Genomic DNA, 142,192 nt, shown 5'->3' with positions numbered 1-142,192 from the left:
ATCAGTGGTACTTGGTGGTATTGGAAAATGGTGGATGTAACATAAAATAAATAAATAAATAAATAAAAATCTCCTAAAAGATCTCCAAGACAGATCCAGGAAACTACATACCAATATGCCTCACATCTCCACTGGGCAAGATAGTAGAAGCGATAATAAATGACAGGAGGAGCTGACATGGAGCTGAGTTGTCAGAGCTTTGTGAAGAAGCCTGCACTGTTACAGCTTTGGCTTTGCTAGCATTACTGCTTGAGAACTAAGTTTCTAAATGCCATTTAAACCACCCTAATCTTTCACAAGTGTTAAATATATTAAAGCAAACAAGGCATTAAAAAACCAGAGAAAACTCAATACTGTGAGCTCTTTGTGTACTTCAAGGATGTGGCCTAGATCATCTGAAAACACGCGAGAGATAAAAGATGTAAGAAAGATTAGACACAAAGCAGACTTAGAAAAAGAAAAGCCATGTGATGCAAACTGACAAACATAAAGAGAGATTTCATTTTCTTTTATCTCTTTCTTTAAATGAATGAATAAACCAGAAAAAGAGCAATTTTTTTTTTGTAGGTGATGATTGTTATAATCACATAAAACTTTAATGTCAGACCTCTTAGTCCTTTCTGAAAAGGTCAGTAACCTTTTGCTTTTTAATAGTGTCTTTGTGAGGCAAGCATATTAAAAAAAGAACTACTGTCAGATTAATTTAGCTGTAAGATACCTAATAGTCTGCCAGTAAGAGTGATTATGGACCATTTTTAAAAAAGATTTTGTTGAGAAATGAGCCTTTGTGATGTGTCTGAGCAAGATGGAATGAAAACTGTCCAGCCTAACAGGCACCTCTGCAAGCATGGTCGGGACTACAGGGGAATGCAACCTCCTAATGTTACAGCTGTAAGCAATCTGCTTGTGTTGCTTAGCAGATGAGCTTAATAAACACCAACACCTGGTCTCCAGGAAGAGTATGTAGAGCATTACAGAAACTACTTAAAAGAATTATGGTCTGAGGAAAATGCTTGTTTACATTCTAAAAGTTCTAACTTGGCTTTCGTAAGAACTGGTAGACTTTCTGAAGTGTGTGGGCAAACACTAAACAACCAAGACGGAAGTTATCAGTACTGTTTTTCCTCTTCTGTGAGTTCTATCTACCATAATCTTTTGGAAAAACGTAGAGCCTTTAAATACATAGGTGATAAATCTTGTGTAGGCAGTGTTGGTAACCTGTTGTTGATGGTTCTCATTGTGGATTGTGGGTCTTTAGTCTTTTGTGATAATGAAAATTTTCTGCTTCATGTGTAACATGTCCTAATCAGTTGTCATCAGAAGAAACATCTGGAGGGAAAAAATCTTGAACTGCAACTGGATCTGCCTCACTGATTGGTTGTGATAAATAATATACTATATATACCCAGTTAAATAAGAGAATTTGAAGCTTTACATATGAATTTTTTGTATGGCAAGTTCGAAATGTAAACTTGTCATTTCTTTCCATCTCAGTAGTTCGTGGGATCTGTATCTGGGAAAATCAAAACCAAGATTCTTCTGGTTTAAAATAGTCCCACTGAAGCCCAGAGGGCAGACATGCTGGTGTGGGAGACAGTATGAACTCCTGACTGTGAAATAGGAACTGTCTTGTTGTGTTTGCACCCTGTTTAGTTTTCATCTAAACTGTATGAGCCCAAAAAGAACTAGTTATCTGCTTTCCTAGATGTTTCTTTCACCTTTCTTGGAACTTGAATTTTTTTTTTTTCTCCTTTGTGTACTTTTGACTCCTGGTAGTTCTACTGTCGTTTATTTACTATAATTGAGAAAGTAAATGAGAGAATAAATGGTGGCTTCATGTTCAGATGACTGTGAGTGAACAGCATGTGAGTGCAGCTAACTGTGCTTGCACTTAGCTAAGGGCTCAGGATTGAAGTTAATATCACACTTTTACCTACTGGACTACCTACGTTGGGGAAAAAAAAAAAAAGAAGCTGAGAATAGAAGCCTGTAATGTCTTGGTTGTTTACCTGGATATGAGTTAGAACTTGAGTGAGGAGGAATTAATAAAAATTGGGATTTGTGTTGTTTCTATAGGAGGTCTGGATATCTTCTTTCATGCTGCTTGACCAGATTTGAAAGGGTAGGAGAAAGCGGGCCAAGTGTGGCCCTTCACCACTTGTAAAAAATCTTTCATCCTCGCTCTGAACAGATCTGACTTTGTTACAAATCATAATAATAGTAGTGAAATTGTTATGCCATTTATCTCAAACTTGTTGCCTATGTAAAAATTGTGATTCAGTATGGTTATCAAAGTTATGTTATTGATGTAGGTTTAAATCTTTCTCAGGGATCGTTGCACCTGGCTAATTCCCTCTCTGTCTGAGTGTTGGGTACACAGATATCTGTAAATTATGATAAAGATTAAAGATACTGCCTGGTTTACAAGAGACTTGTTTTCCATACCCCTACACTATGATCCTGAACATGCAAAGGAGGGCGTTGAGGGCACTGATGTAACAGTACAAAGAAGTTTGCAAACTTTATTTAGTAAGGCTTTGGGGTTATAGAAAAGTTTGCTATTTCTACAGTTCGAATATAGAACTTAATATCAAATCTGCAAATGGGGAAAAAAAAACCACCCTAAAAAAAGGGTACTTTGAACTGTGAACTGTTGGTGAAATTTTCACAAACAGAACTTTTCAACAAATGCCTAAAACCTATCGCATTTTGCTTAAAGGAATGCAGAGAACATGTAGGGGAAGAGAAACTATGGAAAAGTCTTCTCCTCTCCTCCTATCCCCCAGAGTAAGTGTGCCAGCTTTCACTGAGCCTGGTGCCAGGAATGTGGAAGAACAAACTGTAGTTCGGTAGCAGTGAGCAAAGCGTAAGAGAGAAACAGAGTCTGTCTGTATCCCTGAGGACCTGATAAGTTGAGATGAAGTGGGGAACCATTCGGAAGAATGTTGGGATTGATAAATTACATTCTGCAAAGACAAACTGGTGAGGCATCATGTCAATCAGTTTAGAATTTTTTCCTCCCGTTTTACTTTGATATTTCACGCTAAAATTATCAGTTTTATCTGGAGCTGAAAGTAAATGGTAACAGGCACTGGTTTCCACAAACTGGCTACGTTTGTAGAAAAGGAATATTCTTGAGAAGGCTTTTACAGTTTCTTCTACAATGGTTTTGGTCTCTCAAAAGCCAAGGTAAGAATTTTTCAGTGTTTTCAGCCAGGTCTACCGAAAAAGTATAAACAAACTATCTCAATATACCTCATGTTCAGCGGATAAGTTATTATGCTGGTAGTTGGTGGGGTAAGTTGACTGGTTGTCAGGAAAAAATATTAAAGCAATTTTAATTCATGAAGACATACAAGAACTGATTTAGGTAGCTGCCTGAAGCTGTTGCCATAATAAAATGAGCTTACTCAGTTATGTCACTCTGTGCCCCTTCAGTGTGAACGAAATGGAGACAATGGTATTTGGCTGCAGCCTTGTGTTATTAATTAGGCTGTCTTACCCTGCTTTTCCTTTAGATGCTTCAGCTTTTAGTATCTACTGTCTTTTTCCTCTTATCCTGGATCTTACAATTTTATTTTAGAACAATCTCTGTTCTTCTTCATTCATGTTTATGTTACTGTAAGCCCTTTGTCAGGTTTTCTTTTTCCTAAACAGTAGAGATTGCTGTCCTGATAATGTTTAAAGGAATTATAATGAACAATGTATATCCTAAGTTGCTTGTTGAATGTGCAATAGCAGATAAATTGGTGGTGTTGTGAGGAGTTGAACTGTGGGATCTTCAGGCTTTTTACTTAAATTTCTCTTCTGACTACAGCGTTATAGACTAAAAAATAATACTATAGAATTATTTTAGATGAAAGATTATAGACATAATAAAGACAAGCAGGAGTAAGGTGCAAGTGACTGATAACATGCCAGCCTGCAGCCAGCCTGAAGGCATTCAGTGTTCAGAGAGTGGAAAGTTAATGGCATAGAGACCTGTTTGGTGGGCAGATATATTTATGTGTAAAGGGTGTTTTTGTGAAGTGTGCTAAATTTCTTTGCTGCATGCATAGTTTTGATTTATGCTGAGTGTAATGGCGTTATGGTTAGCAGTTGGTTAGCTTAATTGTTTCATTCCTCTTTCTGAACTGTAGCAGAAGCTGGTGATACTGCATGTGCTGCTATTCTTCTGGATGCTTGTGATTCACTGATGACGTGAAGCTATGTGCAGTCCTAGAGCTTTTACTCTGGTGTTTCTCCAGTGCCTTAGCAGATCCAATACAGAAATAAACAGTTGCTTTGATTACTACTTACATGCTTTTGTTTTCAAAGGATTAAAATTGGTGTTACTGTATTAATTTCTGTTACTAGCACTTGCTGTTTTGGCCCTGCTTTTCTGTGCTTTAATACTTGATGTCTTCAGAACGAATACACAGCAATGGCATGATTGCTTTTTATGGAATCTATCTTCTGTGTTTTCTGAAGTGGATGGTGAACTGAATGTATGCTTGTCAGTCAATTTACTCAGTTATTTTTCTTTTCTAGTTAAGAACACAATATACTTTGAGTATAAAAAGACCCTTTTTCCTCATATTTTGGTATGCATATCCCTTGTATCCGTAATACACAATATTAATTCTTTCCTGAAGTTCTTTGCTAGTGTTTCTAATTCCTCTTTGCAGAACTGAATGGCTTTTACTGAGTTCTATACTCGTACGGCTCACGCCTGAGCTGTATTGTGATGGACTCGCCCTAGGAGGGTTAAGGAGCACAGCTTTTTGCTGGGCCTTGGAATTCTGCATTACCAGAATCCTCCGTGCTTCCCCTTGAAAGGCGCTGGATTGTTCAGGTAGCGTGTTAAAAGTCAGTTGCTTGTAAACGACGTGCTTTGTCGTGCCGGCACTGGGGGGCAATATTTGACTTCTTTTAGGTGGGTACTGCATAGCTCTAACCAACCCCCATGGGCTATTGCGTGTGCAGTTTAACGCGGGTGGCATCTGGTAAGCACCGAAATCGGTGTCAGGACTCTCACTTACCCCAGTTACTGCTTGTACAGGCCCTAGTGGAAAAGTGGGAAACACAACGACAATCGAAAACAAATGGTGAAAGCAGTGCCTGAACTCAGGATCCGTTGTGGGCACTTTGACATGCTCGAAAACATTTGTCAGGGGTGGAAAATAAAAATAAAATCAAGTGATACTCTTCCAATTCTTTTTCTCAAAAGAGCATCATACTGTAAAAACATGACAAAAATTAAGTACAGTAAGTGATAATTGTGTCAGAGATTAGTCAAATTCCTTCTGTCTTTTGTTGTCTTGTTCATAACAATTGTAGTAACTTGGCATTCCTTACAACTGTTTGTCCATTTATGAGTCTTGATCATTTTCAGACTCATGTTTCTCTCTGTCCAGAGGGTGAGGAGATAAGATGTTACAAATCTGATGAAGAAAGTTGGTATTTGAATGAAGCAACCTAAGCATTTGAGATATTTACAGTGTAAAAGGTTACAGGCAATAAACAGATTACAGTTTATTTATGATTTTTCAAGTGATTGAACATTTTTGCTATACTTCTGGAAACTGTAAACGCCCCATAAGCTTTTGCTATTTATGGATAGAATATTAATGATAAAAATTTGGACAAAGCTAAGTCAATGGTGTAAGTCCTCAATGCCTTATGATATTGTATCAATATAGCATAAGGACTAAACAATTTCATATGCTTGCAGGATGTAATGGATTATTTTGTTATGCTTCTTGTGTGTTTTAGGTACTTGTATATCTGACAGAATTGTTTGAATGTGTGAAGTCCTGTAGTAGGTTCTGCAGTAATGCAGGTTTGGAGAGTGTTAGAAAGTGAAAGTCTGATGTGTTTTGAGAAGGAATGGAAGAACAGGTAGTTTTTGGTTTGCCAAAAGGGCTAGCAAGGGGAAGGAGGAAAGAGGGAGAAAACTAAAAATGGACTGTGGGAAGTGATGATTTTAAAATGGTAGGACAAAAATGAGGAGGAGGCAATTGGGCTTGTCAAGTGCTGTTTTGCTAATGACTTCACTGCCATTTAGTTTCCCATTTGATTGTGTTTGCAGTCTCTCAGATTCTTCTTTCAAAAGTGTTTTCTGATTTGCCACTCATAACATTTTATCTTAGTTAAGTGATTTAGTGCTTCCCAATCACCATTTGATTTGTAATCACACCTGATTGCTCATTTTAACCCTAAATGAATGCATTTCATTGTGAAAGGCAGCCAAGAAGTTTTTGGCTACAGTCCTTGATTTTATTTTAGAGTGAGGCTGAAGAGCTACATGCAAATATGGTTTCCTTATTTTTGCATTATTATAAATAAAGAGAAGTGAAGAAAGAGGAAGGGTCTCAAGAGAAAAGAAAGAAAAAGCCTAGCAGATTTCTATCATGTTGACAATATGTCCATTTAAATTTCAGTGGAACATTAAATCCCTTTTGAAGTATCTACTCGATATGATCCAAGGGATTTGGTAAACATATAGAGAGCAATGTTTAGTCAAATATACCTCTGCTGCTGTGTCGAGTCTCTCTAGAATCAAATATAGAGATTTTCCATTAGTAGTAGGATGTGGACATGCCTTACAAATATCTCTTCTGTGTTAAAGCAGAAATGACAGATGATGTCAGTAACATTGTAGTTCTGTCTCCTACTTCAAAATAGACTTGCTGTCAATTAATAGAGGGTTGAAGTGAATTAAATTTGGTTTTGGTTTTTTTTTTTTGGTTAGTTAATACTTAGTATTTTTAGCATTTCCAACTCATTAGTTTGTTAACATTAAGAAGAGTGAATCCTGACCCATGACTGGGGCTCCTACCCGTTAAGGTTTAAGGCAGTATGATGAATAAGATCAAAAAGTTGCATTCAGCATTCCATTTAATTAGCATCATGGTACTGCAGTAATAATATATAGCAATATTTTCCAAAACACTGAAAGATTTAAGAATGAGAAAGATCGTATTTTCAGAAAGGTATGCTTGATTTCAGCATACTCTTCTGATGTTGAACATGAAGTACGCTTTCTGTGTGTGAGTTCCCTATTGCTAAAATGCGAATCACGGTATTTTCCATTTTACAGAACTGTTGTGAAGAAAATTCCATTAATATTTTTCCTCAGATAGTAATGTGATAGATACTACAGAAGATGCTACACGAAAATAACAACCACAAGAAACTGTTAGCTTTATCCGAATTTGAAAAAAAAAAAAAAGTGTATTTTCAGTAAGAATTCAAAGAATAAATTCCCTTACAGCAGTAAGCTGAATTTATTTCACTTTTGATCCATTTGGAGAGTGTCTTATGTAGGAAGAAATCAGAAGTTAGAAGTTGCTAATGTGGAGCCTGCATGAAGTTGCTAAAAAGGAAATCTATGTAGGAAGAGCCTATAATTTCCATTCCTATCTTTGGACTTGAATTAATGCCCAGAATAGTGACAAATACAACGTCACTGGGGAAAGACTAAGAATCATTTCCATTGGCAATAACAGCTAACTAAAGAAATGGATAACTGCATGCAATTATAATAATAAAGTATTTGCTAATAAACCCAAAAAGTCTTTTTCTGTTTTCTGTACAGATAACTGACAAGAGAGACGTTTTTATCACTCAGAGTAGCATTTTCAATGGGGGGAAGAAAAGGAAATGTTGATACCTGTGTGTGCAACTGCGTGAATATGTGTGTGATATATATAGACATACCTATTTTCAACAGACAATTCCAGCTGAAGGTATTACCAAGTATCATCTCCCTCCGAAGGCCAAAATCATACTTTCTCTAGGTGACTTTTTGAAGAGGCACCTTTTTGATGAGCTTGGCTCATAATTTACCTGAGGACATCTCTTTGACAGAAGTAGGAGTAGCATGTAATATGATATTTATTTAATTTGTCCCCTCTGTCATTTAGTTTCCTTTGTTGGGAAAAGGACTTGGGAGTGCTGGTGGATGAGAAGCTCAACATGAGCTGACAATGTGCACTGGCAGCCCAGAAAGCAAAACGTATCCTGGGCTGTATCAAAAGGAGCGTGGCCAGCAGGTCGAGGGAAGTGATTCTGCCCCTCTACTCAGCTCTCATGAGACCCCACCTGGAATACTGTGTTCAGCTCTGGAGTCCCCAGCACAAGAAGGACATGGAGCTGCTGGAACGAGTCCAGAGGAGGGCCATGAAGATGATCCGAGGGCTGGAGCACCTCTGCTATGAAGACAGGCTGAGAGAGTTGGGGCTGTTCAGCCTGGAGAAGAGAAGGCTCTGGGGTGATCTTATAGCAGCTTTCCAGTACCTAAAGGGGGCCTACAGGAAAGCTGGAGTGGGACTTTTTGCAAGGGTGTGTAGTGATAGGACAAGGGGCAATGGATTTAAACTGAAAGAGGGGAGATTTAAGTTAGATATAAGAAAGAAATTCTTTACATTGAGGGTGGTGAGGCACTGGAACAGGTTGCCCAGAGAAGCTGTAGATGCCCCATCCCAGGAAGTGTTCAAGGCCGGGTTGGATGAGGCTTTTTGCAGCGTGGTGTAGTGGAGGGTTTCCCTGCCCATGGCAGGGGGGTTGAAACTAGGTGATCTTTGAGGTCCCTTCCAACCCTAACCATTCTATGATTCTATGATTTATTTTTTTTTCTTTAAAAAAAAGAAGAGTACATACCGAGACACTCTGGTTTAAGTGTTACATACTTTCCCACAAATTTTAGACCCATATTGCTGTTATTGCTATCCCTTCAGAAGCCTGACTTTGCCCTCTGCTCCTCAAGAATCACTGCTTTACCTGCTCCCCCATTTCTGCTGTCCTTCAGAAGACCTACTGAAAACCTCCCCATGCTGTCTGAGTTGATAATATCATTGGAGAAAAGAGCTAATGGACTTTTCTAGCCATCTTTGGAGCCTGAGGGAATAACAGTGGTCGCTGTAGTTCTCACCTCCTTTATTCAAAATTCAAATAATCATTCTGTCTGGTTTGGGGATAAAGTATTTGTGACTGTAAGATGCAGTGGTTCTGACTGTCTTTTAGAAGGGTTTAGCAAAGTGAGGCTCTGGCAAAAGAGTAACAAGAAGAGGGCTAAATGATAGTATTTTGTAATGAATAACCACATAAATGATTTTTAAAGGTGTTTTGTGGGTTTTTTTTTTTTTTGTTAGCATGATTATGTATGTGAAAAAGGGAAGCAGGTCATACCAACTGGGTCTATGTATGGAACAAGAACTATAGTACTGTGTGAAAAAAATGTTCCCCTTGTGTACTGAGATATCAGTTGTATTAAGTTTGTGAGTTTGGGCTTCCTTGTAGTGCTTTTGAAGCATGATTGATCTAAAAGAAATGTAGAATTGTAAGAAGTCTGCTGCTAATATTGGCCAAAAACCGTCCAGAAACAAGACGTGAGATCTGAACAGCAGACGTGTTTTCCTTATTGAATGGAGAATTTACTTACAGAGATGTCAGCTTTTAAGTATTCCCGCTGCTGTGGTATTCTCTGACCTCATGACTTTCCTCATTTCTGAACGTTGTTACCATCTTAGGAAAGGAATAAAGTATAGATAGTAGAGGGTCTGTTCAGATTGGGTCTATGCTGAAAGACCAGCTGAACCCACTTCATGCTTCCTATTACAAAAGGTAGTATTCCAACACCACCTCCCTTACTATGTGAAAGTATGCTAATGAAAACGTGTATCTAAAGTTAGATACATTGTTTTTTAAAGTCCTTGCATGTCCTGCCTTTTTTTCCTAGTCAATGCAAAATTTGGTTGTAATAATTGAAACAATTTAATTTTCTATAAAGAATTTCATCATCTTACCTCTTCTATTTGGGGCATTGCCTACTGTGCATGTGGAGTAAAATATAGTAAATATTTTGAGTAAAAGATAGTAAATATGAAGTTTTAAAATAAAAAGTAACAGTTATGTTTATGGGAATAATTTTCCCTATGTGATCAAATATTTTAGACAATTTAACACATCTGCCATGCTTTTACATTTAAAAAGGCAGTATTATTTAAGGCAAAACCATATATATATACACACACATTATATATATATATGTATATGTGTGTGTGTGTGTTTTTACACTAGAACCAAGGCTTAATAGGCACCTGGCTGAGTACTAGCTGGCAGAGAGATCTACTTTTGGGCTGAAAGACTGCAGTAACTCAAACTAGTGACATTGCTGGGGAGGTAAAGACGTGTTTTAAATATTAACTGGTATGAAATATCTTGTTGAAGCCTGTTGTTGACACACATTCTTCAACAACAAGAGTCTGTTTGCAAGCAGAAATAGGAACATGTGATGATACAGCTGAGCAAAATACAGTTCTCCATATTATGTGTGGTTGCTAAGGATATAAACCTATCAGTGATATCTCATTTTAGGAGTTCAGAGAATGAATAATAGCTCTATGACTAACTATTAATGATAGGGAGTGAAAAAGAAGGACTGTTGGGTAACAGAAGGCAAAATCATTTTACTATATGCAGCGATGAACGTTACCTTGCACAAACAGTACAGCCTTGAGGTAGGGTGGGTGGAGGTGCAGCTGGGTGGGAGGCAGAAAAGAGGATTGAGAGAATATGATTTATGGGTGAGAAGTACAATCCTGTAAATAAATTTTAACATTAGAAATTCAACACTAGAGAAGCTGCAGACTGGGCCTTGAGTTTCCAGATGCTCCCTGCTTTCAATTTTGGATTAATAACATTGTTATTTCCACAGCAACCATTAGTGACATTGCAGAAAGGTCTGCAGCTAGCGTTTCCATTGTCAGATGCAGTTATGGATTACTGCTATTGTAGTTTTAACTGTTTAAGATGATCCTCCACCAATTCCTTTCCTCTTTTCCTCACTGCATGTTTATACTAACATAACATACGCAAATAAGCATGCGATTTGTGAAAACTAGCTGAATGGCTTGCCCAGGCTTTCCAAATGTTGATTTCCTGGCATAGCAGTAGAGACATCATATTATTTAAATGCTTTTAGAGATGAAGTTAGGATTACTGGTGCTATCTTAAAAACGTAAGCACACCTGATTATAAAATTGGAAACGTCTACATGATCCAGGTAATGGCCAGCAGGTTATTGGTGCAGTTCACTGGATTTGGTTCAGAAGTGCGCTACTGTGGTCACAGTCATTATAGGCAGGATAAGCAAAGGTCCTCTTAAAGCCAGGAAACACACACTGCTGTGAAGGAGCTGAATATTTTGATTCCTATTACAGCCGAGATATGGAATTGCATACTGAGTTACAGGAGGTTATTTCCATGTAAAATCAAAATACTTTTTTATTATTATTCTATGAATAATTATTATTGAACCATGATATGATATTCAAAGCTTGTCTGACTGCTTTCTCTTCTGTCAGTTTTATCTGCAAAACAAATATTTAATACTCCTGACCTACAGTGCCAGTTCAGAAAAGAACGCTTGCAGGTGTGTTAAATGCGTTTTTCTTGCTGAATCCTCCAGCAGCAGCAAATTAAGGCCAAGGAGTTCTCTCCCATGCGTGCAACTGCTATGTCACTCCGTTCCCATTGTGCATCTCTGTACTGAAGAAACCGCATCCTGTTGAAGCAAGTCAGCTTGAGCTATTGCATTACCACACAAGCTCACAAGAGTGCAGTGTAGGGGTAGGCTGAAAGGATGTCGCAGCCAAGAATTGAAACATAACTGATACAGTAAGTCTAATTTTAGGTGGAAGAGCCTCAACAGTTTCTTTACAAATAATGAGAAACAGACTGAAAATCATCTCAGTAGGTATTATACATGAGCAATGTTCTTTTCAGTGTTATTGTTTTTTATCTGTCTCTAATTTGTATTTTGTGTATGTATTTGTATACAATTTTTTTTAGAAAAAGTTACTTCATTCCTTTTTTCTTCTCAGATTGTAAGATATTTCAGTCCAATTTCCATAGATATTTTGCAGCTGTCTGGGTGTTTTAATACATCCCACTACATTACATTTTTTTGGTTGAATGCAAGCTGATATTTATTTTACTGAATATGAAAATAATCTACAAAGCAAATATTTAAAAACACTTCCTCGTGATCTTTGTTTTGAATAGCTCTTTCTAATATTTTTATTTCCTTTAAAATAGCCGCAGCTTTTGTAGGTACAGCATTTTAAGGTATTGAGTCAATAAATGAAGTACTGCAAAACATCTAGTACATACATAGATATAAATACTCTGAGTGGGCAGAGGATAACACCCAGCTAGATACATGTGCTAAATGCATGCTACAGTATTGATCAAGTCACTTGACATCTATAAATAACAAGGAATCAATTTATAGAATATGAATCTAATTATTGGGCACCCTTGGCTACAGAAGTATAGCGCTCGCACTACTTTTACCCTGCTGATTGCATACACTGGACTCCACTAAATGAAATTTGCTATGCCTTGAGCTAGGTGAAGGACTTTTTGAGTAGTACATCCTCAATAGCAGAACTCTACTTAGTGTTGCAGAAGCTGACCTAGTGTAATCCAGTTTCTGAGTTTGGTTCTTCCTGAGCTGCCTGACAGTGCTTAAGGTGTGGGGGATTTAAAAAAAAAAAAAATATTTTTACAAGAATATTTCTTGGCTAGTTACTTCATTTCTCCCTCACATCCCCAATCTGAAGGACCAGTGAGTGGTGTAGGTGATTGTTTGTGGTGGTGGTGTTTTTCTTTTAACAGAGCTTATTTTTAGGTCTATTTGGTCTAAATGGTACTTGATGGAGTTAAAACTCTACTGAAAAAGACCTTGATAGTGTTGGAGCACCCAAACTTACCTGCAGAAAATCCTGATACCAGAAATGTGGTAGCAATAATTTCAAGTATTTCTCTGGATAATGATCTTAAAAAAATACATCAGTGACTGTGCATGAACTAAATGAAGTAAAATGTGGGATTAGGAGTAGTAAGACTCTTTGGTCTCATGACAAGGGTCCTGTAGCCTGTAGAGTCAGAATTCAAGCATGTTCCTTGCATATTTTACTAGCAGTTCTACGCAGAAAAAATGGTTCGTGACAGAATTTAACAGCATCTTTCCTTTCAGAAGAAAAGGATCTTACAATTTTGGCTTCTTGTTGGATGCTAATATCAAAACCAAAATCCAGCATAACCTCCTTATATGATACAAGGCCAATAATGGTAAAAACAATGATGTTTTAGGTTTTATATGCTGCCCAACATTGGAGATGTTTGTTTTCAAACACTTCTACTCTGCTTCCAGAGCTGTACGTGTTTATGGAGACCTAGTTCTGTCAAAGGGAAATGGTGATAAAATATGCATAGTATTGTTAATAGTACAAAGATAACACAGTATAAAAACATCTTTAGAAATTAGTGCCACAGATTGAGGACACAGTGACTTGAACCTATCCTTAGGTAGCCTGTATTTTAAATCTGTGTGCTCTCAGGCTTTGTAGTACTCAGATTTCCTCTCCTTTTTGCTGCAGAAAGTTCTTTTGGCTGCAGATGGTCAAGTAGAAAAACTGCTCACAAGTTATTTAATTAGCATGTATATTAATATTTATGACATTTGTTGAAACAAGAAAAAAATACAAATAATGAATTTGAAGCAAACAGTGCTTATGTTAACTGCTGAAGAATAACATTATAGCACAAAGTTCAGTTGGAGGCAAGTCAGTAACTGGTGTGGAGCCCAGGGATTGATACTAGGGCCACTACTGTTCAATCTCTTTGTTAATAACCTGGCGATGGGACAGAGTGCATCCTCAGCAAATTTGCAGACAGTACAAAAATGATGAGGAGTTAACTACATGATACTATACACCAAGTGGTTGTGCTGCCATTCAGGTGGACTGGACAGACTGGAAAGCTGGACAGAGAGGAATCTCATGATGTTCAACAAAGGGCAGTGCCAAGTCCTGCCAGTACATGCTGGGGGCCAAGTGACTGGAAAGCAGCTCTGCAGAGTGAGATTTTGGGGTCCTGGTGGAGAGTAACTTGAACGTGAGCCAGCAATGCATGCTTACAGCAAAGAAAGTCAACAGCATCCTGGGCTGCATTAGGAAGAGCACTGCCAGAAGGCTGAGGCAGGTGATCCTTTTCCTCTGTATTCAGCATTGGTGAGGTCATCTGTGGACTTCTGGTCTTCGGAGTCCACTTGTGGGCTCCCTCGTATGAGATATATGTGGGCTTCCTGGAGTGAGTCCATAGAAAGACCATAGAGATCATCAAGGGATCGGAGCATCTGTCATATGAAGAGAGGCTGAGAGAACTGGGACTTTCAGTCTGGAGAAGACAAGCCTCAGAGAGGATCTTGTTATGTGTTTACACACATATATGTGTTTACACACATATATAACTGTTCCAGTTTTAGCTGGGACAGTGTTAGCTCTTCCTTTTTTTTTAACAGCTAGAAGAGCTCCGTGTTTTGGTTTTACTCAGAGGCTCTCTCTGAGAAGAATGCTGATAGCAAGTTGATGTTTGTGGTTGGATGTGAAACTCCAAGGACTTTTCAGTGTGCCGGAGTGCAGAAGCACGGCGGGATAAGGGGGGAGCATAGCTGGGACAAGGGGGACACGATTCCCCTTGTGGTTTGTGGCGAACTTAAGATTGAGGGCCAAACCGGCCAATTAGTATTTCATATCATGCAGCGTCATGCCCAGTATAAAAGTGAGGGTCAGCCGGGAAGAAGAAGGGCTTTTGCGCTTTGGCTTTTGCGCTTTGGCTTTTGCCGCTTTTGCTCTTTTGCACTTGCTGTGTTTTTCGCTCTATTGCTTTTCTTTCTTTTTTTTCTTTCCTCTCTCTCTCCCAGTACTCCCACTCTCGGAGTACTATCTCTCTCCCTCTCTGCCCCTCTCTATTTCGGGGCCTCGTGTTCGTCCGGGATTGCAGTTTCGGGACGAGACGGGCTTCGCATACGAGGGGGTGGTGGGCACCTACACTGTGTATTAAATCATCTGTATTAAATCATTCTTATCTCAACCCACGGGTTTCAGGTTTATCCTTTAATTCTCTCCCTCATTCCTGGGGGTGGGGGAGGGGGAGTGACCGGCTGTGTGTGGGGGGAGGCGGTTCAACCTAACCCACGACAATAACACAAGTATCTGTTGAGAGAGAGTGAAGAAGAGGGAGCTAGACTGTTGTCAGTAGTGCCTACTGATAGGACAAGAGGCAATGGGCACAAACTAAAACACTTGAAGTTCCCACTGAACCAAAGAAAAAACTGGTTTACTATGAGGATGGTCAAACAATGGAACAGGTTGTCTGTAAAGGTTGTAGAGTCTCCGTCTGTGGAGATATTCAGTAGCTGTCTGGACATGGTCCTGCACAGCCTGGTCTGAGTGACCCTGCTTATGTGTGGGGGTTGGACTAGATGATCTCAATAGGTCTCTTTGAACCTAAATAATTCTGCAATTTCTCTTACCTTCAGATAATATGGTGGAAAAAAAAATTACCACTATGGCTGTATACGTACATAAATCTCAGGCAGTTATGCTTAATGAGATGGAAATGTAGAAGGAAGCTGTGGTGTAATCCATCACTGGAGCAGCAATGCAACCTGTGCTAGCATGCTTCCCCATAAACCTCTTGAATTGTGCCTAGACCAGTGGATTTTGGTATCTTTCCCACCATGACTTTACTGCTCTGTGCAGATCCATGAAAGAAATTTTTCAGTATCAGCTTTCATAGGTCCAGTCTGTCAGCAGTTGATGGAAAACGTTCATCTGGCACTGAGGTGTGAGAGTAAAAAGAAAGAATGGCCTAATAAAATGTTTGCACAACACAATTTTCACTTACTGTGTGCAGCTTTGATGGAAACATTTACAGACAGTCTGAGATATTTAATGCATTGAGAAGTTCAAAACTGAGAACTAAACTGGTCATAACAGCTAGGTGGCCACTGTAACATGGTTTCTTTGCTTTCAAGCCTATGGATCTCAGGTCATGTCTTTTTCAGGTTTTAAAGGCCTATTCTTACAGAGATAGGTAAAAAACTATAGTTTAATCATAATTTTGTTAAATATTTTTATTCATCATCACTAACTCGGTGAGATAAGATTTTATGATGTATGAAAATTTTTATCTAAAACCTGATTTTTACTATTTTATTTATTAAAAATGCTTTTATTCTCTTTGCCAGGCTTTTCTGCCTGGTTGTAAGCATGTATAAAGTGTCAGTTTTCTGCTGTAGTAGATAGAAATTTTCTGCATTTGTAATCTACTGCCAGTGGTGCAGCTACTGGCAGTAGATAATGTTTTAAGCATTTGCATCAGTGAGCACATTTTACAGGCACTTTGAGCTATCCTACCATGCATTTGAAGGAAACATTGTGTCTTTCTTGACCACAAATTGAATTTACTTGCAGGTCTCCATTTTATAAAATAGAAAAGATGTTCCGTTTCTGCCAAATTCAGTTTTGTGTTTTAAAGTCTCTCTCCTTAAGAGACTTAAGCTAAAGGCATTTTGAATCAGGAAAATCCTTCTTGCTTTCCTGTCAAAAATGAGGGTGAAATATGAGAGATGAATGCTTTAGGGGGGGAGCAGGGAGGAAGCTGGAGAATTCTTTCTAAGTAAAAGCCGTGATATGCTGTAAAAACTAAGAAATTAACTTAGTTTATGCACGCATCTGAAAACAATAATTTATAGTGTAATGGATTGTCCACCTCTGCAGACATAGAGAAGGTCCTACTTGTATCGAATTCCCTGTATATCTTGATTTAGCCTGATCTTTAGTATACTGGGATCAATGTTCTTGTTGATTCTGGTTTCTAAATTTGCCAGCAGTGATTAGCAAAACTTTCAGAAACTAGAAGCTCAGTGGACTGCTGAGCAATGAATTAATGTTCGTAATTTTGATCAATATGGAATTTAACTAGATTCAAATCTTTAAACTGTTCTATAACCTTAGCAAGATTTTATTCATCTAGTTTACCCTTCAATAGTTGTGTCACACTTTAGTATAGTTAATTCTGAAATATTTAGTGAATGAATCTTCTGGTTTCACCAGAGATGGTCTGTGTTCACAAACAGGTAGAATTCAAACCTAGAAGTTGGTGGGAATCAAATATTGCTTTTGTTTCACAAGATCATTTTGTCTCTCCTCCACTCCCTTTTTTTTTTTTTTTATAAAAAAAGAAAAAATAAATTATTCAAACCAACTCTTTCCTAATGTCCCATTAGGTGCTACAGCATGAATAGTGATATTCTGGCAGGTCCAGTGCTGAGTGCCATTCACCACCTTCTCGCGTTAAAACTGACAAGGAACAAATATGCTGAGAAAGGAAGAGTTTAAGGATATGTAGAAGTGATGCAGCTCGTGAGGTGCTTCAACAAAGTAAGTTAATTTTTGTTTGTTTTCAGAGGCTATCACTAATAACTTCTGGTTTTTACAGAGACTTTTTAAACTGTGTGCAAGCAGCACCGGCTCAGGTCTAAGAAACAGAGGAAAAAGGAATGTTAGCCTAGAGAGGAGAAAGTGGGCACGTTGGAATTCTGTGAATTCCAGGAATATGATAAAATTTGGGCAGTGATTTTTGTCTTGCATTAGAATGCTGCAGAATGTTTGGGGTTTTTAACTGTTGTTGTCAGATGACTCTTTATTCAAAATGGTGCTTTATGTGCATGAAGATTTATTCTTTGAAAAACCAAAACGTATTGTTTTGAGCATTGATTTGTTTTTCACTGTAAAAAGGCCTAGCTGCCCTTTCAGTAAGTCAGCTGACAGAGCATTCTTCCTGTTCATACTGATGTGTAAAATCTTAACATGATTGACTGTATAGTCATGTAAATAAAACAGAGGGAAAAGGCACTTACCCTGAAAGAGGTCAAGTGTATAAGCAATCAGAAAATTTCATTAAGAAACTGTTCCTCTTTTTAGTATTGAGTTCATTTAAATATATGTATGAGGGAATACATCTTGTGAACCTATTTACAGTGGGTAAGCATCCTTCTTTCAGGAGATAGAATTTACATATAACAGGAATGAAGCACTGATGTCAGCGTAGCTTTGTTCTATTTGCTGCACTAGAAAAACTGACTAGAAAGTTAAGGGCATACCAGGACAATACAAATTTAAGATCTTTTCAACGTTTAATTATATTCATTTCTTTCCTTGTTAATTCAATTATTTCATAGATCATTGAATGGTTTGGGTTGGAAGGGACCTGAAAGACCACCTAGTTCTAGGTGATGTCATATGAAAACATTTCAGATAAGTTATTGTTTAATTCAGTAATTAACTAAATGTTTTGCTATAAATTAGTAAATTTGTTGACTCCCAAAATCCATTTCTTGAAAGTTTTTTGATTCAAAAAATCATGAACATAAAAATTTAGAATGAGTGTAACAGAATATTTTATTTTTGCAGATGTCCCCACAGCAAACAAAAATGTAAATATTTTTAAACAATATTAAAATTTATTTGCACAAAATTCTGAAAATTTGTCTTAAATAGTGATCAAATAATATAAATCTTTTGTCAAAATACAACTATAAAGTTCTTGTTCCACAAGTCCATTTTCCCATACACCATATTTACAACAGTCTGAGTCTAACCCAACTCAGGTTCAGATAAATCAGTGTGACTCAAGGACATACCTTGCAAATGTATTACATGTGTGCATCTGAAGTGGTTTTCAAGGGAAACTTAAAAAAAATACTCTTTTCTGCTGAATGAAAAGCAATAAAAGACAAGACCAAAAGTCCTGGACAGGTCAACAAGTTTTTGTTTCAAGGCTTCTCTCTTTTGGGAGCTGTGGAGGTAATTTTTAGCTATATCCTCCGTTTGTTTAGTTGATACCTTTACAGAAATGTTCTATAAATCATTAGAAAATATTAATATACCCAATGTTTTACAGCTCTGATGCTGGTGTGAGATATATATAGAGAGAGTGCACTCCATTCTATTGTTTTTTACTCCCTTTACTAGTGTCCTTTGGCTAACACCAATTTCTGTGTTTATAAATTGGAGGCATCTTTCATATTTTGAATAATTCCTGTCTTACAGACTTTGAAAAGAAATGCTTAATCACTTTCCCTTTTAAATGTTCCTCATCTATTTAGTTATTTCTACATTATTGTTCAGGAAACTGGGTGAAAGAGAGCAAAATTTTCAGCATCACTCTTATTATCACTGAAAACACGCTGATAAGAATTATTTCTGTTCTTTTATGAATATCTGAAGAAATTTTTTCTTGTCTCTTAGAAATTTCAGAAGCTAGTAGATGATTTAAATCATTAATAGTGAATATGAAAAGGATATTTGAAATGGGTCATATTTGAGTTTTTTCTTTTGCAACTTACGGCTCTTGAATTGGGGAAAAAATGTTTAAAATGTAATTTAAAGGCACAAGAAACATTTGCTCAGTGTTGATACAATAAAGAATTATTTGTATAGTCATTTCTTATTTATATGCTAAAAATAAAATACTTGGAGATTTGGACTCCAGTGAAAGAATATTTTCTTTCTACTTCTTATGGTATTTTTCTTCTTTATCAGGTTGATTACAGGTAATTGCCAGTCAAATCTAAAATGCAGGCATTAGAATTAGTTCCTATGTACTTGGAAATTATTCAGCAAAAATGCTATCATAGTAAGCACCCTGGAGGCTGAGGAATGTGACCAAATAGCTACTCAGCCGTAGAGGTACTTAGTGTTTATTTCTACATGTAAATTTACCTGCTTAGCATTTTTAAAGCAGCACATCACATCAACATTAAAAAGTGCAAGCTGTTTCTCAGAGAGAGGCAACAGCTAAGAAGCAGTGGGCAGAGCTCAAAGATAAAAGTATAGCTTGTGGTGGTTGGGGACAAAGAAGGGAGAATCCAGAGCTAAATATCCTGTCAGCGTCTACCTTTATAATGTGTCCTAATAATTTAGAAATAATGCAATCATGATGCAAAACTTAGTTGTTGTTTTTTTAATGCATATTGAAACATGATCACAATTTAGTGATTTGGTGTTTTTTTTTACTAAAAGCGACTAAGCAAATGCCTTTCCATGTTTTGTGTACCAGGTAATGTAGTCTAGTGGCACCAAAATTTTATGGGTCCATGTCTTAGAGTGGTTAGGGATTGCTTTCCTGCCCTCTTAGAGCACTAGTGGTCTACTTTTAGTCTACTAACCTTGTATCTAAGCCTGTCCTCCCTCTCCCCATATCCTGTAGGGCTTGTAAGGTTCCAGTCCTAGGAAGATTTATTTGTGTAATGTGATATATAAGGAGGTTTTTTGTATGTTACACAGTTGAGCAGCCTCAAGAATAATTTGCTTAAAATTTATGGATCTGCCAAGCATCATTAAAATTTATAATATATCTTTTTTATAGCTAGATGGAACTTTTCGATCTGACTCTTTAACTCCTGAAGTTACTTAAGTCAGTTGTTTGCTTTAAAAATGTGCGTTTCCATCTGGAAATTCTGAGTTTAAAATTCTTTAGCTTATAGAATTTAACTGCTTGCCACTTAAGTTAAAAAAGAGGTCTCATTTAATTTTTTTTATGGAGCAAGATCTGTTCACCTCCTTGTAAGAGTTAAGAAATCTTTGCAAAATCTTTTGCTTTCCTTGATAAATAGCATCTGTATGTGAAATTAATATGTATCATGTGAATTGTGATGCCTTTTTTTTCCTCAGGACCTTCTAATTTTTTTTAAACTGAGTTTTGCAACGTAGAGTTTTAATACACATGCTTAACTTTTATACTCTGAAAATGAAACTGCTAGTAAAGTTGACTCCATGTGGTGTCTCCAGACTGCAGCAGAAAGTGAGTGTTCACCTGCTCTAATGTAAAGAGAATGAAGAGAAAAATAAAAGGATCTTGTAAACAATCTTTCAGCTAACCCAGTAAACAGAGATGGAAATGTCAGCAGCTTATCTGCCAGGAGGGATGAATCACTTGTCTCCTTGTCTGGGGAGAATCGAGATGGAGCGAACTGGTTTGCCAGACCATCTGCCCAGAGGTGCTGTCCTAGAAGGGAAACAGCCTGCTGGCTAACAGGTTCCAGGATGCTAACCTGTAATCTTTTCTCAGATGGTACTGTAAGCAAATGAATTACCTCAGAGAGTGAGACAATGGGAGAAAGAAGAAATCCAGACTTAGGTCACACTAAGACAGAATTCTTCAATAACAAGATATAGGTGATTTAAAGAAATATCTTTTTAGATATAAAGCTGTACTAATGGTGAAAAGAATACTGGAATTGGGCAATTCAAATTCAATGTATGTAATCTCAGGTGCCTGATAATACAGTGAATCTGAGGGGTTCAAGAAAGGGTTTTGATTCTAGTATTTTATCTAGTATTCTAATAATAATTCTAATAACTCCTCCCATGAGATTAAAATGTTATATAGATTATACTTAAAGAAAAGGAGTGATTTTACAGAGCTGTAGCTCAAACTTTTTGTGTATAAGTATTCTACAAGAATTCCAAAATTCTGTATTAGGCTTTGCATCTGTTATTAGATTATGATATTGAAGAGAATAGCGAGCAAACCGTATTACCTCATAACACTTTACATCTGAAAAATGTAAAAAGCATCTCTTCTGCATGTAAGAATATGTAGATGGTAATCACATTGCTTCAGTATTCACTTGGATAAAGCAGTACATGAAGTACAGTTTTCACTCCTCATTATTTAAGATCTGAAATTGTTCCTTGACTCTTCAGTTTGTAAACTTTTTTCCTTTTTGTTTCTTCTCAAGTGAGTATGCCAGAATGTGATGGTAATCACATTGCTTCAATATTCACTTGGATAAAGCAGTACATGAAGTACAGTTTTCACTCCTCATTATTTAAGATCTGAAATTGTTCCTTGACTCTTCAGTTTGTAAACTTTTTTCCTTTTTGTTTCTTCTCAAGTGAGTATGCCAGAATGTGATGCAAGACCATGTTCCAGTCTATGATAAAGATTCTTGTGTTACTGTTGGTCAAAACCAGCCACACAGGATCTCAATGGGAATGCTCCATTGGATTCATAGCATCTCATTAGCTTTGGATTCCTGTAATTTACATAGATATGATTGATTTCAGACACTATACAGTTTTTGTTATAGTACTGTTTGGCTTTTTTTTTTTTTGTCTCAAAATGTCATATAAGGCTATTAAAAGGCTTCTGCAAGGCATTTGATGTCAACACATTTACTTTGATCAAATAAACCTGTATTCAGAAAAAAAAGTCATGTTTGGCAAGACTTAGTTCTCCTAGAGCTGTTCTAAAGCTCATCAGTTATTCTAGCATCCCTAATTCTAAACCGATTGCAGTCTTTATCTTCCATTCTATGATTTTACGCAGGATCAGTGTTGAAGTAACCAGCATATATTTACATGGCTGTTCCCTTTCATCCTCTGAAAATAGTTTATATTAGAGAAAAAGGTCAAAGAAGGTTACAATTGAAAATAAAGAAATCAGGAGAATTTGAAGATTGAATTTAAGAGAAATATAAGGATCAGAAAGTACATAAATGTACAGTGAGGAAATACTAATATTGACAATTTCTGCACTAATGACAACCTCAGCCTCTATTCTTCTATGTTCCTTTAATGCACCTAAGATCAGATGTTTATATAGTCAGATAATTTATTTGTATCCTGAATAATCCTTGAGTTTTTAAGTGCAAGTTCACAAAGAATGGCAATGTATACTTAATTTTAGAGGAGATTTAATTTCCTGTAACTACTCTATTTCCAATCCTTCATCTTTAACTTATCAGTTATTTCTTTCATGAATGCCATAGTCTATGGAAGCAGAAATCTTAAGCATTCACAATATTGTGTGCTTGGCTGTAGGATGCCAGATTTTGTCATCAAAATAATTTGTATACCTTACATAAAAAAAAAAGTAGTTTCATGGGAAAAGTCTAGAACATTTGCTTATGTAGCTATTGAAGTGGTGACATTTGGTCTTTTAATGGAGAATGAAGTAAAGAAAATAGGTTGCAGTCTTGGCCAAAAGTCTGAAGTTCTGCGGGGGAGCTGGTAACAGGATATAATCCTTTTGACTTCAGCATTTGTGCTTTAACTAAGAAGCTCTCCTATGGAGCAGTGACAGGGATGGAGCTGAATTTACTCAGAATAGTGTGTTAGTATAACATAGAATAAGTTCTGTCACTTTGTCTTCCAGAACGTTTTTCAGGACACTGAGAGGTATAAATTTAATTGGGTTCTTTAGCTTCGATAAAAAATGGGTGTTATAATGTCTATTGGTTCTTTGTCAGTTTTTTCTGTATTTCTCTGTGTTTGTCTGGTTTACAAGCTCTTTAGGACAGAAATTGTTTTCGTCTGGTTTACAAGCTCTTTAGGACAGAAATTGTTTTGGTTTATGTATCACTTGTCAGCTTGTAATAAATAACACATGCAATAAAGAACAGTAAATCCATCCTGAAATACATAGTAAAATAATAACAGGTGCAAATGCAATGAAAAAATATTGCAAATAGAAGAAAACAGGAATATGTTTGCCTGTGATTTGCCTGGGGTTTTTTTGATAAAAAAAATCAACTCAGAGCTTATTTTTTACTTGAAGAATGTTCTGTGGAATTACACTTCCTTTATGCGGTTTATGATTTGAAAGGAATTACCCAACTAAGTCTCCTGAAATGTTCTTGTCTCCTCTACTGTTCTTGTGTATTTCTGCAAGTGTTTTAGTATCTGTGATTTGTTTTATTCTCAAAGAATATAACTGTTAATTATCCTCTGTTATTTTGAATGCTGATATGACTTTGTATTGAATATTAGTTAATGCATAACTTTTTTCACAGAAATTCAAGGAAAATAAGAGTTTTTTCTTTCACACTTGTTTAAATTTTAATTGCTTTTTCAAGTAACAAACAAGCTTCAAGCTAAGACTTGCAGATGTTGAAAAGTAGGTCATCTTGTTTATGCACAAACTCTGCTTGCTGAACTGCAGAGTGATGGTCTGTAAAAACACATTAGAAAGATTTTCCTAGGATTAGACAAGTCAATAAGAATGAAGATCTTTATTGCATCCTGCTATGAGCTAACCATTATTTTTTATTAGTTATTCACCTGTTATAAATCTATTTTTCACTTACTTGGATTTACTTGAGCTATAAGACTCCAGATGGGTAGTTTTTAAGGAGATTCTTCACTGAAAACGTAACACATAGAATCAAAGTAAGACTGGTTTTTAACCAGGGCTGATCTAGTGCTTTCCATAATTTGGTCTCCTTTGTACAGTAACTATACACAGGACTGGTCACCATGAAGACAACAGGATCATGCCTATCATAACTATCTTTTTAACCATGAGATTCATCTGAAATGTATGTCCTTCACCTCCTGTTAGTCGTACCATATCCTCAGTAAGCTGTTCAGTTTGCTGAAGTGATGCATAATAATAATAGTTCTTTTCTTCACCGCAAAACCTCATTATTTAACTATTCGAATTATGAGGGTAAGTGCTAAAATACTGACATCACAACTGATTGTATGGAGACTAAACACAAACATGATATTTAGTGTCATAGCAGCAGTTTATCCTTTGCTTGTACTGTTTTTTAGATATGAGCTGTCATTTGTTGAGAGCGTAAAAATTTCAGGATCATATGTGGTGAATGGGGGTAAACACTCAAACAACATGGTGAGGTTTTTAAAAATTTTGCTCCACCTTATTTACGCCGCCTGTTCACAACCAGTATTGTCGATGAATCTATTCTAGTGAGTTATAACACAACCTGGTTTCCTAATGAAGACCTACTTGCAGTTCAATTTTGTCTTCTTTTTCTGAATCTCTTGCCTGTTTATGGCAGTAATAAGAAAGATATTAAGAAAATTTTACCAAATTTCAGTGCATTTTATGTCAGCTTGTTAAATAGCACAAGAATAGTGCTTCATTTAACCCTGCTAGTTTCCGGTATTGTTTGGAATAAAAATGCAAATTTTCATGAGAATTGGAAGAGAGAAAATTGTTAACATTTTATTAGTCTTAAATTTTCCATATTATTTACCTCAGGCTCTGTAAATGAGTAGAGCGCTCATGCTAAAATCTGTATTAATGCCAGCCTGAGAGACTGAGTGTATGTCTCTGTGACATACCTTTCTTTCGCATTTGTCACCATTTTATTATTCAGATATAGTATAGGAATAGGTGTACTAGAGTCTTCTTGCAATGCTTGGGTGGTTGAATGTAGTGTCCACATGAAAGGCTTATTATCTCTTTCCATTTCCCTGCCTCCTCCAGTTCTGCCTGTATCTTCCCATCTGCTTCTATTTTAGAAACACATGAATACAAGTAAATAAATGATCTTGTACAATTTGTGTTTACTTAGCAATTCCTTCACTCTCTGATGGCGTGTAAGGTTTACTCAAAACAGTAGCGATTCAAAATCAGTGGGGTGATAGAACAGAAATGAAGGAAAGTCTGTGTTATTTGGAACATTGCTTCATTTGGAAAATTTATTATTCAAGACTAAACTTGCAAAAATGACTAGGCTAGGTTGATAGTATTCTGTTTTCCCTGAGAGACTGAGTTTTTAACACAACCTTTTCTTTATGGCAAATGTCTAGCTCTTTTAAAACTAAATAACTAAAAACTGAAATGGGTCCTGTTTTCACCTGAAATTTTTAGAGTTTCAGTAGGAGTAACACTGTAGTAAATGAATAATTAGCATTTTTGATTCTACTGCTTTCACTTTTCTTGGTACACTGGGTTCTTCGACTTTACCACATAGTCTGCTGCACATACTGAATCTTATTCTCCCTTCTTTCCTCCACTTCACCATGAGGGAAGAAATAACATTTCCTGGATATTTTATTTGTCACTCCTTTACAGATCAAGATGTATTACAAAGAAAAGCTTAAGGCTTGTGGCAAGGAGCACATTCAATAGCAGTCATTGACTCAGCTGTCCAAGGATTAAAACAGAATCTAACCCTATCTAGCATTTTATTAAAGTTTTAACCTGTGATGTCCGTTATTAATTTATGCTCAAATCTCAGTTGCATTGCTTGAGTAACTATGGAATGCAATCTGTACAAATATCATAATTGGATAGAATGTGTAAAGTGGGACAATAATATCTTCATCTCATTGTCTGATTCTGAAATTATTGAAACAACTGCACAGAAGTTGTTGATAATACTGACTGCATATGTCTTACCTGCCAGATGCTAGGTTGGAATTGTAGGTACAGGTGATACCTTTTCATGGAACAATTAGTACAGTTGACAAAGTGGCATTTGGTTACATAAGCCACTTTTTTAGATCTGAAATAGAAACAGCAAACTTCAAAATTAAATACCATTGAGAATAATTGATCTCAGATTATATGAGAAAGGAGATAGCTATTTCCTATGGAGTGAAGCAGGGAGGGAGGATGTAAGCAGAGAAGAGAGGTGCCAAGGTGATCATTTACTTGGGGAGTGTGATAGGTAAATTATAGCCTGTGGGAAGAACATGTTTCAATCAGAGTCAGTAGAGAAGCCTGAAATAACTTAGCTTGACCTTCAAATTCTGTTTCTGGAATTTGAATTTGGGAGGGAAGGGAAAGAAACAGAACAACGCAACTTAGTGAATGATTTACTTGAGTAAATGTAAAATACATTATAAGCACTGAAGCAACAACTATTTTAGTGCAATTTGAAAGACCTTTTCTTCAGAGGAGGTCTGCAGTTGTTCAAGATGATCTGAAACATCCTTTCGTGTATTGCATGTTATTTTTTTGCAAATAAATTACAAGACTGGTGAAGAGGCTGGGTTTTGTTTGTTTGTGGGGTTTTTTGTTTGGTTTTTTTCTTGTTACTGTTCTGGTAGAGATATTCTTGATGGCATTTGTCCTCTTATAATAAAATTGACTTGAAGACTATGTATCTTGAGTATGTGTATCACACACAGACTCCTTGAAGTCCTTTGAAATCAAAGTAGTTAATTGTTAATGACAGTGTACTGTGTGTTGTACTATAATTCTTACTGCTGATCCTCTTTGCAGAGTATCTGGGTTTTGGGCTAAAACTAGCTAACTGCATGAACCATCTTGTTTTTTCCTTTCCAGCTGTAGTGGTATTATTTATGCCTTTTCTCAGATGTTCATGATGTTTTCTGAAAGGCATTAAATTAGAAAGTCATTTACAGTGTTCTGTTTTGATACTGCCGTTGAGATTTTACTAGTGTTCTTATACTGGCTTCGTTCTTGGATGATTTTGTTTCAGAGGCTGGTGTTTTGGGGGTTTTTTGCATCAGTTTCATAACTTTCCTCCTTTTTAAAAAAAAAAAATAAAAAATTAAAAGAATGATTTTTCTAGATAGTTTGCTGATTCTTTGAGCCAGATGCCAAGCACGTTGTCTCTAGAATATGTCTACAATATTTAAGCAAGGTGTTTGGAAGACGGGTCTGGTATTTTTGTAGCTCATCAGTGTTAATGAAACTGTAGTCTCTCTCGATCAAAAGCATCTATGAGGTATATGGTATGACTCAGTGATGTATATAGCACTGGCTTAATAACATTTGAAGAAGAAAAAATAACACAGTGTACTGAAGATAGTGCCTAGCTATTTTGGAGGTTATTTTGCTTCTTTTGATTCATAAAAAACTGAACCCACTACCTGTTTGCCATGGCAACTATCTCTAGATAAACCTGTTGCCTTTCTGTATGAGTCACTCTTGACAGGTGTGATCTGACTTGCCCTAAGCAGTGTAGAAACATCCTTACACTGTCTGATGGGTAGGCATGAGGCATGCTCACATGTAGGAGGCAAGGAGAACAAAATCCCTACATTTACGTTGCAGATTCAGATTTAATGTATGTTTTGATTGTGGGAAGACATCCACGTAATCTCTAGTACCCATAAACGAGACAGTGTTATCACTATTGTCTGTATAACACTGCTGAATCTTTTTATATGAAATTTTCTTAAATGCATTTTGTGTATATATATATATATAATACATGCCCATAATAACGAAAGACAAAGGTACAGATAACTGAAGAAATTGATTTCATTTGATATTCAGTGTTACTGTGTGAAGCATTTTTAGACTATGTTTATATTCAGATATCACACCAAAAACAGTGTAGGATGCTATGACTGGTACGGAGATATGGTAAGAATTTTTATTCAAATCACATCCCATATCTAGAATTTGTACTTGCAAACAATACTTAATTTTAAAGTGAACTGAACCAAAGACTTGGCAGTAATTCCCCTGAAAGATTAGTAGCTCAAACTCCATGTCTTAGTTTTGTGGCAGGCTTCCATTTCTGATATGTAACTCAAGTTAAGCAATGCCCCATGATGTAACTGATACAACACTCATCAAGTGTAGCAGAAACAATCCAGGTGGATTGTACAAATAAATTACAAAATTATACATATTTTGCTGTATCTGTGTCATATCTGAATTTGTGTATCTCTTATAGTACTTTCTTTTTAAAAGTGGAAAAAGACATTCTTGTCTTTGACCTGATGAGTATAATCATTTTTTGCATGGGTAAGGCAGAATTTTGACTCCACAGGCTACCAGGCTAGTTTGCCATGAAAATATTTAATGTCATCATTAAATCAGGCATATTATTATATTGGCCTCTCCTCCAAATCAGCTACACTGGAGATGAGATGTGACCCAAAAGAGGTCTTCTGCTGATCTTTTTTTTCCTGGGATGTAGTTTTTATACTCAGCCAGATTCATTCACGGAGATAAAACCAGCAGCATATCTGCCACATCTTCTTGTCTATCTGTTGCTAGGATTGTTATCTTTGTCTGGGTAAATAGCCAAAAGCTCTGCAGACTTTTTGTCAGCCTGAAAATACATCCCAAATGTTCATTATAAAATGATTTTTTTTCCCTTCATTTTTTTGTTTGGAGAGACGTAATAAACTATCAAGCCATACTTTCTATTGTTTTTCTTCAGCCTTTTTCTCACTTTCTTGAGTGAAGCTGGCTGTTTTGCTTAAGCTAGCCCATAAAGATTCCAGGTTTATAACTCAAGAATGAAGCTAATTCCTCAGTCCCTCTTAAGAAGTGAATCTCTTCCACAAAACTTAGAGAAGTGACATGCATCATAGCTCTAACAATGATGGTCTAAAACATCACTTGCCCATACTTTGAGTCCATTTCATTGTTTTTATCAAAGCACCCTAACTATTTTTTGCTAAGACATAACCATAGGTTTGACTTCTAATTGTTCAAAAAGCAAAATGTGTTAGACATGTGACATTTCCATGCTGGAGTATCACTCTTATCTAGCAGAAATACTCCTATGAAAGCACCACAGAAGACTTACAGCTTTGCAGATAGTCATTATGATCAGAGATGAGGAAAAGCGTCTTAATGAAGGATTATATTGAAATAAATTATCTGTTTGTAAAGTAGAATGGATGTTTTACTGTTAATTTTATAAAGTGTTTCCATAAGTCATGACTAGAGAGAGATTTTCATTAGGATGAAAGCAAATAATAATGCACGTGAAGTGTGATAGCAGTTTGTGAGTTCCTGCCAGGGAGCCAGGCAGAAGCCAAGATTTCATAACACTATTGAAATTAGTCACCAATTAAACTAATGTAATTTCATAACTTTGTTTTGTACCAATGTAGCAATATTCCATACAGGAAGGAAAGAAGGACTGTTTGCATTTTAGAGCAGTATTTAAGCACATTTGAGAATTTTTTTCTCTGGTCATAATTTGCTGACAGTTATATACATGAGCAAACACTTCTGATGTTTCTACAACTGTGGGCGCCGTTTGGACTTTACCTTTGCATTGATGCTTGCTCTGTGCCATGGTCAATTTAACTGGCAGCCAAAGCGGTAATGAAGTTGTTACTCAGCACCTCATGGAAGTGTACTTTATGACTTGTGCAGTGGGTAGTTCCTGGTGAATTTAATTCATTAATAGGTAAGTTTATTATCCAAAAATAAAACCCGCATCTTGTTGTACAGCTAGATAACATTCACTGCTAGGTGTTGATTCCATTTTGCATTGAAGAGATGGTAAGTTTTCTTGACTGATCTTCCTGTGTTTGAAAGAAAGAGTATGTCCTTGTTTTGCTGAAATGGAATCATAGAATCAATTTTCTGTTCAGAAAAGCTACATTTCTGAAGTAAGCTGCATTTTTGAGAAGACCGCAGCACCCAATTCAGTGAGAAAAAAGTTCATAAGACGCTGTTTCAGTTTGTAGCCCACCGTGATATGCAGATACCCATAGCGAGCAAGGACTTTTCAGCTTGGTTTTGCTAATGACCCAGATGTCCAAGAACCTGGGGGTAGCATGGCCAGGGTGATTGACACCTGAATTGGCAAATGGGTATTCCATACCGTGTAACATCATGTTCACTATAAATTGGAAAGTTTGTTGGGGACGGTCTCTCTTTCTCAATGGTCACTGCCCCTGGAAAGTCTTGCCTGCCATTCTGCTCCCAAGGCCTACTCGCTCTCTTCCAGGATTGTGGTTTTGGGACTTTTCTGCTCTAGAATTGCTAGCTGGACATTGGTCAAGGAGTGGTGAGCAACTGCATTGTACATCACTTGTCTGTATATTATATTTATTATTATTGTTTTCAATTTTATTTTATTTTATTTCAATTATTAAACAGTTCTTAACTCATGAGTCTTCCTTCCTTTTCCTGATTCCTCTCCTCGAGTGGGGAGAGGTCATTGGGTAATAGAACATCTGGCTATTGAATATGGGCTAAACATAGTGTTTGACTCTTCTTGTTGTTTTTTGAATTACACTAACTTATGATGTTGTTAAATCGTCGTTTGTACTGTTAATTTTTCAGAGTGAACAAGAGTCTAACCTAGAGTGTCTGCCCAGCTACAATTAGTACTATCTCTTGGGCAATATTGCTTTGTGGTTACTTCTTTAGGAAATAAATTACTCATTGTGTATGTCTTACAATCTACCACCTGGTAGGTATCTCCCATTTTTCATTCAGAAATCTTTTACTGTCTACCATTAGGCAGTTAATACACAAATGCAAGATACTAATTTGTCTGTAATAAATTGTGTAGTAGATATTGAAAAACAGTGTATTGTGGTATACACCCACAAGATGGCAGATTAACTTTAGCATATGTGACCTTCAGTATTTGCTGAATTTTGTGTTTAAACATAGAATCATAGAATGGTATAGGCTGGAAGGGACCTTAGAGATCGTCTAATCCAACCTCCCTGTCATGGGCAGGGACGCCTCTCAACTAGATCAGGCTACTCAAGGCTCTGTCCAACTTGGCCTTGAACACCTCCAGGGATGGGGCATCCACAACTTCTCTGGGAAATTTATTCCAAAGTCTTACCACCCTCGTACTGAAGAATTTCTTCCTAAAATCTAATCTAAATCTGTTCTCCTTCAACTTAAACCCATTTCCCCTTGTCCTATCAGTGGACACTCTTGTAAAAGGTCCCTCTCCAGCCTTCCTGTAGGTTCCCTTCAGGTATTGGAAGGCAGCTATTAGGTCCCCCCAAAGTCTTCTCTTTTCAAGGCTGAACAATCCCAACTCCTGCAACCTGTCCTCGTAGCAGAGGTGCTCCAGCCCCTGGATCATCTTTTTGGCCCTCCTCTGAACACGCTCCAACAGATCTATGTCTCTCTTATGGTGGGGACACCAGAACTGGTCTCCATGTAAACATGAAGCCTTAATATTTTATTGGTGTCAGAAAGCCTCTGTCTGCTTGTTAAATGAGTATGTGTTGGAAAGAGAGTGACTAGGGAGAGTGCGTAATCCTTACCTTTGTGCAGTGGTAAGGATTAGTCAAAATTGAACCAATAATGTATCTGAGAGCACTCAACCACTCTTTTCATTCTTCCTAACTTCATCAAATTCTATCTTCTCTGCTACCCATTTGAAAGTAAATGTTTACTGTTTACAAATGATGTAGTAAAAGATAAAAGAACATCTTCCACACTGTCTTCCACGCTAAAAGAAGTCATCCACAGTATTGGGAAAGCCAATGCACATAAATGAATCTATAGGAGCTTTAGGTGTCCAGTAGCTGCTGCATGTTTAGGGAAGTAGAGATTCAACACAATTCAGTGGCGCAGCCTCTGGAAAATCTGCGTATGATCTCTGATAGTAAATCTAAACCACAAGGCAGAGAATTCTGCAGCTTGTCGTTTAATCCTCACTCTCCAGTCGCGCATTTCAGAGAACCTATTGAACACTGAAGATCCCTAGCAGCCTGCATTTCTTTCCAGGGGGGAAGCCATAGTGCTGGGAAGAGAAGAGAAAGGAGATGCTCAGTGTGTCTTGGCAGTGTAAGGTCAAGCTAAGGCAGGGACATACAATTCACATCCGAGAGCTGTGAAGTGCTGCCTGATTCCACAATGTACGCATAACCTGAGGGATAGACTAGATATATGGGATAAGGAGGAGGAGTTCCTCTGCTCCCATTCTGTTAGGCTGCCTCCTGTCTGTGCCAGGATGCATTTCGCCTGCTTATTTCAATATTTATACTGTTTATTTCTTCTCTTCACTAACTGGTACCATGATAGTAGTTTAGCCAGTTTCTCCGTGATTTTTGATCAGCTGATGTTTAGAGTCTCATAAACTGGCAAAATGCTGCAAGCTGGACACTGTTAACTGAAGGCAAACAGTATATAATAATCTTTGTGGGAAAAAAAAAGCATTGTGTAATAACAATTGCAGCCCATTGTAAAATCTGTTTCTGTAATGCCTGCATTTTAGAATTTTGGATATAAAGCATCCCTTTTATGATTTTTATGCTCAAAATTGCGTTTTGAAGAATGTGAAACACGTCCATTCTTGTAAATTTTCAAGCCACTGTTTGTTTTATTGATTTATTTTCATATGCCTTTATTAATAAAGCTGGAACTTTCTTCAGATTTTATACTTGGAATACTGTTTTCATTTTCTTTGGTTTCTGTTAGGATCAGGTTATTTGGAAATGTGCTGTATGCATTCAGCAGCAGCAAAACAAAGCTTTGCATCCTGGCTCATCGCCTCCATTGCAGGGGCAGACAGGTGGTGATGTCCTGTCACCATGACTACATGCAGCCCTTAGGGAAGGCTATTGTAAGGGGATAGTAATTCCTGAATGGGGGGAAGGGCATCAAGACACACTCCTAGCTGCCGGTTCTTTTGTGTGGGCTGCACTCGATTACGTGCCTACGCTGTCGCATGTGTGCGTGCTCCCTGAAATGCAGGAATCCGAAAGAATACAGCGCTGCAGACAGCGCGGCAGCAGCTGCTTACATTTACCGAGTCTTTACATGGATTAGGAAAGAGAAAGGACAATTACAATCAGACTGCTGAAGCTTCTGCATCGTATTGACTGTGGGTTTCCCTTTCCGAGAGTTAGGTGCTTCAGAAGGAAACGTTTACCTGTGCTGAGATGAAAGCAGGTTGATGTGGCAGCAGTTTAGGGCATTGGTCTGAATGGGAAGGAGTGGCTCTGTGGCTGTGACCACATCTAGTGACAGAACATAGACATGCCATGGTGGGAAATATAATGGGAGTAAATGGAAAAAGTCCTTCAGCTCTGTCTTCCCTTAGTATGTCCCAGCAATTTAGTCAGGTAGAATTAAGAAGCTGGACTGTACCTAGCACGCAGACCGCCAGCTTTCGCTTGTGAAAGAGAGTTAACAGCATTTTTGGTGATTAAATGTCGTTTGACCTTGTTTGTGTTATAGCTGAAAAATGGGATTGCATCATCTTTGGCTTTGGATTTGAGTGGATCGAAAAGTGCCACCTAGTGAATTGCCAATATTTTCCCTTTACATGCTTCTCTCTGGCCTGACCTGGCATGGCCTTGTTTAGACTTCTGAGATGTGCCGAGATCTCAGCTGGAGCTGCTGTCCTTTCTATCCTGCTCCTCCTTTGCAGTAGTGCAGGTAAACCTCTCTGCTACTGCAGGAGGTAATGTGTGTGAATAAGAAGGGAGAAACTCGAGAGGGGTGTAAAACAGTTAAATTACATAAATGGAAAAATAGTGAAGGACTGTCAGAATTGGAGAGACAGCAAGCTAAAGCTGGCCTTGTGGTTCAGAAGGGTATTCTTTTATTGTTTACATGACTGAAATTTTACTTTAAGGACAATGCAACTCTCACTCTGTATGTATACATGTAATACCTTGTGAAGCTGAGTTGTGGAAAAGAGTTTGTAATCTGTGATATTACTAATACTGTTCAGTGTTGAAATTTCCAGCCTAAAGTTCAACCAGGAATGCTTTACACAGACAACAGGAAGGTCTCCCTGACTCAAATGTAGTGTGGGCAGACAGAAAGAAGGAGAATATAGTGCACAAGGAGAGTAAAGATGGGAAGAAACCCTGCCTTTTTAATGGGGAATTAATTAGAGAGAATTACCTAAATGGAAGAAAAGGCTCCAGCTAGTACTTCCTTGAAGTGTGTAAGTCCCCAGGGTGAGTAAATGAGTTACCACATGGATCTTAGTTTCCCAAGAGAAGAGACTCTGTGTATGTTTTCAGTGCTGTGGGAGCAGTGGTGAGCTGCAGAAAACGATCGGTCTCTTTTGTACTCCATCTTCAGATGAAGCAGATCCTCCAGTCTGCTGTTTGCTTATAATGATTCAGGAACAGAAAGAAGCAGTGACCTAGAAAATATAGAAATACCATTTTAATGTAAAATATTTACAATCTCTAGCTTCAGCTAGACAAACTCTGCAGAACAATGGATTTGGAGCAGCCATGCCAAAATTGTCATTTACATATTTTAATCTGAAGTACAACAAGGAGTGTTCTTGTATATACATACAATCTGTAAAATAGAAGTAGAATGGTTAGTACCAGAAATACAGGCTTGCAAAATCGTTTAGAAAATTTACTAGCCCAGCCATTAAATTGCCTTGCCTTCTGCATTGACAATTAAATGGCGTAAATCACCTAGCTAAAAACATTACTTGTTCTGGGTGAGTATTCTGAGACTAATAAAACAATGGAGGGCTTTGTATTTGAGTTACCTACTAAGTTTTAGGATTTGTTCTTGCATGTTAGTCATGAAGACATACAAGGTGTCAAAATCAGAGTTCTGATGAACTCAGATCATGGTATGCAAAAAGGCTATAATCACGCTGGGTCTGGGAACTGAGAAGTCCCCGTAGGGTTGTCCACTGGAGGCTGAGTACCCCTTAAGGCTCTCTGCACTAGTATATATTTTCGTATATATGGCCAGAAAGTGGGATGTTGTTTCATGTCCCCATTTGGAAGTCTCAAAATTCTTCTGCTGTGTATCAGAAACCTGGAGGGCACAGGCAGAGGATGCAGGTAATTTAAATACCATTGCTACCCTTCTGCATTTCCTTTTGCACAATATGAATTTGTTCTCATTTTTTGGAATAAAAAAAAAAGTGTGCTAAATGGGGCAGTTACAGGGTTTTATGTCTAAAACATATAATTGAAAATATATGTGTGTTTTAAAAATATAGACTCTGGATTAAAATGCTGCATTATGAAATGAAGATAACGGTAAAATAAAAATCTTTGCTTGTCCTCATTTCTGCACAAACTCTGCAACACATGAATTAAGGATGTGCCTGGTGCAGATGGGAGATGTTAGTAACATCCTTTCTACACAGCACACATTCATGGAAGTAGCATATGCTCTGCCAGTTTTGTCCCTTGTCACTTTCAGACTTTGAAAAGAATGTGCTGTTCCCTGGTGCTTGGAGTTGCATTAGCAAAATCCCATCCAAAGAATAAATGGTACCTACGATATATGTCCCACATGTTAGGATCTGACTATGCCAATTAAAGCTACCATCTCTTTTTTCTTCTGTATCTTTTTGTGCTTATGTATTTCATTTAATGCGTCTCAGTTGAGAGAGAGAGAATTTATGCAGCTTTCCCGTTGTATACTTTCACATGCTTCTCAGATCTTTCTCTGCTTATTTGCATGAAGAGGTAGGATGAGGCCTTTAGTGTTCAGCAGAGACAAAAAGCTGTCATTTTTTCTGGGTCAATCAATTTCCTTCCTTAGATCAGAGCTGGGATCTCTGAAGTGTGTACCAGAACTGAGCTTCCTGCAGAGTCGTAAAATTAGACCCATCACTGTCGTCCCCCTGTAATAGCAACAAGAGAAAAAATGTGAAGAAGTGTAAATTCTTGTGGCTGTTGAACTCGGTCAATCAGTTCCAGTTTTCTGGGAAAGAAACTCATAACACAAGCACTTACAGTGTTTGTGTGACATAATTAAAAAACCTACGCCTGTTATCTTTGAACATAGCTGCTATTATATGGCATGTAGTTAAACTGCTTCTTTTGGTTTGCTGGGTTTGATATCACTGCATTAGACTGAGGGAAAAACCGGCATGACCCACTTTGATTTAGGATGGCCGATTTCACTCATTAAGACTGTACTTTGCTTGTACTTTGCTGCAAGCACATACCTGGGGCTATGCCTTCTGAAAGCAAATGTGACATTTCTACATTAGGAGACGGGTGGGACAGAGTGTTTGTGATCCATGCTATATGGATCTATAATGCTTTTAGAATAAAGAGTAAATAACCCTCTGATACTGAAATTCTCATGAGATGCTTGTAGTTTTATAAAGAAACAGGAATGCTATGTAAGGTTTGGTAAATGCTTTTTGTATTTTTTTTTTTGTGTATGTGTTTCCCATAAGAACAGAGAATACCTTTTAGGGCTGATACCATTTTTCAACTTACTGCTTAATGTAGGTTATGAGAAAAAACATTAAGTGGCTTTTATTATCCAGGAAATGTACTTGAAGTGTGGAATGCTTGGGAACGGATGCCTGCTTTACTGCTATAAATTGTTCATGATATGTCTTTTCTTATATGCATCAACCATTGCACTTGCTGCAGATACGCATGTGATTTGTCTTCTCTCCTGAGAGATGGTAATTGGCTTCAGTTTACTTAGGCTACTGTAGAACAATTTATTTTCTTAGCTTAGCTGAGGCTCATGTTCAGCATATTTTCTTCTATGAGGGTGAAGTATTTAATTTGTAAAGTGGTGGAGAGTACATGTTGCATTACAAAGACAAAGCACATCCCTGCTCTGTGGTGTTTAGCAGAAACAGATCACAGCACTCCACCATCCCCCTTTACCTTATCCTGGCTTGTTATTAAATTGTACATGAACTAATCAGGATCTTTTAGAAAACATTCATTGTAACTAGCTCAGTAATTTGAACAAATAACTAATGAACTATGGTTACTATTTGATTTGTCTATTTATAATGAATTATTTCTGTGGTTTTTAGCCTCAGTCACATGGTGTTATTTCCCTTTCCTGAGTTTTATCTCTGTCTCGATAACCAAACATTCTTCGAGCAAGTAAAAAATAGAAAATAATGAAAACTTATTTTGATTATAAGATTTTGTTGCTAGTTCAGTGATCTTTTTTTCTTGCTCAGATTTCTTTATGGTTTTTCAAATTTATCTACCTAGGTGAAGAACTAGAGAGATGAACATAAAAATCACAACAAATGGCACTTCAAGAGAGTTAAGCTCTTCAATGTAAAAATATTCACACAACTGTAACAATTTATGTAGCAATAATAATGACGTAACATGTAAGTCATATAGAGGAGATGAGCTCTCTGAGTGAGAGCTTTCTTGATTTTGTTAATTCCTGTCTTAATTTTACCTTCTAAATGACTTTTTTTTTTCAATAAAGTACAGGATGCAATTCATAATGAACTAAGAAGTGCTGAGTGCTCATAATTTCCTGTAATGGATTAATGAATTTCACAGTAAATACATTTGAGTACTGGAGATCCTAACTTGACATAATTGCAGTCCTACTTATCGTTATTGTGGCAAATCTGCTCCTTCTTGGATGAAATCGGAGTTTTTTTTGCCACCACACACTGAACTTTCCTCCTTTGGTAATATTATTTCAGCGCTGAATTACTTTCAGTTAATTCTGCAAGGTCATTACTCTTTGATGACTGTGCACGTGTTAGTACTGCCGCATTAGCTCATGTGAGGCACTAGGACTTCAGGGAGCACTTGCTTGAGAACAGCATTAAGCTATGCTGCCCTATGAATTAATTTGCAATATACTCAATAAGAGTATGTCTCCTTTATATGGGCAACCATGTGGAAATTTTTTAATCTAAAAACTCATTAAATAAAAGCAGCCAGTAATGAACTTGTACTACAAGAATGACCTAGCTCTACTGTCAACATTACTAATACTCTCATTTTGGCAATAGGTGATAGTTAAGAGCTTTAATACATAGTGGGAGACATTTTGTCTGTGGTTGGACATGCTGAAAATTCACATGTTCATGGACATGGATCAGTATAGTCATACAATGAGGATTTTACTAGCCAATAAGGGGTTCTTCATTGCTGCCTGGAAACTATGTAGAGGGACTACAAGCACAATGCAGTAGGAATATAAAACCATGCTGGACTGGGATAACCATCACTTCTGGCTTGCCTAGTAGTGTGCAGGGAGTTCTTTCAAGTGGCTGTTCTGTTCAAATGCTCTGGAAGCATAGGAGAGGAGTGTGTAATGTGAGACTTAAATTATACAAACTATTGACTTCTGTGGAAAAAGTTATAGGTAGAAAGGCAGAGGAAGTTCACAGAAGCAGCAAAGGGTAATGAGGAGGACGTGTGCCCTCAAAGCAGTCCAGGTTAAACCAAGACACTCAGCCGTTCCTGCTGGTCCAGGCTAAAAGCATTGTCAGTGTTTTCCCATGTACAGTGCTTGATAATGAACCTGGATACGGTATTCTGACTTTAACAGAGTACCGTAACAGACTTCAGGTTCCTGAAAAAGAATGATGAACTGTCATTCCTCATCAGAACACTTGCCACTCTGATCACAGAGCAGAAGTTCTGCAGATTGTAGGTGCTGTTTTGACCAGGTAATGCGAATAGGTGTGAGTAAAATACAATTGTTAGATGTGAAGTCAGGGACCAAAGAAGCAGAAGAGGTCCAAAAGCCTCTGAAAATAAGTTGAATCATTTATGAGATTAGATAAGGTAGTCAAGAGGAGCGGTGGAATAAATAATGTACATAACTGACTTCAAGGATTTACATATTGAGATTAACACAGTGTGATTAGAGGATTCTCTCATTTGGGCCTGGAGGCCAGGTACTTGTAAGGATGCCCAGCCAACTATGGAAGGCTGTGTCTTGAGCTTTAACCTTGTATTCGAAGAGATCCAGGGACCAGCTCCAGGAACTAATGGTACGAGCAGGCTAGACAATTCTGTGTGTTCTTGGTGTAAGGCATTTTTTCTGTGTAGGTAAAACCATTCCGGTAAGCAAATATGGCTTCCCTATTGCATGGTATACCAGCTCAGAGGCTCTGCTGCAGCGATTGCTTATGCTCATCGTATTAGAGATTTAAATAGATTGTAGTGTTAGAATATTTCATTAGATATTTCAAGGCTATCCAAGGAATTTAATATTTGGCCGAAATATGGCTAATATGGCAGAAAGTCCACAGATGAAGAAAACACTGAAAACATGCCAGTGAGCAAACCCCAGGAATATTCTACTTACTGCTAATTTTGAAATACAGTATTATGAATTCAATAAGATAATATTGTGTTTCAGTGAATTATGTCTTTCTGCCCTTGAACAGCATGAGGGCACCCATTATAAGTCAAAAGTTACTGTGTAACATCCAGATATTATGGACTATGAACACTACATAGCTGATTTTCAGTGGGATCCCTTTCTTGTGAGATCAAGTGAAACGGTATTTATTACTTTTGAGAATTACTGGAATAAAAAGAACCATTAAATACAATTAAGTACATTTAATACACGAAGTGTTATGTACTTAAATGTGCTTAAATACATAGGTACAATTAAAAACAACTTCTGTCTGTTTGCAATGAGCCCTTTGGCTGAACATTAGACAGGGCCAAACAGAGGAACTTTGTTGGAGAGTTTGTTTGCATATTTAAGACTTGTAAAGCGTGGGCAGCTTTGGTAGCAGCAATGTGGCAAACTAAACCAATACCTTAGATACTGAGCAGTGCCTTTATGGTTCAGAAAGGCTCTTCAGAGTTGACAGAAAGGTTGTTGGGGCAGAATGTGTAGGTGTCCTGTGTTATCCCCAGATGGTATGCTGACGACAAAGAAGCAGAAACCAATGGGATGTGGTCAAAGCTCTCAGCTTTTTTTTTTAAATTGTTTTACATAAAAATGTTAAAATTTGAAGAATAAGATATTTAGCTCTAGTGATAAAGAAAGCATTCTTTATTAGTACCAAGGCCAGTTTTTTTTCTTTCTTTAACCAACAGGAGGACAGAGACAAAGAAAAATAAATACAATAAAAAATGAAATCTTTATTTTTTGGCTCAATCGTAATATTGTTTATGTTGTTTATGATAATAACAATTTCCTGCATGCATTTCACCAACACGTTACAAGTCAAAAGCATTTGTAAAAGAAGGAATCTTCATTTAATGTTAGCTTATGTATGAAACACAAAATGTCCTGATGTCCTTGATTATACAAATGTGCCTTTTTGTTCTTAGGAAATATTGTGGATCCTATTTGTACAAGTCTAGTGCAGCGTGATTTAAAAAGAATAAGAGTAGGCTATGTAAACAGACACTGCAAGATAGCAAGAATTTAATGAACAGTGAGACTATCTTGGAACTTCTGATGCAAACAGCGCTAGAAATTCGCACATTCCCCTAATACTTTCCTTGCTATGTCCGGTTACCAGATATAACTATTTGGAAACAAGCTGGGATCCAGATTTGCACAATTTACTTCACATTGAAATATATGCAAATATAATATTAAAACAAGATAGTCTACAAATACTCACTTTTTTCTCATAGTGTGATGATGCCAGTTTGAAATTACCATGGTTAGAAAGTAAGTCAAGTGAATGAGGAAAGAAATATAAGAAACAGTGATCTAAACTTGAAGACACTTTTCTTATATACAAAACTGTTGCCAGACGGTATTTCTTTACATTATTTATACATGCTAACCACATTTTCAACAGGTTAAACAGTTTGCAATATGGCCTGTACAGTCTGGTTCTACACCATATAGTAGCCACTTCAAATTTAAAATGCAAAACTAAAGAAGCTCATAAATAGCTGCAAACTATTGCTTAATGATTTGAAAGAACGAGGTCTGGTTGGACAATTTGATTCACTTCACCACTGACACATGGCTTCCTATAGTGGAGACTGTGGACAGTGGAAGGAGTGAGATACAGCAGCAAAAGCATTGACATGCATCAGTGACACTCTCCAAACTATCTGTAATGAGCTCTTACAAATTACCCATACTGTGGTACCCATCTGATGCAATTCAATGTGGCAAAGGCGTTTAATTCTATGCTCAAATATGCATGACAATACACCGTTAATATTTACATGGAAAAGGGTATTTTAGTGATTCACTGGATGTTGGCCATAATGAGAGAAGACAGTAACTAAAGAACAGTCTAGGAAAAAACTTGAGCTGTTTAAAATAAAAGAAAACAGAAGAACTCCCACATATGGTTTGGTGAAGCTATTTTTTCCAGTGCAGAAACTGCACAATATTTTTTAAGCTGTGAATATTTTAACAAAACCAAGAACTTTTTCATGTTTAATGATTTGCATAAAAATAAGTCATTGCAGATTCCTGTAAATTAGAGGAGACTTTCCAGGCACATTAATCTGGATGCACATAATCTGGATGCAGCCATACAACTAGTTAGAATGCCTCAAATATTAGAGCAACCCTGAAACATGGCGGTTCTTAAAATCTTTAGCTTTATGCAATGTCATATTTTTATTTACGTGTGATTTACAAGTGCAGCATGCCTATGCAAATCACTTCTATCTGTACATTATAGAGAATCTGAGAGTAGAACACCTGGTCCTCATACCTCTTTCCCCAACATAAAACCTATTACAAAAATAGTCACATATAATAGTAAACAACTTGTGAATTAAAAAATGATAAATACACTAATACTGATTTTGTAAAAATATGACAAATGTAGCAGTTGCATTACAAACAGTGAAGAGAATTACTGTTCTACATGTTCTGCAGTATGTGAAACAAAAAAAATATCGCTTTGCACTCATTTCATGCTCCATGTTCTCTGTGGAGCCACTTTTTCTCTCATTCTTAGCAGTGTCAGCTGTAGTGAAAACAGTAACCTCTTGTCAAGTTTGTTACCCTGATTCACAGAGTCACAGTTTGATGATGAAGGTTCACTGTTTTGTTATAGGCACTGACCTTAAGTATGTGTATATAATGTATATATATGCACACACACGCGCGCGCGCACACACACAAACATATATGTGTAAAAATTGTCAGTTTGGCATAAACCTCCTGCAGGAGTCCAGTTGATGCTTCATTCTCAAAGACTGTAAACAAGTTGTCCCGCAAACAGAATTCTTAGATCTTTATTTTTTATTTTCCCTGGCATCTTTACCTTTGTAGTTCTTTTCTGCTTTATCTTTTTCATATTTTTCTTTTTCTGGCTTTGTTACACTGTCATAAGAAGGTGGGGAAGTTGTAGAGGAACTCTCATCTGTTTTTTCTGGAGTGGAGTTCCCATTTAGTTTATCAATAATTATCTCTTTTATAACTGGTCCATCTCCTTCTTTGTTTTTATTTCTGTTATATATACTAGACACCTTTTTAACTTTTTGCCTTAAAAGGTAACGTCTGTAAGCACGCTGAATAATGACAGCAGATACTTCTTCCTGCTTTCTTTTTAATGTGGTTGTAATTGGTTCGTAGGAGACTTTAGACGGATTGGCTGCCATAAACCGATCTTCCATCTGTATTCTGAGGGCATCCATCTCCCCACTTTCCCCCAAAACACGCTTTGTGAAAGCAAACAAGATGTCAAGGCAGTGAATTCTGTCGCCACTTACCATGGGCAGATCCATTGCAATAAGCTGGACTTTGTTTGGTTTTGCTATAAGAAGAGGAGGATCTAACGAAGCTGCAAAATCTGATAGTTTACTGTATTCTATAAATTGTGTTGCATCGGGATCAAACTTCTCCCAGACTTCATAGAACATCTCAAAGTCATCCTCGCTCAAGGGTTCAGCGCTTTCTTCAGTAGCAACACTGAAGTTCTCCAGAATCACAGCGATGTACATGTTCACCACTACCAGAAATGATATGATAATGTAGCTGACAAAGAAGAAAATCCCAACGGAAGGGTTGCCGCAGTCGCCTTTCACAGAGCTCCCTGGATGATCTTTATGGGGGTCACAGTCTGGCTCCCCACTGTTAAGAATTGGGGCGAGCAAACCATCCCAGCCAGCAGACGTGGTAATCTGAAACAGGCAGATCATGCTGTTGCCAAACGTTTCAAAGTTGAACATGTCATCAATCCCAACTTCCCTCTTAACATAGGCGAAGTTGGACATGCCAAAGATCGCATAGATAAACATGACCAGGAACAGCAACAGGCCGATGTTGAACAAAGCGGGAAGAGACATCATCAGAGCAAAAAGCAGAGTGCGGATTCCCTTAGCGCCTTTAATGAGGCGCAGGATTCGGCCGATTCTGGCAAGTCGGATGACTCTGAACAGTGTGGGGGATACAAAATACTTCTCAATCATTTCAGCTAAAAACATACCTGGAAAAAAAAAGTGAATATTGAAAATATGTTAAATTTATTCATTCATTAGCTATAGAAAGATTTATTTATTGATGTCTCCAGAACAACCAGTATAGGGAATCTATGTTATAGTTAAACATCATACAAGTTATTACATTTCATTGAAAGCTGTAATTAAGGTGAAAGCACCTTCATTATGTTGAAATGCTATCCAGGAGAAGGGAAATCAGTAAAAGAAAGAAGTCTGCTTGTGGCAGGGTAGTTAGTGTCTGTCTAAGCTTTCAGTTGTTCCTAAAGCAGCTTGGAAAGAGAAGTTTCTGTCTTACATATAACTAGTTCTTGAAGCTGAGCCTATTACCACTGTCTTTTATGAAAGACTATATTGGCTTAATTTCTGCAAATTAGTGATTTGTTTTACCTAAGGCACTACACTGTATCAGTACAGCCTCTCTCTGGTGTATCTCTCTTTTAACTTTTGTCACACAACTAATTTTCACCTTGGAGAGTCATTAGATTTTAGTTTACAGAAATCTGAATATTTACAAAGACCTTTGTTAGCAAAAGCAATCCAAAATGTCACCCCTCTCACATGCTTTTCAGTTTTAGTACTGAAAGCAAATTTGTGGTTAGTTCACATATAGCACTAAACATTCCTCTTTATATTTGTACCTGTTAATCTAATGTACCAAGTAGTTCCATTATGTCTTTTGATGTGGAAGATGACAGTGAATCTAACTGGAGAGATAAAAATCTTACGTGCAACATTTCGTATATTGTATGCTATAAAGTATGAAGCTCTGAATCAACATGTAAGTCATATAGGAAACAGAAAATTTCATATTCAGTACCATAACATTCTTGAAACAAATATTCTCTTTTCCTTCCACTAGTTCTTTCTTCAAAGGGAATTGTTCTTACCTACTATAGAGAGAATGACAACCACAAAATCAAAAATATTCCAGCCTATAGTGAAGTAGTAATGGCGAAGTGAAATCAATTTCAGGACAAACTCTCCAGTGAAAAGGATAATGAATACAAGGTTAATCCGGGATAAAATTGTTTCCATTTCTTTACTTTGGTCATCTGTTTCTACCATCATTGTGACCATGTTAAGGCAGATGAGTATCATGATGCTGATGTCAAATACTTGTTTGGTTACAAAATCAAAGACCATGCCTTGGAATTTGTTCTGCAAAAGCAAAGATGGAATACAGTTTACATTCTGAAAATATATGTCTTTACAAATGCCAAATGGGAAAGCAAGTCCCTCCCTGCAAGATTTAGGAGTGCAGAGCAAGACTCATTCACAAAATATCTTACTATGCAGCAAACCCATACTGGTTTGTGTTTCATCCTATTAGAGAAGATCAAGAGGTGTACCACTGTTGGCTGAAGGATGAGAAGGGAAAGAATGCAGTAATAATAGTAATATCATTGACAATTGATACTGTTGGTGTAAAAAAGGTAGTATAACTTGATACCCAGCAAGATTACCACCCAAATAGAAACTAATTTTCTTATCTTTATTCTTAGCTGTTTTTAGAATACTAACCCCCAGCAATGTCTCTCTCTTTCTTAACCTAATGGTATTTGGTGAGATAGTTGGACCGCTGAAGTTACTTGTCTCTAACACACCATGACTGCAATATCCTAGTTCTCCTTTAGCACTTGGCTAAGTGTTTTATTGCCATGTGTCTCTCCTTAGAAAGACTATTTTTAACCACTTGATGCATAAGGTGCGACAAATATTTTATTTTTTCCAAACACTGTAGGAGTTCAGTAAATATGTAGTTTCTTATCCTAGAGAGAAATTTATCCTAGTTTATGCTTTACTCCCTAGGGCATTCTTTTATTCTGTGAGATTATCTGCATGTCTTTCACATTAGGTGACCACTGCCCCCTTCTGTCTTCAGCAGCAAGGGCCAGTGCATCCCCATTACCTACAAATTCTCTGGAAGGAGAAAAAAAAAGAAAATGAAGTTTATCCATGGGTAACAAGAACCAATACACAATTCAATCAACTGTGCTTTTCTAGGACTTAGGCAGGGAATTATGAAATTTATCACATTAACCATATTAAAGCTTACAGTTAATACTTCAGAGTGTATGTTTTTAAATGAAACATGAACGATCTAGTCCGCTGAATTAAAAAAAAAAAAGGGGGACCAATTCTACCTTTACAAGAATGTAAATGGAAAAAATATTTTCTTTTCAAGTGTATAACTTTCTCTCATTGGCTAAAATCATATTCCCAAATGAGTATTCCCAAATGAGTATTTAATATTAGAGGTATTAAAATCAAATCACTCTTACCACTGGCCTCGGTATAGGTTTCTGTGGCTTTTTAGATCCCAGTTTTTTCATTGCATTGTAATATTTCTTCTGTTCTTCTGTCATAAATATATCTTGACCTCCAAAGTAAAGAAATAGTATCAAAACTAATTACTATGATGACCACATGTACAACATTTAAGTACAGTATGTCTCATATATAATATTACATTTATATTTGATTTATATAATAAAAGTGATTTTTTTTTCAAGTATTTTTAGTGTGGATGCTTATATGCATTCCTAATGCAGAAAAAAGACCCTTACTGGTGCCTTGTCAGGCTGACAGTTGAGTTTTTCCGGTGTCTTCCTGCTCACTTTTGCTGACATGGCTAAGGCTCTTAATATACTGATACTGTTAGATGACTTGCTGATTAGGATATGCTTAGGACATAGGAGCCTGACTGGTGCCTTATATGTCCTAAATTCTAGATAGACTTTTAGGATTTCAGCTAGCCAGGCCTAAAAGTGAGGTAGCTTTGAGTCACAAGTTGTGTCAAGGGAGAGTATTTGGGTATAATCTGAGGGGTTTAATGACAGCAAAAAAAATCACCTTTAAGATGAACTTGAGAAAAGTAATCCAAATCATGCCATAGCAAATTATTAATTAAAACATTGGTGAAACCTTGACTAACTCAAATTAGCCTTTTTCACAGATGCAAATGCTGCCGATCAGATGTGCAACTGACTGACTGGATTTCAGTATAAAGTCAATTGTGCTTATTGATGGGTCTGAACTACGTCAGACGGAAACACAATGTCCAGGTCACTGTCTGCTAAACTGGATATTGAAGCCCAAAGCATGGCATAATTAACAGAAACTGAGGCAGTAGCCAGGGCCCTGTTTCTGGCTCTTTTAAGAAGCTAAAGAATATCTTCACAAGGAAAAATTTCTGTAGTTCGCAATTGACTTTTACCGTAGATTGTTTGGTACTGCTGCATTTTTTTTGATAATTGGATAAAATCAAATCCTATGAAACTGCTTTTTCACAGCATATAAAGATTTAGAATGATCCCAAGGCTCTAGTTCTTTTTGATAGTTGAAGGCTAAGAATCATGAGACTTCAAAATATTTTAAATGTGATTATTTGTATTTTTAGATTTTTAAAGTTATTTTAAATAAAATTATATGCATTATCAATATAATTATTTTTAACATACTTGTATGTCAAATGTATACAGAAAAAATATTCTTCCTTTTATAACTGTGCTTTATTTTTCCTAATAAATTATGGATTGTACTTGTGTCTAACAAGTTCATCTCATTTCTCACAAAAGCATAAGAAAAATAGAGCTCTTCTGTACACATTTTCACTTGTATCTTTAAGCTCATTCATATGAGGTCTGTTGGACTTACTCTTAACCCACTGTTTAGTCAGTTTGCAGAAATATTATCTCTTGTATGAACACAATACCATCTTGTATCTTCATTAAGTGTCAACAGTTTATAAGATTAATTAAAATCAATTTATCTTAATTCTTTAAAGTTAATTAAAAATAAACTCTTCCATGGCAGGTAATATTACATCCATTCAAAAGAATAATGCACATTTCCTTTTTGCATCTTCATTTTAGCTCTTACACAATTTGCAAATTGTTATGAACCAACTCATGATTTGTCCCTCTTTGCTTGCAAAAATGCTGAAATGCAAAAGTCAAAATCACATCCACAGATTTAACACAGCTTATGTTAAAAAAAAAAGAGACACATTTTTATTCAAGGACTGGAAATAACTTCTGATTTTTATTAGCTTTACATAAATAAGTTATTAATTCATTATGGATAATAATTTATAGCACTATGGAAATATTTTAGATACTTATCTTCTTTTTTTGTTGGTTGAAGTTGTCTATAATGACACCAATGAAAAGGTTCAAGGTAAAGAATGATCCAAATATGATAAAGATGACAAAATAAAGATACATGTACAAGTTGTCCTCATACTTAGGTTGATCTTCTACCTACAAAATATTATAAATTATATTACCAATGAGAATACTAGATGTAAAAGAAAAATATGTAATTTATGAATAGGTATATGCTATCATCTCAGCTAGAAAAGCTATATACTGCACTCGGTTATTAAAAAGATCCAACATGTTCATTCCATTCAGTATTTGGAGAACTGGAAGCTGACAGAATGATTAACCAAATGGAATTTTAAAGTAAATGTGCACATGGGTATGTTTATGTATGTACATACACACCTAGTTCCTTGTATAGAAGGATTAAGCAATGTGGAACTGAGAGGAGTCATCAGGACTTAAAATTTTAACAGCACACATTGAAATATTTTATATCGTGTTCAGTATATTTTAATGCAACAGAATCAATCAATTTTACTATCGCCGAAATCTCCTTGGAATTCTCTTGGTCTTACACAAGTGTTCTTACATCCAGCTAAGAACAGATGCTTTCAATAAATTTCTAGCGAGTGTATGTTTTGTGAAATCCATTAAATCGAGGCAAATTTCTAAGGAGGATTTGGTTGTTGTCTCGATTCTTCCAGATTCCACATCTCAACGCCTGCACCTCTACTGCACAATGTGCTAAAGTGTAGAAATGCTGAAGTTAATGAAACAGGATATATTACTCTGGGAGATGAGTATCACTGATGACGGGTATCACTAATGTGACTGTAACCGAGGTTATATAGACCTAGTTCAGGCATCTGTGTTGCACTTTTTCGTACAAGGTAAACATAGTTTTAGTTTTGCAGCCAAGATGATATTCTGATCCCTAGTAAGCGTAACAGATGATCTTCAAGCTTAAAATCTAATTGCACTTAAATAGCTAGATAACATAAATGCTTAACCTAAAGAAACAATGAAATGCACAGTTACAAATTATAAAACAAGATTAATATATTCAATATGTAATAATTTTGTTGTATAATCTTGAATTAATTCAAATTCATGATTACCAAAGGAAGTAGTTGAAAATCCTCTTCTTTGTTTCTTTCGTTAATATTACAGTTTCCAAAAAAAGTCCAGTTAAGTTAATTTAACTTATTTGGCTACACAGAATGACATGGGATGAATTCTTTCCACTACAAATTCTAAGATTCATGAAGTTACATAAAAGTTCCTTTCTAGACTAAATATATCTGGAAAAAATATGTGTTGGTGCTGATTATAATTCTTAAATGTTATTGTATGTGTAGCTCTTTAAATTCTATACTCTATATTAGAATATAACCAACAGATGATCTTTGAAAGTCTTGCACTTACGCCTCGTGAATCAACAGCAGCATACATAATATCCATCCATCCTTTGAAGGTAGCCTAGAAATAAAATACAGTTGTTCATGTTCCCTATAAAAATTTATAATGTGGAAAATAACTAGGTCACAGCATTTGGACCTTAACTTTTGATAAAATCGTATCTAAATTTATAAACCATATTTAATAACACCATAATAAGATATTTCTCATAGAAATACTAGGGGTTTTGAGAAATTATTTTTAAATTATTCAAAAAATATTAAAAATTAGGCTCTGAAGGTCTCAGCAAGGGCACAGTGTGTTTGGAACTGCAGATGCTTACTTTGCAGATGAAGAATGGTAGTCGCAGACATTAGTGCTAGAGATGTTCAGGTAGAATCTACTAGAATCACTCATGGTGACTGCCATTTTATCAAGTTGCATGCATTGATGGAGTCAGCAATGCAACCTCTAGACAGATACCAACATGCATCTGAATGATTTTGCTATGGCTCAACTGCCATAGTATCTTTAGAAATGTTTTAATCCCACATAACTAAAAAAAATAGATGTTGATTCTTGAGGGATAAGATTTACAGAAGACCAAAAAGTAAACTGTGAAAGAGCTGTGATTAACTTTTATAAAACTTTAGGCTGAGTTCCTATAGAGACTTTGCCTAGGTAGAATAAAGAATAAAAAAGATCTGCCATCATTGCTCTAAGGGCATGGTTTTCATGGACATGGAGTGTGACTTTCTGAGGAACACCAAAGGGTTGGTGTGACCTTCTGGTTGAAGGTGTGAGAGCCTACTCATTAGCCAGGGTTTCCAAGCTTATCCGCAGTAAAGACAAAAAGAGCTAAATAGTGTGTGAAATGAACAGATAAAGAGCATCTCTCCTGAGGAGATTTGGGAGAGGAACCATCCCAAGGAGTATACTTGCATCTGTGCTTGCCAGAAGTAGCTCTGGTACTCTGGTACAGCTGCTACTTTTTACAGCGTTCATGCCCTCCTGAATCTTGCAGTGCAATACAGATTTACTAAGAAGGTATGCTTGGAGCCAGGCTTCATAGATCTTTCTGGCTCAGTTGACAATTGACAGCCATGTGGTGCACTTTGCATAGCACCATTAGAAGAGTAGCAGTTTGAGAAGAGCAATAAATACAGAAGAAGAGTGGAGGGAGAATGTTAAGGGAGACAACCAGCTGAAGAGGTGATATGATTCGTGTGCAAGGATCCCCTAATCTCTGCAGGAAAAGTAAAGGCCAGAAGGGAATATTTGAAAAGGAAAATAATAAAAAATCAGAACAGAAAGAAATAAAGAAAGAGAAGAATGAAAGATCCACAGTAGTGATTTAGTAATTAAAGACCAACACTGTCTGGATGGGTGACATGGATGACATTCAGACAGCTTCAAGAGACCAGTTCTCCTTATACATCTTCAGAGACGAGTCTTGGTAATAAGATGGTTCATTTTACTCTCGAGTACAAAGGTAGCAATGAAATCTGAAGTCAGAGAATTAGAATCGGCATTCAGTACTACTGCTAAGCACATGAGAGTCACATTGCTTTTAGAGGCAAAACATTTTAAGCCAGGTAGTTAATTTGGGAATCAAGGTCAGCTGAGGATACTGACCAGCTCTGGGATAGAAGCATAGAACAAGCATATCATTCTTAGACAACTTGGTGATATCAGAGCTGTAACAATCCCATGACATTTCTGACATCTTTTCATACAGTGAAGCTATATGTCAAGTTACAGACAAGTGATTCTACAGAGCTCAATCATCTAAACATAATTGCTTGCTTTCTTGCCTGTGTTTGGGTCAGATATCAGCTGTCAGAAGCTACATACTAGGCCAAGGAGCTTGTAAAGAACTAAGGTCTTTATTCCTCTGGCATAAATAAATGATATGCTCAATACCTAGAACAAAGACGTTTCTGTATCACAGTGTGTAGGAAAAGGACTTGAAGGGGAAATACAATTTACAGACTTTGTAAAAGTAGTAGTAATTAACAGAATGAATATGCTATACAATACAATAACATCCAATACTTTACAAGGATAATACTGTAATCGGTATGACATTTATGTACTATATTATAATGGCTTTTTAACAAGCATTAATGCAATATGACCATTATAAATTGTGGGGTTTTTTGTGATAAAAGTATTTTACATTTTCCTATTTTACCCACAGTTTAATGTCTTTGTAGTTTCATGTATTTCTTAATGAAATATATTTTAGTAGCAAGTTCTGTTTATCTGCAAACACCAAGAGAAAGTATTATATGATTAATCAGACCTAATACTCAATTAGGATCTGTCTATCAGTAACTATCCATATTCTTCCCATGGGCAGCTCCTACTTCTCTCAGAGGATTTCAGAGCTCTTACACAAGTATAATGATAATAAATAAAGAACTGGCTCCATGCTACATGAAACATTTGATGTCTCAATCTCAGATCTTGCATTATTTATGATTAATTTCTTTAAACCCACTTCCAGGTCTGGAAAATCAAGCCCCTATTAAACAAATATCTGCAATGGAGACACCAGGTTGATATATTGTCATTTTTACCATTGAATTTACAAACTGGTTCCTTAGATTAGTATAGGCAAGAAGAAAAATCCGCTCTACCTTGACCAGGCTATTGACAAAAGAAAAATTATTTCACAGTGCCAAAAGTGCCTAGATTAATGGATTTTGTCTGTGAAAGAATGCTGCTGTGGATGTGTAATGATACCTAGGAACAGATTATGTGGGAGGCATTGGTGGTAGTTGCTCACTTCAGACCAGGCAGTCAGTTAGAATGTCTGCCCTCCCGTCTTACAAGATAACTGAGCCCATAAAGGAGGGGAGAGACTTTGAATAATTAGAGGGACCTCTGAGCCTTGTCCACCATGACAAGATTCACGAAATGCATTCCTAAAGTTTATATTGTGCACCACTAAAAAGATTCTTGTACCTTTTTTACTTACTATTTTCACATTATTATCATCATCATGAGACTGTATTCCCTAGCCTTGGAATGGAAATTTACTCTACTATCATTAATACGAAAATTATAAGTAACAATGCAATAGAGCTGTACATCATTGCTATGAAGAAATTATTCCACTACTTCACTGTCTTAACTTGCCGATTTTTCCTACACTTCTCTAAAAAGAGCAAAAAGAAAATATATAAATTTACTTACTACTTGAAGCAGAGCAAGATATCCAGCTCCTACATTATCAAAGTTTACTTTCACATTTTTCCATCGGGCACTCTGATTGTTTTTTATGAGTTCCTCACACTGAGTATAATTGTTGACATCACTGACATCAAACATCTCACCAGTTGTGGTGTTGACACAGTGATAGAATTTGCCAGCAAACAGATTGACTCCCATGATGCTGAAGATGAGCCAGAATATAAGACAAACCAGCAATACATTCATGATAGATGGAATTGCTCCTACAAGGGCATTTACAACCACCTAGTGTACAAATTAGACAAAATAGCCACTTAGTTTATGAACTGAAAAGTAAAAATACTTTGAAAATGTTAAAACAGTATTAATGTGGAATGGACAGTTAAAATATTACATTAAAAATTTATGGGGAAATGTTATTTAAGATTCAATAAAAACACTAATGAGATTGCAAAAAGCAAGAAATAAAATAATATGGAAATCAAGACAATGGAAAAGTCTGAAAAAAACTCAAAAAGCAAAAGAAAACCTGTTAGTAGCAAGATGGATTCTTAGAATTTTTGTGCTCTAGAGAAAAAGAGAGAAATAAATGTTAAATTCCAACAATACAAATCAAAATCTATAAATAGAAAATAAACCAGAAAAAGATCAAAGAATGATGATGTGGAAGACTGTATAAAAATGTCTGCATGTGAAATTATCATTACTAATGATTTTATTCTCAGAAACTTTATATTGGTACCAGTGTATTTTAGCATCTACATACAACGTAACATAATTAAACATACCTTATTTAGTTTTTATTATCAGCTTCTGCTATAAATCTTGGTTTTGAATTGCCTGGCTCACTATAGTTGCTCTTACAGTTATCTGTCAGTTTTTTTTTTTTTTAATTGACTGCATTTAATACAATTGAGCTGCTCTAATACTGGCAAGTGCCAGTAATAGATCAGATGAAATCCCTTGACAAAAAATTTCTTTAACTTATTGTGATTGAACTAAAAGAAAGCTGCAGATATTCAGATAATAATTTTCTACCAAATCAATAGAGACTGCAGTAGTTTTTTGTGTATGGTTTTGAAAATAGTGGTATTTTGCAGTTCACTAATTTGACTGACAGTATAAGATTGGTAGAGGTTTGCCCGTTTATTAGGTCGGAACTTACGTGTTGTTTGCAAGTCAGATCATGTAAAACATAGTGGTGATGGCAATGTGCCACAATAAACACTCGCCGACAGTGGCTAGTGTGGCCACCTCTAGAATATCAGCAGCCTCAACCCAGACAGGAATCACACTATTTATTTGGAAACGTAAGACTATGACCAAGCTATAAAAACGCATTGCAGCATCTGGGTATTTTGGGGTGAAAGACTAGAAGGAGATTTCTCAAAAATATTACTTTGTTAATTTTTTATGCATCAGATTTTCCAAGAAATAGCGTAGTCTGCATTTTCAGCAGACAGCATGTAATAGTGGTGGGGTTTTTTTTGTCAGAATATTTTTTTATGCATACATTCATTCAGACTAATTCATTTGAGCTCACCCTCATTCCTTCAAATCGTGACAAGGCTCTTAAAGGTCTTAAAGCTCTTAATGTCCGAAGCGATTTAATGGCACCAAGTTCAGAATAGCCCAAAGCATTGGCTATTAAACTAACCAATGAGACCTATAAAAATAGAGAAAAAATATTGTTGTAAAAATTGTTTTACGCTATTTAAAAAGAATACATATTCAATCGACAGAAAGATCAACAGTGACAAAGGGAAGAACGTCATTCTTGCTTTCAGTGACATTGGAGGCCCAATCCCACAATCTGCATACTTGCTGGAAAGGCAAGAGGTCATATGAAGACATGTTTGAAAAAGGAATATATGCTATTAAATGTCTTTTATAGCTGGATAAGGCTTAACAATCAGATTGAAGCAGACTGTTTATGAAGGATAAAATTTTCAGAAATATTTAAAGACAAAATAGCCATACTTTCAGTAACTTCATTAAGGTTCAACCTTCCAAGCAATTTAAATTTCTGAATACATTAGGATAGTTTCTTAATTACTGACAATATTACTAGTATCTATAATCATTAATAATGTGTTAAATAATATAGTGTTAATTCATTAGGATAGTTTCATAATTACTGACAATATTATTAGTATCTGTAATCACTAATAATGTGCTAAATAATGTAGTGTTAATTAGCTTTTGATATAAATATTACTTCTAAGTCAAACACTCAGTTTATAGCAACAATAGCCAGGGTATCTGTGAAATATATATTGACAGAGGTAATACTTTCTCACTTGCCTGACAACTCTCTCAATATTTTTTTTTCTCTTCTAAGTATAATAAAATATTATGGGATAGATAGGAACAGATGCTAGCATTGTAACAGTAAGTGCTTTAATATCTTTAATACTAGTGAGTTCCTGATTCACATTATTGGGATAAGTCCACTTCAGGAGGGAGTAATTAATTTGCTTCTCAAATGAAACTGAGTTTTAAACAGTTTTAATGTGAAACAATTTCATTGACCTTGAGCAGTTTTGGAGACAGGAGTGAGGAAGTATCATACCTTGCTCATATTTTATTCAGTTCTACCACCAAAAGCATAGAAGGCATTTTAATGAACACAGGAATATTTCAGTCCTTGAAAAAATCTCTCAAATGTTCATTTCTGTACCTCAGTCTAGAGTGTTCTTCAAATAATTGACTGTACAGAAATAGGTGTTCACAGATAATGGCAGTAAGATTTTGCCCATTATATGAGAAGGTGGTTTCCTATGTTACTTGTATCCATGAAGAACAATTAAATTAATCACAAACACAGGAGTTACAAGATGATGTCTCAAAGGACAATCTGAGACCAAATAGAAATCAATTATTCATTACCATGTTGCTATGTAAATTAATCTAATAGAAAATAATATTTTAGTGAATTCATATCACTGTACCTTTCAACTGGATTACATGTCGGGATGTAATTCTTTTTATCAAAGGAAAGGGTTTTTTTATTGCCATAATGGATACATTTGTAAAGGAACTCACTGCGATTTATAAGCATATTAAGAATAAAATCTTACTGATTTTCTGTAGTCTGTAACTGAAGTCTGTTCACTTACAAGAGATAACATTGTTTCTGTCATTACATTAATTATTTCATGCATTGTTATTAATAATTGTCATTAATACAAGTTATTTATCCTGTGATTCTACAGTAAGAGAGTTCTTTTTTATCCTTAGCCACTCTTAATATATTCGAGAGATAACAAGACATGGAATTCTCTGTATTTTTAATAGGATATTCATTGATTCACTCACATCAACAAGATACCCCAACATGACAACAAACTTTACTAGTTTAAACACAGCACATTTTATGGATTAAAAATAAACTATGAAATACATATTAAAAAATTGTGCCTCTCATTGGGAGAGCAAGACATCTCTTTTAAAAATTGAACTCACTTAATGGCTCTTTCATTTTATACTTTTCTACCCAAACTAGCACTGTGCCATAACCATCTTTCACAAACAAAACTCCTTACAAGCTAGTTACACAGCTGTAGCTCCTGTAACTTCAGTGGCACTGTGTATATTGGCAGTTTTTAGGCTTTGATTGTAAGTCATTCTCCAGCCTCATTTGTACTTTCCATTTCAACCTATTTGCAGCTTTCTTACGGTGGTGCTAGTGTTATGCTTCATCATAAACCTGAAGTTGTTTTGCAGATAAATACTTCATCTATTGTAAACAACACATTTTCCTCTGAAGGACAGTCCAAACGAGGGGCCAAGATTTGCTTGAAATTCTTTGATATTAATTCTATTGTATATGCAGCATAAGAATATACAGCTGCTTTTGTTTTCTCAGTCTTAGCTTGGTCTTCCATTGACTGTTCCATCTGTTTTGTTGCTAGTAGGAAAGAAAATAAATGTCTCTGTACACTGATAAATATATTAATTTCTTTCTTTTGAGACACGAATGCATGAGACGCAGTAATTTTAAGAAATTAAAATGAACTCAAAATGGTGAAAATAATTTTTACATTTGTCTCCTAAAACTGCAGGTTGTATGTCCACATTTTTGTAAATGGATCTTCTAGTCTGTTGCAAAAAACGTTTTGAAACTTAGCAGTCACAATTAGCCATGCTCAAGATCTTCAGTCAGGGTTGTCATCCGAGCCAGATCGTTGGTCATAGAGCTGCACATTGACTTTATATCTATTTAGGTCTAAAATTTTAATCCATATGAATTCTGTGCTACTTGTTGAGGTGGCTAATTTATGTGATTTGATTCCAGGTCCTTAGTGGCATACGGTCCTTGTCACTTCCAACACCGCTTATCCTATATTTCATGTTTAAATGTTCGGGTATTACACTTAAATAGGAATAAAAACAAACTGCAAGATTTGGAAAAAAAAAATCTAAATATTTTTCTTTCTATTGAGAAGTTAATGATTTTTCTTCTTTTTTGAAAGGTGTATACTATATTATCAGTTTTCCAGGTAGGCATTTTTGACACTCTCGGAGACACTACACTGGACCCAGTATAACCATTCTTATGCCTTATGTAGCTTTTCTTATATTATGGTCCTGTGCTAACATAATATTTTTTATGTAGGTACTTGGTGAATAATTCTTCATTTATGATATTTTACTGGCAAATATTCAATATTCTTTTTTTTTAGATGCATAGGTGCAAGATATGATTCTGTTCCCTAACTCACTGAACACGAACCTTAGGTTTAATACATTTATCGTCTGAAAATTTGAATTAATTAATCAATTTCATTAATTTTTGGATTATCCAATGTTATCATAGTGTACCATGTTAGGATACACATAAAGACATAGAAGACTTTCTAGGAAGATAAAGTGACATCTCTTTCTATATCTGGTTTCCCAACGTATCAATATGCTCATCTTCTTATTTCTTCTTTTTTTTTTATTATGAAGTTGTCAGCGCAGCAGTTACCTCTTACTCTGTACATACAGTATTTTGTATGTTAGTATAATGTGACCCTGATCTTTTCAAAAATGTTGCTGCTGAATTAATTTTTCTGAAAAGCTAATAAAAAGGTTGAGAGCACAGTTTAATTAAATTACTTTAACCGTTTTAACAAAAAGCATGAAAATTTTTTAGCTGTATGAAGAAATATTATATAAGCCAGCAATACGACCAACTTTTAATGCACTATGTAACAAGCCCAATTGGAGGATTGCTTTGCTACGTTTTATTGTTCAAAAACTGTACGCATTGGAATTTTATCAGACATGAGCAATTTCAGGAAGATCAAAGATTTCATTCCACTTACAGATTAATTACGACCCAACGTGATTTGTTTTAAATGTTACTTATTTCTGTTTCATTCAAGTACATTTTATTAAGACAATAATTTAGAAATAAAGTCTCTATACCAAATTATAAGACTACTTTTTCAAGGTTTAAAATATACAACATAAACCAGTATCCATTCAAGATTATCTAAGATTACATATCATAGCAGAAAGCTCCACAAACAAATTTAATAACTGACAAACTCATTGGGTATTCCCAGATTCCCTGTCTCATTCCCTGATGTCTTACCTTCTGGCTTTGTATGTGGCAAAGAGAACTTGGAGTCATTACAGCTGTACATCAAAACCTAGACATAATAAATTCATGACAGATGGCTTCTAGAAAAGGGGGTAAAAGCAACAACCAAGGTACAGGATGACATGCTCTATAGCATCTAGTTGTACTGGGTTAAGACATTGCTGTCTCAAGCCTTCACTGGATGCCTCTGCCAGAATTAGTCTCCCCCAAAAAAGCAAGTATGTCGCTGTTTCACAGCTGCCTGCATCCAAAATTCAGTCTCTTAGCTTAAACCACTGACAAATGTGAACTAATTGAACTAATTTACCAGATCGTGATTTTGGGTAGATAGGGCACTCCACTCACGTGTCCGCTCCTTGCTACAGATATTGTTGCATATAGCAGAAGAGTGGGTGGAGATATGGCGTGATAAGGTCTTAAACTGAGGTAGCCAAATACAGCAAGAGTCATCTGTCATGGCTGTAAATTGACAGAGCTGAAAATTGCCATTTCATGGTGTAATTAATAAAATCTAATTTGGTCACAATCACTGAGAGCAACTATGGCTATTTCTTATGGTGAGAGACGCAGGTATGTAAGATATTAAAGGTCAAAGCCCTAAAGGACTATCAGTGTTTACTCTTGAATAATTTTAGTGGGTGGAATTAAACAATTTGATTAACTTCAGTCACTTCTAATGAAGAAGGGCTCACTGGTGGTCCAATGGGAGAATGCCACTGAATCACACCTGTTTAAACTGCTTGTTAAAGCAGTGTATGTTCTCTGCTTCGCTATAAGAAGATAGCATGAGTTAATGTATTTCTTTCAAGTGTTGTCTGGTGGTGCTAAAGGAATTGCTGAATTAGCCTGAGGCACAGTAAGACATGTTTTGCTACTTTCTGGAACATTGGATATAATTCTCCAAAAGTAGAAGGTTCCAATCTCATTTAGTCATGCTTTTGTTTATAAAATTAAAAATTATGGGTAAAAAGTTGGCAAAATAAGCTGCTTTACTTATGATGATGTTCTTTATAATTCTGAGAGCCTGCTCGGATAAAAGCACCTCTGAGGCTAAACTATTATAAAGAAATCAGGGAGTGTGGCTTAGAATAATCTGTTTAGGTTTATGTTACAAAAAGAATAATTAAAACATGAGTGTAGTTTATCATAAAAACCCACCATTCTTAACATAATCCTGGAAGAGAGCATTTGTCTTCTGCATTAACATCGTCTTAAGAAAATCATTCATGATGTTCCATTCTAGTGTAAATATTCAGGACAGAGCTAGAGATTAACAGTATAACAAAACTAACTTGGGCAGGTTAAAAAAAAAAGACAAGGTCTTCAATTTTGAGTTATGGGCCAATCTAGCTAGGATTTTTTTCCTCTTGGAGTCACAAATCCAATACATTTCTATTATATGCTCATCACGAATAATTATTTATGGGACCATGATTTATGCAAACTTCCCAAGAAATATGATAGCTTGGGCAGAGATTACTATAAAAGCATGTTTGCCCTGAGATGCCATCTCTCAATTCCACGCTGAGGACTTGTGTAGCCAATGAACTGGGTCAGATAATGTGTGAAGGCAAGAGACCAAAATATTCTGGGAGTAAAACCAGCTTTGATCCCTTCTGACAACATAAGCAGGGCCTTTGCACAGAAGTATATCCCAGCTGGGAATGCAGCCAAGAAACCTTGTATTCTCCTCTGTCATAAACCTTGCCAAGTTCTAGCTGATTTAACTATTGCAGATTGTCAGCCCATTAAAACGACTTAATTTTTAGACCAAATAGCCACTGCCTTTCTGTTTTGTTAAAAATGGTAACAGTATAGTTTTGAGGGATGAAGTTCTGAGAACTCAGACCAAACTTAGGGTTTCGCTTGCAAAGCTAAAGTTTGTAGAAGAAACTTGCACAATGTAGTGTCTTATTTGCTAAGGAATACAGTAGTATGATCAGAGTCCATTAAAAACAACGTTTCAAATTTGGGTTTTTTTCCTCATCAAATCTCAAGTTTGATACATCGTGGGTATGGAATTATTAACCATGAAGAATGAACAAACTGGTTACCAGCCATCCTTTTCCTTCTGATATATAAATGTATTTTAAACAATACATCCAGATCACTGCAGGCTATTACTAATGCGGTATGACTATACAATGTGAATTATTTTTGCATATTTGTAAGAAGATTACTTAGTAGTAACGAGTTTTACAACATAAAGGTCTGTACTATAGCGAATTTTACAATATTAAAGACTGTGTACTTACATCAACAATCAGGAAGTCCAACCAGCACCAGGCATTAGTAAAATATATTTGAAAACCATATGCTACCCATTTTAAAAGCATTTCCAAAATGAAAATATATGTAAAAACTTTGTCAGCATATTCCAGCATGGTCTTGATAGTTTTGCGCTGTTCAATATATATATCTTCAAAAGCCTATGAAAAAAATATATTCAGGTATTACTAATGTTTCACAGAATATACATGAAAAAAATAAGGAATATATCAATAAAAAATAAGTAGGTCAGAACTAATCTTTCCCCCTGCTCTTCTGCATCCTCTTATTTTACATAGTACCCATCTTGAACCATACTACAAATTAGAGCATCTTTATGTATTCTGCTTTGTCTGAGGTTGAATATACATAGATCCTATTTTAATAATGAGTGAAGAAATAAAATCAAAGCAAGAATTTTTGTCCATTGTGGCATTAAGAAACTTTTACATACACACACTCAAAAATCTTCTCTTATACAAAATCTGTTCCAGAAATGTATATTCCATTCTAGAAAACAGTTAGAGATTACGATTCTATTTTCCATCAATCAAACTTCTGTCTAAAAGTCAAATTAAAGAGCAATGTATTTGCTAGAATCTACACTATGCACATTAATACTGTAGCAAATGTTCAATCTGAGTAAAGCTCAAAAAGGTGAGTAATGTAAATCTTTCTGAAAAGTGGTTGTTAGGTGTAATTTTCTATCACACTCTTCTCCATCTCCTGCCTCCAAAAAAGGAACAGAATGAAGTAATTATTCCGTTTTTTTTGTATGGTCTTTCATGGGCAGAATCCAAGAAATGGCTGAGCCTAGAAGGAATTAAGGACTTAAAATCATACATTTAGTTATATATTCACAGTTAACAAGGATCTTTTGTGCTCAAATCTCTTGACAAACATGCTGAAAATTGGCAGGCAATTTAAATCTTGAGCAGATATGCTTGCTTAAATAAAATTGCATCAGGTTTACTGTAGTAAACCAAAAGTATCACTAAAAGAGTGCATGTGAAATTTAACAAACTTTTTCAAGTTTGGGCCAAGTTTCATTTCATCCTGAAATGATGGAATGCAGGTAGTTTTATAGAGCTCCAAGTAAAATAGGTCTTTCTGAAGCAAATTTGAATTTTACTGTTGCTTCTAAGGAGCTATCTAAATATTTCAGCATATGCATTTTTTTTCTACTTACTAGTGCTCCACTGCTGAGAAGAATCATGAAGACAATGAAAGTCTCAAACCAGTTGTGCTCAACTATGCTGTAGCAGGTTTTTCTAAGATTCCACCAAATTTTTCCTTTGCCATCCTCTATACTTACTTGACAACATGGAAATTTCTGCACACAACCTGCATTAGATTAAGAGATATCAGGATCCAAAAGCATACTATTTCAAAGTCAATATTTACAGTGATATCAACATTGTTAGAAGCTTTAACAGATTTTATAATATTTTTTTAAGTTAAACACCGGAATCCTCTGTTATAGGATTCTGAATATCTGAATTTAGATAAGTAATTTGGAGAGAAACTAGACAATACTAGACATAATTATGAGTAAACTCAATCCAAAAACGATTATATTTTTGACTGTTGCCTGATGGAACTGATGGTTAGACTGATAGAACTGATAGAACTTTCCATAGACTGATGAAACATCAACTGTTCCATTGTTGATGGAGTCTCACAAAACTTAAAATGTTCCAAATTTCAAGGGCCCTTTCAAATAACTGAAAAGCATTTTAAGAATAGAAAAGTTAGTGAAGTTTCTTAGTAACAAGATGTATGCAGTAGCCACGTAGACAAAGTTAATCAAAGCCTGGGGAAACCTTGTTTTGGCATCTGATTTCCAGCATTCTGGGCTAAGAGTATTTTCTTTCAATTGTTGAGGTCATGAAGGTCCACCAGATTTGAAAGTCTCAAGAACGTAAATATGCCTAGTAATAATGACAGTTTACTAATACACCTCTTAAGTCAAGAGTTATTCTACAACCTTCTGTAAAACAGGCTTCTGGTTCAAGAGCTTCTTCACTTTCAATTTCTGCTTGCTCGCCCTCTCCAGGAGGGGCAATATCAACAGTGCTGCCTTCTGATGAACTGGATGCATTTAGTTTCTGTAAGTAAAGTTCCACAGAACAATTTTTTCTGATTAGATACATATTCTGTAAAAAATGATACTGAATCAAATCATGCCAGTCTCCGACTTTTGAAGAACACTAAATTTATACTGATAAATATGCATCACCGTAAGTAAAAACATAGTACTGAGATGTACATTGTATAGTTCTGTTTCCCAGTTTATCTTCTCGTAGGAAACAATTAAATATAATTTGGCTACTAACCTGATCCACATATAAGACTTCTGAAGTATTCTCGGTAGTGTTAAAACTGAAGAACTTGTATGTACCACACTCTTCGAGGTATTTCATTTTCTTTACTATACTGGATTACACCGAAAATGTGTCTTAGTTCTCCCAGCAAAATGAACTAACAGAAAGCTCCACATACATCTTCATGCCCACTATAGATGGTGTTTTCACAAACATACACCACATCTGGATTAAAAAGTTGTAAATTTAATGGCATTTAATGGCAAATTTCTGCGCAATTTAATTTTTGCAGAAAGCACAAATTACCAGATCTGAAATCTCTTCATTTCATTCCAGTCTCCTGTGCATATGGAGAGACCTCCTGAGGTCCTTTCCATCCCGAATTTTTCTATCATTCTACTACTTTTGTGTACAGTGAAATAATACAGTCCTTACTACGGTAAAAGCACTTCTAGATTTGAAAACAGCAAGAACTGGAGAGTGACATAAAGCAACTGAAAATAAGTAACTTTTTACCAAGTACATTGAAATTTGGATCAGGTCAAGCTGTTTATGAGTCATGCAAGACTGCCCATAATTTTGTCCTTTTAAGAAAAGATATTTTGAAAGGACAAACCTGCTAAAGATGCACACAACTAATGAAATAATTGGACATAGAGTTTATAACTTGTTTTCAATTGTCAATACTGTTTATGTTTTTAATTGCTTTCATCCAAAATACATTATCTTTTACAGTGAAACAAGGCTTGTAATCAGAAAGCAACATTAAAAAAAGCATGGTGGTGAGATACGTCCAGTTTATCCTGTGTAGCAGTAATACATAAGACTTTTGAGGGGGCTGTATAATGCATCTCTAACTTAAATACTTTAAATTGTACAGGCACGGATGTAACAAAAAGGCATTTGTTCACAGAATAGGTTTGTAGTTTCAGCTAAGCAGATCTGGTCATGCCCTTTGACCTATATGAAGACCTTTCTATACATTTTTTTTGAGAGAATGCTAAATACCAAGTACTTTTCACATTCAGTTTTCAAGAATTTTTTAGAATATTAAAAAAATCCTAATCGGATGATTTAAATGATTTTGCAATAAATAACTTTAAAGCAAATTTGAATTTTACTGTTGCTTCTAAGGAGATATCTAAATATTTCAGCATATGCAATTTTTTTCTACTTACTAGTGCTCCACTGCTGAGAAGAATCATGAAGAATCATGAAATAATAAACAATAACTTTTAAAAGAAGCATATCCACGTGTTCTGTCCCTCAGAGACACTGCTGCAAATTAAAACTAGTTATTTAACTTTTCAGTTAAAACCCAGTCCCTTCAGGAAAATGTATTAGGAGCTAAGGGCATTTTTCTGCCAGAAATGAAGTAAATGGCACGTATATTTTTATGTAGTTTGGTAATCAATTCTTTCCTCGTATTCAACTCTTACATGAGATGGATGAAGTTTAAAAAAAAAGTTCATGTTGGGTGATGGGTAATTTCAGGGTTACATTTCAAGAAGCTGCCCTTCACACGCACCTGCACATGCGGTCAATATAGGGTCACTCAGACTTCAGGTTGCACAGCTGTTACTGCATTGTGACCAAAACTAAAGGACTTGTAGCATAGTAGAAAAGATTTCTGACAAGGACAGAGGTATGAGTTTGAAAACCATTCTTTGCCTTTTAAATATTATGATCTGTCACACATGGAAAATCATGCTGACAAATGTGAAAAGATTTGTATAAATACATTGAGATTTGGAAGTTTCCAACGATTCATTTTTTGCTTAGTAAACATGTTATAATATCGTGTTTCCTTTTCATACTGCACTTCCTCTATGATTTCCAAAATTTAAATATGTAAAATAGTTACAGCTCTATTGCTTCTAAATAGAATCATTTTATTACTGGTCATGTAGATCACTAAGTCTGAAATAAAATACTGTGTACTTCATGCAGTGAGAATATTTCAAACTTTACGATCTATATTACCTTTAGAGACTGAAGTGCACATTAATGTACACTATATTAAGCATTATTAGCACACCACCTTATTATCTACACACAAGGCTCATTTCTAAAAAGGAAATAAGATTTGTGAATTAATTCTCTTATTATATATCACTGTAATACAAAGAAATAAGAATTCTGAAACTTGCCACTGAAATTATAGGCAGTTTCTTTATTAAATAAAACCCAAATATTACAAAAGTAATAATCTGTCACATTCAAGTTAGGAAAATTAAAACTAAATCATGGCCTGATCCATCATCATTAAACCAATTACTTAATAGTAGCAAGATAAAGGTTCATAGTAAGTGTCAATTATTAATTTATATGAGTGCCAATTGAAAGCCAGACTATTTTTTAACCACTTCTTCACATGTAAACTCTGTTCCAGATAGTCCTGTCAGCACAGTTGCTAAAAACCAAGTGACAGGAGTGCAGTTTATAATCAATATGAACAAAATCTTCTATAATTCTCTTAATTGTTTTTCAAATGATCTCAAACAATGACATTATAAAAAAGAAATCATTAAGTTAATAAAATTCCTCTTCTTTGCTTCAAGACCCTTAATTAGGAAAGAATCATTGCATTTTAAATAAGGTGACTTTAATGATCTTTTTTTTGCTAGCAACAGAACTAATAAAACTAATAAGAAACTCAAGATACATGATGGATTAACACAGTCTTCTTTTCACCTCATAAATGTGATTATCAGCCTCTAGAACACGCCATGCCCTGTAAATACTTTTTTGCATCTTCAATGATATCACATTTTCCTTTACAAGAATACATTTGAAAGCAATTGCTTATGATGCAGCATTCTCAAGGCCTGAATCAGCAAAACATGCTTGACTAGAGCAGAAGCCTGAGCAATACTGTGGAAACCACACACAAAAAGAAAATAAAAGATAAGACTACCTCAAAGGGATTATATTTTTCTGAAAATAGTATTATGAATAGTATAGAGTATAACATAAAAAAAATGCTTCATCACCAACCCAAATACTTTGTTAATATATGTATAATCAGCCTCCATACTGTTCTTTCAGAGCAGTGCATCTCTTTTCAACAGCTTAGATCATTAAAACAAGCTTTGACCAACAGCATGTTAATGTGCCCATTTACAAAAAAACGCATTCACTTAAGACCCAGTCTTGCTCTCATTTGATTTTATTCTAGATTTCAATAAGAGCAAGAGCAGGCTACTAAAATTTTAAGCTTTACAAACGGCTTCATGATTCAAGTGGCAATAAAATAAAGGGATTCAGCCATTACAAATTGCCTTTAGTAATTCAGCCATGTGGTTTTATCCTTTGAATCTTGAAAGCTGCACTGTAATTGAGTGACAAAAAGTAAAATAATGGGGATCAATGATTCCAAAGTGATTCTAAACTGACTTTTAAATCTCAGATCTTATGATATTTGCCTTTTATATAATATTAAGAAAACCACTTTAAAAATATCTTTAAAAATCTTTTATTTTATGTTAGAAGCATATCTTGGTTTAAAATTTAATCAGTAAAATCTGAGAATTTTCAGAACACACACCAGTATGAATTTCTTCTGGCATCTCTGGATGATTTATACTATGATATAATATAGCTAGATCATACTACACTACAATCAATAGTACAAAACCAGCCATTTGGTTATCCTCTTGAAGCCAGTGAGACTGTGTCTGAAGGCAACAGCTTTGAATCCTGCTATAGGACTGAAATCTCAATCCCAACAAAATTTTGATGCCAAGTTTTACTAGGATAATTTGACCTCCTTTTCATGTAACTCCATTGACCTCCTTTTTCATGTAAAGTTTCATGTAACTTTGGCTCCTGTGCAATATTTGCTGTCCCTATTTCTGAAGGCTCTGCCAATTATACATAAATGGAGGTTATACTTGCCTATAATGAAAAAAAAACCAACCCACTAAGGTAAATATACATGGAATTTCATAAAAATCATGCCGACTGATCCAATCTTTCTAATTTACACCAGGTCCCCCAACTCAGTCTCAGACTGCTATCATGAAACACATTTGAAAATACCACTATTTATGAAGGAGTTTATAGTTTGAGAAAAGAACATTTGTGAAATGCTTTGCTTTGAGAATTTTTTAAGAGGGGTTATTTGCTAAGTATGCTTATAGCAATTATGAAATTGTTTTCTCTGCTGACAGTTTATAAAACTCAAGATATGCACTGCCCAAATGAACACAGAATGTAGTTTGTAGTGTCTAGATTTGCATTACAGTGCATTGTAGATTTAAGAGTATAACAGTGTAAGTTTTATGTGAGTAGCTACAGCAATAGTTTAAATGTTATTCATTGAGGAGCTGAAGTTGTGGCAGTAATCATTATGTAAATCATTTAACACATTTCATTAAATATTTACATTTATAAGGGCTGAATCAAAAAGGGTTGTTTTTATTTTTTAAAAACTATGCATGCTCCCTTTTTCTTTGGCCTCTTTAACGTATAACATTCCAGTACTTTTATGATCCATACTTCAAAACCTGTAGAGCATGCAGTTATTGCTAAATACTGTATTAAAATATCCAGAAAAGTCATTAGCAGAGTTATAAAATGTACGTCGGGGTTGCCAATCCCACCTGACCATGCTGTGATGTGAGTCCCATGACTCAGCAGAGAGCAGCTGTGCATGTTTCTACTGTCTTGCAATGGATAGGGAAGGTACATAGCTGAAGAGCATGCAGGCCAGTCAAAATCCATTAAAAAGTGATTATATATATGTATAACTTGCTTAGGTAACCTGTGTGAAAGTGGTGACACGTTGCTCTACCTGGTTAAAAAGCACCAGAGCTGCATTCTTGATTGCTCCAGCTTGGTTTTACCCCTGTGAGAAGTAAGAATGGTACGTAGTGAAGTTCAAGACACAGGATCTCTAGTTTTCCTCTTTTTGGAATCTCTAATTCAAACATGGCTTTAACACAATTAAAACATAATTATTAAATATTTTATGATCAGTTGGCAAAAAGGAAAATACATACCACCTGAAATGTTCAACAAACTTTTCTACAGAACTTGTTAGTTTATTTTAGAGAAATAAGAAATGCAGAAGCTAGATCTAATAATCCACACTCTGAAATTGTGATTTATAAATAAAAATACAATGAATTAAATTAATAAAGACATGGTTAGCAGATTTGGAAAGTATTCCAGTATTTATATAGTGCTTAATGCATATTAACAAGAATTTTAAAGGTTTTTTGGTTTAATGTTCTAGTCTTCATTTAACTGACTATGTGATTATGTCTTTTATTTGCAAAAAATGTACGTACAGTAAGCAAAATACTTTGAAGACGTACATCTTCCCATTCCTCCTTCATCCTCTAATAATGGTGGTAGAACTTACAGATCTCAATGAAAATAAACCTCCTTGATTTCTGTTCAAATTAAATGTGATGAAGTACCATATTGTGTAAGTTTCTAGTTTAGATTTAGTATGCTATATACTCCTGACTCTATAATCTCTCTCTAATTGTTTCAAAAGAGGATTAGATGAGTGTCTGGACAGTGGCCAATCGGTGTATCCAGAGAGCTGGTTTCATTCCTTACTTATCCACAGCTAGCCCATAACTTAAAGAATCTGTGACTTTTGAAGGTACTGTCCCAGAATTGGTTACTTTTTGAAAATGGGAATTTAGTTTGTTGGATATTTTAAAAGAAATGTGATGAAAAATCGTCTAACAAATTCATGAAATCACTACTATGTTGTTTTGGCTAAGAAATTTATTGAAGTCCAGTGGCAATGCTTAACTTTTGGGAATGCAATAACTGTGTTCCTGTCTTTTTACTTCACCTAGTCACAAAAGTTCTAGTGAAGCCAATCAGAAAACTGAACTTATGCCTTGTTTGGAAAGTGCAGTGGATTAGATGATGAAGGATATTTTTAATTTTATTAAAACCATCTGTTGTGATTTCAGAAGTTAATTGAGCAGCCTTACTTCTACAAAGTGAATTTGTACTTACTGTACATATATTGTAGATATAAAGGCTTTTGGAATTCTGAATGATAGAGGCCTGCAGGTATATGTATTTCTTTAGTTGTGAAATAAGCTTTCCATAACTGATGAATATCTTTGAAATTACTTTTCCATGTTGAAATCCAAAACCTTATGCATTGTGATTCAGAGATAATGAACAGTTGTTAAGCGGTACAGAAATAAAATAGTTAGGAGTCTTATGTCTGATAAGATTAACATAGTCCATTAATTTCACTGATTAGCAGGCATATTTTATAACAGAAACAGCATCCACAATGCTAACTTTAAAAACCACCAAATTATATCCCTTAGTTACTTCTAATACTTCTAATTTTCTTATTAAGTTAATTATCTCGAGTATCTTATTTTCAGAGCAAAAATCCATTATTTCTGATGGTTATTTCATTAAGTATTACACCTCTGTTTTCTGATAGTAGATATGGACAAAAATCCTCATTCCAAGTATCAATGAAATATTCATTTCTTCCAGGTACTTTCAGCCAACTATTACTCTGAAATAGTGAGTGACTCTTAAATCATAGAATGATAGAATCATAGAATGGTTTGGGTTGAAAGGGACCTTAAAGATCATCTAGTTCCTACCCCTCTGCCATGGGCAGGGACACCTTTCCCTAGATTGGGTTGCTCAAAGCTTCATCCAGCCTGGCCTTGAACACTTCCAGGCATGAGGCAGCCACAACTTCTCTGGGCAACCTGTTACAGTATTTCATCATCCTCATTGTAAAAAAATTTCTTCCTTCTATCTAATCTCAATCTCCTCTCTTTCAGTTTAAAGCCATTGCCCCTTGTCCTGTCACTATATACTCTTGCAAAAAGTCCCTCTCTCTTGTAGGCCCCCTTTAGGTACTGGAAGGCTGCTAGAAGGTCTTTGCAGAGCCTTCTCTTCTCCAGGCTGAACAACTCCAGCTCTCAGCCTGTCTTCACAGGAGAGATGCCCTAGCCCTCGGGTCATCCAGAGACTTCCCCAAATTTCTAGTGATATGTATTAGAAAGATCTGTTTACATCTGGAATTTGCAACCAGGTTCTAGAATAGATTCTGGCAGATTTGGGAAGTTATTAACTAGCAAAGTAATTAGAAAGTGTTCTTCTGAAAGGGAAAAAAAGAAAAAAAAAAAAAAAAAAAGAGGAACCAGCATTCCAAAAGAGACTTTGTGGCTAGAGTTGTTTTGGGCCATAACACATAACGTATCTGGTAATAAAAATACGAAAATTACAATTTGTTCCTCACTCACCCACAGTTACAATTTCTATAGTAATTATCTACTGTTGGCATATTCCTCAGAGGCACACAGACCCTGCCCCACTTCTAGAATGACCTGTTATTGCTGATAGACTTTAAACAATCATTCTGCTCTTAACATCAGTGAAAGTCAGTAAGACACCATAAAAAAATGGTTCATTTTACAGTTCCTGTGCAGATCTAGCTTCCCACAGCTCTGTTGTTAAATAAAAAGTTATTAAAGAGAATACCTCCTGAGGGTATTTTAAGTGCTGAGTACTGCTACAGTTAAGGCAGAGAAAGGTCTGCCTCATCTCTTACTCCTCCTTTTGCAGACCAGGCCTTCTCCTAGCAGGAATGTTGTCTCAGTGGTATCCCTTGAGAGGCAAAATAAAGCAAATGATGGTGTACTGTTCTAGAGAGATAACTTAAACACTGCACCAATATACTGTTTATCTTCCTGAAAGACAATCGGAAGACAGCAAAAGATTCAACAGTACTGTTGACTTGGTAGGAGAAGATTTGGAATCTTCACAAATTCCTGTCACACATCAGAACGTCTGTTCATATATTACCAAAGCAGGTAGATTTTTATACACACAATTAAAAAAATCACTTTATCCTTTCCCTAAAAATCATCCAGAAGGGATGGAATAAGGTATCCAGAACAGAAACTGCAATTAATGTAGAATTCACAATTTTCAGGGCACTGGTAAGAAATTCCTGTCTTACTAGATACTGTTCGCGACATGCACACTTGCACTGTGTGAATACATGTCAAACAGTTAAACGCTAAACAGTTGTGTTTGAGCAGAACTTGAGCAAAGCGCAATTGTTCCAGCTTCACAATGGTAGCTATTAGTACATTCTATGGAAATTTTGAGGCTCCGCAGATGTCCTAAACTTATCCTATCCCCATTGAAAATTTCTGCACAATATATACCCTATCCATTATTTACTGGTGGATTTCCTGCAGTCACCTGAAATTTTCACTTTCAAATTGCTTGTACAGACTTTTTGATTTGATTTCTCTTCCTGAAGACATACAAATACATCTGAAGTTCATAAAAAGAGGCAGAATCTCTTTTGATTTATTACGATCCTGAAACTTCAGGATGGCCTCAGAAGAAAAAAGCATGATGCCTGAACCAAACAAAGATGGGCATGAATTGAGCAACTGACTTGGGAAAGTCACCTTGATATTGGTATCATTCAGAACTCAGCACAATAAGGACTCTTACTCCACTTTGTTGGTTGTACTTACATCTTATATTCACTTGGAAAACAGAGACTTTCTACCTTTGTGTTCCATTTTGATTTGTGCTCAGCTGTTCTGATAGAATATATGGCAGCACACTGTAAACTGAACCATTCAATCTATCTTAAGAAATAAACAACTAATACCTATAGTATGATGTTATTTAACTTACATCGCTTCAGTGACGTGCCTTACAGTACAGACCCACAAGCACTGTAGCAAAGAAAGAGATAAGGACTGCCAGGGGATCAGGAGCCAGGTGTGGATGGGTACTTCCCAAGCCAGCTCTGCTGCTGAGGCTAACATGTCACATAACCACACATTTAGCATCTAGACAGCTTATAAGCCTCCCAGCTTCCCAATTCATATTACAAACTTTTTTAAAAGCAACATATTCAGGAAATTTTTAGGGATGTAACTTCATAAGATGGAGTTACTAGGAAGGCACTCATCACTGTAGTTATCAAAACTAACTACAAAGAAAGCAGAGAATTTACAGTAAAATGTTATTTTAAAGAACATAGAATATATGAAAAGACTTAGAAGACTTCGCTAAAGATTCATTGGAAAAGACAATTGACTTTTATTACAACAGTTTACGTGAAAAATACTTAACTCTCAGACCCAGAGTTACTTTGAAAACTTGTTTTTTGATACTAGTTGATTTCATAAATTATATCACTTCGCACTTCCTGAATCTCTTATATTCTTAAATTGCCATGGATAAGCACTACTACTATGCTGTTTTATACATCTGCATTGAAAATGTTTTTCTCAAACTGAGCAACTGAGTCAGATGACAGAATATCTTGCTCTTAATCTTGCAGCTGTTATGCAGAGTAACCTTTTTTGCAGTTACAAATAAACAGACAGTCTTTATGTTCTTTTATGTTCTGTAGCAAAAAAAAATGTACTGTGATTAACTGGATCATGGCTATCCATTAATGTTATGTGGTATACTTTGGTATGGCTGAGGAATACAGCATTATTTGCAAATATGGCAGCTATACAGCTATGATACAGTCATAAATGCAGGGCTGCTTTATAGAAGAACTTTCTTTATGGTAAACAAACCCTTTTCTGTTAATAAGTTATGACACAACATCATAGCTTCCAATCTAATTGAAAACATATTTATCCATGGTTCCTGATCCCTTAAACCTCACAGTTCCTACATTTCTAATGGCATTGGATCTAATTATGTTCTGCTAATGCATTTATTAGCTTGTCATTGGTCATTGCTCCAAATACAAAGTTTTCCTTGAATACCATGATCACCTATTTGTGATCACTTCTGGTGTTTGAGCCACTTCTATTTTGAGACACTTGGCTTCTGGTTTTGAGACCAACTTCTGTCTCTTTGAACAATAACAATAGCATAAGTCTTTCAAGTAAACTGTTTCCACATGCACCTATATTACAAGATTAGTCTGGTTTTCTGCTCTGCAGGATGACCTGAGATACTGCTTTACCATGACATTGATTGGTATCTGGATTTCTTCAATTCAGCCAGCCATAGCCTCTGAACCCAAAATCTGTACAAATATTACTCACAAAACATTTTAAATAACACTGAATACATCACTGATTTATGATGTCTACGGGTTCATTTTTAGAACGACTCTAAATATAGAAAAATGTATTTTTTCTTCACTTACATTTGATTTGATATGCAAAGCTGTATACTCTTGATTGTTCCTTGGCCTTCTACAATACTCTTATTTCATAAATCCTGATAATATTATAGGTGCTACAGAAAGAATGCTTTATGAAATGTGTGCTAGTCCTAAAACCTCATAAAATTGTAAAAGAAATAATCATATTTAAAATGATACATCTTCCAAGTGCTAATAAACAGAGTATTAAGAATGTGAACTCTAAGGACCCCCTAGTATATCATCAGGTAAGGTAGTTTTTTTCTTGAATTATATAAACTAATAAAGTAGAAAATGTATTTACATGGGATAAAACAGTTTTTACACAATTCTAAATATGCAATTAAGAAATATGTAAATGCAAGACTACATTTCAATTGCTAGGAGACAAAAATTTCTACCTGTTTGCTTTCTTCCATATCAGATTCACTGCTAAATTCTTCTGTATTTAAATTTTCAAAATCTGATTCCCCAACTGCAATTGGCACTGTCACGGTGAGGCCTGGGTTGTTTATGAATGACATGTAATCATTTTCATCAATTACGTATTTTTCCACACTGCTGCCTGTGCCTACACCACTGGTGGTTCCATTCCCGTCTTTAAGATAATTCAGATCTTTGCTTATTTCAACAGCAGTATGGTTGGAAACGCAGCTGTCTTTCTTGTTATTTAGCTCTTCAAGTGCTTTGATTTCCTCTAAAGCTTTCTGCTTTCTAACGAAGGCTTTTTGGATGAACTCCTGTATCTTTTTTTTAACATAATCTATTCCTTTCTGAATCCTTGCCACAGCAATCTGGAGATTGTTCATTTCATTATCATCGTCGGTAGCAGCGAGGTTGTCAGAACTAAATGAGCTCAGCAGCAAGGCCAGAAACAGGTTCAATACCTAAAAGATGAGAGAATACAGTTGTGTATTAAACACATACATATAAAAAGTGAATATTTCTGCAGGTTACTGTCAACTAGCACACATTGCTTTGAAAAACAACATTCACTAATTTTAGACAACCATATAGCAGTGTAAATTAGAAAAGATCTCCTGACTTATTTGGATTAGTATTTACTCAGAATATGAAAACAGACAAGCTATTACCTAATTATTTTAAACGTTTTGGTCTTTGAAGCAGCATGGTTGCTTAGACTCTAAAATAAAATTTAAAAAAAGTTACGAAAGTTCTAGCTATACACACTCATCAGAGGTTTGAAAGGCTTCTGTCTAAATCTCTTAAAATCACTTGGGGTTTAAGTAGAATTAAATAAACATGAGTCATAAAATTAGATAGGTTTCTATGATGCAGATACTTTAGAAACTTTTATCAGTTAATGCTACAATAACTTATACTTTCTAACTACTATTTGGAAGATTATGCCATGAGACAGATTTTTTGTTGATTTTGGGCTTGTCTCTTGAATTCTATAAAGCTTTTCATAAAAGGATAAAAGGAATATTTAAAAATTAATTTTATACTTTAATATCTTATTGTTTATAATAATAATATATTATTTGTAATTGGATTTTTTTCCTTTTTTCACCTGGCATAAAAATAAAAATTTTGTTTCCTCTTATGTCAGAATTTAAAAATAAAATGGATTTCTTTCATCAGCAGGTAACCATCTTAGCACCAGTACTGCCTGAGAACTGTGGTTTATTGCCTCAGAATTTAAACACCATTACTCTTGTTTTAGTATAATTTCCTATTAACTGTAAATATCTCACTAAAACTTACAAGCAATTTATCATTTCATCATTTATCTCATATACCACCAGGCATCAAAAGTTGCCATGGTATGGCAAAATGGCATTAAAAAACGTCCCCATAGTTAAATGTGATAGGTCTCTCATTTGTAGTTTCTATGAGATTTAATTTTGCAGACTTTTACAATTCCAGAAAAGAGCCCTGAAGGTGAAAAGATACTTGGAAGAAAGAAGAAAACAATATTTCTATGCTGATTCTAATATTAAAAAAAAAACAGTAGAACAGGTTACTGATCATAAATAAATTTCTGGGGCACTGCACATTTCTGCTGATATAGTGTCAAGATTGAAAGGTCATGTAAACAAGTAGGATATGAACACTTTTAATTCTATTTTATAAAAATTTAAATCTGGCTGAAATTAATCACTAAAGGAAGAGAGTTTTGACAAGTAATGAATTATATTTTTTAGGCATATCAGAATGAACTGCAAAAATGAACAGTAAAAGAAACTTAAAAATAAAGTAGAAGTGTAGATATTGCATTCCATTTATAATCCTGATTTCAAAGAAGTTCTCACCAATTCAGTATTTATCAATTGAACCTTTGGCATTTTCACTCATCAGCTTGAATCAAAATTTTTCTGTAAAGGTTTCTTCTATAATTTTGAGTTAGAAATTATCAAATACATTTTTAGGATGGACACAAGATATTCCATATAAGAATATCTACATTATACTTTATTTTTATTAAGTCAGAAGTATTAGTGCTGGAATTAGCTCTAATGGGTGTAAGAAAGCCCATTAGATTTTTTTTCTCCGAAGAAGAAGCTGCCCAGGTGCAACATAAGCGTTGTTATTTCAAGAGCAGTTAGCAACACATTTGGATTTGAACAGCACCTCTAAATTAGCTGCAGGGCTCCCTTGATAGTGTGTTTGATTCGACATTTGATGTATTCCTAAATTCTGGACCCGTAGTGAGAGTACTTCAGTGATAGGAAATGAGTGACAAGGGGGAGAAGGGAATCATCATATGTTTTTACCCAAAATCTAGCACATTCAGATTTATTTTTAATTCTAAACAGAAGTATGACATTCATTCTGATTGCCTAGCTGTAAATTATGTACGTTTTGCATTAATGTTCAAAAACATTCAGCACGTACCACTAAGTTTCCAATCACCATGACCAGCATGAAAACAATAAGGCACATGGTTTGACCTGCAACCTCCATGCAGTCCCACATCGTTTCTATCCATTCTCCACACAGCACTCGAAATACAATCAGGAAAGAGTGGAAAAAGTCATGCATATGCCAGCGTGGAAGCACACAGTCGCTGGAGATCTTGCAGACACATTCCTTGTAGCTTTTCCCAAACAGCTGCATCCCAACCACAGCAAAAATGAACACAATGATGGCCAGTACCAGGGTCAGATTCCCCAAAGCCCCCACTGAGTTGCCAATAATCTTAATCAGCATATTTAGAGTTGGCCAAGATTTCGCTAATTTAAACACTCGAAGCTGAAAAACAAAAATGCAGAGGAATCTTTAGTGATAGTTATGAAATAGAAGCTAGGTCCAAGTTGTTTAACGGAGCATATCAGTTTCTGTAGATTCATTTCTTCTCCAGTAGGAACATATTATTTGAATGGTAGGCAGGGAGCATGGAGTTCAGTATTTGCCTAAATGGCAGTGTTCAGCATTTCATCTTAGTGATGCTCATAGATAAAAGCCCCATAATTTTTGTTTGTACGACATTTGATTTTAATATTTTTAAACATCCACTTACTGATGATTACTGAACAATTCTTAAAGACATTTTAGAAGTTCGTATTCTTTTCTTCACTTTCGCTACACCCTCTTTGCTGGCTTGGTTCTACTTTTCCCTCAGCACCACATTAGGTCTTCCAGGCTTAGTTAGAGAACAATTTTTGAAGCAACAATTTGATGCTGATATTGTAATGTCCATTCAAATCATAAACATTAACTTAAAAATAATATTCAGTAATTAAACTCTGCTGTGGTATGTGAATTTGGGTACCATTGCAATGGGTGCTAATAAACTAAGTCACTACTTGCCGCTCTACATATTACGAAATAACCTAAGTTTTCAAGTCATGTGATAACTATTAATAATATAGACTTTTAAATCATGAATCTTGTGCCTTCAGTAAGCATACCTATAAATTAGTTTGTGTGCGGTATAATTGCTATAAAAATAACATTTCTAGTAGAAGCTCAATAATATTTCAATTTGTTATCCTAAAGTCAGATTATTATGCCTCTGTTATTTGTAATGAAGGTACTAAATATTTGTTCTTGGTGTATATTAAAATAGATGTTGTGAAGAGAGGATCTACTTAGGGGCTTTATGAGTAACACAAAGTAATGTTCACAATATAAAGACTAAAAATGTTGTGATTCTATATGGTGCTGGCAATATGTATGTTTTTACACATATTCAGCTTTGACGAATCTTAATGAAATCAATATAACGAAGATTCACAAAATTCTCAAAAGGTAGAAGATAGTCTTCTATGCTGGGAAAGGATGTCAGTAGAATAGGATATTAGTAGGATAATTTGGTACCAAAAGATATCAAAGGACGTCCATTGACAAACGCTTTAAACTCGTGCTTATCAAATATGGCTTGTAAATTAGGCACATATGAAAAGTAGTGCGAACCATTTAAATATGTATCTTCAGATACTGGTAATTATTACAAACATTCATTTTTTTTGAGTGAGAGAAATGCATGCAAATATTTAATTATCCAGGCACTTACCAATCTGAATGACCGAAGCACAGATAATCCTTCAACATTTGCAAGACCAAGTTCCATTAAACTAAGGCTAACGATAATACCATCAAAAATATTCCAGCCTTCTTGGAAATAATAATAAGGGTCCATGGCAATTATCTTTAGTACCATTTCTGCTGTGAATATCCCAGTGAATACCTAAACCAAAATGTAATAAATTAGTTGAGTGTTTATGAGAAATTTATATACCTGAGTAAATTTTTCTAATCCAGCTTGAGTTCTCATAACTCTTACTTGTAGTTATTACTACAAAAATCAGCAGATTGCTATCTCCACATGATAGCTAAATATTTCTAAACACTGAAAATGGATAATTAAAACCAAATTATTAAATGAGGGCAGATATAGGAGGACAGAAGTTTGATAAACCTATAAAAAGCTATTCACCAGTCAACAGCTCAGCTCCAGTTCATGTTTGACTGATATGTGCTGGATGGATGTGATATGATCCGATGTTTTCAGTCCTGTTTCTAGAGGATAGTCCCAATAAAGCAAAAGAAGACTCGACAGCAATTTTTTAACTTGCTCACAGTCTAAACAGAAGTGTTAGAAGAAACTTGCTATATCGGACTCTCTAAGGTCTGTCTTTTAGGCCAGAGTTGAAGAGTCTGGGTAGAATAGACAGGGGAAGTTGGAATTTTTTGCACTGGGCTTTTTGTAAAGATACAGAGGTTTCATGCACAGCTACTATTCTGTGTGTTATTTATGTCCTTTTGAGAAAAAGAACTTCATGTTGATAATGTTCTTTGAAATATCAGGAAGTGCCAAGTGTGAAATTGTCAATGCTCCTTAGTGTTTCAAAGTCCAGAATTTAACCCAACACTTTCTTGCAATGAGTGTAATACAAAACCACTAAAAACATATGAATATTCTGCACAACACTCAGAGGGTATCCTAGATGATCCAAAAGTCTACTAAAGTACACCAACATACTCTGCTATTGCTTTATTATAGTTCTTTACCCAGCTTGTTCTCAGTCCTCCTACAGCAAGTTTTATGGAAGCAAAGCTGCCTTTTAACAACACTATATAACTACATTCATGATTACCTTTTAGTTTAAGATTAGGAGGTGGATATATTGCTGTAGAAACATTCGCCATTGTCAAAGTGTAAACATTTAGATGTTAAAAAGTGTATACTTTTGAGAAACTAGAAATATAGCAAGAAACACGATACTATTAAATTGATACATGAGAGATGTTTGCATATAATCAGAAGAACGTAACAGGTGTTGCTATGTGTGATAAAGAGAACGCAACAAAGAAGATTATTCTTGACAAAGCTGTCATATTTGTCAAAATAACTGAAAAAAGCAATGAAAAAAGATTTCATTTTAAAGTATTTCCTTCACAAAATAACCCATTCAATCCACAAAATACTTTTTCTTCAGCATAACCGCATCCCCAAATACACAAAAATACATTTTAGTAGAAGTACACTCAAGTCTTCTTGTAATTACTTAGGAATGTTGAATACTGAATGACTTTTAGTATTAGGAAAATGAAACATTGCATTTTAGAACTATTTCTTCCTACTCATTAAAATGCTGCAGAAAAGGCAGAGTCCTATTTGTCATATTTAATTTATCCTCAAACAGACCGTGATGTCACAAGCAAAGAGTAACTTAACATACTCTGAATGGAAATCTCAAAATTAAGGTTAATAGATTAATACAGTGAGGAACAGAGAATTTAATTGAAACTAGCAGGAATAGTATTCACTGCATATATATCGTCCTAATTAAGGACTGGATTGTTACAAAGGTAGTTAAAAATGTGACTGTTGCTAGCTTAGAGTAATAAAAATAAAAATATGAGATGGGAAAATGCAGAAGACCTTGTAAGTATAAATAGTTGGAGAGAAAGAATTCTAGCAATATAACATACCGACATTTATAATACAATGTTCTGTAATCTATGATGAATATAAGAATATGCCAGCAATTAAATCTTCGTCCAAGAGAAAAGAAACTGTAATGCACACAAAAACACCTAGATAGTAGGTTCAATTTTAGTTCTATTTAAAAAAAAAAACAAACATCGTGGAAGGATGTATTACAAGTACATATGGCAAATGTGTAGACTTTAAAACATACTCTGACTGAGAAATCTGTTACTGTTCCATTTAAATATTAGCAGACTTTAAAACTAATCTTTTTGAGTGATTAGCTCAGAACACTTGGTTGGTTTTGATTTTCAGGACTGCATGCTGTGTGAGTCAATGCAGACCTCTCCTGTGTAAACTATTGGTAGTTATGTGAGCTGGCAAAAAATTAAAAATGTATGAATCTTCTTCTGAAACAAACACTTGCAAGGTTCAGTTCTCTGCTTCCTGAGCATTAGAAGCAAATGGAGAGAAACAGACAAGAACATTTATGTGTTATGCCACATTTAGGTATCTACTCAGAAAACGAATTATATGTAACCTTAAAACTCTGGATCAGGTTAAAATCAGGAAAGGCATCACTCATAAACTTACAGATAAAAGGTGCTTTTGTCAGAGAATAAATAATAATATTCTAGTTTGTTAAGTATCTTGTAGTCACCTAAAATGGCAAAGACTTACTGCAAACAAGAAATATGCCTTTCTTGAAGAAGAACTTTCACTGTAGTGTAACAGAAAAAAAGCCAAAGAGAAATTCCGACACCTGAATATTTAATCAATTTCTTACAGGAGAATATTTTTTGTGATGGAGTATAAGTACTGTGCCAAAAATTATATAATCTACCTTAAGATTTTTTTTTTAAAAAACACAAGATTGACCTCAAGATACCTAACAATACAGTGAAGACTGCACACATATTCAGTTACTTCATTATAGTAGTTACAAAATAGATTCATAAAAGTTAAAGGTTCCAGCAAAAATGACTTTATCTATGAAAATCATATATAAAGTTTCTAAACTGATTATAAAAATCAACCTGGAATAAATTTAAAACCAATGCAATGCATTTATGCATTTCATTGTTTAGAAAAAGGTATTTTCACATCAAGTAGTGCATGACAAACCACTCACCAGGTTTCCCACAGAAAGGACACTGCTAAACTGTTCTGTCATTGGGTAATGTTCCATGGCCATAAATAAGGTGTTTAAAACAATGCAAATAGTTATAGCAAGATCAACAAATGGATCCATCACAACTAAATTGACGACGTGTTTTACTTTCAACCATGGACTCCAGCAATCCCAGATCAAGAAAGTGTTTGCAAATCTATACCAGCATGGTGGGCATTTCTGTCGGGATTCTTCAAGCTCTGAAAAAAAAGTAGAAAAAATAAAACCAAGTAGTGAATATTCCAATTCTATCCTCTGGAAGTTATTGTTTAAAATATTTAAAAAGATTAAATAGTTCAAATAAACAGCTCACACTAACATGGGATTTCCCTCACCTATCTTTAGCCATCTTAAAGTTAAGATTCTAATTTATTTAAGCTCCTCTACAACCAGTGGACAGTGATATTATCTCTAAAGACGGTATAATCTCAGACATCTATCTAAGGAGAGAAATGTGTTTGTCTCTTTTCCAGGACAGCAGGGAGAGTCTAAACATTTAGTTCAGGCTAGTTGACCCGCTCACAGCAGATGTCTTAATTTTGGATATTAAAAGTCAACATGACTCCATTGTCATATTATAATTTGTATAAGCTTCATAAAATACGCGATTTTTGTTTTAAGTATGTAACATGTACATATTTTGATTTTAGCAACTAAAAGTATTATATTTGCTACTACACTGACCCACAGCAATATCATAACAGATAGATGACTTGGTGCACATACCGATTATTGCCTATTTGAATCAGTATTTTTAATATACAGGATGCCTGTTTTCTTATTTTAAAAATTATCATTTGACTTTGTTTGAAAATCTATTGTATAGTTGCAGTTGAGAAACAGAACAACAAAGTTGATATAAGCAGAACAATTCTGCTCTCAGTTAGAATCTTTACAAACTGTTTTGTTTTCCACTTCAATGTCAATATTGTCAAAGTTACAGAAGAATAATAACTTCTACTAAGTTAATAATAGCAAGGATGAATGTCTAATGTGATGGGATGCTAGAGGACAGCCCAGAAGGAAGACTGATATTTACTTAAGTGATAAATACTTAGACTACAAAACATGTAAGAAATGGCAACAACGGTTTTAATAAAATTTATGCATAGTGGCATCAACCCGAATCTGAGATTTGCCAGTTTTCAGACATCCCTGAGTGCACAAGGATGTCTCCATCATCATGACACTTAACAGGTGATTTTGCTAAAATAGAAGTCACAGAATCATAGAGTGGTTTGGGTTGGAAGGGACCTTAAAGTTTATCTAGCTTCAACGCCTTTTTTAGAAGAAAGTAGGTGATATAAGCCTTGTATTTCTGACTACATCTAGTTTGGGATCTATTTGTGTATCTGAGAGCAAAGGGCTTCAGAACTCACTTTAAGAAGTATATTTCAATTCTGACTTAAAGTAATCCTAAGAACACCATAAATTCTCGTGGTAATTTCTTGTCCTTTTAGAATATATGTTGTAGGACATCTGCAGGGTTTGTCTGACTGTGACAGCTGTCACACTGTTTCAATATCCATTAAATAGATCCTTAAGGCTTATAAAAATATTTTAATGGCATATGTATGAAGTGTGAGTGTATGCAGTTTCCATTAAACAAGCAAAACAATTCCAACATTATATGCTTTTTCATATAGTAAATATAATAGCATTTTATCTTAGATATACTTACCTAAGAAAGTTTAAGAAATGCTTAATGAAGGCAGTTCATGTGCATTGGTCTGGGTTGATTACAGTTGTTTTTTTTCTTTAAAACTATCGTTTTCGTTCCAATTTCCTATTGTCTATCCTTGGATTTTAAGTCTAAGGGAAATGACTGTTCTAGCATATCTCTGCCTTTATCATAGCAATTCCTGTGTATCTTAATTGACTTTTCCTGTTGATGTTTCGTAGGAAGAAAATTCCTATATTCTCTGTTTGGGACTCTGGCAATCCCCTAGCTATGATTATTTTGTCTCTGTTAGTCCACTCAATAGAGTAATATTTTGGAAGGTGAAAACAAATAACTAAGCATTTAGAAAGTGTAAATGATCTTAGGAATGCTCAAAAGCTTTGATGTTCAGAGATTTCACATGTCCAGTTTTACATTTACGAAGGAAATTATGTAAACAATTCCTCTGTACGTGTAGTTAGCAGAAATTTGCTGAACTGCCTGTCAGATAAAACGCATCAAATACCTTCCATTGTATTTGTAAGTATGCTGGCTATACTCATTGCTCTTTGCCTTGCAGCAGAATCTTCCAGCATTTCCATGGAAATTTGATAAGAACTCAGTCTTCTTTTTCTTATTTCTGTTTCTGTAGTGGTGCCCTGTAAATGAAACACTGAGGAATTAAACCATCCTTTTTAACAGCCAATTAACAATATTTACTGTACGAACATTGTAGTGGTAATCAAAATCAGCTTTGTACAGCGTACTAGACTTTTCTTACACACTGAAGGTTTCTGTTCCTGTAGGAATTTATTTGTTCTTCATTGAGGAACTCAGTGGGAATTTTGTACAGTGCTACAAATGATTAATTGGGGGACGCAATACCAAGGCAATGTGGGACCAAAGGTGGTTCTCATTTAAATGACTGAGTGAACAAAATTTTTGCTAGGTATCTTTTGTTAGTGATTATTATTGTTCTTTCAGGAAAAAATGATCAAAGTAGAAACCTGTCACCTTAATTTCCAGCAGCTATTCATGTTAAATAATTAAAGTGCAAGTACAGAAAGAACTATTATGTGAGAAAGTAACTTTCATACAAGAAACATGAGTATAATTATAGGAATTAATTATCTCTCCAATACTGTGTACTGCATTCCTAACTGGACAAGCGTGGTTGGAAAATTTTATATGAGAATCACAGAAAAAGATCACATCTTATTTAATATTTCTTCTGTCTAATTCTCATGAACTGCAATGCTCATATGGAATTTGTGATATATTCTTGCAATGAATATGCAAGTCCTCTCTCTTTTGTATGGCTTCGAATTATCTTTTTAAAGCAGTAATACCTAGCTCCGACTTAAATGTGCCTAACATGTCACTACTCTGTAGCATGTAAATGTCCTTTGAGCTGCTCTGCTTTTCTTCTGGAGTGTGGCCTAGGGATCTAAATACAGGAGTGGGATTAAAAAATTCCTAAATCTTGCTTCCTGCTCTACCACTGATTCTGTGATTTATGGAAACCACTCACTCTTTTTCTCATTATTCTGTCCCATCCAGAAAAAGAATAAAAAAGCCTGCAGAACTCATAAAGGATTTCAAGGTTATCTTAGTGTGAAGATTAAAAGCTATTTTTGAGCATTTGCTAGTACTATTTCTTTAAAGACTCTTGAGTTAAATGGGTAACTCTGTTCTCAAGTGAATATATTTCTGAAACAGAATTGTATACGTATAACCTCTGAGGTAATCTGAGTTAATTTATGGTATGAGTGTCCATATCAAGATAGGAGAGAAACAAAAATAGAAAGAAATGTGTAATAGTAGTAATAAAATCAAAACCCTTATTTACAACGAAAATATTTTTCAGTGAATATATTGAATGAATATATAAAATGAATATATTTTTCAATATATTCACTATTAAATACAGTGCTATAATAGCCATCAAAATACCATCCTGAATCCATATTAAAATACTATCTATGAGAAAGCTTGCTTTTTTGAAAGTTTGAAAGAACATCCTAGCTTACAGAAGTCTGAAACTGAAATATGATGTAATTGCGAAGGTACATATGAGTTTTACATATTTTTCTCATGAAAGTTATGAGAAAAATTTCTTCAAGATAAAGTCAGTAAGGGATATTTCTGTTAACTATCATGGGAGTAGTAACTGCATTCTGCATAATTTTGCAGGTGTTTTCCTATACTTATTTCCAATTTATATCCTTATTTATATATCAAATGTCTACCTTTGTTGATGTGTTGCAATTATATACAAATCATCAAATTCAATTTATGTTTTTTTTCTTTCTATGTGCAGATCTCTTGCTGAAGGCAAGGCAAGGCGAGTATAATGCTTTACTGACACTCAGACATAGGAGGTTGTGACTTTTTTTCCCTTCTGTTATTCAGAAACTATTGAAAGTTTTTTCTCACAGCTCTAAGAAATGATAAGGTATGGAGAGGTGAGCGGTAAGGAAACATTCTGTGCCTGAACCAAGCTGTAATAATTACTGATTTACTTATAATTACCTCTGGTATAAGCTGACCAGTAGGTGAAGTTAGAGTTGAAGGTCCTCCAACCAAGGAAACTACTCCATTGCAATCCACAGTGCTGTGCATCTTCCCATTTACTGGAAGGGCTGGCACCATTCTAGATGACACACTCGCCTGACTAATATCACTGTTGCGCCGTTCTCCATGTCGATTGGGAACAAAGAGAGAATCTCTTCTGCTTTCATTATCTTCAAGAGTGCTATGCTCATCATCAGCAAAGTCATTTTCTGAGCCTATATCCTTTGCACGACCTCTGAAACTGAAAATGCTTGTTTTGCTGTTGCGTCTTGGTGAGAACAGGGAACCACGAATGCTCAGCAAAGACTGTAAAAGATTTAAAACAAATCAAAACAAAACAGCATTAGAACAGAAGTTCTAAGTTATTGGCTTTTCAAAGGACAGTTACAGTGCTGGAGGAAGGATAGTCACTTTTTTCTTCAATAGTATCAGTATGTCCATTAGGGGAATGTGCTCCTTAGAGGACCTGAAGTAGAAGGGAAAAACTCTTTTTAAGGTAATGTAGCAGGACTGAGAAAAAGTTGTACAGAAGAACTAAGTAAGGTTGGACACTTTTAAGCAATAAGGGCAGGTTGAATTGGTATGGACACATGACTGTCTTGGAGATAGTTCTTAACATCACCATCAAGGTTTTGCAGGTATTTGTCTTTTATTCCTTCTTCTACTAGAGGACAGAGCTAAAAATCTACTTTTCTTCCCTTCTTCATCCCCTGGATTCCTAGGTATAACAACTGATAGTGCTCACCAATCATTGTTTTCTATTCTATTCACTAGAGGCAGAAGTGGTCTTAAGTTTGGTATTAAATTCAGTCTAAGTTGATGTAAAGAATTTGTCAGCTCTCTTCACAACAGGCTCAATAGTGCGGAAACAACATACGCAGTCCTCTAAAACTAGAAGACAGAGGCAATAGCTTGGGGAAGCTCTGGAGGTACAGTGTGAACATGTAGCACTCTTGGGCATAGCACTCTGAGGGCTATAGCAGGCTGCACACCTACCAGAAGGTACCACTTGGCCATCAGGCAGCTCACAGCAAGCATTCACCAGGGACACAGTTACCTAAAGATATCCTCTTACAAATGAGAAAAATAAATCAGTGGTTGTTGGTAATTCATCTTTTAATTACTGTAGAAGCTGGTTAATGGAATGTGCTTCTCCCTTGCTACATATTTTATTAATGGCATTCATGAATAAATAAAATGAGTACTAATTGTGGAAAAAGGAAGCCTCGCATTAAGCTTTCTTCAATTCTGCATTTGTACAAATCTTCACATCTTGGTATATCAAAAACCTGTTTGAGATGATTCTTAATTTTTCACTGGTTTTGCACGTGGAAAGTGCTCATATGTAATAGCTGTGGTTTTTATCCAAGGATATATAAAGTGAAAGTGAAAACTGCACTATAATATATAAGCCTACATTAATACTGTGAAAACCAAGCACTGAATATATACATAGGTCAATACGTATGTATCTCTGTTGCATACTCGAGCTTATACCTATGCAAACGTAATGTGTGTGCTGAACTGGTATTACTGCCTGTTATAAAGGCTGGCAGGTGTTTATGGTTATGAGATGTATTTTTTCTGCTATACCAAATTTTAATAATTTGGGCTGAAATTTTCTATGCTGGCTGTCAGCCTCAGGCTGAGTTACTTGAAGAATATCAGCCAAATGGTTTTGCTAACCCATTTATTTAAACTTGGCTGGAGAAAAAGTGCTGTTTTGCTTAAGCTGAAAGATAATTTTATCTAAAAAAAAGCTCTAGCTGCTATAGAACATGACACTGAATTCTGACAAAGTGGTAAACTAATTACTGTACCCTTTGTAAATGTGTTTGGCCAGCCCACAGTCCTTCAAAAAATCACACACTCTCTAGGATTCATCTGACTACCACTGCTACCCTTGTTTTTTTATAGAATGTTTCCATGGCTGCTATGTTTTGTCTGTTGTCCAATCTTCCCAATATGTGTTTATCATGCTCTGAGCACAGCTAAATGGATGAGGCCCCTCAGGGATTTGGGAGGAGTAATGCCTGCTCTGAAAGTCCCTGCTGGATTGAGACAAAAGATATAAGCCAAAAAGGCTGCAATTCTAACACATGTAGAGGCAGGAATATATTTGTCTACATGCTCCTGGAAAGTAAGGTCTGAAAGGAAAGCTTGGCTTCTTGCAGGCTGCATCACTCATTTGCACATGGAATATTGCGTCAAAGGATAAAACCTCTACAGTATCTGCCATTACCATTCTACTGCGTTATTTCATGCTCTGCCACCCTATTTCACCAGGGAGATAACTGCATGACTAACAAGACAAACCAGCTCTTCCTTTACCAGTTCTACTGCCTGTAACCCTTCCATTCTTGTGACAGATCAGTTTTACTTCAGCTATATGGAGGCAATGTTTGCCCCAAAGCATTTTTACAGCTGCAAAAACAATTACCAAGACCGTCTTTAATTCATAAATTATCCTTATTTATATTACTTACTTGATACAAGTATCTTTATATCTTAAAATTTTAAATTTAGTTAAAAAAAAAAATAAAATTCAGATGGTCAGTTACTCCTTTCCTGCTGTGTAGCACATGATGTCTCAAGATGAGCTGTTTCCTGCCTATTATGTCATTTCCTGCTTTTCTCTTAAATCTAAGACTCATATAATATTTGTTTTCACTTGATTTGAATGGATTTTTTCTGCAACATGAATTCACATTTATTTTTAATGTTATCAAAAGTCATTTCAAATGCCTTGCTTTCCTACGCTTAAGTTTCCGTGGAAGTTTCATAGCTCTTCACAACTGCAAGAATGAAAGCTTTCTGAGAGTTTCAGAGTATGAACAAGTACGTGCAAAAATGTTTTACTATATGTTAATAAAGTCACAGAAAGTTTATTATCTATGGAATGTCTTTGTCTCAAATTCTCCTCACCTTAGTACACATGCTTCTGTGTCAAGTTTTTTTTCTGTGCATAAAAAAAATGTGTTTAATATATACATAATATATTTCTTAACAGACTCTTCACCAGAAGCGTATAAAAGAGTATCAGGGAATTTAGATTAGACAATGGAGAAGCCTATCATCATGCAATTATAAACCATAGAACTAGCAATCAGAAATTCCTTTCTGCTCAGACTTTGTCAGTGACTCTTCTTTAGTGTGCCCAAGTCACTCACCATCCTCATCTATGATGTACGGCCACACATGTATATCTGAGACAAAACTGTGCAGTCTAAGATGAGATCTTTGGCTATAGGTCCTTTGAATCAGCCTGACTCAAAGCCCATTCCAACTAATGAAAGATTTTTTGGAACAGCTTTGGCGCAAAACTAATAGTACATTTTATGAGATTGGAAATACACTTTTACAATATTACTTGAAGGAGTTGAAATGGATTCAATAATTTATTTTTCTTACATTTTATTTATTTCATATCCAGAGAACATCCTGGTGATTCTTCTTCATTATAATAAAAAGATCAGGCATCATCACTTATACTTGACTAATTACTGAGGCATTGTTTCAAATTAAGCTTTCCTCCTATTAGTGCATGTATTTCAGTGTGAAGTACTTCTGCCAATGAATCTCATATTTATATTAGTCTGTAAACTAACTCTTGATACAAGCATTAAATAGGGTAAATGTTGGTAGTTAAGCATAGGTAGTATTGGTAGTTAAATGTCATCTGTTGGCTGAGACCAGACATGATCATTTTGAAGAAATGCATTTTGAGTGATTTTTCTACAAATACTGTAACTGTGTGTAGACTTGATATAAGCAAAGGTATCTATAAGTGATAGAAGAGATCCTTTGATTTAAGGGAGTAAATTTTACTTAACTTTGAAGTTTCGACTAAATGATTTCCAGAGGTCCTTCCTAAACTATTTTTTTCACTATGATTGCAATGATTCTCCATCTTGTATAATGAATTTCTAGTGAAATAGAACAGTCCGACTAAATTCTTATAAATACAAGCCAAACAATCCCCATATATTTCGTCATTATTATGGAGTACTAGACCTACTTCTCTCATCTACCATTTAAAGAAGCTAATTAAGGAAAGCAATAGAAACTAGTGTTAGTGTGGAATTTCCTTTTCATGGTACTTTGATGATGTGGTCTCCTAAAAAAAGAAAATATATTCGTATAGTTTTGAAATGGATGCAGAACAGAGAACCTATGGTTGATTAATGCAAATATATGAACACTAATCAAAGAATCTTTGATTCTTTCTCCAATCTACCAGACACATCTTCATAAATACATTTTCAGAAATGTTTTAATTAAGTTTACAGTTATCCTTGGTATGTTCTTTTTATCTCTTTGCTAATAAAATGGGTCAAACCGTATCGAACTGCAACACTGTTAACAGTACTACCACTGTTTTTTTTGCTTCAATTATCTTTTACATAACTCCCAGTATGTAAATGTTCTGTAATGTCAGTCAAAACCAAATTAGACATACATGACTTAATAAAAAGGAGTGCTGTACCTGGTGGGGAGATGTGAACCTTTTTTCATATGTCAATTGACTTCCTTCTGTGGAGAAGCGGAAACTTTTCCTTCTGATACTGTCTTCTGACTCGGACTTGGGGAACTTATCAATATCTCCTTTGTCCGCTGCTTCAGACATTTCTTTCTGTCTTCTTTTCTTCCTTCTGTTTCTTCTTTCTTTAGCACTCTTTGAACTCAACTTTGATGCTTCTGAAGAACTTTCCAAGAGTTCTCCTAATCCCCCTACACCACTGAAATCTCTTGATGCAACTGACGCTGCTGCTACTGCTGCTGTTGCCTGTCAGGTTACAAAGCAAGATATTCTTAGTAGGCCCAAAATGAACTATTTTACAGGCTTTTATAAATTATTTTTATTATCACTGCGGTAATACTGCTGGTTGTACACCTCAAGTGTGCAAATGTACACAAAAAAATTGAACTGAAGATAAACCATTGAGTTGTATACCTCATTGTTTAGTAGCATGAGCTACTTGAATTGTCAAGTTCAGCAGAACAATAGCATCACTGTTCCTTAAAGACTTGCTGCACAAGACACTGGTCTAAAATTAAGGTAATCAGAAAAGTATAAATATGGGGCTTTTTCATGTATTTCAGCACTGGTTCCCCAGTTTCTCTTGAGAAAAGCCCCATATCATGCTCTAATTCAGCTGATCCCTTCAGAGTCCTTATAGAGAAAACTAATCCCTAACATCCACCATATGACTTAATGTATCATAATCCAACTAGCAGCCTGCAAGTAGTTGAATCCAGCCTTTCCTCTCTGTCTTCACAGCAAGAACACTCTGTCTGTCCCTACTCTCAAACACATAAACATCTAGATGAGCCTCCTGATATCTTTTGATATCATGTGATTTAGTGGCTTTCATGGATGAAAATATCAGATTTTTTTTTAAAGTAGTCTGCTGATATTTAACTTTTTTAAATTTGAATTTTGCAGTATTCTGTTCTTTCTTTAGTGATTTGGAAGTGATAAGGTTTGATAATTAAAATAGAGATATGCTAATTATATTTCAAAGACCATGCATAGGATTTATTTTGAAGAAAAAGATAGATTTTCACTTTCTATTAGCACTTTATAGAATCATTCTAACTTAGCAAAAGTAGCTGTAAAATACTACCAAAACTATAGTTGCATAGAAGATTCTAATTTGCTAGCATTTTATAAACATTGTCCTGTTGAAAATTACCATATGCCAGATGAAAAGCAGTATAAAATCAGTCCAGAAATTAGATAGATGTCTGATTCACAGAGCTGAATTCGTGCATATATTTTACTTTCAGATAAGAAAACCTCACACAAAAGTATCTATTAAAATGTCTTCTTGCTCATAAAACTTTAAATAATTTTCTTCTTTTCAAAGAAAACAAAAATTACTTTAAAAGAATTCTGAAGTAATACCTTTGTTATAAATATTGCTAGTCTGTTCTAAGGATATATAAACTTCTGATTGCCTTCAGCGTGCTTTAATTAGGGATATGCTTAAATATCTTTCTAGATAGAAACCTAAAAGAACACTGGTTACAATCCTTCTCTCTATTTTCTGAATATGGGGGAAGACCTATTAAGTAAAGCAAGCCAGGCAATTCTCACTCAGATCATAAACTAGAAGTAACATCTCTAGACTTTTTTCATGCTGTTCATAAGATCTGTAACATAAAAGCATCATGAACTATGACTACTTAAAGTCAGGTTTCTAGGACACTCTTATCACAAATATTTTACTTTTACAGTCTTTTAGTGAGTTTAGTAGCATTCTTTTCTGTACCATTAGCTTGCTTTTTAGCTATTTGTTTAGCTCCTGATTTTCATTGGCTATTTCCACTTCCGTAACTTGCATGATAAACAAGACTTTTTTCTTTTTGTAATCCATTGCACAATTTATACATGTTTTAATTTTTAAAATATTATTATCCTTGCCTTAGGAATAAGGTTGTTCAGAAAGTACAATTTCCATCATTACCTGAGCTTCTTCTTGTTGCTTCTTCAGTTGTTCCAGCATCTGTTGAAATTCTGCCTCTTTCTGCTCTGCTTCTTCCATGGTTGCTTGATTCTGCTCTTCATAGGCCATGGCCACCACAGCCAGGATCAAGTTGATCAGATAGAAAGAGCCCAGAAAAATCACCAGAACAAAAAATATCATGTATGTCTTCCCAGCAGCACGTAGTGTCTGGGGAGTAGAAAGCATTTCTGTGAATTATTCCACTACTTATGTTTGTAACTGCAACAGCATTACACTTTCAGCTCATGTACAAATAATATATGATTTCGTATGTCACCTCCAGATTACTTTTTATGTCATAAAATTTCTTACCAGCTGATAGAGGTTCTCCCAGAAGTCCTGAGTCATTAGCCGAAAGAGTGACAGAAAAGCCCAACTGAAGGTGTCAAAACTTGTGTAACCATAGTTGGGATTTCGGCCAGCTTTCACACATATATATCCCTCTGGACACTGCCTATGTGAAAACCATACAGGAAGTACTTAGTCATAACTTTTATTTCCTTCTAGAACATATGTATTATCTTTTGGAACAATATGCATTATTTTTCCACAAGAAATCCATGAATTACAATTTAATTCATTTAGAAAAAAAAGTCCTAAGAAACAAACTAGTTAGTTAGAAAGTAAATGAAAGATATCCTTTCCCTCTGTTCACTGGTTGAAATTACCTAAATATTTAAATTCTCCTCAGTTATTTTGCAAATAGAATCTTTGTTCCAAATGAATACTTTCCTGGTAGAAATAATTGTGAAAACATCGTTAAGGTTACAGAGAGATTAAACAATATTGTTAGCTAAATCCAATTGCACTTTTAGGGATCTCCCTCTTAATGCTGAGATACTTTCTTTTTAATAAGTTTGTTCACTTTTGCCCGTTAGATATCAGAGTTCAGCTAACAATTCAAGGCCAATAATTGGGCCTGTGTGTATGGCAGAATTTGCCAGTAATGAAAAAGACTTAGGCTTGAAAAAAAAAAAAAAAAGATTGTCTTGAACTATGAAGTCACTACTGTACTTTCTTAATATTTGACGCATTCTTTCTCAGTTCTAACCTCCGCGTTCATCCTACTTTCTTCATCCAGTACATCTCCAAAATAGACTTTACAAGAGTTCAGATTTTATCATTAACATCAACATCATTTTCCAATCAAGCAGGAAGAAAGGCTCTTCATAAGTATTTTGTTTAGTCAGAGAGTAAGATATTTTGACTTAAGAAAGAAATCATCATTTAGCAGCAAAACTCTGAGTTCTGTAACACTGCTAAATATGGAGTTCCAACTGCTACATGTTAGGTTTCATGTTACTGCTTTTTCTACAGAACATCACGGAGGATTTTGAAAGGGTCTTACCCTGCATCAGAGCTATTTCCACAAAGTAGGGCATCTCTTTGTCCTTCCAAAATGTAAAAATGAGCTGTGTAGAAAGCATTAGAAATATATGTGAATAAATCAAATGAACCTGAAAGTACTACAACTTAAAATAAAAATAAATTGTAAGAAAAGCAAAGTGGCTAGCTGCTGATCCCTTTGTAGTTTGTTTAGGAACTATTTTGGTTATTGTACACGTTTATCGTATGTATTTGATTTCCATCAGTCAGTGACTGTAAGCAGTTCTACATGAGGCAGAAATATAAACCTTTCAATCTTCTTTGATCACAAATAGTTATATCCTATAGCCACAAACATATTTAAAATAGTTAAACCAGTTATTCTTACTTTCATCCTCAATGTAATCCTTCCAGTTAAATGTGCTCACTGTCATATTAACAAATGTACCATTTTCATCCATTGTGCTATTAAAGTAGGAAATAACATTTAATTCAAAAGTAGAATTGTCTGGAGGCCACTGCAGGCATTTATTTCTCAAGTTGCCCATGAACAGCTGCAGCCCTATTAGTGCAAATACACTCAGACAAAACACAGTCAGGATCATAACGTCCGAGAGCTTCTTCACAGACTGAATCAGGGCTCCTACGATAGTCTTTAGGCCTGCAAAGGGAAAAGATCCACAGATTTATCAAAGAGTATCTTTGCCCTTCCCATATAATTAAGATGTCATGCAGACACTTAAATTATTTTTTATTTCTCAAAAAAGTAAAGCTTCATGAGCAGCCTCAGAGCTTGTGAAGATGAAATGAAAGAAAAAGATTCTTTTTTATGAGTATGCAATGTACATATATTCCAATAAACTGAATATATCATGTTATTCTCAAGCAGGAAATTTTATCAATCATGCTTTCCTGTTATAGATTTCATTTTGTTTCTTAACTTTTCTCTGGATTTAATATTCTGCCAATACTTCAGTTTCCAGTTAATATTAAATATGACTTAACAACATTATGAAGATAGAATGAGATAAAATGGCAACTAATTTGGGGGAAAAAAAATATTAAATATGACTTCACAACAGTATGAATATTGTATGAGACAGAATTGTCAGTAATTTTGAGGAGAAAAATCCTTCGCATTTGATAAATTTTCCTGTGCAACATCTCCTTTTTGGTAGCTTTTCTGTTGTTACTTGGTTTTCTTTAAGACTAATGTCAATTTTAAGTGGTAAAATAAAGGAAAAAATTCAAAATCAAGAAAGCCATAGCGCTAAAGCTTTTTTAATGTAAGAGAGACAACTTGTCGTAATAAAATGCAGAAAAAAAAAGCACAATAACCCATAGGCCTCATATTTTATGTTTCATGCAAGAATCTGTTAAACTCAAAGGCTGATTTTGCAAAATAAAAGAAGCTAATGCTGGAAAGACAAAGAATCATAATCCAGGCTTATGACCCATGCCTTTTTTTTTTTTTTTTTGGCAACGCTAGCAGTGGACAGCAAGGCTTATGCTCAAAAGAAGTGAATTCAACTTCAATGGAACGAAAGTCAGCCTCGGTGTTTAATCTCGCTCTCACCTGGAATGACTGATATTGTTTTCAAAGCTCGGAGAACTCTGAATGTTCTCAACGCTGAGACATTGCCCAGGTCCACAAACTCTGTCACATATCTGTAATAGGGGAGTTCACACACAAACACAATGACAGCACACAAATAACAATCGGAGTTACGAGGGGCCTAACACCTTACACCAACTACTTCTTACCTGGGATTACAGAAATAGTTTTCAAAGCTCTCAATACTCTGAAAGTTCGAAGAGCTGAAACATTGCCTAGGTTTACAAATTCTGTTACATACCTGTAGGATTAAATCACAGTTATTCAGAATTTAGGCAGAGCTTATACTAATTATGTGGGTCTTTAAAACCTCTGTGGCAATATGGCAATCATACTTCAAAATTTACCTGTCTCTTCAGTACACCTCACTTTTAAAATTATTTATGTTCATCAATTTTGCTTAAATTTCATTGAAGTGAAACTCGCTGATCTGTACTTGAACAGCTAATTAAACTAATTCGCTTGTAACAGGACAGTGACATGAAGTCAAAGGGATGGCTTCCATTCTGGTGAGCAGAAAAATGTAGGACATGAAATTAGTGTCCCTCAGCAATAATTACACTAGCAGCTGACACTCCGTGCTGGCTTCTGCCATATTTTACTTTGATTTATGAGTATTAAAATGCGTGATATGGTGTCTAAACTTCACAGGTTTCAGAAATCAAACACTTTTAAATCAATATATTTATTACAATAATATTTGCCACTAATTTCATGCCCTAAAGCTTAAAAAGTTCATGAATCACTTACGCCATTAAAATGACACTGAAGTCAAGCCAGTTCCACGGGTCTCGCAGAAAAGTAAAACCTTCTAAGCAGAAGCCCCTTGCAAGAATTTTAATAAGTGATTCAAAGGTATAAATTCCAGTGAAGGTGTACCTGAAAAGCATCAAAGAAGAAATAATGGATTTTTGCATACTTATTCTTACAGACAGTGCCATTCTTTTTTTAAAGATGACTTACAATGAAAGAAAAGAAAAAGTATTTAGAAGTGAAAGTAGGAAATAATTAACTTACCCCAAACACTTAAGAATGTAATCCTTGTTCAGTAAATGAAATTTGAACCTGACACATATATACTATTCATTTTCTAAAAGGTTGATTTAATCTCAGTTTCTGTGCTTTCATTTCAGACTCTAGTATTTGTAGATATATTTCAGACTTTGATATTTATATGTACATTCTCCGGCACTCACAGGGCTGCCTGTTTGTTTGCATTTACAAATCAGGTAGATGTCTAAGTGTTACAAAAATGAAGAATTTTTTTTAAGTATCAAAATCAGAGAGTTTTGTGAAAATCAGTTCTGGATAATAACTGTACTCATGCCTATAATACAGGTTTATTTCAAAAATAATGATTAAATATACGAAAGCATGCCCAGACATTCTTGAAGATGTAGAGCGTGATTACCAGTTCACCTGATGTGGGAACAACCATTCATTTAAAAACATAGAATAGTCAGTTATAACCGGTGTAATGCAGGGACTTCCTGAGACCCACGTGGGCCTGTGTGGACCTTCAGAATAAAGGAAATCTACCTACAGACCCTACTGGTCTCCTTTCAGACTCTCAGCAACCCTAACAAGCCATAGTCACTGTTGAGCATACTGGGAATGGGTCAATACTAGTGCAGTTTCTAAATATAGCATTCAGCGTAAGATTCCTTAATGCAGTGAAATAAATAAATAGAAATCAATAATGGCTTTTGAAGAATGTGAGGGAACGAAAGAAACCACAAGTAGTTAGAACTAGGTTTTTCATGAGTAGCATTATTTCAAAGAAAAACATAATATTTCAAAGGAAAATGTGTATCTGTATTTCGTTGGAGACAAACATACATGTATAACGGTGAACAAGAAAGAGAAACAGAGATACTTTGTTGTTTCCTTACTTCTGTGAGCTCTTTGTTATTCCTTTGTAGGTAAGGCTCTTTCCTCAGTAGTTTGAGCTTCTTGTGGTTCGGGTATTGTGTGTGCTTGCTGTGGCTGGCACTTGAGAGTTCATATCAGTGAGCCACAATGAATGTCCCACCGTGCTAAGATCATGGATACTCAAGCAATATATGGTTGGCCTCACCAATGATACGCAACAATTCTACATGCACATTTGAAGTTCTGTACCTCCTTTTACCATTTACAGCTCAGAACACCCAAGGAGCTCATGTTCGTACTTCACAGTAGAAGCTCAGATATTCCTCAGGTATAAATTAAAGAACAAAGCATTTCTCTGAAACCATATAAATTTTTCAGGAGCAAATCAAAAAGATATTGATGATCTCATGAAATCTGATTTTTCATAGAAACATAGAATCAAGAATGGTTAGGGTTGAAAGGGACCTCAAAGATCATCTAGTTCCAACCCCCCTGCCATGGGCAGGGAAACCCTCTACTACACCAGGTTCCCCAAAGCGTCGTCCAACCTGGCCTTGAACACTTCCAGGGATGGGGCATCCACAACATCTCTGGGCAACCTGTTCCAGTGCCTCACCACCCTCTGAGTGAAAAATTTCTTCCTTATATCCAATCTAAATCATAACTCTGGAGAAGCCCATTCTGACATACAACTTTCCAAAAACACTTTGTATTTGGATCCACATGAAAACAAAGGAGTAAAAATGAAGAAGTAAAACCGTTTGACTTACTCTACATTCTTTGTCCAGTCTGGAGGGTTACTCATGGTCATAAATACACAGTTGGTCAAAATAGTGCACATGATAAGCATGCTGAATAACGTAGATTATAGTCAAGGGATGTAACTCAGAAAAACAGGACAGTTTTATAACACTGAAATAATTAAAAATATTAAGTGTCTATAAATATGTACAAATAACATGACATTCTAAATAAAATCTGAAAATAGAGCTTTGCACATAATTTTGTCTATTTCAAATGGTAGGCCATCTGGCATGTTATGGTGCACTTACTGTAAAACAATGCATTACTTTTATAATTAAGGCAGGATTAGGATTCAAATGAAACTTAAACACATGCTTAAGTCTGTAAAAATATGAAATGAGTACCCAAACATAATTACTTATTGAAGCTAGGGGGATCATTCTAAAAGATCTCTAGGCAGAGGTTGGTTATACACACCCAAGTTGTTCTTTGGACATGACTGAAATATATTTGAAAATATTCTCCTTTATTCTGACCTGGATCTTTTATAGGGCACCTACCCCAATGCTGAAAACACAATGCTGAAAAAGTATGCTTGAAAAAGCATGCTTGAAAAAGCAGCTCTTTACTCGTGCTCTTTTGTCCTTGCTAAGTGAGTCTAGTTCATGAATAGTACTACTGGTCTTGGTAAAAGTGTGACCCAAGATATGTTCAAGTGCAATGGTTTGTTACTAATTTGGCCTTAGCTGCGGGGCTTAGTATGAGATTAGGTCTCCTTTTGTATATAAAGCCTGATATTTAAACTCCAACAGCTTTAGGTGGTTCAGTAAAGAATTCCCTTGGTAGGAATGAAGATCATACTGCAATTCACATGTGATATTGCTGCTTTTTAACTGTGATCAGCATATGTTTAGCTACCATAGTACACCCACATGGACGTGATTTGTATATCAGTATGAAAAGTATTACGTCAGTAATTAAATAGTTTTAAATGTCAATCCCTAAATCAACATTAAGAAAAAAGGATATGAATGTACCAAAATCTTGATAGCAATTTTTCTGATGGGATTAAAAGGAGTTAAAATGTACAAGGCAGATGTGGCACTGAATCGGAAAATTGCCTTTCCCTTATTCAATACTACGAAAGTCTGCAAAAGAGAAATACAAAATTAAAATACAAAGTTGACTACATAAATGTCTTTACCTTCTTCTAAAGGATTCCATTCTCCACCTGGAAGGTTCAAGCTCCATCCTACTGTCTACCTGTGGTAGGAAAATAACTGTTTTCTATGAATACAGTGGATTAAGCCTTCCACGGCCAATTCTCCAATTTGCTAAATTTCCCAGCATGTGGACTGAATTCTGATATTATTGAAATTGATGGGAATTATCAGTATCAATGTGAGTTTATCAATAATAGCAAAATGCTGCATTTCATTGCTAAAATATTTTCAATTTTATGTCTAACCAAGTCTTTGATTAAAGTCAGTTTCAAATTAATGAAATACGTTCTACCTTGTAAGCAAACACTAAGTAAACCAAAACAGCAAAAGGGCAATTCTAAATGCCAGTTTTTATTTGGAACGAATACTTGACATAATTATATACATATGTATATGGTGACAAAGACAAATACCTGTCACTAAACAACTCACCATAGTTTTAAAATAATTTTGCTTTCATTTTAGATTTTTAAATACTACCAATATAAATTATATGTGCTTTCTAAAAGTGTATCTAGTAAAAAATAAAAAGGATTAATAAATTGCCAGCTGACATAATTCAGAGCAGTCTGAGACAAACATACACTCGAATTTGACATCCTATAACAACAAATAATTTCTTCAAAAAAAATACGATTTTCATTCTTAACAATAGGCTCTTATTTTCCCTGTATGCGAACACCAAATTTAGGTAGTTATTATCCTTTAAAATTTGACCTGACGAACCTAGAGTTCATGTTCACTTTCATTCTGTTCCTGTTGGCAGTGTCGCCTAAGTGTTTTTATTTTTATTCCAAGTGTACTTGTGTGTGAGGTTTACTTGCATCTTTGTTGCTCTTTGAAATTTCTTCAGGACATGACTGTTCTTCATTCCTGTTGCTCTTTGTCGATGGTAATGGCTCTGCTTTGTGTTACTATAATAGAGTCTTTGTTATGCTCTCAGCAGAGCTATATAGTATCACTGTTCTACATGTTGATTTCCATTCTCTGTAAAAACTTGGCTGTGATCAGAAAAATGCTGGCCTCTCCATGGCCTTTACTGCCTAGCTGGTCTGCTGTCTCTGGGAGAGAAAGAAAACCTCTATGCTGTGGGAGAGATGACATGTAAAGGAGTTTTGATGGCGCCTGTTCACAGAATAATGTGAAGCATAGCATGGAGGGTGACAGAGAATGGACTCGCGCTCACTGGTGTATCTCTCTGCCCTATAGTCCTTCACCCAGCTAGAAACCAAAAAGATGTCGCCTGTCCCAAGGTCACTGTTGCAGCACAGTCTGAAGACAGACTCCAATTCACATATGATTTTTTCTGCCTTGACCAGTCAGTGATTAAGAGCAGTTTCTGCTATAAACTGGAGGAGGGATGACTAATTCTAGTTCATCATTTAAGATGTCCATTTGTTTTCTGTTGAGCATATTAGGCTGGTACATAACATAACCCTGTGACAAAAGATTGTGCAGTTTACTAATTACTCTCATAGACTAACAAGTCCATCAGCAGCCTGAGTTTTTACCCTTTTGTTCCAAAAATCTGACTACTTTTTCTGATCATTGGAGGTTAGAAGGTATACTTCAGTACTTCTCAGGTTTTCTGATACTTTATTTGTAGAAGACTTGTTGAGAAAACTTTAGTCTTGAACTTATCTACATGACTTTACTCCTGAATTGTTTTGCAGCTAGTCAAGAAAAGGGCTTAGTGCACACAGTCATATTGTCAGTAAGAATCTCCATGGAACTGTTAATATTAAAAAAAAACCCCATATAAAGGAAAATAACCCTTGGCAACAGTCTCTCTCTGAGCTTTCATTTGTAAAAATTTCCTTAATAATATTAATATTTGCATTATCTACAGCACTGTTTATTTAACTTTGGCAACTGTTAGGTTATGCATTTACATATGGATTCTGCTTTGTTTTCCATTCCTATTACTGAAGCCATAATTTTTAAAACAGTTTTGTAAACCAAAGTCAACCATAAATTTAGCTACAAAATTGAGACCAATATTGGCATGATTTTTTCCTAACAAACAAAATAACTTTCTTTACAGTTTAAAATATTTTATGTCTTCAGTTTTTTATTCTTTCTCAACATCAAGTTTCTTAGATTCATAGATTCATAGATTTCTAGGTTGGAAAAGACCTTAGAGATCATCCAGTCCAACCGTCCCTAATCCCATTAAACCATATCCCTAAGTAGTTCATCCACCCTATTCTTAAACACATCCAGGGATGGAGACTCAACCACCTCCCTGGGCAGCCTAAATAATTTTCTTATTTGGATGGCAGCCTGGAGTGCCTCAAGCCATCATCAAAACAACTGTATCCCTTTCCTTCTCTGTTTCGGAGAAACGAGGAAAGATAATCCCAAGCACTTGTCCATAAAACACCTGCATTTTTGAATTTATGGTTATTATCCACAGCTTCATCTTCCTTCACTCTCCTTACCCACAACAAAATATTTTGCAGGTCCATCAAGAACTGGGAGAACATCTTGATGCTGCTAAAGGAGCATACAGAAATAAGCAGATAGAGAGCACAGAGGAGAACCTGCTCTTACTGTCAGCTGCACCTTTTAATCTGTGCAGGACATAAGGTATTTTTAACTATTCCCAGGCTGGACTATTTCAGATCCTGGAGGAATTTAACACAGTCTACAACCAATCCCAGCTATAGAGGGATATACTTATTTGTTCCTTGTCTTTCTCTTGTCATATAATGGTATTCTGTTTCCAGATTGTATGTTATCATTGCTACAAGACCAAAATCTATGTACTCTATGGCAGATCCTGACTTTTAATAAGGTGAAGGGGCAAAGTTTTTACTTGAATGGATCTGTTTGAACTAGCCTTTCTGTCTTCAAGTCCCTGGCTCGCAGATCATGTGAAAATGAGGACTTTGTATGACTGTGCAAATCAGAAGAAGAAGTACACCTCTTTTAGGAGTTTAAATTCTTCATGGAGCTCAACTCTGCTATTAATGGTCCAGTTGTGTTACAGCCTCACATATGTAACTCAGGCACATTCCTTTTCTCTCGCAACGTGTAACTCTTCGCTGTGAGAAGGTCTCAATTAGTGTTCAGAACAACAAAACTGTCTTTTTTTTTCCTTCCTCAAAACCTAGCTTTTCTATGGTGTCTGCCACAGATTGACAGCTGGGCAGCGGGAAACTACTATAGCAATCTCAAGCACCTGAAGCAACCATTTTCATTGTGGTGGTTTTGTGTGACTCAAGATTTACACAGAGTCTCTATATGCTACACATATATATAGATATATTTTATACATACATATAGATAGATATGTTTGCAAATGTTATATAGCTACACAGAAGAAAAAAATACAGTTACAGTCCTTTATTTCACTAACTTGAATACATGCTACCTGGTTATCTACAACAATCTCCACTGCAAAGCCATGCTTGAAACTCCTCATTTGTCACATCCAGCCTCACTGCTACATTGAAATCAGGAAAATTCAGTCATGTTCTCAAGTTCAGGCAAGCTCAAGGAAGCTCTATCTTCCTTACACTGCGGTAAATAACAAGTAACTCAACAGAAGTTGAGGAATCAGAATATAGAAGAGCGTAAATCTGTTCTGTTAGATGAACGGATGTTTCTGTATATTTAGTTACTTGATGGCTCTAACCATCATATTTTGTGATTAAACTTTTCTAATGTAGAAAATCATATTCTGTTTTGTACAAAAGATTGTTCACTCACTTTTTTATTGATATAGTATGGGTCCAGGTCTTCCAAAGGTTCAGATACCATTCCTGGAGGTATGTCACCATAAATAAAGGGCAGTGTCTTTCCTGCCTCCAAGTCACTGTTTGGTTTTGGACCGTTTTCGTCATCATCATCTGTATGTTCTTGCTTGGGTTTTTTAGCTTTTTCTTCTGCAGCACGTTTTTCAATAGCTGTGAGAGAATCTCTAGTAAAATAGCGGAAGCTTTCAGGTCCTGGTGGTACCAGCAGTGCCTGTGCCATGTTTTCATCCTGCAAATTTAATTACTTTTAGCTTCTTGCATAAGAATGACCTATAGAAGAAAATTAGATAATTTAGGAAAACTAGATTGTACCAACAGAAAAAAAAAACACAACCACCACCATTTGCTCAGAAATGCTTTCCAGGCCTGAAATAGAAGCAGCATATTTCAAAGCTGAATAAAAGTTAAAAGAACCTGCTTAGAATTTATTTAGGTATGTTATAAATTGTTTTTCAGCTTTTTACTGCTGCTCTAGAAAAAGACACTACTTCTGCCTCCAAACACTGCTTTGCCTGTATCCTTAGACTCTCAGTTAGAGCTGATACACGTTTTAACTGTAAATCTTTTTTTAATGGCAGTTATAAATGCATATTCTATGAAGTACTCTTGAAAACTGTAAACTTACATTTTACTAGCTAATACATTTTATCTTCCCATATTTTTCCAGCATCAGTAATACAACTTTATAAAAGTAAATACTTTCATTAAATGAAAAAGGTTTTGTATAATTAATGCTGTTTAAATGACAGTAACTGAATTCTGGGAGGAACAAGCATAATTCTTTCTTAGTGACAGTTTACTGTGCTGGAGGTTGTTAGATACCAAAGCAGGTTAGGTTGCGTTTATTGACTGACTGTGAGCTGTGAATCAAAACCACAAGCCTTTTAAGTAAAAGGAAACAGCATGTACGATCAAGACCATGTGGGAAAAGAATGCATCTTCTCTTTGTATTTCAGTGCATTTGTTTAGACTGTGTTTCATCCGTTAACAGTTATGGTTATGAATGCTACAACAAAATACATTGTCCTCACTAAAAATACTTGTATTTGTATTGCCAGAAGTTCACAAAGGGGCCAGTGAATGACTGGGAAAAGTAGTATTAGCAAACTTGGGGTTTCACTGTGTTTCTCAGACAGCCATAAAGCATACCTTAAAAAAGTTTTCTTGACAAGTTGGAAACATCGCTTGAGTCCTGCCTCCACTACTGTCTAGTGCAGTTATATCTTTCCTGGCTGCTGCTGTGACACAAGAATATTTTTCCTACACTAAATATACCCCAAGTGTTTTCATTCAGATTACAGAGCTTAAGAGAACAACACACAAATATGTGTTTGATTACTGTTGCTATACATGCAGAAGTCTAATAGAACAATGAAAAAACAAGTAATTCTGTTCCCTACACTGAGCCCTGAACAAGCTTTTAGCAACCCTTGAACTATGAACCACTTGATTTTTAGTGATAGCTTCCCTCTTCTTCCTTCACTGATTTTAAAATTCCTTGTTATCTTGTGACTAAACTGCCAGGACATGAATGATACTGGGCAGAATTCAGACAAACAAAGAATTCTGTCCATGTAATCATTTCAGAATAGCTTTCATTAAAAAACTATCTTTAAAGAAATAGTCTCAAAAATACCTGTAAGATCTGAGTGGTCCAGGCCTCTCAGTACCTGATACTGCTCAGTGAAAAGAATTTTGAGTACTTGAAATACAATTTGGGCCTAGATACCATATGTATAATGGTCTACAATTCAGTAGATTTCATTAGAAAAATAAGCTCCAGTTTATTAAAGACATGCTTTGCTAAATAAATCCATGTAGTTGTATTCAAGCATTGCATTCCATAAATCCTTATCCAGTTTTCCTTCAGTCCCTTCCTTTAAATAGTAAGATTGAACAATAAATACTATCCATATGTTCTTAATTTTATGCCTGTTTCAGTTAATTATATTATGTGTATGGACAATTTGTTACATTTTATTTTTGAATATAATTACCTTATCATTTACACAGAAGATGACTCAAAGTAAGGGAAATCTCTGTGCTAATGATGTCAAATTAATTTTTGTGTGTCTCTGAAAAAGTCAGAAGAAGTGGCCTGAAGTGTCTATGTTTATGATATCTTAAATCAGGCAAACGGTAAAAGTGAAAGTACTAGTGTAAGTGGATCTTATGATTATTTATTAAAATCGTCAAGTTATCTAACGGGCTATATGCATTCTGCATGAAACAATCCACGTATACCCTTCAAAATTTTCAAGGTAGAGAAATAACAAACCTTGTAGTGTTTCCTATAGGCTGTTTTTTTCCTTTTACAACACTGGCATCAGAATTATTCTCCTGCTAAAACTTTGAAAAAGCTGACTTTCAAGATTCTATTTCAATTAAAACCAAAACACTGGCACACAAATCTGTGTTTGATTTGAGTTGGAATAAGTGCAAGGTTAGCAAATGACATCTGTAAAATGACCAAATATCATAATTTTCTTACGCTAATGTTTTATTTGAGAGGCTGTAATTTGGGAATAATATCTTCCTCTGTGCCAAGCACAGCAATTGCCTCTCAGATGCTAAAATCTGGAATAAAAACTCTACTCTAAATCACTAGTGTTACTAAGACTAGCTGTCTCACATTAGACCAGTGAAGATATTTGTCCAAATCTCCCATAGTAGGAGACATGGAAAAAACAAGGCTAGTCGCACCACTTCAGCATCAGCTAGAGATTATTTTCTGCAGCTTTAGAAGTAAAAAGTGTAGCTGTTGCGTGCTGATGTCATCAGAAAATTACCTCAACTAAAACTACCACTGTCCTGAGGAAGAAAGGAGTACAGAGGGAGTGTATGCAGGAAGAGTCTAAAGAAATGAGTCATCTTAACTCTCTCTCTTAGCATTTGAGGAGTTTTTCTAAGGAATTCAGGTATTATTTTTGTAGACATAAAGATAAGCTGTCTTTAAGTTACTATGCTCTGATCAAATTCCAAATTGGGTAATGCTGCATTCAATTTATCCTAAAACTAAAAGGATAGATAAATATTAGTTTGTTGTGAAGATTATCTTAAATGCAATATTTTTATTGAAATTTTTCATAGCATTTGTGCACAGAGGCTAATTTCACAAAGAAAAACGTATCCTCTTATCTGCTGAAATGCTTTGAAGTACTTTTTTGCAGTTATCGATTATTATCTTTTCATAACTGACATTTATCTTGTTTTTCCCAGCATCTTTACACTAATTTTTACTACTTCAAAATTTCTTGAGTAAGAAACAAAACTCCAAAAAGAAAAAAAATCCTGAAAATGTCACTGCTGTAATTCAACGTGGTAAAAGCAATGTAATGCAGAGTTAACTGAGATATCTAAAGAGATAGTCAGTCAAAACTATCCATGGGTCCTAAGCCAAGGAACCCATGAATGTTGGTTCGACAAAAGTAAGTATTTTTAAGGAAAGGAGTGACTTTCTCAAAGCTGAAAACAGCTTCCAACATTTAGCACCTGCTCAGAATCTGCCTCTTCTTTAAACTGTAATCTACTAATTTAAACTATGATAATTTGTGCTTAGAGGTCTTAGCTGACTAATATGTAGGATTTGTCTTTTTTTCATTCCTCCCAACATTTATCATTCATCTATTGTGTCATTTTCCTTAGACTATAATTTATCTTTAACAATGACTATAATTTTTTTCTGGATTTGTACAGTCAGCCTCAGTAGGCTGCATGCATTAGTATTACATAACTATTCAAAATAAAAATAATGAAATCACCACCATGTATTTATTAATAAAATTAATAAATCACAGAAGACAAAAATACTTACTTGTTATGAGAATAGGAAATCAACTAAATGTATGTAACAGAAATAGTATTTCCTTAATAAAATCTTACTTTAAAAAGATTTAGAATGGAGTAGTGATAAGTGACTGAATATGAATGGGGAGTTCACATTGACTGAAACCTGACCCAAGAACAGTAAATATGGGAAATACTAATGAATGAATACTAATGTGGTGCTTCAGGGATGTTGCATGCAATTGTATTCAATGTCCTCAGTCATGACTTGGAATAAGGTGTAAAAACACGTTAATTAAATCTTAGGAACCCCAACCTCCACAAAAGAAAGTACTCTAAGAGTTTGGAAATCTGGGCAGAATATAATGCATGAGGTTCAGTCCAACTGGTGAAAGACTAGGCAGATGGAAAACCACTCAAAATAGATGATTAGAGACTGGAAAGCAATCTCAGATCTGTCTGAAAGATCCAGAAACTGCTTCTCAGGATATCTTTGGACATTGCTCTCTCTCATTAAGACATTTCTATGGATAGTCTTTCCCCTCACATATTTGCCCACTGCCATTCCACACTTAACTCCTTTTTTCCTCTCTCTACCTCACTGCAACATTTGCTTTTTGAATTAATTTGTTCCTATTTATTCTAGGAGCGGAGATAGTGGTTTATGATTCTTACATCAAGGCTAATGTATGCTGTACCTAATAAACTGGAGTAATCTAAAATACATAGGTTATATAAAGAAATGAACCTGGATTCCTTAGGTACATACCTGCAAGTTGTAGAACCCCTAAAACAAATTGTTTGACCTATTTATTTATAAAAATCGACCAAACTGTCTGGTGTGGATCCAGCTGCTATCAATGAAGTTAATTGTCGATTAAGGCAAAGGCCCTTCTTACAAAAGGTGGGCCATTTCTGCCCTGGCTGTTGGAGATGCAACAACTTGCTTTGTGGCTGCAGCCTTAAGCCCTCTTCTGGTGAGCAACATCTGGTGACCCTGATGTGATTATAAAGAGATCCTGCCAGTACCAGGAGAGCCTGAGCTGGACCCAGAGCAAGAATTCCCTTGTCAAAGAAGGTAAAGCTACCTTGAAAGAGGGAAGTGAGAATTCTATTTAATTGGGTCTCTGCTCACCATGAAGTTCTAAAAACTAGTGAACAAAAAGGGGAATTGTGGCTATCAATTATCAATGAAAAAAACTATATAAAAAGGGTGAATTGTGGCTCTATCAATGAAAAAAAACTAAACAAAAAGGGTGAATTGTGGATCCAGCTGCTATCAATGAAGTTGATTATCCATTAAGGTGAAGGCCCTTCTTACAAAAGGTGGGCCATTTCCCCTTGGCTGTGGGGGATGCAACAACCTGTTTTGGAGCTGCAGCTTCAAGCCTTCTGGTGAGTGATGCTCTAGGAATTCTTTAAATGCAGGCCTGCCTTATATTTTCTTTAACAGCATAAGTTGCCTTTGAGAAGGTGTGAAAAGAGATCAAGAGTAAGTACTTGAAGTATTGGAGAAAACTGAAGAAAGCCAAATGGAAACCATATGCAATTTAAGAGAAAGAGGAAGGGTCTCAGCCCATCAACCTAGTTGGAATGCAGTACTTAATATTTTGTAAATACCTTCAAATGTTAAAGATCCTTACATTCTAATGGAAAATAGCTACAATTCATGTTACATAAGTTTTCACTGCTAGACCTCATTAAAGATGTTTTTCATTTTCCCACTGATATTTTAGTGAAGATATATATAGCACTGTATCAAATGGCCATCTTATGAAGTGAAACATTATTTCTGGCTGAGAAAAACAGATGGTCTTACCTTTGTTTTTCTAAGAAATGCCAAATCTCAGAATTTAGCCACTGGATCTTTTGCTGTCATGAAAACCAAAAGGCTGCATTTCTAGCAGAAAATGGAATTGGTAAGAAAAGTTTCCCCTTGAAAACGGAAGCTTCTTCAAGACTCTCTCATTCTTTGTTCCTGTGTCCAAAGCTTCTCAACATTAATCGTGGTAGACAAAAATAAGCACATATTCACACAGACGTATTTTTCCAACCTAAGAGCAGACAGATGTAGGAAAAGCAGGACGGAACATGGCTTAGTCCACAAAACATAACACAGAACAAAAGAATATCCTTTAAGTGATATGAGTTTCAAAAATTAAATTTATTCCTTTACTTGCATGCTATAACTAAAAGGGAAAAACAGGTCTTGTGGAGATGACTGCTTAACTAGTGCACTCTTATTAAACACAGGATAACTGTGCCCAGGCTAACAGGAGTATTCTCATCTGTCACTTAAGGAACTGTGTAGTGTATCATTGCACCTCACTGGTTTTACTGTCTTTAACCAGGAATAGAAGTTAGTTCAGTTTGTATTTGCATGAAAATATGGATACTTCTGCATGTTTTTCATCTTAGAGAATGTTGTTATAAGTGTTTTTTGTGTGACAAAATTTTTGTTCCACCTCAAGTAATGTGATAGCAGAAAAACATAATTTCTTCTCCAAATTCTGAAATTTAAAGATTGCATCATTCAAAGGGCTGACCAAAGGCTGGCTATGGCTTCCTCAGTCTTTAAAGCTTTAATAATCTGAGTGGTTTATTAAATTTAAATAGTTTACTTACAGCTTGCAAATTTTAGTCTTCAGCCATTGAGATGAGATGTCTTTGAGACATTTATTTTCATTTGAACTAGATATATTTCTGGCTCTTTTCGTATTTTTTCATGTTGTTGGTTTCTTTGCTTTTATTCCTAGAGAAGAAAAGAAAGACATCCTCTCTTTTAGGTTTCTGCTTTTTCCAAAGCAACCTTAATACTTTTCTCCAAATGTAGTGAGATTGAGCAGCCACTGTAGAAACTCTGTAGATAAAATAAAGAAAATCTGTGTAGACACAGATCAGGTCAAAGACAAGACAAGGTAGGAAAACAGAAAGTGAAAGCTTTCTACTAGGCCACTGCTGCTCTTGTTTATAAAGATAGATCTCCAAGTACTCCTGGAGAAAATGTATTTAAAATACTAACCTAGAATTTACCTAGTACTAATTACTTTTAATCTAGAGTTACATTTTCACAAAGATACAATAAGTGATATCACAACTAGAGCTTCTGTTTGTTTAATAGTGTAATGTAAAGGCATTCTGAGGATCACTAACACCAAACTCTTTCCATGTCCTGGTCCTTTTGAGTAAGGGACTGATTCAGCACATCTTACTGTGATGAGTCACTACTGGAGAGGCGCCACTGAAGATATCTGAAAGCTGTGTCTCCAGTACTACCCTCAGGGGATCATGACTCTTGTACTGCCACCAATGATACTTATCCACCGATGCATATTTTCCACTGAATGCTGCTTTCCCTGGGGATGCATAGGGGATTTCCCCATCCCTTTGCCTATTAGGTACATCTGGATTCTGCCTTTGAAGTAGCAGTGTAGCTGAAATCTGATCTCATGGTCAGATACAGTGCAAATAAGCAAAATGTGTAAGTGCTGTTGCTTGCAAGCTTTAAAATAATACAAAAGGAATACTATAGTTTCCTAATAATAGACTAATCGCTAATACTAAGCATTCATATGACATTTATTTTCAAAAGAGAGGGAGTAACTTCTATCCAGTTAAAATGTTTGCCAGTTTGCAAAATGTCGAGAAAATCTTCTTAAATATGTATTGAGGAATTAATCTTTAATGTGAAAATTGTTACTAACACCAGCAGTGCAGGTAATTTCAATAAATCTGTATTTTGAATTAGAGCACAAGGCAGTCACAGAGAACCTTTTCACATGTAGCCCCATCGCCTAGTCTCCACCTCCCTGTTTATTACATCCTACATGTGTTTGTACTGTCTGTATCTCCAATGGGTAAGGCATGCAGCTTTGTATCTACTAATGCTATACTATACATCATGGTAATATAGTAGTATCAATGATAGTCACAGCAAAAATTGATGGAAGGAGGTTGGCAGAATTGTGAGTCCCTTGTCCTGAATTCATAATAAGCCCAGGCCCTGTCAGAGTAATTTCATTACAGAATTTTAATTAATAACTCATCTAATATAGTTTTAGGCATCTTATCCTGTATAATGCAGATATTTGCAATATATTGAAAAAAAAGTTTTACTTTTTTTTAATCTAGTGTCTTTGGTTCTCACCTCAAGACTATAGATTTTCATAGGTAGGTCCAGATTATACAGTTTTATTGTAGATGAAAGTGATGATAGAGAATTATTTTGGCTGATATCATGTTGACCAAAATCATTTTTATTTGTGGTAGATTATCCCGATTCAGCTTCCAAGAGTGAATCGTAGGTGAAATCTCAGGCCTAGTCAGACGTGATTCCTGATGGACAGACTATGTATATTCTTTTCTGTGGGACTCTTTCCTGAACTCTTCTGCCTATATGGTATCAGCATTTATTTTAAGACTGGTTGGAATATCCTTCAATTTCTGAGACATGATATTGCTTCAAAAAAAAGTTTCAAACAGTATCCTCATGCACATGAGCTCCCTTTCAATGTAGTGATGAGCTGGAAAAGACAGTTGCGTATTATTGTCCCATGGCAAAATGTGTTGATCCATCTGAAATGTGATTTAGAAAAGAAATGGGGTGATTCAAAATTAGACACTCTTATAAAGAAAAATTATAGGATGATACACCAGTGATGGCTTCAACTAAGTGAAATCTCACATTAGAGACAAATGCCAGGCAATGAATCAAAATTTTGGGCAACTATAGGGATATTTGAAAGGTTAAATGATTATATAAAAATCTTAACCTGATTTTAGGTTAACAAGAACAGCATTATCCACGAAACTACTTGTCAGAGTTATTTGTTGCATGTTCCCTATACTCTAGATTCAACTAATTCCTAATACTTTTTGTACTTAAAATTTAAATGTGCTGACAAGTGAAACACTGGAACAGACCCCAGTATCCAGTGTAGAGGTGTTAAAGAAGTCACAATAAAATATCAGTTAGCAATATCTAAATACACAGCAGAATTGATTTTGCTTTGTAGAAGAACTAGAAAGCTCTGTTTGTAAAGTAATACACTTTTCTAAATTTTTCTATGGAAACTTATGCAAATGCATTTGCAACATGAAATATTGCTTATGAACCTAAAAAGAAATACCAGACTAAACTCAGAAAATTAACTGAATCATTTAGAACCATGCAGCTGGAACACCCACTTTTCTAGTCTTACTAAGGCCCAGAAACTAATCAATACAAAATATGAAAGAATAAACTTTGTATAGCACAAGATTAATGAATTGTATTTAGACTTTAACTGTTGTCTAGGAAACGGAAAGGGAAAAAAATGGAACTTCTGGCTGAAAGGCTTACACACAATTCTCAGCTGAATGTGATTTTTACTACACAAGGAGGAAAATTCACGGAAAATCAACATGAAAATAGAGTGCTTTATACCTGTGGTTTAACATAGCCTATGAAAAATATGTACATGGATTTTTTTCAATGTGTTCATTCAGGCATCATGGAAGTGCCTAATAGAAGTTAACCAAGCCCTAAGTTTGGAATGTTTTCCAAATGGATTATGGAAGTATTTCGATCTAGTCACACGTGCGTTTAATAAATCCAAAGGAGCACAAGTTCTACTATGTCTTTAAAAGGTGTCTCTTGTAATGTTGAAATTTAAGTATATTAACTAAATATTGTACTATGTTAGAGGCCTTTAGCTTTAAGTAATATACACTACAGAATGATAGCTAGTGTTAGAGCAGCTCCTAGAATTCTGGTATTCTTCCTATTAGACAAACTAAAGCAACTTGGTATGTAGAAAATACAGGGCAAGTAACTTAAACTGGTGTTAGTAAAAACCTTTTGGGAAGACTCCTTTAATACGCACTTACAGCTTCACTTGGTAGGAAGAAATTCCTTCCTAACACAGGTTGAATTTTTTTTATATTGCTTTTGGCCTGAACTTCTGTCTCAGGTCAGACTTTTTCATATGAACATTTTGGCCTTAAATATTAGTCACAGGCTTTTCTTCAGACATTTCATCTGAATGAAGGTAAACATTAGGACTGCCCTCTATATTCTTTCAGTTCAGTCTGACCTCGGACTCTTGGGCCCTTTTGAGATTAACTACTTATTTCTGTCATCAAGTTTATTTCACTTAGACCTAAAGTAACATTATAAATAATTTGTCTTTCTTACTGTAAGCCCTAGCACTTTTGCTTTCATTTTTCACTCACAAGTTTTACAGATGATTGGGCTTTACATTCAAATAAAGTGAAACAGAATTTTAAGAGAAGATTCAAAGCTGTTTGTATTTGCTTTGCTCCTCCATAGGGTACAAGAGTGCAAGTTAGGCACATGTCTTCACTCATCATTTAAAAGTGCCCTCTCTCTGTGTGCAACATAAAAGTTGTCACAGGAAACTTGAATTTTTGGACACAGTTTAGATTTAGGGAATTCTTTTCATCTGAAGAGTGCTTTTTCAATACAGAATACACTCAAATATCTGTTCAGATAAGAACAATTTATCTGTGGTTAAATATCTCTCTGTGAAGTTAGGTTAACTTTTATAAAATGTATAGGGCTTTTTCATTCCTATCTCCTAATTTTGTAGTCTATCAGTTTGATCCTTATTACTTAACCACTGCACAATCACATACCCTTTCAAAAGTAAATGCTTTTAACACTAGTAACTGTAGAGAAATCTCAGTGTTCAAGGAAATCAAATTGGTATCATGGTAACTGCATCTGAGAAAAAAACATCCTGTGGTTTTAGGTGAGACAGAGGTGAACTCATCTTCAGGTTTCCAAGATCACCATGCATGTATTTCAAATATGAATACAAAGGGATAAAAATATTTTTGTATCAAAGCCTTGGTACAGTTACACAGTTGTACTTTGTGACTGGCTTTTCAGAAGACAGAGAGTTGTTTGCTAAGAAAGTGCATTCATTTTAACATCTGAAAACTTCTTATTTGGACATATTTAAAATTAAACCACAAACTTTGGTTTTCTGAGAGTATATTTTTAATCAAAATAAATTTGGAATTCCTCAGTATGTCCAAATCTTAAAAGATAGTACAACAGCACATGACAAAGGGCAGACTTTTCTGGATACTTGAAGCAACGTAGGCAAGAATTTGAGACATGTGGGCCTGATTTTAGGCTACATGGGCTCAGGAAATCTCTGCTCCTATCCCAGGACTACCACACAGTCAAAGGACATGATTGATTTATGAGAAATGATGGCAGTGTTTTTCTCAAGGAATACAGTAGCCAGGCCATATAGTGCTATGTTTCCCTATGTAAAAGGAGCTATTTTTCCTTTTATTCCTTTAATTTTATTATTTATTTAATTTATTCCTTTTATTCCTTTATTCCAATTAATTTCCTTTTATTCCTTGCTCATTTTAATTCTTCATCTGCATTTCTATAGTGATTTTGAACACAAACTTCTAACTTCATATAAACCTGTGTATAATCATACATAGTGATATTTTGTGGTTAAGCAAAGCCTGCCAACAATTTGTGCTAGTCCCAAATTTCACGTGCACACACACAAAAGGAAGTTTCTCACTTCACATTGTTCTTAAAACAAATCATGCTAAAAGACCAGAAGCACTGCTCCCCTCTCATATTCAAAAGGAGGGCCTAATATTAAATAAGCAATGTCTAATTTAAGCATGAATCATTTAAAAATGAAAATTTCTTGCTATGTATCTATATCCAGAGATCTTCCTGTTTAGTGGTTATACTAGGGTATAGTAAAGGGGATCACAGAGCCAATAGTACTGATACTCTTCCAAGCCATTTTCCCTATTGGCATCTGTGATATCCTTTCAGATTTAATAGTGTCCCTTACAATTTCATTCAGGAAATCCTGCAAAGAAACACGAGGATGTGCCTGAGGCAGTGCAGGTACAGGGAGTCAGATGTATGTGCTGTACAGCTGATCTGTACATATGTAGTAACTTCAGCACATGTGAAACACATCAGTTTTGCGGAGCAGGTAGGTCAACAGTACAGCATTTGTGCAATCGATATATCTGGGATGTGCCAGACCCACTGCCATATGAACTACACAGTCAATATATACATATTCAAAATGTGATCATTTGATGACATCCAGGAAGTTGACGGATCAAGTTAGGAATCCAGAGAAGTAGCAGGAAAAACAATTCCAGGTTGAAAAAGGTACCTGTGCACATGGTAGCTCTATGACTTGCCTAAGTAAAAGTACTCAGTAAGAAGAGATCAATAACAATAAAGAATGAATGACTAGACAAATAATTGATCTGAGCATAAATAACCTTTTCCTTAACGTTTTTACATGTGAAAGAGCCTCATAAAAGCTCAAGCTCTTTAATTAAATTGGAACTTTTTAGTTGCATTTTTTACTGTAAAACACATTCCATGATCTGTCTTGATAGAGTAAGTAAACAGTAATTTTTTGTAGGAAGACTTTACCAAGACTGATGACCACTTTAAAGTTTAGCGACAATTTAAAATGACAGTTTTGGGGTAGCTTGGCTGGTGGTTTTGGTTTGGGTTTTCTTTTTTTTTGTAGTGGAAAGAAATCATTTTGGAGTGGATAAAGAACAAATGAGAGACCAAATAATTTTGTGACCTAGAATTTAACTTGCTTACTCCTGTTTAGGATTACAGTGATAGTACTCACACATTATGGTTACTCAAGAGCATATGGTGCTGCTACTCTATATTTACATTCTGAAGTAATACAGTTCCTGCCTGAGCTGCTCTTATCCCTAGTCCCTCTGCTCCACCTCAGCATAAGACAAGAAAAATCAAGCAATTACACTATCACAATAATATACTAGGGATTCTAGTTGTCCGTAAATAAATTTTTGATGAAAGCAGATGAACTTGTTGTAAGATATCAGCTCTAATATCAAGGTCCTGTGGGAGGGCAGTCAATACCAGACTTGGAGAGAGATACCATTGGCAATGAGCTTTTAATCAGGAGTAGCAGCTGTAATGAGTAACAGCAGCTTTCCACTGAAGAGGATGCAGTTTCCTATAGATGGTTTTTATGGTGGTTCATGCTTGGCTTGATGGGCTCACTGAAGCCACAGCTCAGAGTGTGTGCATTTGCTCTGTAAGCAGTCTGAACTAGTGAGCATCAATTTTATTATGATATTTTAAACTTTTTATTTATTCAAGTGAGGATGAAAAAACAATATTCCCTGCAAATTGCAACAGTATATATTACTGATTGACAGTTATAAGGTAAAAAAATATAGAAGAGTTACACTGAGTGGCAAATAAGCTAATTAGACTTTTGACAGTTAAGTTTCTAACTTCTAATTAGAATTTTCTGATAAAGAACAGAATAACTTTAACTTCCTGAAACCTACTTCCAATATTCATTTTCAGAATTCAACACATAGATCATCTTAACAAATAAAGTAACAAATATCAGAAACTTGCATTTGTTTTCCCTTGGATTTAACTCAAGCAGAGTTCAAGCAGTTTTTTCATTCGCCTTATGGGAAGAACAGCATATGGGTAAAAAGAGCCAGGATTTGCACTTTAGAGAACCAGGTCACAACTATTTTGCCTCATACGAAGAATTCTCTTAGTATCAGCTATTCTCTGCTGTTCTCTGAACCATCAAAAGTTGTAGGACTCCAGCGATGGAATTAATACATAGCATACGCACAGCAAATATAGGGCTGAGAATGTCAGCAGCAGAAGAAAATGGATACCATCAGTCAGAAAGTTCCATTTTACATCTCACAATTCTTTTTGCTTCTAAAATCCTTAGTCTTCTGGGGCAAATAAGTTTATCTCCATAAGGTACAAGTTAGCTTATATAATGCTATCTGATGAAGGAAAAGAGGCAAAACCACAAAAGGTGTCATCAGCATATTGGTTAAAATCCCCATACTTTCTCCTTTACCTTGATCCCTCTTCGCTCCAAGTTACCTGATAATGAAGGGAAATGATCAAATTCCCAATCTGACAGAATCTGAGAGGGCACAGGGAAATTGTTTCATGTTCTCCAATGAAAACGTGAAAGTCTCTACCTCTGCTACTATCTAGTATTATCTAAACAGAACTTTACAACGCTGAGCTTAATTGGCACAGCTAAGGAAATCAGTATGGGCTCTTAACTTCTGCTCATTAGGGGAAAATTCATAAGCCAACAACACAAGCATAATTTCTACAAATATCAAGGCCTAATAAACAACATATGTGTTTAACAGGTGCTATGAAGCTTCAAATTACTGCAGCAGCTCACATTCTAGTCTTTAACAGTCTTTCCTCCCAAAATTGAGCTGTGTAAGAAAGCAAAAATTAAATATTAAACAGAGTTTAAAAGTCGTCTTCTGAAAATGTTTTCTTGACAAATCAATTATAAAAGCACAAACATGATGTGTTTTTAAAACAAACATTGTCGTTATTGTTATTTATTTATTTCGAAGTTACACAAGGATGCCACAGGCACATTGATTTGGCACCATAAAAAATACAAATTAAAAACTTCATTCTTTCGTATCAGTGCTTCAGGTACAGGCCTCACTTGCTACTCTGAGTACCATCTGAGACTGAATCCTGCTTTCCTTTTCTTATATGGATTGAGACGGTGATTTGTAAACAGTGGACTCCTCGTTCTGTTGTACATTTTTGGAGCATTTTTTTATTTCTACTATTTTCTCGTGGAAATAATTTTCAAATTAATACTGTGATAACATGTACAGTTTTAACGTGAATTTTTCTGTAGAACCAATACTGAAAAAAGAATCCCCATATCAGTGATCTTCAATAGATATTTTCCTTTTACCTTCAATAACTGTCCGCTTTAATTTTTACTGATAACAATGAATGAGACAATAGATAAATGGAGAATAACACTAAATATAATAATTCTTGTGCTGATTTCTTCAAATAGTCCTATTAAGAAGTATATATTAAGCTAGAGAGTAATGTCACAGACAAAACATGAACCATATCATCGGTGGGGACCTTTGGTTAATTAACAGTTGGTCAGCCCATTCTCTCATACACACAGACACACAACCATGCAAAAAATGGCACAGAAAGAAAATATTTCCTTAAATATCTTTTACAAAATCTAGCTAATAAGGGAATTTCTTCAAATACCATTCATATAATGAAAATAGCAGTAACAAACCACATATAGATTTTATTCCTGGATCATCAGAATCTGAGATGCTCAGAATCTATGAGACCTGGTGTTCCTGAGCCTGAATATCACCAGATTTTTCTTTTTAGGAAACAAGGTCACTTCTGTAAAATGCTAGGAATTAATTTAGTATACCTTGATTATAAAATGATCTGATTTTGCAAGTGAGACTACTGCATTGCAACATCACATTAAGAGGAAGAGGCCAGATATCAGATTTAACGAGGTTAAAATGAAAAAAAATCACACCATCATCACAATCAGTCAGTACAAAATGGCTTTGAATTCCCCATTCCATCTTTGACTCTACCTTAACAGCAAACCAGAGGGTACAATCTGATTCTAAAATGTGGAAAAGATCATATTGTGAAGATTTATTATGGATACAATTAAATGTTTTGCCAGCTTACCTGATTGAAAGAGAATGACAAATCACTGCAAAGCCCAGCATCCAAAAATAACATGATAATATCTGTCTCCTCCTGAAATAGTCCAGATTTCCATCCACAAAGCTTTACTGATTAATTATAATTTCTGTATTCTCAGTGGAAAAGAAAACACAGAGACCTTTCCAGAATCCTCTCTGATTCTGCCTCCGCTTCCTGTTCTCAGTCTCACTCTGTGGTACCCAACATCTACCAGAAAACAGCATATTAGGAGAAGGGGGGGTGAAGGGTGGGGGAATAGAGAGGGAGAAGTGAAAAAAAAATGCAGCACCTAACGGGGCAGCTCCACCTACTGGTAAAGATAATGAATACGTACAAAGCATCAGCTTATGAAGCATCTTTATCCCAGTTTTTTCTGACCTACACTTAAAACAGCTCTTGTGTAGTACGCTCCTCCAGGCAAGACGCAGAACAGGCAAACAAAACCACACTGATTATCGCATAACCCTTTTGAAGACTTTTTTCCTTAAAATAATTACGTTTAAAACAGTCATCTACATACATTCAGCAGAGCATTTAGTTTTCAATGTGCTGTTTCCTTTAAAAATCCAAGAGAAGAGAGGAATGTGAAAATAAGAGAGCGCAGACACTGGCTGCACCCCTAGCTGGTGTGTGCTGAACCTCCTGATTATCTCGATACTGCTTTATTCATTACAATCTACCATGCATTTTTGGCAGCATGTTAATTTTTTATGTGTGTAAAATGTACTATGCTTATGTAAAAATCATAGCTCAAAGTCTTTCCCTTAGACAGGATTCCTGGGCATGTGCAGATTTACATCTGGTTACCTAGGATTTCTCTGGCCATCCCCGGAAGAATTATTAGAGCACTGGTTCCAACATCACCTGGTCCACGGGCAACAGTATCGAGCGAGTAATGTGCTTCAGGCAACACATTATTTTGTCCTGCATGTCAGTTTGAGGAGCATTGTGTCTCTGGAAAGCAAGACGTAGAAACGCTGAGCCGTGTCAGCAAGTGGGTGCAATATATTGACTCACAGCCTTGGGTTAGACACCACTACGGTTCCCAACTAATTTAAAATCAAGCTACCAGCTTTGTTCGGTTACGTGGGATTTAATGAACAAACATTATGCCACAAAACAAGAAAAAAAAAAAGAGTATAAAAGAATTAATATTTTGCTCTCTGGTAGCTCCTGTATTTTCTTGAAGTACCTCTTCAGTAGTGGCTAGAGCTAGCCCCATTCTCTGTCCCACTGGTCACATACTTCGTTTTGGAAGCAAGGACTCCAGGGCAGCCAGCACGTACCCAGCCTGAAGGCCGCTACTGAATCATAACTACACAAAGCAGCAGTAGTGGTGACAACTGCCTACAACTGATGTCCCTTATCTGTAATATCATGCAGATGTCCCTATTTAAATTAGCATTCTTAAACCACAATCCTTGAGCATTTCTGTCAAATTGTCAGGAGTTCTTTTGATAGCAGTTAAGCTTGTTGTGTGCTTGACAGATAGAAATACCAAATTCCTGAATTTGGCTAATAACAACAAACAGAAATACATTTTTCAGAGGATGTATGTATTCTGTATGTACAGAATATTCTCTGTATGTTACGTGAAAGAAATGTTCCACTAGCTTGCAAATGCAGCTGCATTACTTGCCTTGTTTGTTTTTGTAAAAGTGGGGCACTCAGGGACAATCCTGATCACACTGTTCAAGCAAATCCCCCCTTTCATTTCAAAGAGACTTTGAGGGTGTGAACATATACCACAGATTTTTATAAGGAAGAAAAAAAATGTATTCTCTCTTTGGTTTTAATATTTACATTTTCAAACTTTCAGAAGTTAAGAAGGAATGCATTTTTAATAAAAATGTTCATTGTCTCTAAAGCATTGGTTTTACTTTCACAGGATTATGTTAATTTCAGAAACCCATGAATGAACAGAAGCTGGTGTCTTCATTTTAAACTGCTTAGGAACTTTGTTTTACAAATGTATTGTGTTTTGAAAATCCAGACAGTCCTTGGATAGGACTTGCATTTGCTAACATGTTGCATTTCTTTTATTTATTATGTTTAATCTTAAAGTTTTTTCTTAGTGATCTTTGGAAGTTTTCTTTAGAAAGTCTTTACAACATAGTCCAAATGCAACCATCATCTAGTAACATCCTAGTTAAGAGTGGGTTATACACATTGAATCTATTTCTCCTGGAAAAATAGATAAATTCTAATCTACATAACAAACTATTTCAACCTCATTAAAAAATAGGAAACATAGTCCTTAAAACTAGCAGTGTAATTCCAACAGAAAAGGGTATATAAAAAGCAGTTTTGAACCTGCTGATTCAGAGATTTGATTCTCTGGTAAGTTTTATAACACCATGTTTGTAGAATAACTAATTTGTGTGTGCTGATGTTCCAAAAGATGTTTAGATTAATGTCATCTTACTAGAGAATACTTAGTCCTGCTTTTTTGCAGTAGTGCCCTTATATTGGTTGCAATCTTCTGTGATGTACCAGTTGGCACAATGGCTATACATAATGTATTCATCTATAACAAGATGGCTTCTCATAGGTGTGGGTGTGATATTAGAGAAATGCTGTATCATTGATTTAAACAATTCAATTATCAATCCTCACATTAAAAATAAATCCAGGAAAGAAAAGTTTTGTTTGTAGAAATGATTGTGCCACACAAAGTCATGGTAAATATTCATTTATGCATATGGCTAATATATGGCTCACTTTCTTTTATAATCAATGTACAGGATTGTCTGTACAGTGATTCAAATTCATTGGAACCAGTCAGAGTCTGATTTACTGAAACAGAGTTGGAATCATGTTCTTAAGAATTCCATAGCACTTTTTAAATCTATCAGTGGAACGATGGGACAGAAACAAATAACTATACAATAGGCATAAATATACATATATAATATAAATACATCAAATCATCTATATGGAACAAACACACACACCCCTGAACTGTTAAACATGAAAATTTCATTTTAAAGTATGATCTTTCACCATAAGTCTATATCAAGTGTGTATATGCAATACATACTATGTATACTGAATGCATATATACTATGCATGCAAAATATCTCTACTTTCTTTCCTCTGACTCACTAGATCCCACTGAACAGTTGATTGCCAGATTTGAAAATCAGAAATGATCCTTTAAAAGACAACAATAAATAGACTGCTTTGACAAAAGTCATTTATAACAATGCCAGCCTGGCACTTGTTTCAATTTAAATGATTAGTACAACTTTTAATGAATCATCACTGAAAGTTCATTTCAGAAATTACATTTAATAATATAACTTGAAAAGCCCTGACATTTCTAAACAATCTGTTTGTCTGGGAATCTTGCCCCAGGTGCAATTATGCTTTCAGTAGTGACTGAATAAGTGCAAAGCTATTCAGTCACTTTTAACTAAACAGAAATGTTGAAGTATCTTAGTTGCAAAGAGAAAAATAATTTTGAAGTGTCAAACATGAATGAATACAGCCCCTGCATGAGGTCTCATATAAGGGCAAGCCCTGTACATAGCTCGCAGGTAACTTCTCAGCAATGCAGTCATCAGTTTGTTTTAAGAGCAAATATTTTCTTTGATTAATACAATTATTTTTGGACAATAATTATTTTTAGAAATTCTCAGGCACTTTTGTGAACGCTATACTTTACACTATTCATAATTTGTCAAATTAACATGTACTTAAAGGCAGCATGTACAAAATATAAGACATGCTTTCATATTTATTCCTTTGATTACTTACCTGTACTAGCCTTGGAAAGTGACCTAAATTGCAGTATTTGACAAAGTGTGATGGATGACTTTAATTCAAGTTCAAGACTGGCTAATATAAGTGTATAAGCATATTTTTTCACCTTTAGTTTATTTTTTTTTTCCCTCCTTTTTGTCTCTAGAGTGCAGAATCAAAGAAACCTGCTTTTAATAAATTTTGCACTGGAGTCACTAAAGCATATTTACAAGCCGTGGACCTGCCACAGTGGCTTTCCAGCAAATAATCTGCAATTTTACTAGAGAATCTATTTTTATTTGACTTCTGCTTAGGCTGCTAAGTAAAATTTAGGGAAGGCAATACATTCAACTGCACTGGAAGAATCTGGTCTAACACTTAAGGAAGATCAGAGGTAGGCCTGCAAAGGAGTTTCTACAGTTTCTTTTTGTTCAAAAACTTACAGGTTACACACGAAGAATTTCAAAACCAGGAAAGAAAATACAAAATGTGACAAGCAGTCAAAAGCTATACAACAGAAATGCAGAACTTCCTGGGCGAAAGAAGAGCCTGAGGATGCACCTCAACTTCACGTCCTTGCTGTACCATCAGTAATAACGTAATATTCTGTTTGTATAATTTATTAAAAGCAGAGTTTTTTTATTCCGATCACTTAAAAGTATAAGGGCTTCATACTAACTTCAGCCTTTGAGGGCTAAAATATTTTGACAGGCCATAGAGCATACTATCTGAAAAATTAATCTGCTTTAAAGTATTCATAATAGTATCATAATACAGATATGTGATCAGCAATTTGTACTTTCAATAATATGAAATTATTTTAACAGTAATGTTACTAAATAATAGTTAGACCCTCCTGTTCTTGTAGGAAAATAATACAAAGGCCATACCCAAATTCCCTCAGACAATGTGGTCCAAATAATTCCGTTGTTTTAGTAAAAATGAACTAAAAATAAGTCTCAAAGCATAAACCACCCCAACCACCTTCCATATGTGCCTAAGTGCTTCCAAAATATTGAACTCTAGTTACAACTTTCCTGTCGTAGATGAACTACAATCACAATTATAAAATTATTGTGAGTTGAACAAAATGTACACAACAATCACAGCTTAGAGATGTCTTAAAATAGTCACATTACATATGTACATACACACTTTGTGTATATATGTACATACACACTTTGTGTATATATGTAGAAAGAGCACGGATCGTGTGGATCTCCATTTTGAATAAATAAGATCATCATGTGAGACTGATATCTGTTTTATCCAATGGTCTAACAGCAGCCAGTACCACAGGCTTCTAAGTTCAAGATAATTAGCAGCAGACAAGAGTAAATAACTGGTCAACACAATGATTTTTTCCTATGCCAGCGATCCTCTAGCATGTAACAGGCACTGCATCTGCTGCCACCACAGAAGTAGCTTAGGAATTTCTGGGTGCTAGGAGCAATATTCCTTCTAATCTTGTTAATCTGGCATGATAAGAGTTTTTATTTTATGTCTGTTTCAGCATTGGACAGGAGATTCATAGAAGGCAACGAATTCATAAGGAAATACTTTTTTGCATGACGTGTAATATACTTTAAGAACTTACACATACACAGGCCAACAGCTTAGGAGGATTCTGAAAAACACTAGATATTTATGCAAGTAATAAGAGTTAGAACAGGGTGCAGGTGCTGACTCAGATAATAAGGATTCAGTATCTAAGGCTTGCAAGCTCCTTGTGTAACTTCCAGAACATGATGTATGTTTGTATCTGTTCCTCATCTATGGAATGGGGATAATAATTCCTGACTTCAGAAGAGGCTATATGATAAATTAATTTTGTTAGCCAACTGTGCTGCAGAGAACAACACTGAAGAAGTATTTTAATATTCCCTGTAATGTCCAAAGAGGCCAGCCAGGCCTAGGAAGCTATTATTTTAGGCACTATATATTCACAGGACACCGACCATGTTAAAAATAATCTGCTCTCTATATATGACAAGACAAATCAACAAAGACGAAATGCAAGTAAGCAGTTTCAGAGTGAGCAAATACAATTTCAGACAGACAGATTTTAAGAGGTGGACAAATGAATTAAATGATACCTCAGCAACAAGTGCAGTAGTGCTCTCAAAGCTAGTAACAAAATCTAATCATGTTCTCCCAGGACACCTATAAACACAGAGATTGCATTCATATGTTTTCATTCCATTTATTGCTACTGAGTCATGTGGTTTAATTGGTCAGATGAAAGGTAATCATCACTTGGAGAGAGGAGAGGTTTTGTTAAGCAAACCTCAAGTTATGATTTATTTATTTGCTAGTCTTTTAAAGCCAGAATGCCTAGAAGAACTGCTCTGTTTAATAACATATGCTTGCCAAGTTGCTTTTACATTAGAAAGTTTCTCTGCATCTCACAGTATGCCTAGCAGTTATCTGCACTGAAAATAGTACCTTTATAATTAAACCATGAAAATAAACTACACTGAGAGAGAAGATACAAAATTTCAAACAACTGACTCTGATATGTTAAAGAAAAATAACTTTACCTTGATCTGCTTCTGGCCAAGAATGATAAAGACACAGAACATGTAAACTGGTGCACTGAATCGTGAAGTAAGCACAAGTTAATGCCTTAATGGTTCTGACTATAGGCATACTAATGGCTCAGAGAGCGAAGATGGAAGTGATACGTACTTTCAAAAACTGTTGTACACATTCCTTTTCAAATCTGTCTTCACCGTTGATCATTAAATGTGAGTCCAGTGTTAGCCCAGGCAGGCAAGAAATGATTGGCTTTACATTTTGAAAATATTATGAATGTGATTTAAAATATTCTCTTCTTCAAAAGTAATTACCAAGACCAAATAATTTTCATTATATAGAAAAGTGTTCAGAATTCCAAAGCTATCTTTCTTCTTAGGCAGAGGTAAAAAAACTGGCAGCCTGCACTAATACACCTCAGATGCAAAGATTTTAGATATGAAAGAAATGTAACAAAATTAAAAGATTGCTGATTTTCAGTAGTCGCCAGGGTATTCTCTGTCAAAGTAACTCTGAAACAGGGAAGACAGTATGCTTCATATTTAGAATCATCTTAAAGTTCAGTTTCACGTCAATGAGTAATTTGCAAAGGTGACTCTCTGACTTTGAAGGCTAGAATGATAGGCTTTATGATTTCATTCGAACTAAATAACAAAGGCTGATAACTTTTTATTGAAATTAATTTCTGTCTTTTAATAAGATAACACACCAAGGAACCATGAACCTGTTCACTCTTCAGACCTGTCTTTTGCCTTAGCAATTCACAGATTCAGGACTAGAGCTTGAGAGTTAAGAGATTTATGGATAAAAAAGACAAAAAGGAAAAGTGAGGATTCTAAATATGTGAAATAGCTATTTCTTTGAGGTGTGTAAAGGACAGGCGTAGATAAGTGTCTGTTGGCCAGAATAGCTACTGGCATTGCTCCTTAGGCTTAATATCCCATGGGCTGTGGAAACTGTAGTTTGACCTTTTGCTCCATCTCTTCTGGGTAAATGTTTTTGCATGATTTAATAGAATGGTTATTTTTTATGCAGATGACTGTTAGCCATGCTCTGAGAGGCAAAGAGAAATTTCTGGTAGAAACGAGCTCTGCCAGCATGGTTGAATAAGCAGAAAGATTCTTCCAGCTATCCTAGTTTTAAGACAAGTAAATTAAAAAAAAAAAAATCAGAAAATGAGTTTTGTTCAATGGATATTTGTTTTCATTCCTGTATAATTACTATTAATATGATCAATAAAACCATGAATAAACCATGTTCGTAGGTGTTGTTGGAGAGCTTTAGAGGATTTAGGATCAGCTTTGAGAGATTTACTGGAATTTTTTTATTCTCACAGTGCTCTTCTGAAATTTTCATAGAAAAACTATTTATTTTCTCACCTAATTGTAACTGGGAAAATCTGTGCCACAGACAAACGCAGTTTTTATAAAAAGATGTAAACTTAGAAAATACTTGTGAATTTCAGCATTTAATTTTTATTGTCTGACTTATTGCGACATTTTATTGTGATATATGTGAGATATTATCATATCTCATTTCTGTTGTATTCTTTGCAGAGGATACAGAAAAGCAAAGCTAGCTTTGCTGAGCTTTACCATTAAAATGTAATTGTCATATACCTACAGATTAAAGAAGCGATAGAGTGATAGACTGTAAGATTAAGGTTACAGATTTTAAAAAAAAAAAAAAGTTTCTCTGAGTTTGGGAAAGAGAAAACAGTGTTTATAATGGAGCTGAAATGCAGTACTCCTTTAACTAAATTTTTACTCTACAGCTAAGAATTCTATATTGGTTATTATTATAAGTAATAAAGATTCATACAATCTTCAAATCTCTTGAAATATTTTTACCTCAGTTTTAATAGTTCATATTTTATTATTTCAAATGTTATTTTGGTTTTTTAGACAGCATAGAAATTCTCATTTCGTTTATGGATTAGGTTAAATTAACACTCGAATTTTTAATGTTACACGTTCCAATGAAAGGATTGTTTTGTGAAAAGTACATTCAATAAGTGACTTCATTAAAGCAGGCTTTAGAATATCTGGTTCACCAATCCAGGCCTGTAGAAGGCCTGTATCCATTCATGGAACATTTCCATATTTAGGCAGAGCGGTCACGGTATGTTCAAAGGCGTTTAACGTCACCGCACTTGGAAGCGCGAGGTCATCGCGGAGCGCCGAGACGCGCCTCAGCACCACGGACAGCGCCCGGCCCCGCTCCGCCCGCGCGCCGCCGCACGGGTTACTAAAAATTGTCTCTATCCGTCACTGAAATCCTTTCTCAAGGTACAAATATCATTTTTAATAGCAAATTGTATTTTAGAGTAAAATTTCCTTAAACAAGGTCAAATCAGAGCGTTGGTTTTTTTTTTTTTGTGACAACAGTATTTCTAATACGTTCAGTCCATGCTCACGCGGTAGGTGTTTTGACGTTGTTATCATTAGTTGAACTCTTTTAGTACTTTGGACTTCTGTCATGGTCCAGGATCCCATTGCAGAGATCGAACAAGCATAGAAATTGATCTTTTTCCTGAAGAAATGACACTCCAAGGGTTTATGATAACCGTGATGAATGGTTTAAGCTGATACAAATGTGAGTTGCTACTGAAAAGGACAGTCTCTCCAGCAACTTCTCTGTGGTGGCAATAGTGATTTTCATGATGAGTTAGATCATGGATCCTAATTAAAAATTCCATGGCTTTCATCTAGATCCATTCCCAGTTAACTCTCACACTTTTCCCTCCCCCAAACCCCATGTTTTGGTGTGATGATATTTTCCTCTGCAGCTGAGAATTGTTGAGCCAGCCCTGCATGCAGGTGGCTGGTAGCTGTTTGATGTGACAGAGCAGGTGTAAGTGACAGAAAACTTTTAATGAAATAGAGAGATAAAAGGAGGCACACTCAGCTATACAGTATTTCAGCATAAGGCATCCTGTAGTAACAGTAAAGCCAGGATGTGGCTAGGGACAACTGAGGTGAGGCAGTCAACTTGCGTATTAGTCTTTTATAACTACTAGTATCCAGAGTACCAAAGAGCAGTTTCAAGATGCTATGAAATACAGAAAAGAGCCTTGGATGAAAATAATTAAAACAAATCACCATAAAAACTCTGTATTAAGCAATAATGTAATAGTCCTGGCTAAATCCAAGCATCCATTCCTTTTGTCTTACATAACATTTTTTTCCCCCTCTGGCTTTCAATGAAGATACAAATGTAATTTATATTTTGCAGAATCTATAATCAAAGGGGGGAAAAGGAGGCACTCTTGTTTTCTACTGTTTTGTAGTGGTGAGTTTTGAATAACGAATGACTTTATTTTTAAACGTAACGTGCGTTAGCACACAGTAAGACAAAGATACCTGGCAGAACCTTGTCTGCAACTATTTGTATTAGTATACAGATGTATCCAAATACTTAATTAATAAAAAACCAACGTGATACAGTTTAAATCTTAAACCAATTTTTGAAAATAGGTAAGCATTCATTAGTCCTAACCCACTTACTTTATTTTAAAGCTGTGCAATCAGGGGCTAATATGCGGTTGAAAACTAAAATACGGTTGTTTGGAGAGTTGGGAACCCGGCTGAGCTCCTCTCCTTGCCGGTAGGTGGCGCGAGCGCGTAACACGCCGCCTCCCTGCTTCCTCCCCCTCACCCCCCCCCCCTTTTTTTTTATCCCCCCACAACCAATTTTCTGATCGATGCTGGGATTCAAAGAGTGAATCTCAGAACAGGAAGCCGGCGAAGAGACTACAGAATACTGCAGAGGTTCCTTTGTTGCTTTGATGGGGAGGTTCCTGCTTCATTTCTTTCCTTTTTCATTTCAGTGAAATTAAGAGTTTACAAGCTGCTTTGCCCAGGAGCCTGAACCTGCAGTAGAAGAAGCCTCGTCATCTACAAGTGTATGGATATTTCTTATGCCATGATTTGTAATTACCTTTTAATCAGGTAAGACAACGTCTAATTTAATTAAATTGCTTAAGCAACAAATTCCAGTTGTTCTGCACCAAGATTGTTCTCTTGTGGTGCCACACCTAGTTTTCAATTAATATTAATAGAGCAAGAGAAGAGGAAATAATAGCCATCTTTTCCACCGCATGGATTTTTCACAGTATTTAATTAGGTCTTAGCACAGTAGTAAAAAACGTTGCTCTTTTGAGTTCTCTGGTGCTATGTTTTTTTTTAAGACTATGTTTATAAAATCAGAATTACTTTTGAGTTTGTGCTTTTCATCCTCATTGTGATAATTTGTTGCTGTTGTTTTGAAGTGGTCATCCACAAGTGTTTTCTTTTTCTACTGGAGGTTATATTGGTGCTGTATCCAGAATACAAATTGGAGTGTGTTTTAAAGCATATGAATACAACCCTGGGACTGCCCAGTTTTAATGCAGAAATGTGCTGTTGCTTCTTTATACCATCTTCAGTCAGAGGCTTTCTTTACTTCCTAAATTCATCATTTTTTTCTGTGAGGTATAGGAGATTTACAGGATTCTCCCCTCCCTCATCTCCCTAAACAGCCTCTCCCTGATGGAAGGCAGAATGGAGGACTTGTCTGTGACTAAACATGGTTTTGCACTGCTGCAAATATCATATGAAACACATGTGTTTTGTGAATCGGTTTATATAGATATGAGAATTAATTTTTATTGTAAAAAAACTCAATCCATATTGCATGAGAGAGTAAAATATCCTTTTACTCATTTTTTTAGATTGCATGATACACACTAAGAGAGACAGCAGAATGACTCAGGAAGTGGGAAGCTCATGCAGCACCCCCTGACTCTTCTTTCAGATCTTCTGGGTTTTTTTCTTACCTTCCCTTAATTACAGCAATAATTTATATAGTCAGGAAAAACAACATAGAAATGTACTGACTTACACAGTCATTGATCAGAGAACAGGCTTGATAGCCAGTATATGAGAAAAAAGAATGTGTGTTTAATTTAAATGCATTTTGCTTTCTATTATAAGGTGGTAAGTAGAAAAGCACCAAATCAAAATTTTCATACACTTGTGTAAAGGTAAACTTTTTTTAGTAGTGATTAGTGAAGCAACAGAAAATTGCCTGTCGGGATTTGAAGACTTGTCTTTAGATGATTCCTTAGATATATGTGAAACATTAAGAAGGTTCACATGCATTCTTGCCATCTATGCATGTTGCCTGCTTAGCTGTATTTTTCTGATCAATGTTTACAATATGTATATATGGGTATGGCTCAGCCATTGCAGTGTCTGAAAGTATCTTCACTAGATGGTAAAGGATCATCCATTCGTGAACAGATCTGGAAAAAAGATGAATAAGCATGTCCAAATGATCTGCAGTTTCCTCCAGTGACAAATGCATTAAATAAATGGTGCTCTCTTATGTCTATAGGCCCCAATTCAACAACAAACAGGCGTGTCAATGGGATGACTCACATTTTTAATATTAGGCAAGTGGATAAGTACCTGGCTCTGCTCTCTTGATTTTTAAACTGCACCAATGTTTAGGAAGAGAATAACTTTTTTTTTGATCACAAATGTTTTGCAGTGTTCGTAAATTGCAGTTAGTAGGCCAAATTAGCATATAGCTTCAAAGACAAGCTACAGATTTACATTTTTAAAAACTATAAAGAAAATCCACTGAGTTTTTACAAGCCTTAAAGGAAAATATTGAAGCTGAATTCTGACAGATTTTGAGTATATTAATTGTGAACACTAGTCTTTGGGAAATACAGACACATAAATGGCCATAACATATCAAAGCATGATCCAGTTACCTTTCAGTAGCAAAGGCTAAAGTCAGATGTTTCTGGAGGAGTTCAAGAGAACGTTGACCCTAAGAGAAAGCTGGCCCTCCCTACTTTTTGTGAAACTTAATTTTGGGAGATATTTAAGCCTTCTTGTTATTTTTGTTCATCTGAATTACTCTAGTTGAAGTATACTCTCTTCACATATAAGTATCAGACCTCCGCAGCAGAGACTAGCAGACCCACTCTGCAGCCACAGCAAGAGCCCAGCAGCAGCTACCCGGCCAGCACTGCTGGCTCGATTCCTTCCTCAAAGACCTTGCTGGATGGATTTGCTGGGTCACTACCTGCAGCCTTGCTCTACCCCCGAGTAGCCCCTGAACTCTCCCCCAAAGGAGACAGAGAGGACACTTAAATGTAATACAGCCTATCTGCTTGAATCGTACTAGCCACCAGCGAATGCGACTGTGATCCCTCCTTATGGATGCGGCTCTCAGCTGGAGCACAAAAATCACAAACAAGCTTTTTACTGTATTGCTTCCATCATTTTAAGGGCATGCACACACTCACACCAACTTCTCCAGAGGACAGTGGAGCGGAGCTCCTTTGCAGCAGCAGACCCTGGTCCTGTACTCGTCCATAGTGGGGGCAGCCTCTCATCTATCAGAGCCCCCCTGTTCCTCTCTTTGCCCTCGGCATCAGCTTGCTTGGCAGGCGTCAGGGAGACTGGAGGCCTCCTTCCTAGAGGCTTCCTGAAGCCACTCGAAAGAATCCATTTCTTGTCCCTCCTCTCCTCTCGCCGACACCCACCAGTCTGAGAAACGCTGGGTTAAAGGCATTTCTGCCAATGGTGACTCAAATCTCCTGTTCTTCTCTTACTGCCTTTGAAAGACAACTAATATACCTGATTTCAAAGAGGTGTTAATGAGGGGAGGCAAATGATGTTGTGAATCACTGAATACCACAAGGATAAGAATCATTAAAAAGCTAAGGAGGAAATTAATAATTCTTTAATCTCTGCATGTTTGGGAAGATAATGCAGTAAAGAAGGTTTGGGATCAAAATCCTGAAAGGGGGCAAATTAAAGAAACGTTTAATGACTATACTCATGTTATTCGGTTCAGATTCTTATTGTTTCCCAGCTTGCAACTTTACCTCTGTTATTTCTGCTCCTAACCTACTATTGTTTCTTTTTCTACCCTTTCCTCCAATTTAAGTTACGCTGCTTCTTCTTTCTGCCTCTTACTGGTTTGGGACCAGTAAAAGGGCTTTGCTTCTACTCCTAGTTTCAGCATTTGGTGCCTCAGCAGCTATTGTTACCAATTGCACCGAAGGGGCTGCTAAGGCTAAGCAGAAACACAGTCAACACGTGGCAGCTCTGTAAGCATTTATTGCAAGACGCTAAGAAGCTTTTTCTGAGCATATTTAGAAATTATTTTAGAGAAGTGCTGAATGGTTAGATTTCAATAAATTTAAACAGGAGCAACAACATGCAAACTCTCATATTGCCTGAGCCGCCTACTTGACAAAATTGAGAATAAAGAGATTATAGTAAAAGTTCTCAAAAAAAAAAAAAAGGGGCTGGAAATATATTTTAATGCTGCAGTGTTATCAACATATTAATTAAATAATCACAAAAATAGTTTTTAATCTTTCTATTAAAAACCCCAACAACATAGATTCATTGTTCTTTCCTTTTGGTTTTTAAATGTGTAGATTAGTGAAATAATACTTTCAGACTTTTCCCAATAAGCAGACTACAAATTTACTTTTTCTATTAAATGGTGAAGTTTTTGGTTTTATAAGCATTCAAGCTGAAATAAGGAGTATCATGAGGACACATGAATTCACATTGTCAAGTTAAGCTTTTCTTTCTATTGAAAGAAATATCTCATCATTTATAGTGTCATTAAAGAAAGAAATCAGGATGAGGCCCACAGCATAAATTCAGTCTCAACAATTAAGGTTTGAGAAAGCTGAAGGAATTGGAAAGAGATTCTCATGGAATGAGAATGGAAACTATTAAGCAAACAAAACTGTTCATACTATATAGAAAAAAGTTAAAAAAAAAATTTTAAAGTCAGCAATAAATTATTTTTTTAGATCTCTGTCTGAGATTCAGTGATTGTTTCTATATGAAATTTTCTTAGGTTTAATGTAACTGCGATCGCAGTTGCTTCTTGACTCTTAGCTCAGCTTCACTCAAACGTGGGCAGAATCTGATTTTGGCCAGATGAATTCTTCTTTTGACCTGCTAATGCTAGCTAGTCCTCACTCATCTTCTTTCCAGAGATCCTCACAGGTATCTCCCATTATGCCGTGAAAATGCAGACTTCGCCCATTGAGAAAGAGAATCATGTTCAATAAGATAATGATTGCTCCAAACTGATAACATGTAACATTAGCAGACATGCATTTTAGGATGATAGATGTCCAGGTTTTGAACATACAGCAAGTGGTCTTCTCGTGGTCTAACATGGACCTGTCATATGACAGGAGATGCCTGATTTTTATGCAATATGGTACTACTTGTCTGATCTTAAATGAATTTGTAACGTACAGCTTTGAGTACATTTATAAGATGTCAAATGACCCATTCCAGCCAAAACAATTTGGTACCATTCAACTCTGCAGTAAAGAGCATGACTGTGGTAGGCTTAGCCAGCTCTCAGCTTAGTCCTTTGGTTTCAAAGGCAGTGTATGTGCTTTATGGAACTCTAAAAACTCACCTGATTATTTTGTCTAATCGTTTGGCCTGCTAGCCTGTTGCTCCATAGCTTTCCAGTCACTGGTACTGAGCTAACTAAATTCAAGCTACAATATTTCCACATCTACTGCTGTCATTCCTCTGTCAGCAGTGCAAATTTTGCTTTAGTTCAATTATTACCAGCAGGCTTTCAGCGTGGGGCAGATACAGTCTTCCTATTTGAATCAGTGTTATTTATACATTTTTTTTTTCCTATACCATCCTCAGCATAACTGCAAAATCCTCAGCAGAATTTGACCCCAATGTAGTTTTGTTTGATGATAAATGTAAATGACTCGCTCTGAAATTAGGAGTCTGACTCAAGTTCTCTAAAGCAATACACCGTGTTCTAGACTCAACCATTTGTCTCGGTAGGATTGCAGATATATTAGGAGCCAGATTCCACATATGTATACAAACTAGAGTCAGATGCATGTAAAAAAATTTGACAGTCTGTGATCTCAAAAAAAGTGGCCAGAGTTCAATGCTTTGTAAACTGCATAAGTAGAGCAAGGTCAGAAAGTGTCCTTTCCCTAAACACTGTGGTCTGAATTTGTTGTTTAAAAATGAGTTCCATAAACAGGTGCCAGCAAAAAGAAGGTTGAAGTAGCACTGGAGTATCTAAACAGCCCATGTGCTTATAAGGAAGTGTATGGCAAATTTCTGTGCAACCATAACTACTACAAAATGAGAACTCTGCCCAGGATATTTGAGATTTGACAGCCTACCCCTAACTACAGTTATTGCATTTTTTTTATTAGTAAATATTTGTAAGAAATGCAAACTAGTGGAAAATCCTGCCTCTTGGGCCATAAGGCAAGCTTTGTTAAGTCAGTTTTCACCACTGGAAGTCTCTGGAGAGGTTATTCTAACTGGGACTGTGGCACGCAAGGTCATATCACAAGAGTATAACAGGTGTATTTGTAGAGTGTGTGAGCTCCCTATGTTTTCTCTTTACTGAGAGTCAATAATGAAACCATGGAAACTAAAAGATAAGTACTGATACCCGGCAGAATGAAAAAAAATCTTCCATCTGTAGTTGTGTTAACCTGAAAGCAGACATGGGGCAAACACTGCACGATTGTTTCCAGACTGAGACGTCAGTGATGGCTGCACAAATATCCTGATGGCAAAAGCATTCACACAGGTTAGATTTTGCAGTGCAGCAGCAGGTTTTCATTTTGTAGAATGGGAAGTACCACAAAAGTGCTGACGGTAGACAACCTCCTAGGTAGCACGATAATACTGCTGAAATATTCTCCTAGTGAAGCAATGAGAATATGCTTTGAAAATACTGGGATGCAGGAGGAGTTAACATTTTATTTTAATTTGGTTTCTGGAAAATACTAATAAACAAAATGGAAAGCGCCTAATTTTACTGTCGGTAGCGATAGTGAGATGCAAATCTTAAAGTTATTAAGGAAATCAGTTTGATTAGGAAGCAATAGACTGTACGTGTTACTGCGCCGCATTTATGAGAGTCACTTTTCAATAGACTAATGTTTTACATCTTGCAAACAGTTTGCTTTTGTAGTTTTGTTGGCTAAACATATGCATCAGTCAGAATGTTCTCAAGAGTTATTGTTTCAAATTATTTTTTTAATGGTATTTTCAGTTAGAGTTAACATTTAAAGCGCTCCACAGCCCTTACAACATTTGTGACTGTAAAAAGAAATTTGTGCTTTTGCCAGCTGTAGTTTTTATGAATTACATGATCTTTGATTTGAAGCAAAGCTTTGGCCCTCTAAGCCAAGCTGAAGGCAGGTTAGCCTTCATGCAGAGAGAAATCTGTTACCCTACTCCACCAGTATCCTTCAGGGGAAAAAAAAAAAAAATTACATTTGAATGTAAGCCTCAGGGTATGAAGATGATGACCTTTAATATTATATAGGACACTTGGGTGCTATTACTCATGCTGATACCTTGCTCTTTGGAGCCGCAGAGGCTGGGAACCCAGAAGCCTTCTCCATTGCTGAGAAAGGGATTATATTGCTTTTCTCAGTATTGACCTCACTTCCAAATTACTTTAAGGATTCACACGTTCTCAAAATAATCTGTCCTTGGTGAGAAAGATGATGGATATGATGCAGAAATTGAGTGAGCTGGTATAAATATTGTGAAGATGGGCAAACAGCTTTGAAACTGTGATAAGGAAATATCCCCTGGGAATCTAAAGAGATTGACGGGGGAAAGCAATTGAATGTAGGAGGAAAAAGAGACATTTTAGGAGGGTACACAAATTCAGTCCATATGAAAAAAAAGCAGAATCCATTGTAAAACAAATATTGAAATGTGTATCTGTGTTCCTGCACGGAGGTGAGCAGTGCGGCGCGCGTGGCTCCAGTGGGAAGATCTCCTGGCAGTGGCACAGCTCCAGGTCGCAGGTGATGCTGTGAGCAATGAGCGCTTGCGAGAACTCTGTGGGGAGCTCTTGTGTTCCCTCTAATCGGAACCTGTTTTGCTGGCTCAAACATAGTGGGAAAGGAAAAACTCTCCTGAGGAGGTTTTCAACATCTGCTTCCTTGCTTTATTCACATGTACCAACAAATGCAAGTGGAATATACTCAAAGAAAATTTACACTTAGGAAATTAATCTGAACTGGACTAAATTTTCAAACTCCGCTGAACAAATCTCAGTTCCAAATCAACTAGCTATAATGGGCTGCAGTTGTATTTTAGCCTAGGCTTTTGTAGATTATCCTGAGCAAGTCCCCATAGCTATAAAATGCTATAATGAACAAGCCTTTCCTCTTTTTTTTTTTTAAAAAAAAAAAAAGTTAACTTGAAACCGAATCTGCTTTTTCAAAGACAGTAACTGAACTTTACAGCTTTTAGTTCTCTGTGCTTTGTTTCAAGAGTTTTTCCCGTCTTATGAAAAAAATCAGGAGCTAAAATAGATTAGTTTTGGGCAGATATATGGTGTAAATGTTCAGCTTTCCATATTTCCAGGACATTCCCATACTTAAAAGGAGAAATGGCACAGAAGTTTTCTTAACTTCACTACCCACGAAAGTGATGTCTAAGTACAAAATAAGGCACTTGTTTTATTGCAATAATACTTTGCCATCAGGTAACTTACTAAGGGATTCTCATGAATTTGGCATTCTAAAAAGGTATGTTCCCGCTGAGGCTCATGTCAAATCAGGGGACTGTTATAAGCCACACTGTGCAGAAAGTCAGAATAAACACTCACAATGATCTCCTCTGATCCTACATTTATGAATCTGTTTTGTTCCCTCAGGCCTTTCAAGATTCTTGATGGAATAGTGATATTACCTTTCTGCTCTTACTTAACTGCGTATGTCTGCCATATGCACTTTGTCCCTCAGGATAACTTGATCCATAAAGATGTTTTTATAGTGTTCAGAATATTCTCAATTAATGTCTTGATATGACAGTTAGGTTATCAGGACACTATAAAAGGCAAGAAGAAGCTGGGCCTGGCAAGCTGTTTCAGGTTTTTTTTTTTAATGGCATTTCTATTTAATTGTGGGCCAATTAACTACTCAGTTTCCTTTCAGATAAAAAAATATCATCTAAATTTAATAGGGAGTTGTTTAATGCTTCCTAATGTTGTATATCTGACTGAGCTTTTCATTACCCAGAGAAACAAACATGCTGGTCAGGTCACCAGGGAGTAGCGGTGGTGTTTGCCGTCTTCCTTTGCGTGGCAGACGGAGGGATGATGCTGTAGCTCTTAAGTTTTCTAATGATTCCTGTATGATGGTCTGGGAAATGCTCTGTAACTGCTTGGCTGTGTTCTGCACAAGTCATCAACCATATTATTCATCATGGAATTTAATTTCATGCTGTTTGCATGAATTTTTCCTTTTTGGTTGCCAAATTTTGAATATACATCCAGCCTTATGTGCCTCACACTGGTGACATCTTCATTTAAAAGACACACTTACTCAACTGTAGAGATGTCTCTAGTATGAAGTTTTGAACAATTGGTAGAACCATAGTAAATCATAAGTATTAAAATTACAGTAATATATATGCTAAGTACTACAAGGTGCAAAATGAGTGGCTGATGTTTAATAAAGAGGTGTGGAAGTACAAGGTTCCTCTAAATATTTCACATTTTTAAAATCACATTAAAAGTGTGTTATTAAGTGGCAGACTTGAGCAGTCAGTTACGGGATGCTGAATTAAGGCCGTCTTTATGTTCTGGAAATCAGACCTACGATTTGTAGCTACCTGTGAAAAGAGCGATTAGAGTGAATTGCCTGCCATCGTATCAGAGTTCTGAGTAGGATTCATCTCATCTCTCTCCCTTTACAGCCAGTGGAGAGAAATAGGCTCTTCTAGGGCACAATTTGCCTCATCTTAAGGTAGATATCTGAAATAGGTCAGAATAATTGCCTTTTAAAGGACTAGTTTTTCTCCAGTGAATATGAAAGGAGTTCAGATGGGCTTAGATGTGGTTGCCTACAGACATCTGACACCAGGGAAGGTGAATCCTGCTTGTGACACAGGCAGAGGTAAAATCCAGTTCTCCAAGACAGCACACAGACCTTATACAAAGGACAGTACTTTTTGCCGCTTCCCATTAGTCACTTCTCCCAACCCACAAGCAGCACCAATGAATCAAGGAAGTCTCCTCCAAAACACATCTCACCGCTTTTAAGAGCTTGTCCATATTGTGTACTACAGAAGACAGTGAATATTGCATTGTAGTTTCTACTGACAAATGGACAAAAAGTAAGGCAGATCTCAATTCTAGCATATGCTGTCATTTGAGTCCTCCTTCACACGGTAATAGGCATTTTTTATCGGAGTGTTTGCACACAATTTTAGGGAGACTGTATTGATACCTATGTGAACGATTAAGAGTTATCGAATGTATGTTTACACATACTTCACAGACCTCTGAACTTTCAGATCTTATTGTCCATCCATCCAATTAATTCCTGTCAAGTTATCTCGGCTTTTTATTCACTCTTGTGTCCATTCAGTCCAAGTCTTTTTGTTTTGTCTTATCTAGGCTTGCCCCATTATACTGACTCCCCCTTAGCCCCCTTCCCTTTTCCTTCACTTTTTCCCACTGGTCTGCTGAGAGGTCAAACTGATCAAGCTAGATGATTTTCTTGGTCACAATAATTTACAAGTCTTTGAGCTTTTCTTGTATGTCCAACCAGCCTCCAGGACTACAACAACTAATTTTGAGCCAATCTCTTTATCCAGGCAGACAGTTCTTCAACATATCGTTTCCCTGGAGGTTTTTTATGCTGCCAGTCTTCAATCCCAGATATGTCTCCCTTTCTTCCTACCTCCCCCCTCTTCCTTCTGCATTTCCTTCTGCATTTTTTTTTAAATAATCGACGAATAAGATCACTGAGAATACAAAGACGAAAGCATTCCCACTCTTAGTCAGCACAGTCCCCAGAGACACAGACTTCAGCTGCAGGAAAATCCCCTGAGCTGGACACTGAAACATGAACAGAAAAGGCCTTATCTCTGGAATTCACACCCTTAAGCCTTTGAGGTGTTCTTCCAAATATATGCAAACTAATTTTGCAAGATTTTTCAAGTCTGGGCAAGTATTATAGATATCAGTCCGACAGAAAAGTCTAAAATTCAGAATGCTGTTCTGCAAAAAGTTCTGCAAGACTTCATGCTTTGAAAATTGGCAGCTGTGAAATTTTACAGAAAAATACATATCTGTAGCTTTTTCTTGAAAATTGTTGCATCATTTGAGTTGAAGCTTCCCTCCAAAAATCAGCCTGAGGCAAAAATGGAAAATTTTAGCACCACCACTTGAAGTTTGGCATACTCAAGCAAGGGAAAGGAGGAAAAAAAATAAAAGGAGCACAAGACAGGTCAGGCATCTCAGTAATAAACAGGACCGCCAGCCCCATCTGTAATTATCATGAAACATGACAACCCGTAACTAGTAGCTGGCTTGGACCCATCTGCACTCTATCCCTAAGGATATAGTAACAACTGCTAACCCATAAGCCATCATAAGACTAAAAGAATATTTAAAAGTAAATATGGGACCTGGTCTACGACTTAATTTCCAGAATCACTGAAACCACTTTGCTTCTGGCTTATTTGAAGTGGCACTTCCCTGAAACAAAGCCAGCTCTTCCATTCCAGTGGCAAAGGAAATCTGGTGGAGACAACACATGGGGAAGGCAGCTGTGCTTTTTAGTTGTGCTTTTTTGCTGTTTCTATCTGCTTCGGAGACTTTGGTATGTTTCCAGGTGCAGCTACATAGTAGCACATGCAGGTAGGGGTATGAGTAGTACTGATGAGGAAACACAGTGTGACAACCTGCCCTTGGAGGTTGATGGATATCCAGGGAGTTAATGCTTCTTTCAAGCTGCGTTAACTCCTGCAGGGATCCCCTTGGCAGCCGGTGCTGTGCAGCTGCAGGGAGCCTGTCGGCGGCAATGCAGTTCCCAGGGGAAAATTCTCATATGTTATCCATGGAGATGTTTGTGGGATGGTCTTCATGCTTTCCGTGTCTATTGGGTTTTGGTTTTAGAAATAAGTTGCTCAAGAGGCAGTAGTGTTTGTTACTAATAAACTATCTTTGCAATTGCAGGCCTATTTAGAGGATACCCTGTTTAGATTCAGATTCTCTTTGTTTATTGTGCAGATTTACAAATTGGATGCGGACCTCCTGATACTCTCTCACAGATACCAAACCTAAACTGAGGGTTATTTGGCATGCGGTGAAGGAGGTTATTTTTCTTAAAAATGTACCAACAGCTTGAAATAAGGACAACATCTTTTAAAAGCGGAGATGATGTAAAAACTGTCCCAGCACCGCACTCCCCGTGTCCGTTTCTATGGTTTTACAGTCACCATTTCCTATTTAAGAAAACCCCAAACACCCCCACACGAAGAAGGGGAATTGGCTGGCTGCAGACAGCAAGCAGCATGGCTGACTATCTGTATCCAATGCAGACGGGAAACAAACTTAACAGAGGAGGGACGATGATCCCTTCCTGCCTTGGTGGCATCGCCTGGATTTGGCCCCGTCCCCGCTCAGCCCGTGGGAGCGCGGGGACCTCGCTCACCGGGGCTCCAGCCTCTGCCCAGCCAGGCGCTGGCCCGCGGCCTCAGTTGTTCCTCGCTTTGACTCCGAAAGGCGGATTCGCCTCACCCCCGAGGAGCGAGACCCCCCTTCTGCGCAGCAACCCCCCTCCTCCTCTGCCTCTCTCTAATCCTGCCGTTATCTACCCCTGCGCTCAATGCCTTCTCTTTTCCGCCCCTCCTGCTTCTCCCGTCTGGTTAGGTCCTGCTGAAGCGCGCAGGGGAAGCTTTCCTTCTGGGAAAAATAATCTGCTCGGAGCAGGTTTTCACGGGGAGCCCCCGCAGCCCGCGGAGGGCGGCGGCGGCGGCTCTGCCCCTGCGCTGCGCTGCGCTGCGCTACGCTGCCTGCCGGGCCGCGGCGCGGGTGCCGCAGCCGCCGCGCCGGTTGCTAGGCAACCTTCTCCCCCCGCTCCCCTCGGCGCCGCTCCGCGCGGCGGACCCCGCCGCCATTGCAGAGCCGCGTCCCTTCGCACCCCAACAGCTCCCCGCCCGTCTTCCCCAGCCGGCTTTTCACTCGGCGTTGTCGTTCCGAGCGACAGCGGGCTGCCCGTCTTCCCTTGTCGTAGCGCGGGGTGGCCACGGGAGGTGACGAGGCCTGGGGCGGCGGTTCGGTTCGGCGGCCGCACCTGAGGCGCCGGCGGCGGGGGCGGGCTGGGCAGGGGCGGCGGCAGCGCCGTGTGTCGGCACTGCGGGCTGCGCGCCGCCCTGCCGTCCCGGTCGGCTTTCCGCAGCGCCCGCGCTGCCCGCCGGTGGGCTCTGCGGGGTGACAGGGGGCGGGTCGAGGTGGGAGCTGGTTGCCGCAGGTTACCGGGGCGGGCGGGCTCCTGGTCCCGGGCCCGCGGAGGTCTGGCCCAGCGTCGCTGCCGGAGGCAGAGCTGGGCTTACGTAAGCGGCCACTGGAAAAGCACAGGTTTGTCCATAGGTTGTGTTTGCGACAGAAGTCGCTAAGAGGCTGTAAAAGCGGGAACACACAATATTTTCCCCGATTGCTTGTCAGTGGGTTCAGAATTACGATTCATGTTGTTCATCCAAAATTGCTAGGTAGTTTTTAGGAGGATAGACACCTCTCTACCTGGTGTCTTTTATCCAAAAGGATATAACATATATATGATTGAATTTTCTGTAGCCATGCGGTAGTTAAGATTAATTCTAAACATCTTTACATAATGCCCATACTGGGAATGCTAAACCCAGAGTTCTGGTTTGTCAGGAAAGAAATCACAGCATGTTTTATTAACAGCATAAGCAGTCAGCACATTCTTCTATTCGGGCATCTGGAAATATCTAGCTCATCCCATACATATGGCACTTCTGTTATCATTACATCTTTGAATTGTATAGTCACTCTCCCCACACAAACACACTAAAAATGGATATATCTCTAGCCTGACACTTACTTACACAAGAATGTACTTGTGGGGATACATTTCTCACAAGGGATATCAGGGCAAAGATTGAGTTGATGAAAAACCCACCTCGGCTAGATGGCTGAAAGGCCTTAATCACTTAACCAGCTTCATTAGGGATTTGGTGAATGCTCTTCTCGAATTACTTTGTCTCTCACATTCCTGTTTGCTTTGGAGACACTTAGTATGTTTCTCTTTTTGTAAAGGGAAACTTGAACTGTTGTTCTGAATCTTTCTCAAGTGTGAATTGCCCTTTATTCCTCTGGTGATGGCCACCAGAGGAGCTCATCTGAGTCTGGCAGAAAGGTTATTTCACTGTATACAAAAAAAAGTTAAGAATGGTATTTCATAAGAACGGTGAAAAAAGAATTGTCTAACACTAGAAAGAAGGAATTCAGGGCCTCTTATCTGGAAAAACAACTTTTTTCTTCATTCACTGACATTTGTTTGAAAATCAGCAATTGTTCAGAGACCATTTCTGATAGAAGAGGAAAATGGAGTATGTAACTATAACCAAATGCAAGTCATTGCCAGTTATTGGCTAACAGTAAGTAAAAATAACCATCAACTGATTTTTACCAATGTAGTTTTCATACTTCCTTGGAATACGTCTTGCCGTAGCCCTATAGGCAGTACCTTGAAATAAGTTTTTCTCATATATAAAGAGAAAATTGATTTGAAGGAACCCCCAAACTTTCACAATAGAGGTCTATTTTCACATTACATGATCCTTGCCACATGTTTTGTACAAAATGCTGTCCTGATGTCACGATGTCCATGTTGAAAGGCAGAGGGTGATCCTGGTCACCTTCTAATCTTGGAAGAGCAGTCCTGAGGCTGCTGTAACTGAATCCTAGCCCAATTTGATTCCTAAATTTGCTAGTGTTTGTGCATTTTAAGAAACTTTTTTGCTTTTTTAGCCTACCTATACTGGGTTCTTCAACGGGTACAGGATCTGTGCTAATATTTGTTGACTGTACAATTGTTAGAGCTCTGCTCAGCTCCAGCATTCAAGCATTGAAGATCCATTTATTCATGCTCTGGCACCTTAAGCCCTGTTGAGCTTTGCAGTTAGGAGAAGTGCTAAAATTTGGAAGACACTGTAGGTAGTCAGCTAGTCCCTCGCCCTCTAAAAGTCAGGGGACATCTTAAGCCTCTTAACTTCTTTTCTGTAATATGATGGATCACCTCTTTGATCTGGCTGAAATCTGGCCACTTATTTGTAGCTTTCAGCCAGATCAGTGAGCTGATCTGGCTAAAACACGGATGCAGAAGTGCTCAAGCCAGCAGAGTGGGAAGTAACCAGGGTAATAGTGGGTGGAGAATGGGGCTGTCCCTTCTGACAGCACCAGTTCGTATATATTGGCTTAAGATTTTCAGAAACTGCATTTTCAAAGGTGACTTGCTAGTTGTGCATCCATTTAAAATGTTGGACAATGTGTAGGAAGGTGTCTTTTTATATAGCTCTTCTAAGAGCTGTTTGGAAAAAAATGTTGTGTAGAAACACCTACTGTTCAGATCTCACAATTCAGCGCATCAATACTGTATGAAGAGACCTCTGTCAGAGCTCTGACTGCCGAACATACAATGCAGCATAGTATGAAACACACAACCCTCAAGCACGGGAAAACTGATTTTTACTTGCTGTCTACTGATTTCAGCAGTGGAGTGGTGAGACCATAAATCTTAGCAGAGACACTATACCAGCTGTAAACCTTCCACCTTCAGACAGGGCAATCCCATATCATACAATCTTTCATGCAGTGCCATGGAGTGCTGAACATCCTGAAGGTCTCTAGCCCTTTGAGACAGAAGAGGTTTTTTTTTCCAGCATTTATTTTACCCATGTGTAGGAATAGCAGTGATGCGAGGTGCAAGTAAGAGAATGGACTATGAAATGGCTCTTTTAAACTTGATTGTTTTAATTTAAAAAAGGAAAATACTGGAAAGAGAGAGAGGTGAGTAAAGGGAAACTGGGGGCAGATCTCTCCTGTTCCACACCAGTGCTTCCTCAGGCACTCTCGTCTCTCTCCATAAAGAAGTCCTTGGGACTTCCCTACATGTGATGTCACTTTTTTCTATCCTGCACCCCACTGACTCTTCAAGAACTTTCTCAGCCAACAGTGACTGAAATAAAAATCCCTTTCTTTTCTGGTTCTCTGGCATACAAACAATAAGCTCTTGCTCCCTTGAGGCCTGGGGAGACACATAACAGATGGAGCAGCACAAAACAATGTGAAACTTACATTTATTAGGACCCTAAACCAGTGAGGGCCTGTTACAAGTTT

The 142,192-nt window shown here is 36.1% G+C and overlaps 1 protein-coding gene across 18 annotated transcripts; it reads right to left on the bottom strand.

Annotated features, from left to right (window-relative positions):
- Nucleotides 1–42,236: 42,236 nt before the first annotated feature.
- LOC104379176 (sodium channel protein type 2 subunit alpha) lies at nt 42,237–101,557 on the bottom strand. Of its 18 annotated transcripts, none has more exons than XM_086616030.1 (26): nt 101,291–101,557; nt 97,383–97,501; nt 96,380–96,469; nt 94,488–94,616; nt 93,887–93,978; nt 92,475–92,783; nt 92,145–92,208; nt 91,109–91,250; nt 90,764–90,964; nt 88,774–89,073; nt 84,246–84,593; nt 82,240–82,372; nt 80,015–80,253; nt 76,963–77,136; nt 75,342–75,698; nt 72,884–73,369; nt 61,993–62,113; nt 61,195–61,349; nt 59,993–60,166; nt 53,688–53,810; nt 52,148–52,429; nt 48,974–49,027; nt 47,567–47,704; nt 45,725–45,829; nt 44,330–44,600; nt 42,237–43,429 (listed from the first exon to the last, which is right to left on the bottom strand). In XM_086616030.1, exons 1-26 carry the CDS (start codon nt 101,555–101,557, stop codon nt 42,237–42,239), a joined length of 6,066 nt encoding a protein of 2,021 aa, XP_086472156.1. The 18 variants fall into 18 exon arrangements, with proteins under 18 accessions (XP_086472156.1, XP_086472155.1, XP_086472161.1 ...); XM_086616029.1 differs by having other exon boundaries at nt 84,216–84,593; nt 90,758–90,964; nt 92,511–92,783; XM_086616035.1 differs by having other exon boundaries at nt 47,567–47,700; nt 48,970–49,027; nt 84,228–84,593; nt 90,758–90,964; nt 92,511–92,783.
- Between the last annotated feature and the right edge of the window lie 40,635 nt (nt 101,558–142,192).

This window comes from Tauraco erythrolophus, chromosome 8 (assembly GCF_009769465.1).
Source record: "Tauraco erythrolophus isolate bTauEry1 chromosome 8, bTauEry1.pri, whole genome shotgun sequence".
NCBI lineage: Eukaryota > Metazoa > Chordata > Aves > Musophagiformes > Musophagidae > Tauraco > Tauraco erythrolophus.
The sequence above is the reverse complement of the archived record's forward strand: the minus strand, read 5'-3'. Positions and strand labels throughout refer to the sequence as shown.

What these genes read in the sequence shown, in the direction of transcription:
- LOC104379176 (XM_086616030.1), bottom strand. Translation starts at nt 101,557, where the DNA reads ATGGCACAGGCACTGCTGGTACCACCAGGACCTGAAAGCTTCCGCTAT. An exon ending in TTCTCAGCAGTGGAGCACTA is followed by an intron (nt 60,167 to 61,194) that starts GTAAGTAGAAAA and finishes TTTTTTTCATAG; the next exon opens with GCTTTTGAAGATATATATAT. An exon ending in AACCTATACCGAGGCCAGTG is followed by an intron (nt 44,601 to 45,724) that starts GTAAGAGTGATT and finishes TTGCTTTTGCAG; the next exon opens with AACAAATTCCAAGGCATGGT.